This window comes from Trachemys scripta, chromosome 6 (genome assembly GCF_013100865.1).
Source record: "Trachemys scripta elegans isolate TJP31775 chromosome 6, CAS_Tse_1.0, whole genome shotgun sequence".
Lineage (NCBI taxonomy): Eukaryota > Metazoa > Chordata > Testudines > Emydidae > Trachemys > Trachemys scripta.
The window spans coordinates 115,826,360-115,953,697 of NC_048303.1; the positions used below are offsets into that span (position 1 = coordinate 115,826,360).

The following is a 127,338-nucleotide window of genomic DNA, read 5'->3' on the forward strand; positions in this document are numbered from 1 at the left end:
GCAGTGTCTGAAACCCAAATACGTGTAATTTAGTCTCTTGCTAGTACATGAGAAATGACCATTGAAACTGACTAGATACAGTGTGAAAAAGCCAAACTGATCACTCTATTTTTTCCAAACGGAGTCAAATAAACAAAGTATTCAAACAGCATAAATAGTGAAAATTAAATAGTTATTTAAAATTCCCCTAGTTTTTATGATCTCAGGAACTGTATTTCCAGAGGAGTGTGATTTCGTGTGTAGAGTAGCTAACGATGACTCAAGAGTCTGAGTTGTTTAAGTGATTTTGCCACCGACTTGTGACTTCCAAGACACTTAGTGTATGTCCTCAGTGCAGAGTAAACTCTAGTTACCCACACTCAAGTTGCTCCTCTCAAGTTAGCCTAGCTCATGTGAGAGTGGCTACACTGCAAAATAACACTCAAGTTGCTGTGTCTACGCTTGCACTGTATGCATCCATGTGTAGTACTAAGGGTACATCTACACTTTGAGCTCAGGTCTGATTGCCAGCTGGAGGAGACATACTCGGGTGAGCTCAGACCAAGCTAGCATGCTAAAAATAGATGAGTAGCTGCGGTGGGGCACATGGCGGCGGGGCTAGCTGCCCAAGTACGTACCTAGGGTCTCAGAGGGAGCTCCTCCACCTGCCACAGTGGCTACACCTCTATTTTTATCGCACTAGCTTAATCAAATGTAGCACAGGTATGTCTCCTTGAGCGGGAAGTTACATCTCCAGCTCAAAGTGTAGTGTACCCTAAGACTTTTGGGGTTGCATTGCAGTAAGCTGAGCTGCTCTATGAATTCTTTCCCTTTCTGGGCACATGGAGGGAATTGTGGGAAAGCATTAGAGGACTATCAGCTCTTGAGTGGAACTAGTCTGTGTCCACATTGCAGAGTTGCTAACAGCTTATGAGATGTGCTAACTCCAGTTTTAACCTAGATCAGGGTAATCAATTGTTTTTTGTCAAGGTCCACATTTCTTGGTCAAAGTATAGTCAAAGTCCAGACTCCAGAGAAAATTAATACAATAATAATAATAAGTAAAAAATGTCATGGTCCGGTCAAAAGCATCTGGTGGTCTGAATTTGACTGCAGTTCATCTATTGACTGCCTCGGTATATCCTTTGACAGGCCAGCCAACTTGAATTAAAAGCACCAATGCACTTGAGTTAAGACCTTTTGTGTAGGACAGGACACAAGTTAAAGGCAACACTCTAGTTAACGATGCAGGGATGACAAGCCCCAAGCATCTGACCCTGATTTCTCCTAGCTGTAAAACGGAATCATCATTGTCTATTTCTCAGGGATATTGCGAGGAGTAATCTATTAATGTCTGTAAAGGGCCTGGAGTTCTGTGGAAGAGCAGTGATATAGAAGTACAGAGGAAATTATTTTTAAAAAATGTAACTTCTATTAACCTAACACTGTCCCTTTAATAAATGGAAACAGAGGTGCTGGGCTGGAAAGCCAAAAGTGACTGTAAAAGTTATGGGAAAGCACCGCATTATTTTCCTGAAAATAATTTATACCCCTGTTCTTTAAATCCTTTGCTATTGCAGCAAATATATAAATGGCACGTCTGCATTTGTGTTCTCCGCCTGCTCTCTCATTGGTGGCCTGTGTTGTTTTTTCTTGGACATGTCTTAAGCTTTATCCCTCTGAGATATGCCACTGATACTAGCCCCCCTCCAAAGATGGTCTCCGGGGGCCAATTCAGGAAAGTATGGAAGCAGTGCTTAAGTCCATCCTTATTCAGAACAGCACATGTTTAAAGCTAACCACGTGTGCAAAGTTAAGCATGTTAAAGTGATGTCTATGGGACTTAAGAATGCGCTCAAGTGCTGTTCTGAATAGGGAGGTTTAGATGAAATGACTATAAGCAAGGTGCATAGATAGTCTCACCTTTGCTCAGAGAGTAAATGTGGAAAATTTCAGTCCAAAAGGCAAATGTTTTGGGGTAAAATGTGAAAAAAGTGGGCTACAATTGATTCTCTTTTATAACCTTACCTATAGCAGTTGTAGCCTGTACCTGCTATACATCCTGACATCTTTTTCCCATAGATCTTCCGAGTTTTCACTGGACTTAATTTATTTGCACTAACAATTTGAAGGGATACTATTCAACTCTTTGTTTTAATTTCATATCACCCCAGTATAAAATGCACTTGTATGCTGTGTGTGCTTCCTCATGCCGGTCTGAAATTTAACACACAGACTGGATTTGAAAAATCCCATTTAATTTTTGAACTTGCACAGTTTTAGAGACCGCTATGAGGTGTCCATGACATGGAATGATTCTGTGATACAAACATAAACCTTTTTCTGTAGACTTTCTTTATGCTCACTTTGCTGGAATGGGTAATGTCACTGTAATTGGGTCGGAATTTGAATTGGACTTATTATAGGGTAAAATGGAAGGTGACCCAGCTTTTCCCCATAGAGCCAAACTTTGAGGCGTGCGGAGACCCTGGGTCTGCCTAGACTAGAGTTGGAAGGTGTAAATTCCAGCTTGAGGAGACATATCCGCACTAGGTCTGATTGAGCTAGTGCACTAAAAATAGAAATGTAGCCACAGAGGTAGGGGTTAGCTGCCCTGAGTCTGCTCCCGTCTGAGTATGGCTCGCTGTCCCCACTATGATCCCCTCCTGCTGCTTGTGCTGTCATGGTTACACTTCTATTTTAGAGCGCTCGCTTGATCGGAGCTAGCGTGGGTGAGTCTCCTCCATCTGGAATTTAAATCTTCCAGCTCTGCACACTTGGCTGCCTGAAATGGAGCTGGCTCCAGTCATTGGCATCTAATGTAATCTTTTGCCACGAGGAGAGACAGCTCAATAGCATGAGACGCAGCAGTGCCTAGTGGACTGACCACAAGGGACTCTTCTGTTTTAATTCCAGCTCTGACACTTAGGCCTGGGCTATGCTAGCGGCAGGGCCGGCTCTAGGCACTAGCAAAACAAGCTGGTGCTTGGGGCGGCACATTTTTAGGGGCGGCATGGCCGGCGCCAAAATGCCGCCCCTAAAAATGTGCCCCGGCCGCCCTAGCTCACCTCCGCTGCTACTGCCACGGCGCGCCAAACAGCTGATTCACGCGCTGCTACTTGCCCTCCCTCCCAGGCTCTCAAACCTGCGGGGGGGAGAGTCCGAGTGTCCGCAGCGCGGGCGCCGCTTCTCCCCCTCCCTCCTAGGCTTGAGAGCCTGGGGGGAGGAGACAGGGCTGGGGATTTGGGGAAGGGGCAGAGTTGAGGCGGGGCTGGGGGTGGGGTAATTAAATAAGGGGGGGGGGGCGGCCAAAATTGTTTTTGCTTTGGGCGGCAAAAATCCTAGAGCCGGCCCTGGCTAGCGGGGGGGTTCGAACTAAGATACGCAACTTCAGCTACACTATTTGCGTAGCTGAAGTCGAAGTATCTTAGTTCGACTTACCTGGCCGTCTTCATGGCGGCGAGTTGACCGCCGCAGCTCCCCTGTCAACTCCGCTTACTCCTCCTGCTGAGATGGAGTACAGGCATCGATCCCCGATACATTGAACACTACCTGCCAATCTGGCGGGCAGTATAGACGTACCCTTACTTCCTTTGTGGCATTGGTCAGATCACTTATGTTTTGTGACTCAATTTCCTTATCTGTAAAATGGAGATAATGATGATTATAATGCACACTTATTATACCCACCCAACAGGGATTTTGTGTTGATGAATCAGTTAACGTTTCCAAAATGCAATATAAAAATTAAGTTTTGCCAACACATGAAGATTGGGGAAGACATGGGAGAGAGACGTGGAAACAGAAGTGGCAGAGAAATGGCACTCTGGAGCAAAGAACGTGGAAAATGTAATTGGTACACTTTGTTTTCTTCCAAGAAACCTGCATGCAAGTTTGTCCCAAATATGTTAGTGAAAATTAGCTGACACACCTCTAATCAGGAACTTTTCATAGTTGTTACACGCAGTGTGCTTTTTGATCCAGGACTGACTATTGCCCATTCTATACCTCTCACCTGTATCTTTTGGGGGGCAGTGGAATTCTAGATTTGGTGGTGGAGGGCAAGAAGCAGAATGGGGGAGAAAACATTTCTCTGCACAGTTCTGATTGATTGCCGTTGAATTTGCTTGAATACGAGTAATTTTACCAGGTGACTTGTATTCAGCATAGGGAAATATGGTCACCCTAAATACAGCAGAATCTCCTCAGATTTCTCTTATCTGCATAGGGCATGAATGTCTTGAACGTCTTCTTTTGACTCTATATGGCAGCTTTACATGAACAAAATCTCCCATTTGAAACTTTTGAGGTTTAGCCTCTGGCTTACGATCTGCATCCAGTTTGTATTTCTCTTGTTTGTTCTTAACACATTCATGAATAGTTTCATTGGAAGGTTTGGTTGAAAAAAAGAACGTGTAAGCCCTTGACAGCTAGTAAGTTGCATATTGGCCTTGCGTCCTCTTAACAGTTTAAAGGATGATACTCTTGTTGTTGAGTGTGGAGTGGTCCTGTAAGCAAACAGTGTTTTGCGTAAAGCTTTCTATGGCTTGTTTATTCTCACTGGCTCTCAATGGTATAACAAAACGGTTTGTGCTCAATATCATTGCTATTGAAGTAGTGTTGCTTTTCAGCAGAGGTCAATTGCATTCCATTGTCAGACACCAGTTCCTTGGGAAATCCTTTGTGAGTGAAGACGAATGATAGGAACTGTATCATTAATTCAGTGGTAACCTTTCCAGTGAATGTAACTTCCTACCACTTTGAATGATAGTCTACCATTACTGTGACAAACCTTTGTGTAACAGACAGATCTTCTTCAAATGATCCCATTATATCGAGAACCATTTTCTTTCATGGACAGTTGGGATAGTTAACTGGTGTGAGGGGGATGCTGAAGGTTTTCTGTGACTTATAATTACTTGCACAAGCCAGGCAAGTCTTGATTATTTCCTCAACCTGCTTGTCCATCCCTGGCCATTAGAAGTCTTCTCACAGTTGTCTTGCGGTTAGACTCCTCCTGAGATGTCCTTCATGTGCCAGGTGGATCAATCATTCTCTCAGATATGTAGGCAACAAGATGGCCAATTCTCAAAATGCATTCATTTACAAGGACAGTTCTTGTGATCTGTGTCTATATGGTTGCACGTGTTCTGGCATCCTCATCTTATAAGGCCACCCATTGACTGTATAAGTCTTTAGGTCCTGAAGTACCTTGTCTTCTCTCCTGGCTGTTGCTCACTCTGATTCTGTGATCACTCCTTGAATTGCAGCAGAGATTTGTGCAAAGACAATCTATTCATCGCTGTTCACAACTGAACTCTCATGATAAGATATGAGTAGGCCAGGCAGACAGTCTTTAGTGGTGTTTTTGGTACCTGCAAGACACGCTGTCTGGAAATCAAAGTCCATTAGTTTGGTGGCCCATTTGACAATTCTTGGTGCTGCTCATCCAGAGCCTCACACGGTGAAGAAAACTGAAAGAGGATTGTGATCCGATCTTAAGATAAATCTCCTATCCCACGGGTATGTTCTGAACGTTCTTACTGACCAGAAACATGCCAGAGCTTCTTTCTCAATGACAGAATAGGAATTTTCTGGATCAGTCAGGGCTCTGGAGGCAAATGCAATAGTGACTTCTTGTCCATTTTTTTTAGCTGAGTCAAGACAGCACCATACTCTCAAGCATCTGTTGTGACAATTGTTTGCTTCTCAGAATCAAAAGGGCTAAGAGCCGGGCTGGTGGAAATTGCATGTTTTATCTCATTAAAGCTGTCCTTGCACACTTCATCTCATTCAATCCTCACATCCTTTTTTAGGTGATGACTCAAAGGAATTACTTTTATAGTAAATTGCTGTAAAAACAGAGTAGTAGTCACACAATCCCAAGAAGGATTGAAATTAGTCCTTGTTGTCAGGCTCTGGTGAATCATGAATGGCTTTCACCAGGTCTTCTTTTGGTTGTATGCCATTCTGAGAGAATGTGTGTACTAGATATGTCAGATTGTACCGAATTGCCATTTCTTGTAGCTGTTGGTAAGTCCATGTGGCCAAAGTTTTTCTAGAACCTATTTTAGGATGACATCATGTTTGGATACATCTTTGCCATACACTAGAATGATAAGGTGGGTGAGGTAATATCCAGCTTTTCTTTTATTGGTCTGAAGAAGAGCTCTGTGTAGCTCGAAAGCTTGTCTCTTGAACCAACAGAAGTTGGTCCAATAAAAGATATTACCTCACCCCCCCCTTGTCTCTCTAATATCCTGGGACCAACAGAGCTACAACAACACTGCATATAAACTAGAATGTCATCTTGAAAGTAAGTAATGCCCCTTGTCTCTCCAAAGATCCCATGCATCATTCTCTGGAATACGGGTGCTGCAGAGACTAACCCAAATGGCATCCGCTTGAATTGGAACAAACCTTCTGGAGTGATGAAAGCTGTGTACTTGCGGGATTCTTCCATTAAGGGGATCTGGAGGTAAGCGGTGGATAAATCAAGGGTTGTAAAGACTCTTGCCTCCTTCAAGGTGAGCAGCATTTTGTTGATGTTGGGTAGAGGATGGCAATCCACATGTTGAAGTTTAGCGCTCTCAAGTCCACACACATGCAGATAGCACTATTAGCCTTTCTGGCAACAATGACAGGAGAAACTCATTCTGATGAATCAGCTGGTTCAATGATCTCTGCTTTGCATAGTTTCAGAATCTCCTCATTGAGTGGTTGTCTCAATGCAATTGGTTTGTTTCGCACTTTATGCTATACAGGCACCACTTTGTTTTTTAGTTGGATCTTGTGCTTTGAACTTTTTTGCTACACCTGTGGTATCAGTGAAAACTTCTGGAAAGTCAGAGACAATTCCTGGCTGTAGCCTATCCTCAATTTGCAGGACAGGTTCTGTACTATTCAGATCTAATATCATCTGATGATCCCTTGATGATTCTTTCCTAAACTAGAAATTGCCTTTTGGACTACATAGATTTCCCCTCAGGTATTATGGCCTTTGTATTTGAGAGCAGCTGCAAAAAAGACCATTGGTGGAGTTGGGAGATGCACCATACCCTCTGGGGTATTTGTCTGGAGGATGCAACTCAGTTAGGAGCTGGAAAATAGCACAGTTTAAAGGTGGCTGGGAATTCTAGTGTAAGCAGAATCCACTAATGTCCTCCTCTCAGGGCCATTGACTCGCACTTGGTGGTGTGGTGATCTCCTCTCACATTCCAAACACCATCAGGATTCAGTTCACCATCATCCTCATATGTGAAGACTCCAGATGCAACGCTGCTGGCAGACTTACCGACTTTAGCAAAATGTCTTTTTTTGTTGCAGTTCTTGCATACTGATTTCTTGGCAGGGCATCCTTGAAAGTCTGCTGCTCCAGGCCAATGGGAGCTACTGGAAGCGGCACGGGCCAAGGGACATACTGGCCACCGCTTCCAGCAACTCCCATTGGCCTGGAGCAGTGAACCGCTGCCAGTGGGAGCTGTGATTGGCCGAACCTGCGGACGCGGCAGGTAAACAAACCGGCCCAGCCTGGCCCGCCAGGGGCTTTCCCTAAACAAGCGGCGTCCCAAGTTTGGGAAAAACTGGTATAAAAATATTAGTAATTTTTTATTCTACCAGACACCCCCCCATTCCCATCCACACAACTTCCCTTGATGGAGTAATATTCCTAAGAATTTTATTAATGGTACATTTTCAGATTTTACTACCTTTGAAATTTATACTATACATTTAATAAACAACATACATATCCCCAAAATATATCCAACACCATATATTGATTTAACAACCAAACAGGGTGGTTAAAGTTTTGTTGAATGGGTTGTGTAAATCTATTGGGATGATAATGACAGACTAAAGATTATATGCCTGTGGGGAATTGGCTGGATAACTTAGCTGTATGAATATTGACATTCTTAATTTCCAGTGTAAAAGTACTACTTAGATTTATTCTCTATATTCTTCTGTTTTCCCTCCCATCTCTACCCCATAAATCAGTTTCACTGACTTGGCTATCTGTAAATGCAGTATGGGTTCAATCCTAGAATGTGCTGAGCACGCTGGTTCCAGTCCAGCAAAGCACTTAAGGACATGCTTAACTTTAAGTGTGTGAGTAGTCTTACTGAAGTCAGTAGTGTGTATGTGGTAGAACTGGTCAAATAATATTAGTGAACAACGTCACCAGGGAATTATTTTTCCTGTCAATTGCCAAATTATCTGTGAATATATACACTTTTTTTCATTCTTCTATTTGCTCCTGTGTCTAATTAATCTGTTCTGAAATGCAAAGCACTCTGATCACGCTCTGGGGGAGTAAGGCAGGCCTTGGTAGTGGTGCAGCCGCAAAAAGCTATCTGGCACGTAAAAAATAGACTTTACAGTTCTTTTGAAATGAGGGAATATTCATTACATTGAGCCTTGCATTTAAGTTATATTTTGAAGCTGATAGTAGAGCATTGTTGGAATACAGAAACAGACAATTTTGTATGGAAGATGGTTATTCAATAGGGCATTAATTTACAAGAAACATTCCACACTTTAATTGAGCACTTTTAAATACACTGCATCTGCTTTAATAGACTTCTCTCACTGTATGCATATGTACCATCTCATAAAGATGGATAAAAATTGTTTCAGTGAGCTGGGAACCAAGGAGAAATAGCAGCTTAGAGCCGTATAGCTATGCATTATTAAACATTGGAAATTTGTTTTGTTTCTGTGTTAACATCCAATACTTTCCTGTTGGCTAGTTAACCCCATAAAGCTAAGTGACCTGGTTTTCAATCAGACACTGAAAACTATTTTTCTCATGTATACTGTCCTCTTAGCTACTAATTAAATTGTGCTGCTTTGTTAGATTAGCTCTTGGTTTTTACAGGCCATTTAACTCTTGAAAAAGTATTTAAATAGGGTAGTACAATGAGGATTAAAATGAGAGAAATAAAAAACAGGTATGATTGCTGATTGTTTGCTGATTGATTGTTATAAATTCTACCAGAATTCTTTGCTTTCTATTCATTTAAAAAACGTAAAATGTTTTATACGAACACAGAACTTGTCCTACTGGATCAGCCAATTTATTCATCTACTCGGGCTCCCTGCCTGAAGCAGAAGCCAACACTCAATGCTTCAGTGGAAGCTTCTCTCCCCACTCCAGTAATTTGCTTATGGCCAAAGCCCGACGCTAGTTCCCTGCCCATGTATCTGAACTGGGTACTGGGTAGATGTACAGGGCGAACACACGTCTTATTTAGATTTGTGGAGGTTTGGCTATGGATTTTATGACATCAGTATTAATTATTGTTATTGCCGTGCCTTTATGGGCATTAAAAAGTTGCAAAGGTGAATACAACATTTATGCAAGAAAAATCTAGCTGCACCATGTCTTTGAGTAGCCTGTAAAATTTATAAATTCCGCAGGTTGACAGTACTGTGCACTGCTTACAGCAGGGTTTTCTTTTATTTGTTCTGAATGTGCTAATCTCTTGTTCTGGTGTTATGGGGCAGCGTGAGCTGCAGGGCTGATGTTTTTTCACTGTCCTATTTAACCCTTGGACTACTTCAGTCAAGTCCGCTCTAAATCTTCTCCTTTCTAGTTTAATAGCCATAGGGTTTTGCCATTCCTCTAACCATCTTTCTTCCTGCCCTTTGGGTCTTTTTAGTTTCCTCAGTCTCTCATTAAGCAAATATTGTGTGTTTTTTTTTTTTAAGTAAAACTTTCCATTCGCATGACGTGAGATGCACCTTGGTTCAATTTATTATTATTAGATTTCCTACCTCTTTCTTTTAGTGACCTTTCTTAACTGCTCATGTGCACTGGGCGGACGGCTTCACTGAGTCTATCTAAGTTGGCCCTCCAGACTTTTTCTGTAGAAGATCCTGCATGTTGAGATGACCAACTCGCATTCCTCCTCCAAGTCATTAATCAATATGGAGCCAATCGTATGATATGAGCATGAAGGGGGCCATCTACTAGTGCATCACATGTCTCCTGTGCGGAAAGGGGGTGTCAGCTCTCTCTGCAGCAGAGTTCCTCTTTGTCCATGGGCTTACTGAAGAGGGAGGGGGCTTGTGGCACATGCATCATCCTAACTCCAATGTTATAGAGAATTCCCCCACCCAGTGAATACAGTCCTAGCCTGTATTAACTTTCTGTGCCCTTCCCCACTCCCAGTGAGGGAATGACCTCTGAGGAGAGTGCCTGGGGCAGCCTTGAGATGTGTAGGGAAGCCCTGGCAGTACAGAGAGCACAGGGCTTCCATGTGGATGAAAATGGCTTCCTGCTGTTCCGCCAGGATTTGTGGAAATTATGGGCCAGCCCTATGGGGGTGGGGGTGGGGGAGGAGGAAACTCTGCCCCATTATACAATGGTTGGGGAGAAATCTTTTGAGAGAGACCTCGTGAGATGAGCACTTGGGGCCTAAATATCCAATACCATCCCAATACCATCTAGGGACTTTCACGATTAACGTGCACAGGCCTCCCCATGCTGAGGAGGAGTTATTCACCTTTATCCTTGGTCTGTCTGTGATAACCATGGCATAAAACCATGTACTAGGGCAGGGGTGGGCAAACTTTTTGGCCCAAGGGCCATATCTGGGTGGGGAAATTGCATGTAGGGCCATGAATGTAGGGCTGGGGCAGGGGGTTGGGGTGCGGGAGGGGATGTGGGGTGCAGGAAGAGGCTCAGGGCAGGAGGTTGGGGTGCAGGAGGGGTATGGGGTTTGGCGGGGGTCAGGGTGTAGGCAGGCTGTAGCAGGGGGCTCAGGGCAGGGAGTTGGGGTGCAGGGTGCAAGAGGGGTTTGGAGTGTAGGCTCTGGCCTGGCGCTGCTTACCTGGTGTAGCTCTGGGGTGGCAGCGGTGCACTCTGGGGGCCTGCCCTGGCCCCACACCGCTCCCGGAAGTGGCTGACTCTGTGCGCTGCCCTCGCCTGTGAGAACCTCCTCCGAAGCTCCTATTGGCCACGGTTCCCCGTTCCTGTCCAATGGGAGCTTCAGTGGGTGGTGCCTGCAGGCGAGGGCAGTGCGTGGAGCCCTTTGCCCCTCCCCCAGGTGCCGCAGGGACATGGTGCTGGTCGCTTCCGGGAGTGGCACGAGGCCCGCAGCGCCATGGGGGTGGCAATCCCGCGGGCCAGATCCAAAGCCCTGAGGGGTCGGATCCGGCACGCATGCTGTAGTTTGCTCACCCCTGCACTAGGGGGTTCCACATTCTTACGTGGCTCTTTATCTACTACTGTTATGGATGGGAAAACATGATTGTGGAACTGCATTTTAGCCTAGGGTAAGCCCAGCTCCGTAATGCACTTCTAGAGATGTTTTCTCTATGCAGACTGGACATAGGAGAAGAGTTAGAACTCACTCACTCCTAACTAGTGGAGAGCATCACATGCTAGCATGGTCCTTATAGTGTGGACAGGTCCTCTGTTCCCATCACTTAAACAATTTTAATTCATAAAGTTGAACCTTTTCTGTATTTTCCTTCATAATCTCTTTATAAGATATCTTATTAAAAGCTAAGGCCTGGTCTACACTAGGCGTTTATGTCGAAGTTAGCGCCGTTACATCAAATTAACCCTGCACCCGTCCACTCCGCGAAGCTATTTAGTTCGACATAGAGGTCTCTTAAATTCGACTTCTGTATTCCTCCCCGACGAGGGGAGTAGCGCTAAATTCGACATGGCCATGTCGAATTAGGCTAGGTGTGGATGGAAATCGACGCTAATAGCTCCGGGAGCTATCCCACAGTGCACCACTCTGTTGACGCTCTGGACAGCAGTCCGAGCTCGGATGCTCTGACCAGCCACACAGGAAAAGCCCCGGGAAAATTTGAATTCCTTTTCTTGTCTAGCCAGTTTGAATCTCATTTCCTGTTTGGACATCGTGGCGAGCTCAGCAGCACTGGCAACGATGCAGAGCTCTCCAGCAGTGATGGCCATGCAATCTCAGAATAGAAAGAGAGCCCCAGCATGGACTGATCGGGAAGTCTTGGATCTGATCGCTGTGTGGGGCGATGAGTCCGTGCTTTCCGAGCTGCGCTCCAAAAGACGGAATGCAAAGATCTACGAGAAGATCTTTAAAGACATGTCAGAAAGAGGATACAGCCGGGATGCAACGCAGTGCCGCGTGAAAATCAAGGAGCTGAGACAAGGCTACCAGAAGACCAAAGAGGCAAACGGACGCTCCGGATCCCATCCCCAGACATCCCGTTTCTACGAGGCACTGCATTCCATCCTAGGTGCGGCCGCCACCACTACCCCACCACTGACCGTGGACTCTGAGGATGGGATATTGTCCACGGCCGGTTCCTCGGACATGTTAGCAGACGGGGAAGATGAGGAAGGAGATGAGGAGGATGAGGCAGTCGACAGCACTTACAACGCTGATTTCCCCGACAGCCAGGATCTCTTCATCACCCTTACAGAGATCCCCTACCAACCGTCCCCAGCCGTTAACCCGGACACAGAATCTGGGGAAGGATCAGCCAGTAAGTGTTTTAAACATCTAAACATTTATTTTTAACAGAACAGGAATATTAAGAATAACAAAAATGGGTTTCTCATGATTAGTTTGCCCTAGGCACTTAACGTTTCAGTCCTGGGCAGTGCAACTATTGAAAAAAAATCTAACAATGTTCGGTTTAGCATGATTGTTCTGCCCAAGCCGCTCTACTGTTTAGTCCCTGCCAGTGCAGCTACAGTAAAATGCGGTCTATATGTCCGGGGATAGAGCAGAAATCCTCCTGGGACATCTCGAGAAAGCTCTCCTGGAGGTAATTGGAAAGCCGTTGCATCAGGTTCCTGGGGAGAGCGGCCTTATTGGGTCCGCCGTAGTATGAAACGTTTCCGTGCCCCGAGACAAGCAAGTACTCAGGGATCATTGCCCTGCAGAGCAGGGCGGCATACGGCCCTGGTCTTTGGAGGCTTTCCCGAAGCATTCTTTCTTTCTCACTGTCTGAGATCCTCATCAGGGTGATGTCGCTCATGGTGACCTGCTTTAAATTAGGTAGGGGAATGTTAGTGTTGGGACTGCTTGCCCGTTCCTTTACTGAACTGTAACCGCTGGTTTGCAGCCACGCGGTGGAGGCGGGAGAGGGGCAGCATACAGGGATCTTTCCCAGGGACAGCCGCGAGGGGGTGGGACAGGGGCAGAGTTCCTGCTTGCCGGATTGCTGGCAGCAGGGACTGGCATTGCTTTCAATGTGAAAGGAGGCCAGTGCTACTATTAAAGTTTTAAGCTGCCACAAGTCTACGGCTTACCATGTCTGCCTGCTACACAAATTCCGGTGTCCTGCCCCGCTTCTCAGATCTGCAGTGCAAGACCCCAGGCACTGAATGCGAAGGCCGAGAATTCGACCTTGCCCTGAGTGCGCATGTGATAGGTACTGTGCATGGTCTTGTTCACAGAGAAAGACTATGTTCATTGTTCACAACTACATTTATCTTTCTGAGGAATTCACTCCCTTTTTCCCATTCCCACAGCCACATCTGCGACTGTCTCACAACCTAGCCTGGCATCACACTCCCAGAGGCTAGCGCGGATTAGGCGTAGGAAGAAGAGGACATGGGAGGACATGTTCTTGGAACTTATGGGCTGCTCCCGAGCCCAGGCAGCACAGCAGACCCAGTGGCGGGAGAACTTGACCCAAATGCACCAAGCCAACATGGATCGGGAGGAGAGGTGGCAGCAGGAAGACCAGCAGGTGACTCAAACGCTGCTTGGACTAATGAGGGAGCAAACGGACACGCTCCGGCGCCTTGTGGATGTTCTGCAGGAACGGAGGCAGGAGGACAGAGCCCCGCTGCAGTCTATCTGTAACCGCCCTCCCCCGCCAACAAGTCCCATACCCCCCTCACCCAAAGTGCAAAGAAGGAGAGGCGGCAGAGTCCATGCAAACTCTTACTCCACCCCTGCAGACAGCTCTAGTAGTAGAAGGCTCTCATTCCCCAAAATTTGACAAGTTCTTTCCTTCCCGCCTCACACAAGCCCCCGTTCAAGTTTCACCTCCCAGTTTCATGTGTAGTTGCTAATAAAAAATACGTTTCTGTTAATTACTGTTTCCATCATGTTCTTTTGGAGGGGGGGGGGAAGGGGGTTGGTAATTTGACAGGACAGTCACCTTTAGCAGGGTACATAGGCGGGGGCAGGTCCAGCAGCAGGGCACATACACAGTGCAGTCACTAGTTACCCTGGTCAGTCTGGGAGGTGGTTTTCATGTTCTGTGGTGGGGGGTGGGTTGCTCTGTGACTCTGTGGCGGGGGAGGGCAGTTACAGATCTTATGCGGCGGTCCTTATCCTGGATCACAGAGCCACGCAGCAGGGGATCTGTAACCGTCCTCCCCCTGCCACAAAGTCACATAGCCCCCACATACACACAGTCCCGATCAGGAGGGGTGACAGGCTCCGTTGAAACAACCAGTCCACCACTGCGGAGCCTGTCAATCCTGGAGTTTAGAAGTGTCATTTGCGTCACTACACTACATCCACTCCCCACCACAGTCTGCGTCCCAGGTTTAAAACATTCCCGCGAAAACAGTAATAAAGAAAACGGTGTTCATTAACAAAGTATAAGTGATTTTATTTCTAAACGTGTGTTGGAAGGGGGTGAAGGGGGTATGTAACTGGAGAGGATAGTCAACATTAACTGGGTAAAGAAACGGGGGCAGGTTCAGCTTCTCTGTACACAAACTTAAAAGTCACAGGTTACCCTGCTCAGTCAGGAACCTAGCTTTCAAAGCCTCCCGGATGCACAGCGCATCCCTCTGGGCTCTTCTAATCACCCGGCTGTCTGGCTGGGCGTAATCAGAAGCCAGGCTATTTGCCTCAACCTCCCACCCCGCCATAAAGGTCTCCCCCTTGCTCTCACAGAGATTGTGGAGTACACAGCAAGCTGCTATAACAATGGGGATATTGGTTTCGCTGAGATCACAGCGAGTCAGTAAGCTTCTCCATCTCCCCTTGTGACGGCCAAAAGCACACTCCACCACCATTCTGCACTTGCTTAGCCGGTAGTTGAAGAGTTCTGTTTCACTGTCCAGCGCACCTGTATAGGGCTTCATGAGCCAGGGCATTAGCGGGTAGGCTGGGTCCCCGAGGATGACTATAGGCATCTCCACATCCCCAACAGTTATTTTGTGGTCCGGGAAGTAAATACCTTCCTGCAGCCGTCTAAACAGACCAGAGTTCCTGAAAATGCGAGCGTCATGAACCTTGCCCGGCCATCCTACGTAGATGTTCATAAAACGTCCCCTGTGGTCCACCAGTGCTTGCAGCACCATGGAAAAGTAGCCCTTTCTGTTAATGTACTGGCTGGCCTGGTGGTCCGGTCCCAGGATAGGGATGTGAGTTCCATCTATGGCCCACCGCAGTTTGGGAATCCCATCGCTGCGAAGCCATCTATGATCACCTCCACGTTTCCCAGGGTCACTACCTTTGACAGCAGTACATCAACGATTGCCTTGGCTACTTGCATCACAACAACCCCCACGGTAGATTTGCCCACGCCAAAGTGGTTCGCGACTGACCGGTAGCTGTCTGGCGTTGCAAGCTTCCAGAGGGCTATGGCCACTTGCTTCTGGACAGTCAGGGCTGCTCGCATCCGGGTGTCATTGCGCTTCAGGGCAGGGGACAGCAACTCACAAAGTTCAAGGAAAGTTCCCTTACGCATGCGAAAGTTTCTCAGCCACCAGACCTGCAGCACTATGCGGTCCCACCAGTCCGTGCTTGTTTCCCGGGCCCAGAATCGCCGTTCCACAACATCCACATGACCCATTGCCACCGTGATGTCCTCGGCGCTGGGTCCCGTGCTTTCTGACAGGTCTGTGCTACTCTCAGACTTCAGGCCCTCACCGTGGTGCCGTAGCCTCCTCGCCTGACTTATCTGCATCTGCCTCTGGGAAAGGTGGATGATAAGCTGCGAGGTGTTGAGAACGGCCACAACTGCAGCGATGGTCGCAGCGGGCTCCATGCTCGCAGTGCTGTGGCGTCCGCGCTGTCACTGACTAGAAAAGTGTGCGAACTGATTTCCCGCCGGCGCTTTCAGGGAGGGAGGGCGGGAGTGATGGACGGATGACGACAGTTACCCAAAAGCACCCTCGACACATTTTTTTACCCTGAAGGCATTGGCAGCTCCACCCAGAATTCCAATGGGCAGCGGGGACTGCGGGAACTGTGGGATAGCTGCCCACAGTGCACCGCTTCCAATGTCGACGCTTTCCCCGTTAGTGTGGACTCACAAAGTCGAATTACTGTCCTTAGTGTGGACACACACGTTCGAATCTGCAATATCGATTCCAGAAATTCGATTTAAGTAAAATCGAACTACTCTCGTAGTGTAGACATACCCTAAAAGACCAAGTGGCTCACCTTCATCCATTTTATCCACTTTTAGCTACGTTTATTAACTGTTTCTGAGATCTCATTAAAGACTAACAACTTTCCCTTTCACAAGCCACACAGGTTTGACCTTATCAGGTTATATTTGTTGAAGTGTTGCACAATTCTGTCCTTAATTATCCTCTCAGTCAGTGGAATAATATACCGCATATTCTGAAAGGTAATATGTGTATATCACTTTCTCTGTGTTTACAATTATACGGTAAGGAGTTTAGTAGGAATTCAGCGTAAGATTTCTGCTGATATGACATCTTATTTGAACAACAATGTCTTGTTTTGGTAGGTTTCTGGAGATTGACAAAAGAAAACGACGTTACCATTTTTCACGTGGTTTGACCCATTAGGTTGTTTAGTGGAAAGTATTTGAGTTGGCGGCAAATGAAATTGTTTTTACTTTTTCAAGACACTTAAGATAGAAAATAGAAAAGACAGCACTAGGTAAACGTGCTGCATATATAATAATATTACTGCCAAGGAAATTTAATTCAGTATGCAGTGATGGGTTTGGGCAGATGTGTTGCACTGAGTTAGAGATAAGGTAATGCAAGTGGTGTGGTCTCAAGTAACTAGGAACAGAATGAAATTGATATTTTGCATTAGTCGTGTATTATTTATTGTATCTGATATAAGCGTACAGCAGATACCTGATACTGCCACCATCTGCATGATATCAGATACTCCCTGTCTATATGGCAGGGAGGAATGGGGGCTATTTTAACTTCCTGCAATAGCTGATGCAGACAAAATTAAATGGACTTAAAAACTTCTACTGTTGCATTAGTGCATGTTTGGATTAGTTATTGTTTCTCTGAGAAATGCTATAATTTAAAATCAGTGTTTTTACTTGGAGTTAAAAAGTTAGTCCTTAGTAAACACAGTGCTGTTCTTCAGGGGCTGATGGTATTAAAAAAATCAGCAATTATGATTAACCCTACAATAACAAACCAGAATTCATGTACGAAAAAAGGGGGAAATATCTGCAAGAAGACCTTTCTATTTCAAGCTATTTTGAAGTTATGATAAACTGGGAAAGGGGGAGAGATTTTAACAGTTATGATATATGCTTTGACTGTATCCTATGAATCGATAAATGTCAATAATATCCTTAGAGGGATGATGAGAGAAGACAGAAATCATAACTCATGAAACAGCAGGGAAGTTCTCAAACTCTTCAGGAGACAATAAATTAATGTTAGACGTTGTGACTTAGTAAAGACATCCTTAAAGGCACATGCTTTCTGGCTTTATCTAATGGAGGTGTGGGCCTAAAATTCCAGACAGCATATCTCAAAAGCACAAACAGAAGCGGGCATTTGAAGAAATAGCTACTGTTACCTGGATTTAAATCTCTCTTGTGCGCAAAAAAATATAAATAAAATAAAAAGTATTGAAGCAGATTCTCATAATCAAAATACTAGCATTTCCTGCTAAATTATTTAATAAATAATTATCTAGCTAGGTTCTTACATGTCTTCCATTATTGTAGTATAGGCATGCATCACATATATTAATGTGTTTATCCTCACAAAAAGAACAGGAGTGCTTGTGGCACCTTAGAGACTAACAAATTTATTTGAGCATAAGCTTTCGTGGGCTACAGCCCACTTCTTCAGATGCATAGAATGGAACATAGAGTAAGGAGATATATATACATACAGAACATGAAAAGGTGGAAGTAGCCATATCAACTCTTAAGAGGCTAATTAATTAAGATGAGCTATTATCAGCAGGAGAAAAAAATTTTTTGTAGTGATAATCAAGATGGCCCATTTCAGACAGTTGACAAGAGGTGTGAGGATACTTAACATGGGGGAATAGATTCAATCTGTGTAATGACTCAGCCATTCCCAGTCTCTATTCAAGCCTAAGTTAATGGTATCTAGTTTGCATATTAATTCAAGTTCAGCAGTTTTTCACTGGAGTCTGTTTTTGAAGCTTTTCTGTTGCAAAATTGCCACCTTTACGTCTGTTACTGAGTGACCAGAGAGGTTGAAGTGTTCTCCTACTGGTTTTTGAATGTTGTGATTCCTGATATCAGATTTGTGTCCATTTATTTTTTTGCGTAGAGACTGTCCGGTTTGGCCAATATACATGGCAGAGGGGCATTGCTGGCACATGATGGCATATATCACATTGGAAGATGTGCAGGTGAATAAGCCCCTGATGGCATGGCTGATGTGATTAGGTCCTATGATGGTGTCACTTGAATAGATTTGTGGACAGAGTTGGCATCGGGCTTTGTTGCAAGGATAGGTTCCTGGGTTAGTGTTTTTGTTGTGTGGTGTGTGGTTGCTGGTGAGTATTTGCTTCAGGTTGGGGGCTGTCTGTAAGCGAGGACATGTCTGTCTCCCAAGATCTGTGAGAGTGGGGGATCATCTTTCAGGATAGGTTGTAGATTTTTGATGATGCGCTGGAGAAGTTTTAGTTGGGGGCTGAAGGTGACGGCTAGTGGTGTTCTGTTATTTTCTTTGTTGGGCCTGTCTTGTAGTAGGTGACTTCTGGGTACTCTTCTGGTTCTGTCAATCTGTTTTTTCACTTCAGCAGGTGCGTATTGTAGTTTTAAGAATACTTGATAGAGATCTTGTAGGTGTTGGTCTCTGTCTGAGGGATTGGAGCAAATGGGGTGGTATCTTAAAGCTTGGCTGTAGACAATGAATCGTGTGGTGTGTCCTGGATGGAAGCTGGAGGCATGTAGGTAAGTATAGCGGTCAGTAGGTTTCCAGTATCAGGTGGTGTTTATGTGACCATCACTTATTAGCACAGTAGTGTCCAGGAAATGGACCGCTTGTGTGGATTGGTCTACGCTGAGGTTGATGGTGGGATGGAAATTGTTGAAATCATGGTGGAATTCCTCAAAGGCTTTAACATGGGTCCAGATGATGAAGATGTCATCAATGTAGCGCAAGTAGAGTAGGTGCACTAGGGGACGAGAGCTGAGGAAACGTTGTTGTAAGTCAGTCATAAAAAGTTGGCATACTGTGGGGCCATGTGGGTACCCATAGCAGTGCCGCTGACTTGAAGGTATGTATTGTCCCCAAATGTGAAATAGTTGTGGGTGAGGACAAAGTCACAAAGTTCAGCCACCAGGTTAGCTGTGACATTATCGGGGATACTGTTCCTAATAGCTTGTAATCCATCTTTGTGTGGAATATTGGTGTAGGGGGCTTCTACATCCATAGTGGCCAAGAGGGTGTTTTCTGGAAGATCACCAATGGATTGTAGTTTCCTCAGGAAGTCAGTGGTGTCTCAAAGATAGCTGGGAGTGCTGGTAGCGTAGGGCCTGAGGAGAGTCCACATAGTGAGACAATGTTGCTGTCAGGGTGCCAATGCCTGGGATGATGGGGCGTCCAGGATTTCCAGGTTTATGGATCTTGGGTAGCAAATAGAATACCCATGGTCGGAGTTCTAGGAGTGTGTCTGTGCAGATTTGTTCCTGTGATTTTTTTCAGGGAGATTCTTGAGCAGATGGTGCAGTTTCTTTTGGTAATCCTCAGTGGGATCAGAGGATAATGGCCTATAGAAGGTGGAGTTAGAGAGCTGCCTAGTAGCCTCTTGTTCATATTCCAACTTATTCATGATGACGACAGCACCTCCTTTGTCAGCCTTTTTGATTATGATGTCAGGATTGTTCTTGAGGCTGTGGATGGCGTTGTGTTCAGCACGACTGAGGTTATGGGGCAAGTGATGCTGCTTTTCCATAATTTCAGCCCGAGCACGTCAACGGAAGCAATCTATGTAGAAGTCCAGTCTGTTGACTCGACCCTCAGGAGGAGTCCACGCAGAACCCTTCTTTTTGTAGTGCTGGTAGGAAGGATTCTGTGAGTTAGTATGTTGTCCAGAGGTGTGTTGGAAATATTCTTTGAGTCAGAGACGTCGAAAGTAGGCTTCTAGGTCACCGTAGAACTGTATCATGTTCGTGGGCCTGGAGGAACAAAAGGAGAGGCCCCAAGATAGGACAGACTCTTCTGCCGGGCTAAGAGTATAGCTGGAAAGATTAACAATACTGTATTGTTGCGTGGGGTAAGGGAAGTACTGTTGTGGCTCCTTGTGGCATGTAGCAGTACTTTTGGTGGCACAGAAATATTTCCCCTATTTTATAGATGGGGACCAGAGGCACAGAGAGACAAAGTGACTTGCCCAAAGTCAAACATGGCAGAGTGGGGAATTGTATCCTGGTCTCGCAACTGCAAGGCAAGTGCTGTAACCATGAGACTGCCCTTCCTTTCTATCTGTCAGATAATAGGTACTATAGGATAACAGAAGGTATCTAGGAGGTTCTGTGATGTGTTTTTCTAGACCTGTGCAATCCCTTCCAAGTTCACACATTCTGAAATGTGAAAATGTTTGCATTTTAATAAATGTTTTCCCTGTGGCTGCGTCTCACTGTTGAATGCAAAGGCAAAGCCCGGGTTTGACATGCTAGTTTTCTGATTCACTGATGGAACAGAACTCTGATTCAAGGAAAAGAGATTTCCCCTTGTAAAACTGGGCTAGACTTATTACCTGAACCAAAAATATAAATGAATAATGAGACAGTTCCCTATAAATGGGGAATTGCAGTAGGGGCAGTGTTATAGGCCACTCAGACAGACATGAAGGCTAGAGGAAATGAATTTCCTCTAGCTCTTCCACCTGGGTCAGAGAGCACAACTAAATTGCATCTGATCTCTGTAATTACCAGAAAATGCCTTCTGCAGAGCTAGGCTGACGCTCCCAATCACGTGGGATAGGCTCAGACAATGATGGACACAGGAAAAATATATGTGACTTGTTCCGTGTGATCTATTGCAGTTAGCCAGGCTCAAATTCAAAATGCATGACGTACTGTAGCCCTGGTAAAACGTGTACATCTCCAGATGGAGCAAAAAAGTTTGGAAAAAATTTTCTACAAACAGTTCGGGCTGATTTTCAGGTCAAGTCTGTCAGTCCATCATGAGGGAGGCTCCAGTGACAACAAAAAAAAAAAAAGTGAGGAAACCTTAAACCAACTACAAGAACCAAGTGGTACAAAAATGTAACAAAAACATTTTATGTGAACAACTAAACGGCGGTGCCCTGGTTGTCTAGTGGCAACTTGTCACATGTGAATCCACACCCCTTCCCTGGTGCTTAGGAAAGCTAGGAGGGTTGTGGAAGCAGAACACACAGCAGAGAGGACAAAGAGAGTAACCTCAAATACCTCCTTAGCGACTCTTTCTGGTGGAAGCATGGAGCAGCATTCACAGACTCCTGGGGGCTGTGCACAGCTGTCTCTTTGGAGAAGAGGTCTCTAGGAAGCTACACCTTTAAGACAAAGGGATATGTGTAGTGGTTTTGAGGCAAAACCAGAGGAAAACATGACACATCAAGCTGGAGAGAAGGAAGAGAAAGGGATTAATTTTAAATGCTTGGGACACACTTGTTTATTACGTTGAGGCGGACCATACAGTAACCCTGCATGTGTGAAGGAGGGAAAATGGTTAAATTAGAGTACACACCCTATTTTACCCTTACTTGCCTAACATGTCCATCAGGAAGTCCATTGAACAAGCAGGGGATGAAGTGGGCTGAGAGAATGTTGCAGGCAGTTGTGGGTGGACAGGTTGTGGAAGCCTGTGGAACTGGCTGTGAGGAGTGAAAATCCAGACTCTGTCGTGGTGCCAGATTATTCCCCATAGTTAAGGCTACGTTTATGTCATGGAGGTCATGGAAGTCACTGAATCCGTGATATTCTCTGCTTCAGCGCTAGGGGCTGCAGGACTCTGGAGCTGACAGCCAGCGGGGCCCTGGCAGGGTTCCAGCGACAGGCAACAGCAGCGACAAGCGCCGGGGGCCCCCTGCAAAGTTCCAGTGACTGGTGACAGACTCCCGAGGGGGCCCTACTCAGGGTTCCAGCGATGGGCAACAGCCTCGTGCGGGGCGGGGGGAGGTGGATGCCTCGGGCGAGCAGCTGGGGTGTCCCATTTTCTCTTTGGGAAATATGGTCACCCTGTAGCTCCCCGCTGCTGCGGGCAGAGGGGGAACCCCACAGCTCCCAGTCACCATGGTGGTGGGTGATACCATGAAGCCACAACAGCAAAAGTCATAGACAGGTCACAGCTTCCGTGAATTTTTGTTTATTGTCCATGACCTGTTCGTGACTTTCACTAAAAATAACCATGACAAAAATCTTACCCTTACTCATAGTTAATGGAGAAATTCAGCTAGAAATTAGATAATCTTTGTTTTGTGTGATAAGGCATCTTTTATCAATTCTGCAAGCATTACAAAGGTATCCTAGATATGTCTATGCGCACACAGCTCACATTCTACTGTATGAAGTGAGTAGTACTGACAAGTCCAGTTCGTGTCTTGAGCCAAATTCTATCCTGACTTACAGCCTGTGCCATCATTCAAATGATGTGATGTGCACAATTGGTTATGATGGGCTATAAATTAACACAGAATTTGGCCCAGAGTGTTGCAAGGGCTCTCGTTGCCAGCGAAGCAAGTGTGACTAAATAAGCAAATCTGTTGTACACCACTCAAAAATGTTACATCTGTATGCTCACAAGGGAGCTTTCACTGATGGGAGGCTCACTTATGCCAGGCATGGCATGGAACTAAGCGACTGAGCTGCAGATCTCTGTGGACCACCAGTTACTCTCGTAAGGAGAAATCCTGTCTCTTCTGTCTCCAGGAGTGTGGAGGAACCTTTGGCAGTGGAACCAATGTGGTTCTGCTGTGACTGTGTGGGGCTCGAGTTGTGCACCACCTGTGTGTCATGAGACGCCACCTGCAGGACTTTCTGAGTGACCTTACGCTGGGAGAACTGGAGGAGGGGCCAAAGTTTCCACTAACCTCCCTCCTCTCTTCACCCCTAGGGGATTGTTAGGACCAGAGCAGCCTCAGCACAGTGGCTCCAGTCCCACTATGATCTGATATGGACAATTTCTCCCTTCTTGCACCTTTAACCACCCCCAGGTTAGAGTAAAGGACTCTACGATTGTTTTACAAAAAGGATGGATGACCTTGTGATTAAAGCATTGGACTGGGACAAAGGCGATCTGGTTTCATTCCTGCCTCTGCCACAGAGCTTTTGTGTCATCTTCGGCAAGTCACTTAATCTCTCCGTGCCTCCATTCCCCACCCATGAGTAGGAATGATAAAATCAATAATGCTTTGAAGCACTCAGATACTGTGGTGAAGGGGGCCATAGAGGTACTTAGACATTCTCAGTGGGCATGAACATCACTGAAAGCTGATTAATGAATTTCAGGTTAGACAGGATTCTGTTTTTTTTCAGTGTGCTAATTGTTAACATTTTCTCTAACTTTTCCATATGCTTCATATATGTATTTAGTCAGATATAAACTATACAAAGAAAAATCTTACAACTAAGACCAATGATCCTGTCCTCTGTCGTCATTGAAAGGCGCCTAGCACATGGCATCAGCATTGTTTTCTTGATTGATGTAATTTAGTAAATTCAGTTTGGGGGCTTTTTGCTAACATTCCTTCCTTAATTTTGATTTTCCTGACTTTTCAGGTTGTGGTACAACCTTAATTTGTGACTTCAGTTTCTATAGGTTGAACCTCTCTAGTCTGGAACCTGACCGGTGCCGAACCAGAGAATTTGCCGAATCACAGGAGGTCAATGCAGAGTGCCAGCGGGAAGTAGGGGTGCAGGGGGTGCTGCAGCACCCCCAGGCTTTATGCCCAGTGTGGACCCCACCCGGGGTCTCCGATGCCAGCCCCAGGTCACAGCCGCTGGCCCCTTGCCCAGGGTCCCAGCTGTCGGCCCCAGATCACGGCACTCCGGAAGCGCTGGGAGGGAGGAGGAGGAGTTGGTAAGCGCAGGGCCACTGGTGTGCGAGAGGTGCGGGGGAAGGGGACAGGGGTGGGAGCTTGGCACTGGTGGATGCTCCACACCCGCTAATTTCTCCCTGTGTTCCCTGTGTGTGCTCCAGCCCCGGAGCACCCACGGAGTCGACGCCTATACCGGACTACAGGGAGTGCCGGATTAGAGAGGTTCAACCTGTATTAAATTCCTTGGCCAGAGCAAACAGTCGGATTGGTATTTAAGCATGTAAATTGCACAGTAATAAAAAAAAAATTGACACACTCCTTTCGCCCAGCACCTAAAGCTGCTCATCTGAGATGTGACTGTGATTTGTGGTTGCACAGCTTTCCTTTGGCAGGCAGGCAGGGTCTGTATTTGTTCTGAATTACTTGGGTAAGGAAGACAAGGTGGGTCCTTCTACGTTGGTCCCATAAAAGATATTACCTCACCCACCTTGTCTCTCTAATTTCCTGGGACCGACACAGCTTCAACAACACTGCACACATCAGATAAGGAAGTCCATTTTAAAAGTCACCATGTGATTGGAACCGGGTAGAAGTTTGTCAACATGACACTCAGCTCTGTGATGTGAAATGGGGGAGGGGGAGGCGTATGACTTGATAGCATCTCATTCCACCAGGTTGACCTAAAAAACAAAAAACCCCCAGAAACGTGGTGGGATTGAATTAGGGAATAGCAAAACTTGCTTTTCCTGCTCTAACCTTATCTCGTGCTTTTGGGTCCAGACTCTGTTAAATTACAACTCCACACTCTGCCCAGCAGTAGCTGCGACTGTGCTGGACTCAGGGACAATGGGCCAAATTTTCTGCTGGTGTAAATGGGTGCTGCTCCATTAACTTCAGTGGAGTCCAGGAGTTCCAGCTGAAGGCAGACCAGAGTGGTCTATGCTGCACCCTTTGAGACTGTGTGATTCAATCGCATCCTCACCTTTGGGATGATGTCCAAAATAATGCTGTTTGCCAGAAAATGTTTGCCCCAAACACTCCTTTTACCTCACCCTGTTTATTTATTTTGCATATTGAAGACACTGAAAGCCAACCTCTAGACACCTTTCCTGTGTTTTTGTTGGTTGAGCATGCTGTTCTTAGCGGCAAAGTGTTTAACTTGCACAGCTGTGTTGCAGAGAGAGGGTCTTTCGAATTGTCATTATTGCTATCTAGCATCTTTTAAAAGTCAGCAGACAAGAGGTTTTTAATGTGTTGGCTTTTTGGTTTTGGCAGAATTAATCTTCAGCTCAACAGTTATTCTAAACACAAGCCTTTTAAAATGCTCTACATGGCTTTATTTTTGTATGTGTCCATTTTAGAACTACCGTATTTCTCAGACAGTGTGTTCCAATCTGGCACATATTAAGCAGGCTAAATTTCTGTTGACTTCAGTGGGAGGGATGCTTGCTTTGCAGACTTCAGGATTAGGCTCCAGCCTAGTATGTCATGGCCATGGTGTGGCTCTAAATCTGATTTTTAACATGGTTTGCTTCATCTACTTAGGCCAAACTAAAGTGGGTCATAACCTGGACCACCACAGAATTTAAGCTCGGCAAGCCTCATAGTGTAACCAGAGCCTAAAAAACTATGCTGGGGCCAGTATGATCTAATTACTTGTTGGGGTGTATAAAGTGAAAGTACCCTCCAACAGAGTATGAATGATCAATTGCAAGATATTCCGAGAATTGTTTGACCCTGGAATACGTAGAAAGGGTCACATGGGCAGTGAGACTAGAGGCCTGATTCCAATCTCCCTTACAGACATGGAAATGAGGAGAAGCTTCATGGAAATCAGTGGAGTTTTACTGCAGGAAAATGAATGGGGGAGATACTGAAGAGAGATCCACTTTCTTCATGTTGGGAATGCACCACACTGCATGGCTGAGTTAGCTCATCATGGTTTGCCGAAAGCTCTGAGTTTTAAATGGATCTATCTGGTGGATGGTAAAAACCTCTCCATAAATTTGTGTCATCTTAGCAAGAGTGACTGAGAATGGGTTTTTCAACTGTGTAAGAATAAGCCATAGAAACAGTTCTGAGAGATCAGATTCACCTTTGGGACCAAAAACCAGGACCCAAAACTGTCTGAGGAAAAAACAGTTTGAATGCAAAATGAATGGTAATTCATTGTTGTCCCATGAATCCAGATTTAAAATAGCGTTGTGTTCATTTCACAACTTGATCAGTTCTTTCTCTTCCTCTTGATATGTGCTGTGATTGTGCATAGATAGCAAACAGGAAGTTAGAGTGGGTCTTTGTTTGAATGACCATCTTTGTAGGACAAAGTCACTTGAGGGTCTGTGCCAGCAGACGGCCCCAGAGATAGCAAATCCAGCATGGGGGCGATTACTCCTCCATACCCAAAACATATTGGGGTTAACACTGGACAAAAACTGAGCAGCATCGGCCGGGAAAGGGACAAAGCCGCTCATTCCCACTTCGGCCTGCATTGGCATGGCTCCATAGGAACCCCCCACAGGACTTCAATTTGTTCTCTCCCTCCCCAACCTCTTTGTAAGCCCTGAGAGAGGCAAGTGGGGTACTAAGTCCTTCTTTAGTAGAACGCTCCCTGGAGTGCAATAGGCCAGACTGGCATATGGAAATGTGCCATGAATGTCCCTGTGCCAGCTTTATTGAGTCTGGCCTCTTGTTTGCAAACATGATTCAGGATGCTTGAACTTCCAAACACGGGTTGCATTTTAAAAAGCATTTCAGAGCATTGTTTCAACTCGGTTGTTTTCATTGACAATTATCAGTAGTCTAGTTACAAACAGATGTAATTACAATAGGGATAGCATTCACACTTCATCACAAGTAACGTTTCAGAGCTCATGTCTGTAGCATAGTAAAGTAGCTTAATTTGAAAGGGTGATTTCACAGATTTTGACTTTTTGTTGTTGAAATTGCCAATCATACCAGCTTAAAATAAATTTTGCCCTTGGAAGGCTGGAAAACAAAACGTGTTCATCTAGCTGTGTTTTGTAGCAACTCTATTTCTACAGCTGTAGCATAGTTTATGCTATGGAAAAGATTGTGTCAGTAATTCTAATATAACCTCTATGGGGAGGGCATATTGCTCCTTCATCTAGATGTGAACTGATATCAGTCCTTAAATTCTGCACTCCACTGTGAGGGAAGACTCTTAGCAGATGTATGATGTCTTCTAGGATGACCATCGGGACAGTCCCGATTTTTGGGTCTTTTTCTCATCTAGGCTCCTATTACTTCCCACCCCCGTCCTGATTTTTCACACTTGCTGTCTGGTCGGCCAAATGTCTTCACACAATGCATCATATTCTGCCATTCACTGTCTACCCAGAACAGGATTACCACTGAGGAAGCAGCTCGTTGGCTCCCCAATCCTCTGACATACCATTGAAAAGACACAGACTATCAGAATGTTAGAACATATCAACAAAATGGGTGGTACTATGAGATGAAAGAAAGCATGGATATCGGCAGTTGTCGTATGGTACGAATCATAATAGCTCATCCCAATCCGCTCTCTTTTTGTTACCAACATTTATACTTCCATCGCAATTTGACTGTGGGGTTGGAGGGGAGACTGTCTATCAAATAAAATGGGTCTGTTTCTCCCCTGCATTGCACCTTGTGCTGTTTACACCTGTGGAAGGTAGATGTAAAATGATGCCATTCTGATTTTGTAGCCTTTTGTGCCACCTTTGCACTGGTGTCCGTGACTGTACCAGGTGCATGGCAGTGCGGAATCAGACTTGGTATTTCTTAGTTTTGTGCATTGGGTTCAGGTTGCTAAAGAACTTTTCAAAGGCGCTGACTGCATTCTAAAATAAAATATTACACAACGGTTGTATTATTTATTTGTTTATACTGCTGCAGCACTTGGGAGCCCCAGTCACGGATGAGGGCCCTACTGTGCTAGGTGCTGTACAAATAGGACAAGAAGACAGATGCTGCCCCCAATGAGGTTACAATCTAAGGGCAGGTCTGCACTTAAAATGTTGCAGTGATGCAGCCGCAGCACTTCAGTGAAGACGGGAGAGCTTACTGGTCAGAGACGATACCGGTCAGAATTCTGGGCAGTAATCTCAGCATGGTAGCTGCCAAACTATTAAGATCTATATGTCCACAGAAAGGGCTTTGTATATTTTAATGGCTATATCTCTATTGCTTTTTGAGCAACATGGTTCTGCCCAGTAATAATTTGGCAGGCACAATGAGTGTTTAGAGCTACATTTTCAAAATTAAGCAGCTAAGTTGTGCCTGGAAAATGAATGTACAGTGGTAGTAATTCTCAAGCCTCCTGAACACCCACTCTTTTGCTTGCAAGGGTACGGGGTAAAAAAGGAATTGGGCAGGAGCAAAAAAGGAATGTCCTTGAGTGATTTGGGCTTCACGGCATTTGAATGAGGTGCTCAGGTGTGTAATCCCCTTTTATTCGTGAAACTAGCCAGGAACAGCTTGGTGGCCACACACCAGCGCTCACTAATTCAGAAACGTGATCTCTACTCTGTATCTTCCTTGTCAGTTTTTACCCTACCCCTATAGTCACAAGCCTCTATACTTGCAATGTGCAGGGTCAGGCTCACAATGCATAGTTGTAATTGCAAAATGCATAATTGTTGACACAACACGAGTTCCAGCCTGCCCACGTGCGGTGCCTGTTAGCAATTACCTGTTTATCTCTACACATGCCCATTTTCCAAACACCATTTAAGGACCTGTATTGAAATTTTGCCACCTGCTCTTTTCTAGTGGCTTCCAATCCAGAAAAACGGCAGTTGTAAGAAAACTGACCTTATTTTGCAAATGTGCACAAACATGATCTGCTGCTGTGACTTTCTAGAAGTCTAGAAAATACTGTATTGAAGGACATTGTGTCCCTGTGTCATTAAAGATTTTTTAAAATCTATAGTAACTGATGCCCCTCTATAAAAGTAAATAATAACCAGCTCTGATTACTCTGGTTCTTTCTGGAATCTGAGGGGGGATATTCTCCAAGCTTATTGGATACGTTCTTCTGACAAAAACAGGCAGAAGTTTGAGAAAATGTAGCAGAATAGTACCATGACCTATTTTGTGTTCAACTTATGCACTACTACCAGTGGACATTCTTAACAGTGCTGACCCTTTTTCTCAACTGTTTTCCAACTGCTACACTGAGGACTCAGATTCAAATTTCATTCCTAATTAGATATTCCAGGGTAGATTTTATTCAGACAAGTTAGGTGCACCAAAAGCATGTTCAACTGTCCATTTAATGTACATGAAGAATTACTCCAGCTGGGTGTGCAAATTGGGTAAATAGATGTGCAAATGTACCTCATTAGCCAGTCGTGTACAATTACCTAACTGGTGCTGTTAAATTTGCCATTTGTCATTCAGCAGCTCAAACTGCAGGTTATTCTGAATCCCAGTTGTCTAATCTACCAAAAGGAATGAAGGTTCTAAGCTTCGTTAGAGAGCATTATTTACTAGCGTTCTTATTCCTGAGTGTCTTATTGTAGACATACTCTGCAGGCAATCACAAACTGCTAGCCAACATTAAATACAGATCCTAAATGGACATAGGGTGATGCTCTGTGTTTGTTGATCTTAGATGTGCCCCAACCCTGCATTCAAGACACATCTAAACGTCCCGTTGACTCTAATGGCAGTTTTGCTTGCATAAAAATTCAAAGATGCAGTCCTTTGGCCAGATCTTTCAAACTGGGTGCCTAAAGTTTAAGTCTATAGTTGGTCATTTAGCACCAGATTTAATTAGGGGCCTAAAGAGGCCCTTTTGAAAATCCCACTAGGTGCCTAAACACCAAAACATCTTTTGGTGTTTAAGCCCCAGATCCTCAAAGGGGGGGGGTTTGGTTTCAATGGGAGTTAGGCACCTACATCTCTTTGAGAATATAGAGCTGAATACTTTTAAAAATCTGGCCTTTGGTACCTGACCTAACATCCATTAAAGTCAATGGGAGCCTTTCCATTGACTTTCATGGGCATTGGATCAGGTCCTTATTGAAGTGGTCTGATTTTTTTCAGAGCACCCACAGTTCCATTGATGTCTGCATACTGAAGGCTTACAAGAATTGGTCCAATGTAAAACAGTCCATGAGAGGACTGAAATGTGTGGCTACTAAAACAGGCCACATCCTGGTCCCTGCCTATCCTTCTACATAGGCCACAGCATTCTACACCCTCCCAAAAACTTGTGGGTACCTACTTGTGTGCTGCTCATGTTGGCACAGGGTTCTGGATTTCTCCCTTAGTGAATTCTGTCAGAGGGAGATTGGCTGTAGATTAGGTTGTAAACTCTTTGGAGTAAGGGTCACAGTGAGGTCTCGGTCTTGGCTGGGGCCTTTGCACACTTCCACAGAACGAATTTTAATAATTTTAGGCATAATCTATTTTATCCCTTAATTTAAAGTTTAGGACTTTCAAGGCTGATGAGGCTTGTGCTTTCTTTATGAGGGAAATAAGTAAAGAGTTTTTAATGGAATATAAAAGACAGTGGCATGGTGTGATTTAAAAGTATTTTTTATCCATTAGGCCTTGATTACGGTGTGTTACCCAATATTTCTAACTGGCTTTAAATTTGGATGCAAATCTTTTCATATCCTGGCTCATCTCTAGGAGAGCTTTCATGTTGCTATTTTTTCATATAACTTCAAAGTCTTGTCTAGGGACTATTTTAGGGACTTAACTGCATATGATCTATTATGCACAGTTGGATACCAGCCTGTTCGCAAATTAGTCTTCTGTCTATTTCCAGTATTTTTGCAAGTCTGTACTCTTTTCTGCAATTTTTAAAGAATCTTTTCCAGCTTGGCATTTGAAAAAGAGAGAGCCTTGTATGTAAACTGCAGAGCATGACCTGCATGGTTCTGCTAGTATTCTAAAATTTCTGACCATTATTCATAAACTGCAAGGTTGCAGGGTTTAAAAGACAGCTTAGAATTTCCCTCTTATTGAGAACTGAGTCTTTAAAAATTCTCTTGCTCTGCTCAAAATCATCTGTGAATAAAAATATAACAATACATATTTAAAAAATCTAAATTCTAGTGTAGAGCAGTTTCCTCCTCGTGCAGAAAAGTTGCGAGCTCCTGCAATAGTTTTCATTTTCTGTAAAAGTGTAACTCTATATTTAGTGTAATAGCTGCTAAATTGCAGTCTGTGACCATACTCATGACATTTAAGCCGAGCCAGTGGCGTAGCCAGGATGGGACACTTGGGTGGGCCCCGATTTTGGGTGGGTGGTCAATGCCGCGGTGGGGGAGGGGAGGCAAGAGGGATGGGGTAGGAGGGATCAGGGCTGCCTCCCCTCGCCCTGTCCAGCTGGCCTTGCGGGAGGCGATGGACACTGTGGCCAAGACCCCCTCTGGGCCCAGGCGTGCAGCCAGGGAGTGGGGTCAGGGGCTCATCCTGCTCCGCCCGCCCAGCACTCCAGACGGGGCGAGGGGTCGGGGGCGGGGGTTTACCCCACTCCATCTGCCCAGCATTCCAGCTGGGGAGTAGGCAAGCCCCTGTGCCCCAACCCCATTCCCTGGCTGGAGCATGGGGCAGGCTGAGCAGGGCAAGTGCTAGGGCTGGAGCAGACCCGGGGATCGGGGAATGGGCCTGGATGCAAGGGAGTGGGCCGCGGCCCACCCAGGCCCACCTGTGCCTTCGCCCCTGAGCTGAGCATTTGTCTATATTAAGAAAATTTACACTGGTTACCCTTGTGCCAACTTCCTTATTGTAGACAATTGTACGGTAGTCAGAGAAATCCTACAAATCAAAAAGACAAACCAACACTGAAAAAGTAAAATCTCTCTGGAAGAAATGGTGCTCACACTTATGCATGAGTGACTGCATGGGCTTTGCATACTTCAGATAGCCTCGTAAAAGAACCAACAGCATCAGCGTTCCATAGTATTTTGTGTGTATATCGACAATAGCATTCTTTTACATTTTCACAAACTAAGTATGGATTTTCTCTTTAGAGGCAAATGTTCTGGAAAAAAGAAAGAGAAGGGAAACATCTCACTTTCAGGCTCTGAATTTGATCCCTCTTATTGCATTCACATGAAACTAGAGATGACATACACTCATGATTGTGGACTCAGAAAATTATCAAATTTTAAGATCTTTCAAGTGGGTCTCACATTTTCATCATTTGGGGATGGCCATTAAACACAGGCTGTGGCAAACGTTGATAATTTTGATACAGCAAACAGATAACGTGTGACTTTATGTTCATATCACATTGAAAAATTGTATAAAAAAAGAGACCATTCAGGAGCAGATAAAAAAAAAAAAGTTTGGTCCACAAAAGCCCTTCTTGCTAGCTACATTGTTTTAGAATGTTTAAGATATTAAATTTATTGCAACATACCGTTCAGTGATGATTTTACAGATAACATTCTCTTCATCTAAAATGCCCTTAGGGTGAACTTGGTACTAATGAAAATGAAAGATTAATAGGACTGATTTGAGCTAACCACAGAGTTTTTTACCCGCCTTGGCAACATGCCTCCATTCTGACACACAACACCATTGCTATTTGCATCCTGGCACTCCATTGTCTGTGACTGTCAGTTGCATTATACTATATGTTGGTTTCTCCATTGTATTTGCAAAAACCCAAGCTATTTTATGTAGGGTTGATAAGCATCTGTCAGAGATGATGCTGGCCTTGAACCTGCTGACTGAGTCCCATCAATGAAACCTGTAAGATTATTATACAGAGGTTTTATCCAAACATTCACTCAGCAGCCTTTGATATGTCAGATGGAGTTGCCAGATCTTTAGCATCCGGAGTCCTGTTAGGGTATGTCTACATAGCAGCTGGGAGCATGTTTCCGAGCATGGGTAGGTAGATACGCACTAGCTCCGCTTGAGTTAGTGCATTAAAAACAGCCGTGCAGTCATCACAGCACAAAAGGCAGCGTGGGCTGGCTGCTCGAGTACAACCCTGCTCAACCCTCTGGATATGTACTCAAGTGACTAGCCTGAGCTGCTAGTTACCTCGGTCACGCTGCTATTTTTAGGTGCTAGCTCAAACATGTCTACCCAAGCTGGGAATTGCCCCTCCCTGCTGCTGTGTAGATGCACCCCGTCTTTAAATGAGGCAGTGTAGCCTTTAATATATGTTTGCTGATCAAGTTGCAGTCTAGGTGGGAAACCTTTTCTCAACCAGTTTTTCCCTTCTGCCTCTTTCAAAACTTCCTGGCTTTTCATTCTTGGCATGTATCATGACAGTTCCCATGCTCTAGTAATGCTTGCATGTCTCATAAATGCATAGACTTGAAGGCCAGAAGGGACCATCATGATCATCTAGTGTGACCTCCTGCATGTTGCAGGCCACAGAACCTCACACACCCACTCCTGTAACAGACCCCTGACCTCTAGCTGAGTTACTGAAGACCTCAAATCATGACTTAAAGACTTCAAGTTACAGAGAATCCACCCTTTACACTAGTTTAAACCTGCAAGTGACCTTTGCCCCATGCTGCAGAGGAAGGCGAAACACCCTCCTACCCCTGGGTGTCTGCCAATCTGAAACAGGGGGAAATTCCTTTCCGACCCTGAATATGGTGATCAGTTAGACCCTGAACATGAGGGCAAGCCCCACCAGCCCAACACCTGGGAAAGAATTCTCTGTAGTAACTCAGAGCCCTCTCCAGCTAGTGTCCCATCACCGGCCATTGGAGATATTTGCTACTAGCAGTCACAGATTGCCTACCATGCCATGGGTGAGGGTGGGTGAGGTTCTGTGGCCTGCAACGTGCAGGAGGTCACACTAGATGATCATGATGGTCCCTTCTGGCCTTCAAGTCTATGCATTTATGAGACATGTAAGCATTACTAGAGCATGGGAACTGTCATGATACATGCCAAGAATGAAAAGCCAGGAAGTTTTGCCATGGTAGGCAATCTTCTCACATAATCCCCTCCATAAATTTATCAAGCTAGGTCTTGAAGCCAGTTAGGTAGTTTTGCCCTCGCTGCTCCCCTTGGAAGGTTGTTCCAGAACTTCACTCCTCTGATGGTTAGAAACCTTTACCTAAATTCAAGCCTGAACTTGCTGATGGCTAATTTATATCCATTTGTTTTTGTGTCCACATTGACACTTAAATAATTCCTTTCCCTCCCTGGTATTTATCCTTCTGATGTATTTATAGAGAGCAATCATATCTACACTCAGCCTTCTTTTGGTTAGGCTAAAACATGCCTTATGAGTCTCCTCTCCTAAGATAGGTTTTCCATTCCTTGGATCATCCTAGTAGTCTTCTCTGCACCTGTTCTAGTTTGAATTCATCTTTCTTAAACATGGGAGACCAGAATTGCACACAGTATCCCAGATGAGGTCTCACCAGTGCCTTGTATAATGTTACTAACACTTCCATGTCTCTACTGGAAATACCTCGCCTGATGCATCCTAGGACTGCATTAGCTTTTTTCACAGCCACATCAGTGGCGTCCATAGTCAACCAATACACCCAGGTCTTTCTCCTATTCTGTTACTTCCAACTGATAAGTCCCCAGTGTATAGCAAAAATTCTTGTTGTTGGTCCCTAAATGCATGACCTTGCACTTTGCACTATTAAATTTCATCACATTTCTATTACTCCAGTTTTCAAGGTCATCCAGATCTTCTAGTATGATATTCCGGTCCTCCTCCATACTGGCAATACCTCCCAACTTAGAGTCATCTGCAGATTTTATTAGCACGCTTTTTGTGCATGGATCATTAATAAAAATGTTAAATAAGATTGGTCCCAGGTCCGATCCCTGAGGAACTCCACCAGTAATCTCTCTCAAGCCTGACAGCTCACCTTTCTGTTTGACCCGTTGTAGTCTCCCCTTTGACCAGTTCCTTATCCACCTTTCAATTCTCATATTAATCCTCATCTTCTCCAATTTAACTAATAATTTCCCATGTGGAACTGTATCAAATGCCTTACTGTGATCCAGCTAGATTAGATCTACTGCATTTCTTTTGTCTAAAAAATCAGTTATCTTCTCTTTCAATTGGTCACTTCTTTCCTTGATCTTTCTCGAGTGCTGACAGTACTTTCTTCCCCACCACCCTGTCCTCTTTTTTACACCACACACATCTTGGATAAGTTTTGCACTATCTTTAAAAGTGGCCAAGATCAGTTTTTCCCTTTGTATAGCAAAGCCCAGGTTTCCCTTTGCAAATGAGACACCAGATGCTCTAACAAAGTCTACCCTACTTTCTGGGATTCTGTATTTATTTTAGACTCTTACAGAACAAAATTTGAAAAAAGCAAGCAAACAAACAAAACATCCCAAATTCCAAAACCCCCACCACTGGGCTCTCTATCTCATCTCTGAGGTCAGATGCTTCTGTTGTAGTCTTTAACAGCAGCAGTTTTAAGGCACCCCCTCCAAAAATGTAGATGATCCAAAGCATAGAATAATCACTTCTCACAACTATCTGAGCTAGGATCCTTATTGTGAGCTCAGTGGTTGGTCTGTGCTCCTAAGGAAGAGCTGCTCATAATTGGCAGCATTATGAGGGTCTCCTGCCAAACAAACCAACTTGTTGAACCCCCTGTTGGTCCTAGATAACTCCCTGCAATAGAGCCTGAAGCAGTGGGGTTTCTTTCCAGCGAGTGTCTTCCAGTTTAGAGTGGGTTTTTTCCAGTCCAGAAGGGTCATTTTCTTGCACCATGACACACCCCTAAAGCTACGTTTGAGCCCAGACTGCATTTTCACATTCTGCTTAGAAAGCTCTGAAAAGGGTTTGAAATGTGAAGAAAAGGTGACAGTCTTATCTAGCGAACAGACACCATTTTCCAAAGCGGTGTTGTATGCACATGTTAAATTCTTCAGTAAAGTGTAATTGAAGACGGACCTCAATAAACCATGAGTGTATTTCTCCTATTCTTATCTAGACTTTGGGGCAAAAGGGTTCTGCTTCCTATATGGAATGGATGAATTCCTTCAGAAATACCATGATTTATTTATTGTTGTGGTTGACCCCATAGCAAGCCATTGTGTTTCCATGACAACTATGCCAGGGCGGGTATTTACATGAATATTTTCTGGTCTACCAAAGAACGTGGCTGAAGTAAGTTCATTGAATCAGACAAGTGACAGGAGCAGACAGCAGTAATAAGCCTGGGCCAGTCCACAGGTTGAGATTTGTGAGTTAGCCATTTCGGGCCCGATCCAAAGACCAGTAAAGTTAATGGGGAAAACTCCTGTTGGCCTCAGTGGGCTTTGGATCAGTGCCCAGATGACAAGTAGGAGCCTAACTACCTTTGGGCATCTGGGCCCAGGAACCTTGATATTCACGAGATTATGCCAGTGAACTTTACTTCTGGTAATTCGGCTAGGTCACAGCAGCTGTTTGTAACTGACTACCTAATCACCTCCCTTTCAGTCTGTGTAATTTAAAGTGAATAGTGGCAAATTAATATTCCTTTCAGAACTATGGCGCTTACATCATTTTGATGGTTAAACGCAGAAGTTCAAGTCTCAACTCTTTTAGTGGAAACACAAAACTCTGAAGACAGTGGATTGTAAGTGGAGGAAGAAATGATTTCCATAATAGGCCCCTCTTCCTCCTCTCATCTTTGCCTGTGCATCATAGGTACACATGGGGTCATCTGGGCACTTCTGGTAACAGTCCCCTAGGTAGAACATTTTGAATAGAGGGCCCTTAGCTCTGGAAAGCAGCTGGTAGTCATCAGGTCTTGGTGCAAAGTCCATCTCTGTTCTGAAGATTGCAGTGAGAAATGTCTATCATGAGGAAGCCCATTATGTTATGTAAATGCACCTAGAGGATGCTTGATATTCAATAAATAGAACATGAAATAATGAGCAATTTTGGGTTTGCTTTAAAATTCACGTGGTTACATTTTCCAGTCTACACTTATGTTTTGTTAATGATTTGAGAGCTGAGTGTTTTAAAAAATTAATCTTAAAATCTTGCCGTTTCACTCTAAACATTCCTTATCATTCAAAAATTAGTATTAGCTTTTATATTATCGCCTGGAGCTTGCAAGTCTTTGCGTTGTGCGTAGCAAGGAGCACAAAGGTTTGTGCCGTAGCATGAGGCAACAGGGCGGGTACATGTGGGTGACAGTAAAGCTAAGCACTGTGGGTTTGATTTCTAGAGCATCTAGAATCATTGAAGTTAATACGAGCGCTGGGTGCTCAGCTGCTCTGTAAATCCGTCCATAACTACAGTCCCCCAAACTGAGCAGTAGAAAGTCCAAAGATCCTTTCATGTCTGGTCCCTTAGGGGCAGATTCTGCCACCATTACAGTAAGTAGTTACTGAGCATTCCTACTCATTTCAATGTCCCTACTTGAGGAGAGAGGTAATACTCAGCACGAGGAAGGGTGGCAGAATCCCATATATACTGCTGGGAACACAAGGGCAGGAAGTGGCCTATACGCTTGGGATGGGAACACAAAATCAAAGGTGGGCAGGGCAAAGGTGGAGAATGGGCATGTGTGAGGAGTCATGGGCTTATGTGTGAACCTTGACAGACAAATAAGGGAGGAGTCCTTGTGGCATCTTCGAGACTAACAAATTTATTTGGGCATCAGCTTTCGTGGGCTAGAACCCACTTCATCAGATGCATCGATCAGATAAGCACGAAGCTGATGCCCAAATTAACAAATTTATCTCTAAGGCGCCACAAGGACTCCTCGTTGTTTTTGCTGATACAGACTAACACAGCTACCCCTCTGAAACAAGGGAGGGATTCTCTCACCCACTAGGGCCCAGCTGGGGAAGAATTCTCCTGGGGCAGGCATTGTGAAGGACAGCTGTTCGCTGCGCTAGTCAGGACCCCTTGCAAACCCTGACCTGAAACCACATTAGTCCCCCTTCACCTTGCACTGAGCCTCTCTGTGCTGTGCCTCTGCAAGACAACCTACAACGTCAGCCAAGGTGTTTAGCATATGCTCCCCCTTGGCCTCAACTCCACTCTTAGGTAGGAGTAAATTATCATCTCCGCAGCACTGCTCTCAGTCCTCTGCACTTCACTTCCTGAACTGATCACCCTCTCTTTTTCCCTTGCATTTATACCACAGCACACTTCTGCAATCTTGCAGCTGCACCAAGCAGGTTCAAGGCCTACATAGCTGACATTGTTTCAGTGTGAACGGAGTGAAGTGATGATAGCCACTTAGAAATAAATACAAGCAGCAACAACATTGTTTCATAATGTTTTTAATGGGGGGGGGGGGAGAATTCTACTGGAAGTTCTGTTAGTGGTTTGTAGAGGGTTTAATTTTGCGAAAAATACCAAATGCTTTTGGGCTAATGACCTGATGATATTCTTCAAAGTCAAAATAAATCTTCTTCTTCTTCAGTTGGCTAAAGGAATCTCCTCAGCAAAACTGTTTGCTGCCTGTTAAGCACTTGTTGGGCTGGCAGTTGTAGTTGAAACCATGCCATCCTTGGCAGTGAAAGAAGCTTCCCTGAAGACATGCCATCAACTGAGGAATAGCTGTAGGCCAATGGAAAGGGTGTGGCAGAGTGCCATGATATTTTAATGAATGGAAAACTATATTGTCCATTAAGATGTGCCACTTTTTAACATCCCATTCCGGAAAAGAAGAATTCTTAGCACCGTTTATTATATCGTTACTGGTATTACAGTATTATTGTTATTTGTTATGGGTGAAATTCTGATCCCACTGGAGTTAACTCCCATTGACTTCAGTGGGGTGACAATTTTATCCTATATGTTTAGACATATGTAAAAATGAAAATGCTTGCTATCCAAAATGATTCGATAGACACAAAAAATCAGACTCACTTGGAAATGGTTTTTTTCTTTTTTAATCATTGTGTGCTTCTAAATAACTTCTTGTGGCGCTGTTTAAAAACATTAACAAATAATACAGGATCCCCAAATGTGTAGCTGCTATATGGATTGATTATGGAGAGATGCCACTTTCTATTTCTAGGCTGCCGGTTGGAATCCACGCCAGGCTGATAGGGAATAATGACTAATTATTTGGGTTGGGGGACTCTCTTGTAGTTCCAAGGCTCAGAAACTTGTTAAACTATTTTTGAGATTTGCAAAACTAGCCTGAATCCGTGACCCTTTCCCCTGTACTTTTTACCTTTTATTCCCCCAGGAAATAGTTACCTTAAAAATGTTTTTTTGGATTAAAAAGAATCATTGCTATTTATTAGGGATGGGAAATTGCTGTTTACTCAAACAGTAGCATGGCACAATTGGGTGTCTTACACATGGTCTATTATAGTGCAACTATTTTTAACAAGTTTTTCTCTCTCCTTTTTGCGCCTCTCTTCATAGTCTCTCTCTTAAGTAGAATATAAATGCAATAATATTTGAGTTTGAATTCAACTTTCAAACCCCTAATGTCTGAGTGGGTTTGAAATTAGAGAAAATTAGTTCACCCAACCCTATTTATTACTATCTGGTGGCCTGTGTGAAATGACTGAATCATTGTCAATCTAGGTCCTAATGATCAGGGTCCATATCACAAGTGACATCTTTGTGGCAACTTCAGCAAAGAGGTCAAAAATTGGTGGGGCCTGGAGACTGAACTCTCACTGCTAGTGGTGCTTGCTTCAGGATGTGGGCTGAGACTGCAGCAGGACCCTGTGGGGAAGTTTGCACAGCTGCTGCCCTATTTGCAGATAAACAGAAAAAGGCTTGTCAATTTCAGTAGTTCTACAAGCATTACAAATTTCACTTAAGAAAATAAACAGTCTGGTAAAATAATATATAATTGTCCAATAGCCAAAACTTTTAATCAGCTAGAAGTTTATATAACACCAATAAAACTGCTAGGGTAAAAGTTGTGAGCCTTGTGGGTTAAGGGCTCAGATTTCTCTCTTTATAAGTGTAAAAATAAAGAAACTTGCAAATGAAACTTCCGCTTCCCTTCTCTTTGGTGGTGGAATAACATCCTAGTGGCAGCCACAGTGTTTGCTCACATGGAAGAGTTATATTAAGGAAGTATTGATGTATTTCAAGTTGCTTCTTAGTGTGATGTAGCAGCTGGAAGTGAGCAGTGCTAGCATGAGGTGACCAATCAGCAAATGTTCAGTAGTGGTTTGAGACCCACTGGTGTAGGGGTTAATTAGAATCGCCAGTCCCATGCATTAAAAAATCATGAGTCAGGCCCCAAATATCATGAGATTGGCTTAAAAATCAAGAACTTTTTTGAAAAATAAGAAATTTGAGGGGGGTCTTCTCATTTGCCTTCTGGTGTTGGAGCCATTAGCGGTCAGGTTTTCATGCTTTTCACTGCAACCAGGAGGGTTAGAAACTTACTTGGTTTATTTTAATGAAAGCTTGGTTTTTGAGTAATAACATGGCTCCAGTAACTTGGGCTTCAAGAAAAACACTAAATATTGTAAGTCTCAGGAGAAATTCCTGCGAGATGGGAGCAGTGTTGATAGAACCATGGGCCATACTGTTATCTTTGGCGCAAATCCATGCAGAAGGCCCTGAAGTCCAAAAAGATACGCCAGAAGTGCTAACGGATGCTGTTGTGACTTACAGGCTGGTCAGCAGGAGTCAGTGCTGATTTGGACAGAGTTAGCCATCAGAGGAAATCCATTCTTAGCTTATGTGGCTTTGTGAGGGCAAAGTGTTGCATATTGCTGCAGTCTCCTATCTCCTTGGAACCATTTCCCCGGGTCACATGCCTCAGGCATATGCATGGCATGGAGGGCACAGGTGGTGCTGTATGGCATAATATCACATAGCTGCACTTCCTCTCATATATTCACAGATCTATCCAGTTCTGTGTATAGTCCCTGGGCCTCTTCACTGCCTCCTGTTCCTTGCCAGCATGTCTCCAATGGAGACAAGACCCTCAGTTGCCTCGCCGCCTGCAGAACCCATTCATGGGGTGATTTCAGATCAAGGAAGGGAAACCTTTTCTAAGCCAACAATGACCTAGTCAGCATTACTAGAGGCAGAAAAAAGGGTAGATGTTGCTGTTCCCCCCTCTCCAGTGTTTTCCCCAGGAATTGAAATTGGGGGGGAGGGTGTTGGAATATTCACGGGGGGTGAGGGCTGATGAGGGTTGAGACTGTGAGGGGAAGGGTGGGCTGTATGGCACCATAGTAAAAACTAAAAAATGTTTCATGACCATTTTATTAGATTTAACTCATGTTTTAAAATCATCACAAAAATTAAAGTTGGCTACTCAAGCCTACTAGAAAGCACAACATCTACAGCCGTCTTGGTTTCTTGCACTCTTTGGTGTCTTCTTGTGTGTCCTTTACGTCCAGTCCTTCGTGACATGCTCATAATCAGGCAGAAGGTGATTTCTTTCAGGACACAAAATTCTATTCAATGAGGAAAAAGAACACTCAACTGTATCTGTTGTGATTGGGAATAGCGAGAGATGCATTCCTACTTCTTTCATCCCAGGAAACATAGCGCAAAAATTGGGTCGAACCACTGGTGATGATAAAGAAGTTGAAGTTAAATCTTCATTCGTCTGTCATATGATATTCTACTCTGTGTTCAAATTCTCTATTCTGTCCTGATCTCATGGCAGCCCCATAGCTGGTAGTGCCTCACTCCACTCAACTGCCAGTGTTCTATAAGACAGGCATCAGTAAAAACCAGGTGGAGGTTGATTGAATCCAGAAATTGCTATTGTAGATTTGTAAGACTCAAGTCTGTGTACTTTTTCAGCTAGCTTAACAAACACTTCTTGTTCTCTTCAATTAAGGAGTCAGTATAAGTACCTTCATTAGTCAACTTCTGAACTGAAATCTTTGCTTCTTCCAATACACTTTCAATGGATATCTCTGATTGATACACGGGTAGCTTCTATTGCTAGACAAAGATCTACTACTGGATGGCATTGTATAATGACCCAAGTGGTTTCAACAGTAGACTTAAAAGAGAGAGAATGGCGATAGTCTTCTCTGAATGTAGTAGCAAAAGTAGTCCACCAGCCTCATTACTTAGATCCATCCTATCTTGGTGGACACTTTCCAAAGCCATTAATAACGGTTGCAGTAATTTTAAGACAACAGCCAAGGATCGCTCCTGAGAAATCCAGCAGGTTTTCCCAGGTTGGACTAATTTGAACTTCAATCCCAGTGTATCTTCTATTTGTTACCAAGACGTTCAGTCCTTTTGGACTCTTGCTGGGGAAAAAAAGAGTATCAAAAGCCATTAAATTTATGGCTTTTTAATGTCTTTTGAAGATTCTGCAGCTTGTACAAGCGCTAGCTGGAGTAGATGGTCTCTGCAGTGTTTATAGGAGAGATTATGGTTACACATCTCTCTGAGCAAAGCTTGTACTCCATTATGTCTTCCAGAGAAGTTTGTTGCTTCATCAGATGCACAAGCAGCCATCTGTTTGGGGATCAATTTACATGCATTTAACTCTTCTAAGATGTCACAGATGGAGCTGATGTGTCTTCTATAACCTGAACATCTAAAATGCATCTGTTGGCCTACCACGGACATCAAGATAACATACGCAATGACTTAATACTTGATGCCTATTTGCACTGTTGCATTCATCAGCCATGTATGCACATATTTTGAATATGGTGAGAGGGTTCTTCACTTTTTCAACTGCTGAGTCTTTCACAGTTGCACCACATGCTTCTAGAGAGTCAGCTGAGTTTTTTCAGAAAGATAGCGAGCATTTGCCAGTCTTGTTCGAAACCAGTGTCCAACTTCAGGATTAACAAGTGACAGTGCACTATAAACTGGAGGCTAATGTTAAGTGTGTGATATGATGCAACAGCCATGTTGGTTCACATAAACTGAGTTGTGTCTCCAGCATTCTTAACAGCCTCATTAAGTTCTTCTAAAATTGGCTTTGACAGTGACTGGCTTATAAGGCTTTCTGCATGTTGATGCAGTCCAGAGGCATGGTGTTTTGCGACCTTTTCATATAGGTTGCCAGTATTGGCTTAGCTGATCAGTCTGGCAAACCAAGCTCCTCCACTTTTACTATATAAATCCATGATATGCCCACATCTTGAATACTGCATGCAGTTCTGGTCACCCCATCTCAAAAATGATATATTGGCGCTGGAAAAGGTACAGAGAAGGACAACAAAAATGCCTAGGGGTGTGGAACACATTCCATATGAGGAGAGATTAAAAAGACTTGGACTTTTCAACTTGGAAAAGAGACGACTAAGAGAGGATATGATAGAAGCTTATAAAATCTTGACTGGTGTGGAGAAAATGAATAAGGAAGTGCTATTTACCCCTTCACTTAACACAAGAACCAGGGATCACCCAATGAAATTAATAGGCAGCAGGTTTAAAACAAACAAAAAGGAAGTATTTCTTCACACAATGCACAGTCACCCGTGGAACTTTTTGCCAGGGATCTTATGAAGACCAAAATTATAACAGGGTTCAAAAAAGAGCTAGATAAGTTCATGGAGGTTAGGTCCATCAATGGCTGTTAGCCAGGATGGGCAGAGAGGCAACACCATGCTCTGAATGTCCCTAGCCTTTGTTCGCCAGAAGCTGGAAGTGGACAATGGGATGGATCACTCCATGATTCCCTGTTCTGTTCATTTCCTCTGAAGCACCTGGAATAGTCACTGTCAGAAGACAGGATACTGGGATAGATGGACCATTGTTCTGACCCAATATGGCCGTTCTTACATAAAAATAATTATAATAATAAAAAAGCTTAGTACAGAAACTCCCCAAGATAATGACCTCTTGAGATAGCGATGTTGTGAGATAATGACCTTGGCAAATAATGCATTTTAAAAATCTTGGCCTACTAGGAAACCTATATTTATAAGTTTGCCAGTCACAAATCTAGCATTCTGGAGCGAAGTCACTAAAACATAGTCCAATGCTCGGGCCGCTGTTGTTTGTCGTGCCACTGTTCACTCTACCGCTCCGTCCCCAATGGCCCTGCACTGTCACCTTCTGCTGCCACCTGCCACTGTGACCTCTGTGAGGTGATCTCTCGAGGTTCTATCAGGTCTCAGTGGGGAAACCTCGCTGCTAGTACAGGCTGGGCTGTCTCTTCCACAGAAATACTGTCCCATAGCAGGTCTGGCATCCAAACCTCCTGCTTAGCGAGTACAGTTCAGTTGCGGGTGACCAGTGCTTAATTTGTAATGAAAGAGGTGCCGGGGCTCAAGCAAGTTTGTCACTTTCATAACGGATGTGACAAGCTCAGAGGTCCCAGGGCTATGAACTGCCCAGCCTAGAGGTGTGGTGCCCAGCCCTGGCAAGCCCTAGCACAAAATAAGCACTGAGGGAGACCCCCTCATTCAGTCAGGCGAAGTACAGTTCTGCTGCCCTTTACTCACACAATAAGGATAACGACATTCCATGACCCCCACATTTAATACTTAAGGGATTTGTAACCCAACACCAGCCAAAATTGATCACTTGGGCAGCATAGCGCGGTCTGCTGGCTACCTAGGCAGAGTAGGTGTGTTCATGTAAATACAGTCTGGTCCTGAAGCCTTTCCCCCCACCCCTGGCTCATCACTAGCTTTCAGGGGAGAGCTCATTCAGACCCTGCTTATCAATAATCATTTGAAATTATTAGGTAGGCCAACATTGCCAAAACAAATATGCTGACATTGTCATAAATAGCAGCTGTATGAGGAGGCTAGTCTATGTTCATACTTTTCAAACCCATTATGCTTTCTCAGGTACGAGTATTTTCTCATATACTGTGTATGCTTCTAAAGTGTGTATTAATGCAATTCAAATTTCCAACCAACAACTAAATTGGCAACACTGCATGTAACTGCGGGGGGGGGGGGGTTGGGGAAATTCGGGGGCGGAGGGGGGAACACCCCTCCTAGGGGAAGTCTAGGGAAATACCTGCCCATCCCTGTCCTCTCCAGCCTCTGTTCGACTCACTTCTGGCTTGTCAAACCACCACTGGAAGAGCTTGTAGAGAACCGAGAGGAAGGGGAAATGACGCAATGTAGGTGGCACTCTTTCTTCCCCGCCCCTCTCTTTAGCCCTCCCTTTCCGAGGTATTCATTCTTCCCTCTAGGCAAGCGGCCAGAGGAGACACCTTGATACATGGCTGTCACCTTTGTCAAATGCATTCCATGGTGTAGGTTAGTGAGGGAGGGTCTCAAGTCAGACTGGTTACTGATACTGGGGCTAGCTAGTGGACAATGCTTACGCTGGTGTAGTATCTAGGAGAGAGCACTTTGGGGCTGCTTTCTGCCATCCTTTGGACTGTTAGAACTCAACAGTTTTGCCTGCAGGAGGCAGCCTGACATACTCCTGTGTTATAATGGGAAAGAGGGATTGTAAGAGATCCCTTTGCTGTTATTTAAAATAGTTTGGTCATTAAATATCTACTGTGAAAAGAGACGTTCTTGGTTCCAGCCAATCACTTTCTGGGGTTGTACAATCACATGATGACTTATTGAATGTCCTCCTTTGCCTTGAGGGGTTGCGACCTTAACACAAGCTAGCAGAGAGAGACTCATGGTCTGTACTCAAATGAAAGTTTGCAGTGATCACCATAGCAGCTGGTAGTAAATGAGGTTAAAAAGCTAAATATGTCAAGGCATGCTGAGATCAAGCCTGATTCTTAATTTAGGGTCCAGATTACTGTATTGAATTTTCAGCACCTAGAGATGATTCACACAGGATTAGACATTGCTGGGCTCTAACCAGCAGAAAATCCCTCTAGAATAGTAAGGCTTTGCAGTTTTTAATGCAGTTAAAATACCAGCATTATTAACATTGGCGATTTAGCTCAGTTTTGCCAGCTACTGTATGATTTCCGAGTACTCATGTGAGTAGGCTGTAAAGCATGAGTCATCTTATTGAATCCTGCCAGTTAGATAGAAAGACTTAAACAACCTTCACAATGTGATTTAGCAAGTAAGACTGGACTGCCAGCCAGCAAAGAGCCGTCTGAATTAATGGAAAAACTGCCCCTTTGGGAAGCCAATTCCTTTTTAGCTTTTTTTTGTGACAACTGAATATAATTTTCCCCCTCTTCTATGACGTTTCCAAAATAAGCTTCTAGGGTCAAATCATTTCCCTTTGCTGAGACAGAAGAGATAGGTTTGGCCCATGGTACTAGGGGAAGCGATTTCTCTATATACACTGCTGCAATCTCAGGATTGCAATAGTCCCTATTGTTTCTGCACCTTTGGTTTACAGGAGGGTGTGGCCAGTGGCTCTGCAGCATGGTGGTTCCACCAGATTCATACTTAATCTTTTCTAGTGTGGTTCTACTCTGCAAGAGTGGCATTATGGGGTCCCATGTTTATTGTCCCTGTAATAACTTCTGTCTTATGTTCTTTATATGCACAAAGCTCATTGTGGCATCAGGGCCACAGTTTGCAAAGCTTGTTGGGAATAAAAGATGCTGTATTATAAAAATGGTATTCTCTATGGTATGAGCTGCTAAATTGGAGCCAGCCTTTTCCTAATGATAAAATGTACTTGACATTTACATAATTTTTTAGCTTTGAGACACACACAGGGTGGCCAAGTATTCACCTGTGGGTGTTACTAGGTTAAATGTCAGTTTGATGCATTATCAAGAGAAGATTAGTAACAAGATACTGATCTTTGAGCAATATTATTATTTTTGCCTCTAAAATATTTGCGTAGGGATGGGTAGAGGTGTGGGACATAAGGTGCGAGTGAGCTCCACGTTAAATTGGTTTTAGGAAACTATATAAGGGCTGATTTTTCAAACATGCAAAACACCCATGACCTCAACTAAAGTCAGCAGGAGCTGCAGGTGCTCAGCATCTCTCAGAAGTCAGGCCAATAGAAGGAAAAAGTTAGGGCATGCCTCCCTGCCAGTCTGTAAAGAGTGAGCCCATTAGAGAGTCCTGATTCTATGTAACTGGCTCAGGAAGTCAGTGGAGTTACACCAGGTGTAAGTGAGAAGCGAATCAGAACTCATATATCTCTTCTTCTATAGTGTTATAATTTCATGGGTATATTCTGATTAAGTAACCAGTGGGGAGGTAGCCGATGGCAAGTTAGAGAATACAGTGATATACTCCGGAGAACATAAACATAAACTTAATCTCTGTTATTTTAGAAGAAGAACTCCGGTCATTTAAATTCAATTTTGTGCCAAATAAAGATGAAATTTCAAGTTATGTGCATTCCTTCTTGGTAAACCTTTCTTACAATTGAAATAGCCTTTAGTTTAAAAGTAAAACTGCACTGGAAAAAGGGATACTGTCAAGTTAGCTTTTAAGGATTTAAATTTTTTAGAAAGTGTTTTCAAACTTACATACAGTACTTCTTTTCAGAGTTTTTGCTTCAGAGAATGTTCTAAGGATCCCTGTAGTTTGGCTAGATTTGCCATAGAACTGCCATTATTAAAGCAGCGTTGTGGTAGCCATGTCAGTTCCAGGATATTAGCGAGAGAAGGTGGGTGAGATTGGTCCAATAAAAGATATCACCTCACCCATCATGTCACTCTAATAATGAAAGCAGGGCAATGGGAAAAAGGCTCCTTGGTTCCTATAACTCTTGCTGTTCGGAGTCAAAAAACTGCAGTGCTAAAAGAGCTGATGTATTCATTATTTTCCAACTGGTTAAAACAGTAGACTGGGGCAGCAGAGTACTGCATTCAATTCCTGGCTCTGCTATAAACAGGGCCGGCTCCAGGCACCAGCTTAACAAGCCGGTGCTTGGGGCGGCCAAGGGAGAGGGGCGGCACCTGCAGCAATTCGGGGGCGGCAGGTCCCTCACTCCCTCTAGGAGTGAAGAACCTGCCGCTGAACTGCCGCCGCTGATCGCGACACTTTTTTTTTCCAATTGCCGCCGCCGATCGCAATCGCGGCTTTTTTTTTTTTTTTTTCTTTTGCTTGGGGCAGCAGAAATGCTGGAGCCGGCCCTGGCTATAGATTTCTGGTGTGAATGTAGGCAAGTCACATAAGGTGAAATCCTGACCATAATTTAGGTCAAAGGGAATTTTGCCAATGACTTTCACGAAGATGAGGATTTCACCCACAGTCTCGCTGAACCTGAGATGAGAATAATCGTACTTTCCCACCTCATAGATATATTACGAGGCTAAATATATTAACAATTATGAGGTGCTCAGATATTATGGTAGGTAGAGTAAATCATTTGACTCTATCTAGGTTCATCTACAGATTCTATCTTGAAGTGAGAGTTGGTTGTTTTTTGTTTTGTCATTAATCTAGAATTGTATTGAACGTTTGACTAACTGGACCTCATTTCCAACTCTTACCAAAGAAGATTTTTGTTGCTTAATTAAAAGTGAAAAGGTTTGGATAACCAGATAGATTATACAGTCCAAAATAGTGTTCACAAGTACTGCAACTACCACAACAAATGAATTTTCATTTAAATTTTTAAGTGAATTTGCTTTCATTGTTTTTGCTAATTGTAAACATTCTGGTGAACAAGTTTACTGGCAAAAATGCAAAGGTGTCTGCTGGAATAGTAAACTTTATGCAAACATTGGATGCTAGCTGGAAATGCATATTTTGAATTAGTAAAAATGAGCATTCACACTGAAATCTTAATTCTAAATATTACATTAATCCAGTCAGAGAACAGAAATATACCAATACCATATCTAATTGTACAATGAAAAACTAACTCTCGGAGCTTCAGTATCAAAATACTTGCAACAAACTGCTTAGAAAAATATCTACAGTCCAAAAACTATATGGAGAAATTACTTGTGAACAATTTCTATGTTTTTAGCTCAGTTATGTTCCATTTCCTTGCTTTTCTTTAACATATCTATGCCAGCATTGTATGGCTCTGAATTTTCCCATTCCTTTATTGAATCTTTCTGTTTGCTTAAGTGAATGAAGCATCTCTCCCATCTCAGATTGTCTCTTTTATGGCTGCACGTGATGCAAGGGGCCAAGAAACCATTATAAAAACTATTAGACAGTTTAATGCTTTCTTGGCCAGATGTAAACTCTGCTTCACGCCTCAGCAGTCTTTGGGCTTGATCCTGAAAGCTCAATTTCCACTGAAATCAATTGGAATTGCAGGTTCTCGCTAGTGGGATGAGACTTTGTCTGTAGGCTAACTTTATTTGAAAGATGGAACATGAGCAGGACATGCAGTTTAGGGCAAGTAAAACACTGAAAATTCAACAATTTCTTGTCCCCTGTGAGGAGTGCCAGAAATGATATTTTCCCAGTATTTATTAACTTGGCCCCAGATTTCAATGCCTCTTGTTTCTGGGTTTCTAGATAGACATTTTTGAGAAGAGGACAAACGCTGTGTTTTGCTATTGATGCCAATGGAATCAAGTTTTGGCTCTATGAACTTGGAAGGTTTGATAAAGCAACAGAAGTTTTAATTCTCAATATTCTCAATATTCACTCTTATAGACTAGCTTGAAGCTAGTAGAAAACAGGAATTTCTATTCGCCATTGGACACTTAGCGGCTACCAGTAGTCAGGCGGAAGCTAACAAAGAACCAATCACACAGTTTCCTTGTATTAAAGACAAAGTAAGATTATCAATCTTAGGCCCTCAAGTGGGTTTTTTTGCATCTCCTTTAAAAAGGAAGATGCATTTGAAATAGTTCAAGAATTACGTTAAATCTGATCAACGTGTGTGGAAGATTGGACTCAGTGCCTATAATGCTAGTTTCAGATTCAGGCTAAAAATTATAGTTAGAGGTTTTTTTGTTTTTTTTTATTCAGTCTATCAGATATAAAGATTTGTACATGCACTTGTTTTAGATTTGAGTGTCAACATGTCGAATTAGATTGTCAATAGTAGCGAACTTGCCTGTTTAAAAAGCTGTTTTATCTCACTGTAGATTTGAGGTGCATAGAGAGATTTTTTTGCCCTATTATTTTAAAGACAGCATTTTATAGATAGAGTGAGAAGAGAGAAGGAGCTTAAAAATTAATGCTATGTTGACAAGTGTCTTTTAGAGCCCATTATATGATAAAAAGATGATTTACTTATAACTTGTATATGGCTATTTGCCTTTGTAAACATTTTTATATAAGGAATATATAGAAGTAGGTCTCAGCTCCTTTATTTGTAGAAAAAAAATATGTGTTATGTTCTTATTTAACAGTACACAGTTACAACTGTTGAAAACATGTAACCTAAAAATTGCCTTTAATTTCCTTTTCTTTAGGAAAGGAGTTGTTGATCCTATAACATGGAGGATTGCCTTCATACCTCTTCTGAAAACCTTTCCAAACTGGTCAGTTGGGCCCACAGCCATGGGACCATCTGCAGCCTCATTCCAAATCTAAAGCACTTGCTTTCTGAAGGTTCCCATGGCAACCTGACAGCTATGTGGGGCTGTAGCGCAGGCCATGCATATCATTGGCCACTGACTGCTACCTGCAGGGCTGGGTCTCAGGAAAGAGTATGTTTCCAGGACAACAGAAGCTTCAACTCAGACAGTCCCAGCATCATAGGTGTGCCCTCGGAGACACAGACTAGCCCAGTAGAGAGGTACCCTGGGAGACCAGTGAAAGCAAAATTGGATTGTAACAGAACCAGGGACTCCTGTGATTTCTCTTACTGCAGTGAGCCTTCAGAGCTAGATGAAGCCGTGGAAGAATACGAAGATGAGGCTACCCTCTTTGACATGGTCTGCGAGTCCTCGGTGACAGATGAAGATAGTGACTTTGAACCTCATACCCAAAGATCTCAAACCATTTCCCGCAAAAGGCCTGGAGCGGGCCAATCCTCATCATCTCTTTCAGGCTCCCAGTCTCAGGTCATCGATGAAAGTAGTAACAATGTGATCGTCAAAAAGATTAAGCAAGAAATCCCTGAAGATTATTATATTGTGGCTAATGCAGAACTTACTGGTGGCATTGATGGGCCTGCATTATCGCTGACGCAGATGTCAAAGCCCAAGCCTCAAACTCATGCTGGACCTTCCTATATTGGCCCTTCTAAGCCCACCCCTCCTGTAGCGCCTTCTCTCAGTGCTGAGCTAGACTTACAAAATGTGTCTGCTTCTCCCCCCGTCATATCGAGGCCTGCAGTTCAGAAGCCTGCAAGAGTAACTCTGGCTTCTCCAAACAGAGGACCAGCTAGCACCCCTACAGCCAACCAACAGGTAGCGCTCCAGATGCCAGTCAGTACTTCCAATACCAGCAAACAGATTAGCATTCCTTTATCAGCCCTGCAGCTCCCTGGACAAGAAGAGCAAGCTGCTTCAGAAGACCTTCTCCAACCCGTGCCAAATCAGGTTCCTGCTGGCGAAGTAGCATTATCTCCTTCAATTAGTGCGGAGCCGGAAGTCAGCTCTAGTCAGCAACAACCTAACACTACTCCTATCATCACTGCGGAGGCAACAGCACAGTCAATACCAGGTATGAAACTATGGAAAGCTCATACTGTCATGTAGGGAATTCAGTGTCATTCTAAAGGACACGTTTCTAAGCCAAGAATTGCAGCTGAGAAAGTGAAATATTGATCGTGGTTACCATAGGTTACAGGAAGGTATTACTAGATAAATCAGTAGCTAAGCACCCTACATTGGAAGGGTGTTTGGAAAGCTTTCATTTAATAGAGCCCATAAGCACTTGATGTAGGATAGTGTTAATCCAGGGATACTTCATAAAGGAACCAACAGACTTTTTCTCTAAAACAGATAGATCTCAAAGTAGGTTACATTTGACAGTCACATAGTTCTGTAGTGCAATATCTATATGGGACAGTATGCCGCTATCTAGTTATATATAAGAGTTTTGAGACAGAAAAGCAGACTGTTTGATTCATTTGCTACATCAGAAAGATAAAATCTTAGTAAAAGCAGCCTACAGTAGTGGCCAGAGCTTTCCTCTCCCTTCCTTATTCCTATCAAGAGAGCTGACATTTGAAATGCAGAAGCAGGGGAGAGGTGTAACAGTAATGGCCGGAGGGAAGTTTGTCCTATCATAAATCTTTGTTACGTTTTTTCACTAACTTGTAAATCACAGCAGCCTGGAGAGAATGGAGGGAGAGACACAGACCTTTAAACCTTAAAGTAATTGTGCGTATACTTTAAATGAAGCAAAAGAGATCCTGTCCCATTTTAGTTAACATTTTCTTTTCAAGGTATCCTTGTGTTTCTTTGTGCCTCCCTCTGCCCTCAATGAAATGATAAGTCTAACCAAATAAGTATTATAAAAACATGAATTTCTCAAAACAACACATTTCTGTTGATTAATCTTTTCATGCCAGCAATTCTGGAGAGAAATCAAATGCTTTGCATGGGGAAATCTGGTTCTCGGCACCAGGTTATTGAACAGTTAGATACTACCTGTTACACTGTGATATTTACTGTTGTTGTCAAACAAAATGTTAGCTGTATGTAAAATTTCCAATATTATTCAGTAAAATCCAGCAAAGCACCGTAAGATAGAAAATGCAGAAGTTAGTGTTTTTCATTTTGCAACCAGTGACTCTCATTTCTGTCCATTAGACACTTCCTCACAGCAGTCCTGTCATGTGTAAATTATTTGATGGGGATCCTTCTATAAAACCCCAGCTAAATTCAGATCTGGTTCTGTAGGTTAAGTCCTAGGGAGATGGATTGGTGGGCAGAGGTCAGATGTGGTAGTCAAAGGTTCATGGTAAATTCGTTTATCACATAGTTCTTCAGTTCATCACATAGCTATCACCTTCACATATGTTAGCAAGCCAGGTTCTGCAGTCAGTGATATCTATGGAATTTCAACTTGCTGAGTTACAAACTTCAGTGGGTGCATTGGTATAACCCAGGGCAGAATTTTACTCTGATGTGTGTTATCTCTGAGATTCCTTTGTTTTCTACAGGGTAGTAAAAATAATTTCAGTCTGCTGTAGCCAGCAGTTAACAGAGGAATGACTTGCAGCTGTCCTGCCATGGGCAATGTTTTCATCCGCTCTTAGAAACTAAGCAACCTCAAGGCCTGGTTATTACTTGGAATGGAGGCCGCTAATGAAAATCTGGATGCTGCCCCTGAAGTGGTGCTGGTGATTCTGTAGGTTGACCTCTTCCTTGTGAATCAGTTCTGAACTAGTGTCCTAGGGAGACAGAGGTCTTCTCTAGGACAACGGTTCCCAAACTTGGTTCGCGGCTTGTTCAGGGTAAGCCCCTGGCAGGCCTCGAGACACTTTGAGCGGCCGTACCTGCGGACGCTCCAGGTAAACAAAGCATCTCGCGGCTCACCAGGGGCTTACCGCGAACCAAGTTTGGGTACCACTGATTTAGGATAAGATGCAAAATCAAGGCTTTCATTAAAGATCTCACAACACTTTTTGCAAAGGCAGTGATGTTATCTTAGTTTCCTAGTAGTTTTAGCTAACTAAAATATTGTATACTTCCCGTCTTAACTCTTATGTAGTACTCCTATATGCTGTTAAACACTTCCATGTTCCAACCGAGAGGTTACTGCATTTCAGCAAAGGGTAAAGGGATTGCTGTGTAGGTAAGGCTTGATCCTGCAACCCTTAGTTATGCCAATAATGTATTGAATTCAATGGGGACTTCTCATGTGGGAAAGGAATAACTGGACTAATAAATGTTTGTTTGAACTACAAATTTGTATTAATAAGTGTTTGTACCAAAAAAATATAATTCTGCAAAGATGATTGAGCTGCTAAAATGTGAGACATGATTTTAAAACAGAGTGGGGTTAATTGAAAAGTGAAAGAGATTCCGCACCTATCGTAAATTTTTTAGGCTGACTCCTGGCTGGATTTCTTAACAGAGAGCGATTCACTACAAGTGGTGAATGATTTCACGTGGAATTTGAATTCCACTAAATTGTGAGAGGAGGATTGTCCAGCCTACATGATACTTTTCTATCCTGAGCTCTTTATAAACCAGGAGCAATACAACTTTTTACTCAGTAGGGAGAATGAATTGGATTTTAAAGCAGGAATCTTTGCCATTGGTTTATAGACTCAATTATAGTGATAGTTTCTTAACAAAATACTACTGAAAAAAAGCATGGAGTTTAAATTCTCTTTCCCCCAACAAATGCGTCCTTAATTCCAAAGTAACATCTAAGGCCCTGATCCTGCTAAGATTGGTGCACATGCTTAACTTTATGCACTGCTGACGTCAGTGGGACTAACTCAGTGTGTAAAGCTAAACACGTGGGTGGGCCTTTGCAGGATCAGGGCCCACACTGGTTAGTTGTGATTACTAGCTGCAGCCACCACAGTGAAGACATATTGTTTAACATATTCCTGTAAACAGGGGATGCACCCTTGAGCAATTTTTTCCGAAGATTATTGTACGTGCTCTGCAAAGTAAAAAGTTTGATAATGGAACGTTTGGTATTGGACTGGATTTGGATCAGGCTCTAAAATGCGTGGGTCATACTGTTTTTTACAATTCTTCCTATCTACACCGTCCATCCAACCTGACTGCCTGCTTCAGACCTGTGAACAGGCAGAGGATTGAAGAATTTTATACTTGCACAAGATTCTTGTCCATTGTACTTTCCTGCTTGCTCATCAAAAACTTGGTAGACAGGGTAGGGGGGCCAGTAAAACATGCAAACTTGGCCAGGAATCAGAATACAAAACCTTTTCCTGCTCCCACTGAATTCAGTGATAAAACTCCCATTGATTTTATTGGTATCAGGGTACGGCTTGTGTCTTGTAGATGCAGTGATGCAACTGGGATTCAACTCTTAGGTCTTGAAAGCCCTCTAGCTTGTCTCTGCTTTAACGAAGGTTGTGTTTTTGAACAGATTTAGTTAAATCAGCTCAATCTCCTGGGTAGAAAACTCTTAAATCAGTTTTAAAATGGCTTAAATCAATTTAGCTTAATTCATTAAGGAATCGGCTTAAGTTGCATTGAGATAAGCCCGCTTGAAATCAGTTTGAGTGTCCACGCTGGGGTTTTGCACAGGTTTAACTTAATCTAATTTTAAAGTGATTTTAGTTAAACTGGTATAACTTTGTATGTAGACAGAGGACCAGATTTACAAAGATATTTAGTCCCCGAAAAATGCAGTTAGACATTTACTGGGATTTATAAAAGCACTAGGTGCTAACTCGGAATGAGTTCAGGGCTCAGGCTGAGGATAGTGGCTTCTGTTGAATTAATTTCTTAAATTTTATAGTTTATTTTTTGAGTATAACACATAGGAACTCCTCTATGTGTTTACAAGTTAAAAATAAAAACTGATTACTGTAACCTGCTATACTCATTAACTCTAGCCAATTCCCCATCTTATGCCATGCAAGAAACGGCTAATATCTAGGCTTTTCTTGTGGAATCACTGGGGGAGCTATGTCTAGGGTTACCATATTTAACAAAGAAAAAAATAGGCCCCTCCACAGGGCCCTGGCCCCTCCCCAACTCCGCCCCTTCCCCATCCCAACCCCGCCCTAACTCCGCCCCCTCCTCCCTCCCACTCCCAGCCACGCGAAAAGGGCTGCCCGAGCGCTACCGGCTTCACGGTTTGCCGGGCAGCCCCCAGACCCTGCACCCCCGGCCGGCGCTTCCCCAGAGCAGCTGGAGCCCGGGAGGGGAAGCGCCCAGCCGGGGGCACAGGGCCTGGAGGCTGCCTGGCAAACTGTGAAGCTGGTAGCACTAGGCTTCGGGCAGCCCCTATGCCTCCGGACCCTGCGCCGCCAGCCTGCCACTTCCCCTCCCGGGCTCCGGCGGTGCAGGGTCCGGAGGCATGGGGGCTGCCCAAAGCCCGTAGCGCTCGGCTCTTAAACAGAGCCGAAGAGTCAGGGGAGGAGCAGAGCCGCCGCGGGAGGGGAAGTGCCCGGCCGGCATTTTCCCGGACATGTTCGGCTTTTTGGCAATTCCCCCCGGACGGGGGTTTGATTGCCGAAAAGCCGGACATATCTGGGAAAAAACGGACGTATGGTAACCCTAGCTATGTCAGAGAAACCTGTCCTCCCTGAAAGTTCTTTGTCACCTTTCCTGTTGCCAATTCCTGACGTGTCCTTCAGGCCAGGAACCGGCAAGGGGAAGGTCTGTTGCACTGCTGAAGCTGTAATGTGACTAGGAAGCATCAGGCTTTCAGAGGGCAAGGCATGGCGGGGTGGGATGCCCTCTGGGAGAGTATAGCTACATGTGGAAAAGGTCTTGTTGACTTGCTGGAGGGCAGGGAGGGAGCTGTAGCTCAGAGGGAGATGTAGGGAGGTAGCATTGCTAAGGTACTTAAGACGAATGACTAGTCTTCAGTACTGTGTTGCAGAACGCTCAGGGTGGGTGTGTCCTAGGAGTCAACAATACAACGTTTTAATTTATCTCTTTGGTCAGACGCTATCCCAGCAACATGAACACAGCAGAAGTAGGTTCCATTAAGATCCATTGAGAGGGTTTCACATTCAAATATACTAACTGGGAAAAGGACACCAAGAATTACTGGGTGAGGTTCTCTGGCCTGTGTTATGCAGTATGTCAGATCATAGAGGTCCCCCTGGCCTTGCAATCTTCGAAATGTGAAACATATGTAATAGAGTAAAACCTCTGAACAGTAAGTGTGATAATGAGATTTGTCAGCTCCATGGCAAATCCTATCCATCCCTCGCCAGCATGATGGTGGTTACAAAGTTGGGTGCTGCTTTTCCATGAAGGTAGAGTCAGGACAAGGAACGGGACCCCTTCAGCCACCATCCCTCCCTCTGGCAGCGGCCTCCACCATCCTTCCTCCCCATGTGGTTACCAGAAATTATCTACACACCAAATGTGAGGCCAGAATGTGCGAGGGCCTACGCTGGATCTGCACTGGCCCTTAGGGAGTTTTGGGAGGCGTTGTGCCTCAGCTCTGAGGTGTGCAAGGGGCGTTGGCCTGCTGCACTATCCTTTACAAGGCTGAAGCATGCTCCTTGTTGTGCATTTGGCTAATCTTGCTGTCCCGTGTGGGTGTACTGCCTTCTCCTCATTCCAGGGGGTGCTAGCAGGGATTCCTGGATTCTGTATATGCTCTTTATATCCTTCCCTTGCCGTGGACTGCTTATGCTGTCAGGGCCCCACAAAAATCATGAAATTTATAAAAATATAATACATTTTTGGTTCTTTTTATTTGCCTTCTGAGTTTGGTTTTTTTTGAGCTTTTCAGGGACACATTTTCAGGCTTTTCTCTGCAACCAGAAGGACTAGAAACATCCTTTTTATATTAAATGAAAGCACATAATCACATGACTCCAGGATCTGGGACTTTCAGAGAAACACCAAGTTATCATGAGACTTATGATAAAATCACAGGAGCTGGCAACAATATGACAGAGTCTAGCCACAGACCAACACTAAACTAAATCATAGGTTCCCCTTACGGTGTAAGTACCCTTTTATCAGGCTATTTTAAGAATATGCTCCTAATAAGCAAAGAAGGCTCCTCCTTGCATGGGTAAGTTTATGTGCATATGGATAGCTCTTTGGGAGACAGAGGGTCAAATTCATCCCTGATGTAACTCAGCTGAAGTTAGTGGAATTATGCCAGGGGTAAATATAGCACGGAGTGATCAATCATGTGAAAGTTACAAAACCTGATTTAAAATCTTCCCCGAACACTAAAAAAAACCCTTGCTAATAGAGCTCTGTAATTATAATTTTACATGGCAGAATTGATGGCTTTTGGCTAAATCAGTTGCTGAAGGCTGCCTCTGGGGTCATATTTTGCTGAAAGTGGTCAAATGAACAATTAAACCACTGTTGTAGATGAGTGAGACAGTTTTTCTCTTAGCCTTAGAGTAAAGAGATCAGAGGCCACTGGCAACTCATTCAACATCATAATTTATTTCGATTCTAGATCCATAGCTGAACTAAAAATAACTTGAGCAGAGATAAATCATTTAAAAATATACCCCTATGTTTGTAAAAGCTGCAAAGACCCTGCTTACGTGGAAAAATAAAAAGAAATAATTATCCTTGAATCAATAGAAAATCCAGGTTTCAGAGTAGCAGCCGTGTTAGTCTGTATCTGCAAAAAGAAGAACAGGAGTACTTGTGGCACCTTAGAGACTAACAAATTTATTAGAGCATAAGCTTTCGTGGACTACAGCCCACTTCTTCGGATGCATATAGAATGGAACATATATTGAGGAGTTATATATACACACATACAGAGAGCATAAACAGGTGGGAGTTGTCTTACCAACTCTGAGAGGCCAATTAATTAAGAGAAAAAAAACTTTTGAAGTGATAATCAAGCTAGCCCAGTACAGACAGTTTGATAAGAAGTGTGAGCATACTTACAAGGGGAGATAGATTCAATGTTTGTAATGGCTCAGCCATTCCCAGTCCTTATTCAAACCAGAGTTGATTGTGTCTAGTTTGCATATCAATTCCAGCTCAGCAGTCTCTCGTTGGAGTCTGTTTTTGAAGTTTTTCTGTTGTAATATAGCCACCTGCAGGTCTGTCACTGAATGACCAGACAGGTTAAAGTGTTCTCCCACTGGTTTTTGAGTATTTTGATTCCTGATGTCAGATTTGTGTCCATTAATTCTTTTGCGTAGAGACTGTCCGGTTTGGCCAATGTACATGGCAGAGGGGCATTGCTGGCACATATCACATTGGTAGATGTGCAAGTAAACGAGCCCCTGATGGTATGGCTGATGTGATTAGGTCCTATGATGATGTCACTTGAATAGATATGTGGACAGAGTTGGCATCGGGGTTTGTTACAAGGATAGGTTCCTGGGTTAGTGGCTTTGTTCAGTGATGTGTGGTTGCTGGTGAGTATTTGCTTTAGGTTGGGGGGTTGTCTATAAGCGAGGACAGGTCTGTCTCCCAAGATCTGTGAGAGTAAAGGATCATCTTTCAGGATAGGTTGTAGATCTCTGATGATGCGCTGGAGAGGTTTTAGTTGGGGGCTGAAGGTGACAGCTAGTGGTGTTCTGTTATTTTCTTTGTTGGGCCTGTCTTGTAGGAGGTGACTTCTGGGTACTCGTCTGGCTCTGTCAATCTGTTTTTTCACTTCAGCAGGTGGGTATTGTAGTTTTAAGAATGCTTGATAGAGATCTTGTAGGTGCTTGTCTCTATCCGAGGGATTGGAGCAAATGCGGTTATATCTTAGAGCTTGGCTGTAGACAATGGATCGTGTGGTGTGTCCTGGATGGAAGCTGGAGGCATGTAGGTAAGTGTAGCGGTCAGTAGGTTTCCGGTATAGGGTGGTATTTATGTGACCATCGCTTATTAGCACAGTAGTGTCCAGGAAGTGGACCGCTTGTGTGGATTGATCTAGGCTGAGGTTGATGGTGGGATGGAAATTATTGAAATCATGGTGAAATTCCTCAAGGGCTTCTTTTCCATGGGTCCAGATGATGAAGATGTCATCAATGTAGCGCAAGTAGAGTAGGGGCGTTAGGGGACGAGAGCTAAGGAAGCGTTGTTCTAAGTCAGCCATAAAAATGTTGGCATATTGTGGGGCCATGCGGGTACCCATAGCAGTGCCACTGACTTGAAGGTATATATTGTCCCCAAATGTGAAATAGTTGTGGGTGAGGACAAAGTCACAAAGTTCAGCCACCAGGTTAGCTGTGACATTATCAGGGATACTGTTCCTGATAGCTTGTAGTCCATCTTTGTGTGGAATATTGGTGTAGAGGGCTTCTACGTCCATAGTGGCCAGGATGGTGTTTTCTGGAAGATCACCGATGGATTGTAGTTTCCTCAGGAAGTCAGTGGTGTCTCGAAGATAGCTGGGAGTGCTGGTAGCGTAGGGTCTGAGGAGAGAGTCTACATAACCAGACAAGCCTGATGTTAGGGTGCCAATGCCTGAGATGATGGGGCGTCCAGGATATCAGGTTTATGGATCTTGGGTAGCAAATAGAATACCCCTGGTCGGGGTTCTAGGCATGTGTCTGTACAGATTTGTTCCTGTGCTTTGTCAGGGAGTTTTTTTAGCAGATGGTGTAGTTTCTTTAGGTAATCCTCAGTGGGATCAGAGGATAATGGCCTGTCCAGTAAGTTAAATTAACCTCCTCCTACATTACTATTGGCCCCTGATCTGCCAACACTGGTTTCACTGCTTGAGTCCCACCCACAGCAAGAATACACCTTGGAAGATTACATATAATATTGCTCAGCAGAATATCAGGCTGTGTATTTTTATAAGCACCCCCTATGTTTATGTCCCAAAGCAGTCAAATGATAAATTAATGTTTTGGGACCTTAAATCTGGAAGCTCTGCTTCTCAGGCTGACATTTGAATTTGTCAGATATTGTGAAGGGGGGACCAATTTGAAAACAAAACAGGAACATATTAAAGAAAATGTGTTTCACCCTTGAATAGTTGTATTAATATATTGTTTATGTCCTCAGTATCTACAACATAGCAATGGAAGTTTAATAATAATAATACAATAATACAAAATTATGTATTATTATTATGTGCTTCCTGCTATAGGTATTGATGGTGTCATCAACGTTTGCAAGAGAATCCTGAACTCAGCTCTCAGCAAGCATTATCAAATCTTTTAGTTTACTTTATAAATGTATCTATTTCAATTTTTAAAGTTCCATATGTATTTTCTTTGGTCAAAATTCACCCCAGGTATGGAAGGCTCATATAAAACCCTCTGCAATGCTGACAATCAGCAAAGGGTGTCATGAATGATACATGGAATCACAGCATACCTTAAACAGGAAGCATTTATTAAAGAAAGCAACTGCAAACTACAGATGCAAAAAATAGGTTTCTGCACTGCTTGAGTTCTGCCTTTGTCTCCTTGGGGTATGTCTACACTACGGGATTACTCCGAATTTACAGAATTTGATTTTTGGCAACCGATTGTATAAAGTCGAGTGCATGCGGCCACACTAAGCACATTAATTAGGCGGTGTGCATCCATGTACCTAGGCTAGTGTCGACTTCCGGAGCGTTGCACTGTGGGTAGCTATCCCATAGTTCCCGTAGTCTCCTCCGCCCATAATTCTGGGTTGAGATCCCAATGTCTTATGGGGCAAAAAACATTGTTGCTGGTGGTTCTGGGTACAGCCTCACCCCTCCCTCCATGAAAGCAACAGCAGACAACCGTTTCGCGCCTTTTTTCCTGTGTGAACTGTGCAGACGCCATACCACGGCAAGCATGGAGCCCACTCAGCTCAAGACAGCCTTCATGAACATTGTAAACACCTTGCACATTATCGTGCAGTTTATGCTGAACCAGGACCTGAAAAACCAGGCGAGGAGGAGGCAGCTACGGCAGCGCGGTGATGAGAGTGATGAGGACATGGACACAGAATTCTCTCAAACTGCGGGCCCCGATGCTTTGGAGATCATGCTGTTAATGGGGCAGGTTATAGCTGTGGAACGCCGATTCTGGGCCCGGGAAACAAGCATAGACTGGTGGGACCGCATAGTGTTGCAGTGTGGGACGATTCCCAGTGGCAGTGAAACTTTTGCATGCATAAGGGCACTTTCATGGAACTTTGTGACTTGCTTTCCCCTGCCCTGAAGCACCAGAATACCAAGATGAGAGCAGCCCTCATTGTTGAGAAGCGAGTAGCGATAGCCTTGTGGAAGCTTGCAACGCCAGACAGCTACCGGTCAGTCGGGAATCAATTTGGAGTGGGCAAATCTACTGTGGAGGCTGCTGTGATGCAAGTAGCCAAAGCAATCACTGAGCTGCTGCTACCAAAGGTAGTGACTCTGGGAAATGTGCAGGTCATAGTAGATGGCTTTGCTGCAATGGGATTCCCTAACTGTGGTGGGGCGATAGATGGAACCCATATCCCTATCTTGGCACCGGAGCACCAGGGCAGCCAGTACATAAACTGCAAGGGGTACTTTTCAATGATGCTGCAAGCACTGGTGGATCACAAGGGACGTTTCACCAACATCAATGTGGGATGGCCGGGAAAGGTTCATGACGCTTGCGTCTTCAGGAACACTACTCTGTTTAAAGGGCTGCAGCAAGGGATTTACTTCCCAGACCAGAAAATAACTGTTGGGGATGTTGAAATGCCTATAGTTACCCTTGGGGACCCAGCCTACCCCTTAATGCCATGGCTCATGAAGCCATACACAGGCAGCCTGGACAGGAGTCAGGAGCTGTTCAACTACAGGCTGAGCAAGTGCAGAATGGTGGTAGAATGTGCATTTGGACGTTTAAAGGGTCGCTGGCGCACTTTACTGACTCACTCAGACCTCAGCCAAATCAGTATTCCCATTGTTATTGCTGCTTGCTGTGTGCTCCAAATCTCTGTGAGAGTATGGGGGAGACCTTTATGGCGGGATGGGAGGTTGAGGCAAATTGCCTGGCCACTGATTACGTGCAGCCAGACACCAGGGCGATTAGAAGAGCACACCAGGAAGCGCTGCGCATCAGAGAACCTTTGAAAACCAGTTTCATGACTGGCCAGGCTACGGTGTGAAAGTTCTGTTTGTTTCTCCTTGATGAAAACCGCCCCTTTGATTGACTCATTCCCTGTAAGCAACCCACCCTCCCCCTTCGATCACAGCTTGCTTTCAAAGGTAATAAAGTCACTATCATTTAAAAATGTATTATTTATTAATTGATTATAAAAAGAGGGAGAGAACAGATGAGGTAGCCCGGGTGGGGTTTGGGAGGAGGGAAGGAAAAGGCCACTTCAAAAGTTCAGAATAATGACAGCCTTTTGCTTGGGCTGTCCACTGGGGTGGAGTGGCAGGGTACATGGAGCCTCCCCCCCACCCCCCGCATTCTTATGCGTCTGGGTGAGGAGGCTATGGAACTTGGGGAAAGCTTCATGGAGATGTCCCTGGAGGATTTCCGTTCCATCCCCAGATACGTTAACAGCCTTTTCCAGTAGCTGTACTGGCCGCGAATGCATCCCAAGTCCTCAGGGCAAATTAATCATTAAACACACTTGCTTTTAAACCATGTTTTATATTTACAAAGGTACCCTCACCAGAGGCCCCTTCCACGGCTTCATGGTCTGGGATACCACCTTGGGAGGGTACTTCAGTCAGGCTGAGAAAAAGATCCTGGCTGTTGGGGAGAACGGAGTGCTGTGTGCTCTCTGCAAGCTTGTCCTCCTCCTCATCTTCCCCGTCCGCAGAATCCTCAGGCATGGCTGAGAGTACCCCCTCCTCGGAATCCACGGTCAGGGGTGGGGTAGTGGTGGCGGTCCCCCCCTAGAATTGCATGCAGCTCAGCGTAGAAGCGGCATGTCTGCGGCTCTGCCCCGAACTTTCCGTTTGCTTCTTTGGTTTTCTGGTACGCTTGTCTGAGCTCCTTAACTTTCACGCTGCACTGATATGAGTCCCTGTTGTGGCCTCTCTCCATCATGCCTTTGGAGATTTTCTCAAATGTTTTGGCATTTCGTCTTTTGGAATGTAGTTCTGCTAGCACAGAATCCTCTCCCCATATAGCAATCAGATCCAGTACCTCCCGTACGATCCATGCTGGTGCTCTTTTTCGATTCTCGGACTGCATGGTTACCTATGCTGTTGAGCTCTGCGTGATCACCTGTGCTCTCCACGCTGGGCAAACAGAAAATGAAATTCAAAAGTTCCCGGGGCTTTTCCTGTCTACCTGGCCAATGCATCCGAGTTCAGATTGCTGTCCAGAGCTGTCACGATGGTGCACTGTGGGATAGCTCCCGGAGGCCAATACCGTCGAATTTCATCCACACTAACCCTATTTCGAACTGGCAATGTCGATTTCGGCGCTACTCCCCTTGTCGGAGAGGAGTACAGAAATCGATTTTAAGAGCCCTTTATGTTGAAGTAAATGGCTTCGTTGTGTGGACAGGTGCAGGGTTAATTCGATTTAACGCTGCTAAATTCGACCTAAACTCATAGTGTAGACCAGGCCTCGGTTTACCATAGACCACACCCTGTCTGGAACTCTGTACAGCAGAGACATCTAGTGGCTGTATAATATATTGCAACATATAAACATACAGTGGTGTCTTCACACCCTGCTCAGACCTCAAGTGCGCTGGCATGTAAGCAAGGGGAAACAGCAGCTTGGAGATGTGCTGGGACCATGGAATCTGCAATTACACAGATCCAGAGGCCAAGAATTCTGCTATAATAGCAGCAGCTACTATAATAGCTTATGAGGGTTCTCTGCCTGGAAGGGGGAAGGGAGTTGAATCTATGCCCCTACACCCTCCTCGAATTCCCTGCATTGTATGTGGTCTTCAACAGTTTTTGCATTTATTTTCTTAAAACATATTTTCAGTTCCACTTCAAAATGGTGACCGTCTCCTGGGGAATGTTCTCTGGGTTCTAAGGAGAATTGTTTTAAACACAGATTCATAGTGCTGCGGATCTTTTAAATGAATTTTTAAACGGAGGTTTTCAGATGAAAAAACAACAGCACATAAAATGTCAAATGAGACAGTGTGAGAATGTCTGAAAGGAAAATGGGCTGTTTCAACAAATTTTGTAGCAATGACACCTCATGTAAACTCAAAAAATACCCCCACTCTGGCACAAATGAAAAAAGAAAAGGGGGGGGGATAAAAAGTGGAGAAGAGGAGTAGTAGAAAGCAACCGTTTTTGCAGAACCCGTATAAACCAATTTGTGCGCGCGCTCTCACTCTCTCTCTGCCAGCTCTGCAAAAGGTTATCTCACAAATGTTATTGCTAGGAACATGCCAAGTCTTTAACGATAGTGATACACGCAGGAAGACAACAAGACTCATATGAATTCCAGATCCATTGAAAACACTGGCAAGAGCCAGCATGTCTGGGCTGGACATTTATTTATTTGTTTTGTGGGGTGAGAGGTCACTTTCTATTCAAAGTGATGCTTTTGGATAGCGCTCAGTGTTTGCTGTTGTTCCACTTAACACTGGGGCTACCCTGGTCTTACGAATTGTGGTGCCCAAAGCTAGAGAGAGGATGGGAGGGATCTGGTTGTGAGGTTTGCTGTCAGTAGAGCAGATGGGGTGGACAAGACAAGTGAGGCAACAAGCCTGGCTGGGATGCCTAGCGAGCACTTGCTTTGCTTGTCCGTTTAAGGCTGGCCTCATCTACCTTAAAATAGGAATTGCAAATAGGGCCTGACCCAAAGCCCATTGACATCAATGGAAGGACTCACACTGATGTCTGTGGGTTTTGGAGCAGGCCCATACTTTGGTATATGTGTGTATCAGAGAGTTGTCTGGTTTTGTTGAATCCTAACACTTTCAACAGCAACGGAGTCCCAGGGGGCTGTGCTTCCACCTTTCTCAGTGACGAGAGACTGCCACTTTTACAAGGGCTGTTCTACAAATCCAAGGCACAGTGACCTGCCAGTACTTCCGTTTCCCTTTTATATTCATTATTTCACTTGTTAGGAAGCTTGCTCTATCCCGTCTCCCTGTTTGTGCCCTTGCAATGATGCCAAAATCCACATATAAAATAAAATGGAATTCTACCCGTTGCCAAGAGTACATTGTTTTCTAGATGTAGGTACTAACAAGAAAAAGATTTGCTGAAGAGAGAAAATATATGTTTTTAAAATTAGTTTGGGAACACGCAACACCCCCAAGAAACCTGGTAGCAGATTTTTTTTATCACCTCTGGTGCAATCCAGTGTATTGTTTATTGAGGCCCCAATTCAGCAAAGCATTTAAGCATGTGCGTAAGTCCATCCTTGTTCAATAAAGCACGCTTTATGTTAAGCACGTGCTTAAGAGTATTTCTGAACAGAGATAAGCTGTTGTCTGGAGCATTTACAGGTGAGCTGCAAGGCAGAAACAAATTGAAGTGTTTGTTTCCGTAATTGCTCCATTATAAAGTCAGACTCGTGAACTCTCTTCACCAAATCTTTTGTTTTCTCCTGCTTGTTCTGTCAGATGCCACCTCTTTTCTCCTTTGTGAGGAGAGAGAGCTGCAGCTCAGGTTATGGGCCTTGTGACATCCCTGTTCAGGGCCCCAAAAGATCATGCCGGGACCCTTCAGAAAAGAGCAAGAAGTTAGAACCTGACCATTCAAATGAACAAAACCAAGCAGAAAATAGGTATGGAGATTGTTACTAACATCACAATGGGTCAGTAAAGGGCAAAATCAATTTCTTTTTGTTGTTGCTTTGCAGTTCATCTGTAAGTTGAGAGACATGGGTAGCTGAGAGAGCCTCATAAATAAGCATTAACATCCGCATGTTTTACAGTATGATGTCTTGAAATTTTAAGAGTAAGTGTAAAATCCTGACCATATTGAATTCGGTGGCAAATTTACTATTGGCTTCAGTGCAGCCAGGATTTCACGTGGGGTGTGTGCCCACACTGCCACTGCCGGTGTAATTTCTAGCTTGGGTAGATGTACCTGCACTAGCTTTCATTGAGCTATCACATTAAAACTAGCAATGTAACCACAGCACCACAGGCAGCCGCTCAGGCTAAGCAACCAAGCACGATTTCTTCCCAAATCCTAAGTACATTAGTGTTGTGTTCGCCAGAAAGCAACCTTTGTGGCTGATGGTTCATGGAAACTCCATTAGTCTGTTAGTTACAGAGGCAGCTCCCTTTTTATTTCAAGGGGTAGGAGTTAAGAACATAAGAACGGCCATACTGGGTCAGACCAATGGTCCATCTAGCCCAGTATTCTGTCCTCGGACAGTGGCCAGTGCCAGGCTCCCCAGAGGGAATGAACAGAACAGGTAATCATCGAGTGACCCATCCCCTGTCACTCATTCCCAGCTTCTGGCAAACAGGCTAGGGACACCATCCCTGCCCATCCTGGCTAATAGCCATTGATGGACCTATCCTCCATGAATGTATCTCGTTATTTCTGCAACAGTAGTGGCTGCATAGTGCCTAAATTGACATGACATGGACAGCTAGCACTACTCCCTTTCAGGGCATGAAATTTGCCATGTGTTTATAAAAATTGACTCAAAAATGATCTCAGGGGACACATTGATCATAGTCAGTTTGTCCCCTCGTGGAGAAAGGAGTCTCCCCTGGATGACTGACACATGGGACCCGACTTTTGAAAGGTCAGGTATGCAACTGTACATGCACAACTTGGCACATAATTGTGCACCTGCTATGCACATGCAATCACTGTGATTTACATGACACCGCTCATTTGCTTTTAACATTCATCTTGAAATATTTGCTGTCTTCGCTAATGAATATCACAAAAACATGATGTTCAAATATTCTTTCTGTTCTTGAAAAGAACAGATGCTGTTTTCTTATTTCCTTTGTGTGGATACTGGAGTCTCAGATGCCATATGTGAAATTACTCCAGTACCTTACATTAATTAGTAGCAATTTTCCAAGATACGATTCTATCATATCTTTTGGCCTACTTACAGAAATTAGCATCTCCGTACCCATTAGGGTTATTACTTTCTCGATAGATGGTAATGAATGTTAAGCTTTGCATGTAGGGCCTAATTTATTAGCGTGTATGTCGCCATTTCTTTGCAATATATCATGTGTTTATTTTTATATTTTTGTACCGTATATCTTTGTTTGGAAGCTGCCCTTGATTAGTAGGAGTTGCCTCACAATGCCATTCAAGCCTCAGAGGAGAGTATGTATATTTAATAGAGGACACTGTCAATTTAAAGCCACAGGGGGAAGTAATGAAATTAAATAAAATAGACCCTGCGTGAAATCCTTGCTCTGGCCTCTTTATGCTGGATAATAGGACTACAGCGGCAGAAAAGGGGCAATAAAAGCCCTATTTCTGGCCAGGGGAGGGATTCTTCCAGTGCAGACACAGCAGAAGACAACCATAAGGCTACCCTTTGTGGACCACCCCCCCACAAGCCCAGGAGCAAGACTGGTGTCAGGAGAGGTGTGTCAGAGCAGGGATCCAGCCCCCCGGGCTGTCTAAGTTATACTGGAGGCCTCTCCAGCCCCTGAAACAGCCAGGGATTGGGAGAACGCAAAGGTGGCTTAAAGCTGCCTTATCCCCCCTCCTCTCCTGGGCTGTAAGTGAGAGGCCCAGCACATCTCCCATAAGAAGGTATACAGCAATTAGTCGCCTTAGAGTGGCAGTATTGTATCTTCATGTTTTGATAAATATGATACCCATTTTATGTCAAAATCGTGTCCCATTGAAATCAGCGGAAGTTTTGCCATTGACTTTGGTAAGACCAAGATTTGGCAATTTATATTTAACCCTCATAGGTCACCAAGGCCCTAGTTCAGGAAAGCACTTAAATACATGCTTAAATCAACCCTGTTTAGGAAGGAGTGGATCTTAAGTATGTGCTTAAAGTTGAACATGTGCTCAAGTGCTTTCCTGAATCTGGGACTAAGGACTTGTCTACACTTGAAACGCTACAGTGGCATAAAAAGTTGGATCCAAAGTGGCATGGTTTAAATCTAAATGCAAAGCCCATTTTGAGTAACGTATTCTTATTCCGGCAGTTCTGTTGAATATGTACTCTCTTTTTTTCTATTTGTTGCAATTTTACAGAAATGGTTGAAGTAAAAATTATTTTCCCTACCAACTACACTATGACCATATTGAAATATTTTAATAGTTCTAGAATTTTAAAATGAACGATCTTGTAATAGAACATTCTATTCGTTTTTGAGGAAAACATACAGCAAACCTTTCAAAATGCTGCTATTTACACAGGGTATATAATAGAGATAATTGCCAGTGGAAATTGAACTCAAAAGTCCACTTGGAACATTCTGCAGGGGTGAGGCTTCTGGGTCTGATGGGAGCAGCTAAGTGGAGTTTGCAGGGGACAGCTGCCCAAATGGGCTCAAAACTATGCTCACAAGATTTTTCGAGAGCGGGGACTGAGGTTTGCAAATAGGGCGGACTTTGAGCTCTTGACTCTGATCAAATGCATTTGAGCTTCAGGCCTATTGCATGAACCACCAAACAGCTGATCTAAGATAATGACTTTTGATAACTAATGAGCTGGGCTGGATTAGAACCACTGACTTGCAGGTAAAAGATTCTGTGTTGAATCAACTTTAGGCTGGTAAGTGTGTTGGCTACATGTTACTCTCAGCATGCACTATGACTCCCATTCACATTAATAACAGTAGGGCACATGCAATGAGAGAAGTGTATATGCCTATACATTGAATAAACGTATAGGTTTTAGATTAACAATAACACTGTATTCTGCTATTGTTTTTCAGTAACTACATATGCATGATGGAAAACAACCCTTCAAGCTAAATATATAACCATTGGGGTAATACTTAACCATTAATTTGCTAAAATATCTATGTACGTGTGTAATTATTTTGTTCTGTGTTTGTACAGCACTTCGCACAGTGGGATCCCGGTCCATGACTGAAGCTCTTAGGCGCTAAAGTAATGCAAATTAATAATAATATTGTGATTACTAAAGCACCATAGGCACGCGTGGCACTTCAAAGAATGAATAAAGGCAGACTGCAATCTAAATTAAGACTCTTGACAGGAGGAGATAACCGCATAAAATCGGGGATAGAAAAGAGGAGGGAGAAAGCAAGACTATGGAATTATGCAGTCACTAAGGAAGCTAGGATGGGACTTTCAGAAGTGCTTAGTAATGGCCTAACTCTTCTCCAGTGGGAGTTTTGCTGTTGATTGCAGAGTTATGCCAATGCTGAGAACTTTTGCTAACCCCCCCCACTCCCCCCAGTGTGCTATGTCTAGGTGGTTATGCTTTTTACAAAGTGAACATTGTTTGGATTTGATGTAATGAAACACATCTGTATTTTCTAATTAGGGCTGTCAAGCGATTAAAAAAATAATCGTTATTAATCACACGATTAAACAATAATAGAATAATATTTAAATATTTTGGATGTTTTTTTCTACATTTTCAAATATATTGATTTTAATTACAACACAGAATACAAAGTGTACAGTGCTCACTTTATATTTATTTTTATTACAAATATCTGCACTGTAAAAAATAAAAGAAATAGTATTTTTCAATTCGCCTAATATAAGTACTTTATCATGAAAGTTGAACTAAAAAAATGTTATTGTTAATCTAAAGCCTACAGTAAATGTATTCAATGTATAGTCAGATTTTCAGTTGGATTTTACCGGAAAGCTCAGAGAAAGGGAAAAAGGGGGCTGCTGCCTTGTTTGGAGCTGGGGGTGGTGGAGAAACTTGGCTAAAAATATGTTTGTATTCAGAAACATTTGGAGATGGGAGAAGTCCAATGCATATCTGTTCTGAACTAGATCACCCATCTGTAATGCAAATCTTAATTTGGTTTTGTGCCAAACATTACACTCAGGGTGTGACGGTATCAATAGATCTAACCTTTGAAAAATCTGGATATACTTGTGTCCTAATTATCTTTGCCCTAGAATGTTTTATTCTTTTTCTTATCCCACTCTGGCCCTCACCGAATCTAATTATCTATTTATTGCCCTCATATTGTGGCCAGTAAGGCCTGATAGATGGAGGGACTACATAAATTAGGACATTTTCTTATGTGAATGGGTGTAATTGTCTCTCCTGTCCACTAATCTGGCAATCTTCCCCTGAGTGTAGTGTGCTCATGCCTTCATTCATGTATGTGCCGCCTTATGGGTCTTTTCCCCTCTCACTGATTCTTCCAAAATGCAAATGTTCACTTAGCACTCATCCTGCCAATTCTTTGGGACTTGCCCTGTGTGGCTGACTAGACCTCAGGAAACAAATTAAGGAAAATTATTATTAGCATTCCAGTTGTTCAGCCATATGCTGTTGTCTGTTTTGCTTTTCACTAATTTTTTCTCTCTCTGTATCGCTTTTTACTGCCTCCCTCTTCCAGTCTCTTGGTTTCTGCTAGCTGTCAAGTGAAGGGAAAAATAACGTGCCCAACACACCACGCACTAATGTGGTTCTTAAATAAATCTGAATAACTTACGTTAGCACAAAGTAGGATAGCCGTAAATATATACATAAACCATGCATCCATAATTATGTACATAAAACTGTAGCCCATCTTAGCCCTTGCAGGAATTAGTCAATGTAGTGTCTGCTCTGAATTCATTCAGTAGCAGTGGTACAGATTATTCATATGCTATTGGAGAATAACAAATTATTTTTATGGAAATAACAAAACAAAACTAACAGCAAAAACTCCACTGTATAATTATGGCAGAGAGATAACAATATCCTGAACTCCAGGGGCATATGCACCCACTATTAGAGAGGAAAAGATTTGAAAATCCTGAACATGTTTAAACAGACTCTATGGCAAACTGGAAACTTCAGCTTAATGTGAAACCAATGCAGCTAAAATAAAGTGGGTTTAAATGCGAATCTAAAGATGGAAAGAAAAAATGAACCTTTGAAAATTATTTGCTGTGTTAAGTGTAAGTAATATTTTACTTTTTGTAAAGATTTTCTACCCTACAAAGAATCTTGTAAACAGCTGGATGCTAGCCATAATTAAAGGGCATGTATGTAGGTATGTAACCTGACAGAAAGAAAGGAAATTCAGTTGGTAAATGTCCATTAAAAATAGTCCTACTGCATTGTAAATTCTGAAGCCTTTGGATATTGCGTTCTTGTTCTGCATAATTTGCTCCATTCATATGGGATAATGTACAGTCAGGAAAGGAAAGGTAAATTGTTTAAGCCAGTCACTCTGCCCAGCTAGAATCTTAGAAATAAAAGCACAGATTCTTTAATAAGGCGGTGTGAGGTCTATTACTATGCTAAATCAAAGGGGGAAAGAGTGTTTAAACGAGCTTCTCTGGGAACCATGGCACCACGTTTTGTGTTATCCGAGGGTGATGGCCATAGCTCACTACACATGTTATGTATTACACCTGCAGTAGATAGTTCAGACAGATCAGAAAAGGGTACCTTTGATTCACTACCATTGGCAGTATAATAAAACGGGGTGTATGTGAGGGAGAAAATGTCTGCAGTCTCTAATAAGCAATATATCAACTAAGCACTGTCAGGTTTTTGTAGAAAGTTCCCCAGCATGATTTATTGCATTAATTACAGTCATGTGGGCTTCATGCTCCTAAGCCTGAAATTGCAATCATATTCTAAAGTTGATTTAAGAATATGCTTTGGCCAAGACTAAAGTGCAGCTTATTATGATTAATGTAATAAAATATTTATTACATACTTCTTTTTCTTTTCTTTGTTTCTCTGTTTGCTGCCCTAGTTAGTGTCTCATTCCAAAGCTGTGACATACAATTAGATTTCAAATGACAAGGATCCTCATCTGTTTTTCATCCATCTCGTCATTGTTTCCCTTGTTTTTACATCCTTTTTGTTCATTTTCTCGCTGCATTTTCTAACTCTGTTTCTTATCTGCTGGCCGGAGTGCATTTAAATCAAGAGCAGGCAAATTGTGCTCTGTGAACGTGGCTCTCCCCTTTGAGATCAAGTGCATTGGTATCGCCAATGTGCTCATTAAAATAAAGGCATCTAAGCGCCCTAGTACAACACTGTGGCTCTTCTGTGGGGCAACCACATTACAAAAAATAATTGGGGGGCCATGCATGGGAATGTGTTAATCCTCTAGCAGTATTGAGTGGGAACTAGAAATCAGTCAGCCTAACTTTGATTCCTGGAAAGCTACTGGAACAAATTATTAAACAATCAAGGATAACAGGGTGATAGGTAATAGCTAACATGGATTTGTCGAGAATAAATCCTGCCAAACCAACCTACTTTCCTTCTTTGAAAGGGTTACTAGCCTAGTAGATGAGGGTAGGGGAAGCTGTAGATGTGATGTATCTAGACTTTAGTAAGGATTTTGATACAGTCCCACATGACAGTCTTATTAGCAAACTAGGAAATTGTGGTCTAGATGATGATACTATAAGGTGGGTGCACAACTGGTTAAAAGATCGTACTTAAAGAGCAGTAATCAAAGGTTTGCTGTCAAACTGGCAGGATGTATCTAGTTGGGTCCCCCAAGGTTCCGTTATTCAATATTTTCATTAATGACTTGGATAATGGAGTGGAAAGCATGCTTATAAAATTTGCAGATGACACCAAGCTGGGAGGATTGCAAGCACTTTGGTGGACAGGATTAGAATTCAAAATGACCGTGACAAATTGTAGAATTGGTCTGAAATCAACTGAATGGAATTCCATAAAGACAAACACAAAGGTATTTCACTACGGAAGGAAAAATCAAATGCCCAGTTATAAACGTGGAATTACTGGCTAGGCAGTAGTATGGCAGAAAAGGATCTGAGGGTTATAGTGGATCACAAATTGAAGATGAGCTAACAATGTGATGCAGCTGCAAAAAGGGCTAATATCCTCCTGGAGTGTATTAACAGGAGTGTCATATGTAAGACATGGGAGGTAATTGTCCTGCTTTACTCAGCACTGGTGAGGCCTCAGCTGGAGAACTGGGTCCAGTTCTGGGCATGCACTTTAAGAAAGATATAGACACATTGGAGCAAGAATAATGATAAAAGGTTTAGAGAACCTGATTAACGAGGAAAGATTAAAAAAACTGGGCATGTTTAGTCTTGAGAAAAGATGACTCTGGGGGGACCGATTACAGTCTTCAAAGGGCTGCTATAAAGAGGACCGTGATCAATTGTTCTCTATGTCCCCTGATGGTAGGACAAAAAGTAATGGGCTTAACCTGCAGCAAGAGAGATTTCGGTTAGATGTTAGGAAACATTTTTAACTATAAGGATAGTTAGGAACTGGAATAGGCTTCCAAGGGAGGTTCTGGAATCCCTGTTATTGGAGGTTTTTAAGAACAGATGAGAGAAACACCTGTCAGGGGTGGGCTAGGTTTATTTGGTCCTGCTTCAGTGCAGGGGGCCGGACTAGATGGCTTTGTGAGGTCTCTTCCCGCCCTACATTTCAATGATTCTATAAAGAGGAGACTAAAAGGTTAGGGGGTACATGTTTCTCCTGTTCTCTGCCCCTTTCCTCCTCGCCTCTGAGGGGAATAAATACTGTATATTATTTATCTGATATGATCCACAGCAAAACAGGCACCCAAAAAGGCATCTTCGGTAACTCTAACCTTAATCAATATGATCACAACATACTATATTATCATTATCATCATTGTGGTAATTCCTAGAGGGCACAAACTGGGATTAAGGTTCCTTTTTGTATTTTAGGCACTGTACAAAGAAATAACACAAAGAGAGTTCCTGCCCCTGAGCGCTCACCGTCTAAGAAAGAGTAGTATTGGTAGCCTTGCCTGTAGCGTAGCATCTCTAGTGGACCCAAATACCATCGGGCTTGAGATTGTTTTTGGCATGAACCATGGAGGGCCACATTTTCAAACCTGGCATATACATTTGTGCTTGCAGTTTTGCATGAGTCATCCAGGTAGATAGGCATCTAGCTCCGCAGTTTGCATTCATAAATTCTGTTTGCAAATCTCACTTTCTGAGTGTGCAGATACACTGACACAAATGTTGAGGCTGAGACGTTGTGGAAAATACGGGCCAGGGTTTTATTTATAGCCCAGGAGCTTTTGTATTTTGTGTTTTTCCTTCTGCTCCCAGATTAATTAAAAATATATGTAATTCAACAAAGGAGACATTTCTAAGAGCGTCATAACGTTTTTCTTTGTCTCCCCGAACGTCATGTTTTTCTTTGTCCACCTTCGTTCTGAGCTGTTTTCTGCTTTTCTCTCTTCTACTAGCTCAGAATACATTCAATACCGTACATGGATGATATTGACTGTGGCCCTGACTCAGCAAGTCACCCATGTTAAGTGAAACATTAAGCACACACTTAAGTTCCATTGATTCCAATGCATTTTAAGCATATGCTTAAGTGTTTCCTGAATTGGGTCCTATGCTTTGCTCAATTGGGGCCTCACTGGGGAGAAAGTTGGAAATTCTGTGGGAGGGTTGCATGTAATGCCTTTCCTGGATTGGTACCAGGTAGCCAAGTCTTCTTGGAATGCATCGTTTCTAGGATGTATCATCCAACCTCTAGTTCCTAGGGTAAATTACATGGTCACTGACACGTTGTTCTGATTTTCCTCAGCCAAATAATCCACAAAGCTAATACGTTATTATACAGTAATTGACATGAAAGGTCACCTATACCAAGTCATTAATACAAAGTCGTGGGCAAAAAGGGAGTATGTTTTCTATACTTAATATTAACACCAACAAAATTATGTTTGCTAAAATTGTCTCCTGCTCTATACTTTACTTTAAAATCTACATTTTCAATTTAAAGCATCTGTTTCAGGAAAGAGCTCTACATTTGACTATTTTTAGTCAGAAATTATGGAAAGATTACACTCTCTCCACAGTTGATATTTACATGGTAGCTTTACAATATAAACCTATTTTGACACATACCATGGCTAGAATTAATCTAATCTTCCTGAATTTTTTCATGTGTGCTCCTTTGACAGAAGAGCACTTTTTGCTAAAGTTGGAGGTGATCGAATAAGGCTTAGTCAAGATCAGGGACCACGGTTTGAATAATCAGTTTTCATATTTTTTTTGAGACATTTTCTAATCTCTTTAGATGCTCCCATATAGCTCGAAAACAGCTTGGCCAGGAAAGTTCAGATGTGGGTTATTATATTGTCCTCCCTGAGGAGAAATGTTTTTGGGTGTAGTTTTCTGGGTTAAGGAGGGAGGGTTTTAGAGATGTGTGATCCAAACCAATGAGAAGTCAGTGGAATTCATATAATCTGCAAATCGTATTGGCAGAGATTTAGGACATCTGTAGCTGAGCCAGAAGAGTATATGGGGTTATAGATCTCCTCAGTCATAAGTTGCAGGCATTTGAAACTTGTTTTTGAAGCTGGCCAAGCATATGTGACTAAGGGCCTGATCCTGCAAAGACCTATGCACATACTTTGAACTTAACTTCATGTGCTTGAAATTAAATATGTTCATAGTCTTTGCGGGATTGGATCCTTATGATGTACTGAGAAGGAATTGCAAACTATTACTTTAAGTGTGTGTGAAGGTACGGGTGGGCGGGAGGAGATTCCTGGTCCAGATCATAGGCTAAAGGGGCTCTGTAATGAAGCGTGGGATCTGGGTGTCAGAGAAAGAAGACAGTATAGAACAGGGGTCGGCAGCCTTTGAGAAGTGGTGTGCCAAGTCTTCATTAATTTAAGGTTTCGCATGCCAGTAAAAGGTTTCATGTGCCAGGCCGGCAGTGCGGGTGGCAGACGGAACCCCAGACTGGCAGTGGGCTGAGTGGGGCCGGTGGTCAGACCCCAGCTGGCAAGGGGCCGGCGGCCGGAACCTCAGCCCACTGCTGGTCTGGGGTTCCATAATCCAGGCCAGCAGCGGGTTGAGCAGGGCCGGCGGCCGGGACCCCCGGCTGGCAGCAGCGTGCCACTAAAAATCAGCCCGTGTGCCGCCGGTTGTGGACCCCGGTATAGAAAGAGCCAGCCTACAACAAGGTGGGGGTGAGTTGTGCCTCTCTGCCTTAGGGAGCAACCTGCTTTGTCTCTTTCTGATTTTGGCTACTGTATGTTATCATCCTGGTTTCTAAGAATAAAAGTAGTGTTGTATTGCAACCTTCCAGCCAGAATATTTTGTGTGTTGTATCTGACTTCTCTGTTTGTATGCTGTGAAACATAGATCCATGTTCATAGATCTTAGATGGTCAAAAGATTCTCGTAGATCATAAAGGGGTCCAAGTATTTCTAGGAACTACCGCCAAGAATCCTGCAGGGGTTATAACTAACATGCAGAGACACAGTAGGCACTCATACAAAGCATATAAACCTCACAAGGGCTCCTGTGGTGGTTTGCTCCATGTGAATACCTTACCAATGAAGAAATAGTGCATTCCATCTTCCCAGGCCAGTGATGCACACCAATGCATCACACAGCAGTTGAGGTTTTAAGAAAAATTAGGTATTCGCAGACAAAAACTTCATGACACAGAGCTAAGGCTGTAAATAGGTTTCAGTAGCTTAAGTGGGAAACAATGTAAAATAACGTTGTAGTTAAAAAACACGAACCCAAACACACAAACAAACAGCCTCCAAATCAGACAGCCAGAAGTGTCAATGTTAAAGTTACACTTAAAACAAAATAAAATAAAAACAACCAAACACTTTGAAAGTACGTTTCAGGCCCTGCATTCCGAGGTTACTACTAAAGTGTTGCAAATATTGAAAAGGAGAAGCACCAATCTCCTAAATAAATAAAAGAAGGGTGGGTCAGGAAGGGGGGTGAGGAAAGTGTCTGTTTAATTTTAATTTGAGGTAGGTTGTTTTCTTCTAAATAACGAAACAGCCAGGGCCAGATCCTCAGCTCCACGGAAGCCAAAGGAGCTCTGCCAATTTACGCCAGCTGAGGATGTGACCAACTATGTATCAGTTGCACTTACTGTTTCTGGGCCTGATCCTGTAAGGTTCTGAGGGAGTTCAGAGAACTCAGAGCCTTATAGAGTTGGGCTTCAAATTTTGTAGCATTCATGGGTGAAATCCTGGCCCCTTTAAAGTCAATGGCAGGTTTGCCATTGATTTCAATGGGGCCAGGATTTTACCCCATATCTTTAAAGGATCTGGTGGTCACGTCTGGATTTAGGGCAAGTGACCCAGGCAACTGCCAGGGGTGCCTGTCTTGGGAAGTGCCAGGCTCGGAGTGTTGTGCATGAATAAATATAGATTTACAGATCCTAGCGTGCAAATTATTCAGCTTATATGACAGGGATGAATCATGCATGCAAATTGTGCATCAAAGTTGTGAAATGGGCTCCAAATGCAATAAAAATAAGGTATTCAAAAGTTTAACAAACTGGGTGGGGCGGGGGTGTGCCGAAGATGCTCCTTGCCTGGTATGTTATCTGGTCTAGGGCCGGCCCTGATTGTGGTAAAAGTTGGAGAAAAGAATACACGCTGAAAAACCAAACTAAAACTAGAGCCTGCCTTAACATCTGTTCGGATGTACCTCCTGTAAAAAGTGGACAGATAACTAATGTTTATTTTAGAAACTCTTACTTTACTGAGATATCAGGTTACAAATATTCTTGTGCTCATTTACTTGGAATCTGCATTCACTTTTCTTCAAGGAAATCTGAATATGTCTTAATTTTGGACTCATGAAATATTTCACTTGTAATTTTGGGGAAGTTAATTGATCATAAATGTAATTTGTGTTGACCAGAAAACCTTAAGAGCATGTGCAAATGGGTTTTAATTAAGAAATATTGCAATCTTAGAGATTTTACATGCAATTGAAAGCACTTGATGAAAACCTTAAAATATAGAGTGTTTGGCCTAAGCATTGTGGTGTTTAGAGGAGGGAAGTTTAACTGATAGGCAGAATTCCATGGCAATATAAATGACTAGGGTAAAAATTCAAGCAAAATGTCTGGGGTGGGGTTTTTTTCTTAAAAGTGATCCTTAGCCACTGTGTTATTCCTTTGATTCTGCAGAGTTCAGAAGTTGTTATATGTCAAAACCGATAAATATATATTTTGCAACTGAAGCCCTTCTGCACTTCGTGTGTGTGTGTATGTGGGCGGAGGAGGAGCTGCCAAGCAAAGTCAATTCTGAACAGATAGCAAGGGAATAAGAATGCTAGAAATATCATTCTACAAGTGCTGTGCTGTCTGTTGTTATGGGCTCTCTCACTCTTGGAGTGGTCCTGCGTAGTCTCAGGCACGATTTATCAATGAGACCTCTGAGTTTGGGAAGAGGTGGTTTCCCATCTTTACAACACTGAGAAGAGAGAGTGACTTTCCAATGTTATTTCTAGGACAGAACGAAGAGCCAGATTGCTGTCTTCTGAATTCCGTGATCATAAAAGTTGCTTGTATTCTGGGTATGGCCTTGCCTGTCAATGTAACATTAGCATTTACTGTGAGCAAGTCTCTAGGATAACTGTATTGTAGTGCTAGGCACGAAGCCTGCAAGGTGCTGTGTGTTGTGTTTTCAGCACGGAGTTGTGAGCACTTAGCACCACACTGGCATGTTTTTAACACCAGGGCACGTTTTTGTTCGCTTGTATTAAAATATTCTGTAGGCAGTAGGTTTGCACTTAAGAATCTGTTCTAACCAGAGAGAGAATTGGGCAGTGAACAAACTTTGGGTACATGTACGCTGCAAATAAATGTGTAATTGCAATGCAGACAGGCATACCCACGCTAGCTTTAACCTAGCTAGCCAAGGTAACAATAGTAGTGTAGACGTAGTGGCATGGGCTTCAGGACAGACTAACAACTTGAGAATGTACCCCAGCTCCCTAGTGGGCTTGTACTTTGGTTGCTAGTCTGTGCTGAAGCCCGTCCCACTGCATCTTCACTACTGTAGATTAAAGCGATCACAGGGATGCCTACCTGTGCTGCAATCTAGGGTGACCAGATAGCAAGTGTGAAAATGTGGAACAGGTGGTAATAAGCACCTATATAAGACACAGCCCTGAAGATCAGGGTTGTCTCTATAAAATCAGGATATCTGGTCACCCTACTGCAATCAGACCTTCCCTTGCAATATAGACATTCCCTTTGACTGGTGACATGTGCAGCTTATAAGAAAACCACATCACAACTAGCATCATATTTCTGCCAAGATCTAACTGTCTATAGATTCAGTTAAACTGAATTTGAGACTCCCTGTAGTAGCTCCATCTGGTGACTGTCAGTAATGTTATAAATCGAATGCTTTTGAACCTTAAAGAAACCAGCATCTGAGTCTAACTAAAGCAAATATTTGTTTCCTTTGTGTATAACTACAGAAGAGTTTAAATGCAGCTGTGTTATTCAGTGTTACCCAATGACTTTTCATGCTGAAATAAAAACAACCCTCAATTTGTAATTCAATTGTTAGTGTTAGGCCTTATCCGTACTGCAATCAGAATAGAAAAATCCAAACCATGGTAGTTACAGCTGAGTTAAACACAGCTGTAGTTTAGTGAGGAAGGATGATCTGGTTGTTAAGTTACTTGTCTGGGAATCAGAAGATCTGCGTTCAGTTCCTGCACCACCAGAGACTTTCTGTGTGTGACTTTGGGCAAGTCACTTAGGCCCAGATCCACAAAGGTAGTTAGATGCCTAAATATCTTTGAGGATCTGTCCCTTAGGCCTAGTCTTCACTTACCGGCTGGTCCGGCGGCACGCCATCGATGTTCTGGGATCGATCCCGGAAGTGCTCACAGTCGGCGCCGGTACTCCAGCTCGCCGAGAGGAGTACGCGGCGTCGACGGGGGGAGACTTCCGGCTGCGTCTGGACCGCGGTAAGTTCGGACTAAGGTACTTCGAATTCAGCTACGTTATTAACGTAGCTGAATTTGCGTACCTTAGTCCGAAGTCCGGACTAAGTGGGGACCAGCCCTTAGTCTCTTTGTGCCTCAGTTTCCCTTCTGTAAAAGGAGAATAGTATTTCCCCAGCTTGAGGGGTGTTGTGAGCATAAATACATTAAACAACACAAGATGCTTCAATACTACAGTAAAGTGGGGCTGCATAGATCAGTATGGACAGTTTTTTATTTGTTTCAGAGCTATTTTATTAACTAGTGCTGCCAGCAATCTCGGTCGAGTACAGTTTGAGTAGCCTAGGTTCTCAGAAAAAAACTGGTCAGAGCGCTGTACTGAATGGAACCCAGCAGTGTTTCAAGTTGTTACGAGTAGGGTTCTGGCCTGAGAATACACAAGATCGTATCAATGTTATATATGTTTTTATTTTTTTTTTCTTTCTATCAAGCAGCAAAATAATTTGCTAGGACTTCAGAAAAACCCGGCTCAGCAGAGTGCATGATGCAAATTCAGCATGACACAGCAAGGGTGGGATATGGACAGGAAAAGGGGAAAAGCGAGACAAGGGTGACTATGACAAGAACCTGTAGTTACTCAGTTAAGAGTAACATTAAGCACCGGGATCAGTGGATATTGACCGCTCTCCTTGGACAGGGATGTAGACTTTGTCCCCCTGACTCAGATCATATGGCTGAGACCAGGAAATGAACTCCAGTTCCTTACCAGCACGCCTAAGTGTCAGATCCTTATTATATAAGGCCTGTACACATTTTTGTGGCTACATTAACTTTTTTTTTTAAACCTTCCCTTCTTCCTCATTTCCTATAAGTGAGATGGGGGGAGTTAAGATTTTAATGAGGCCGGGGAGAATAGAAACAGAATTATTTGCCGCCTTCCAACTCTCGTCGAATACAGGTTGCTGTTTGAAATCTCTGTTGGTCGACACTGGTTGTGTCAGAATTATAGCTCTACGGCGTGATTCTGCACGGCATTACCCCTGGCTTACGCCAATGGAGGTGCGGCGTTTTAACGTAATGGGCATGATTCACCACAGTTACATCGGCATAAAATCAGAGTAATACAGTGGCAAATCAGGCCCATTTCGCCAGACTCTCAGCTGCTGACTACCATGAATCTCTGCTGATTTACACCAGTGGTGCATCTGCCCCATTATGTTGAAAAGTCCCTGCCTCCCATGCAAAGTGACACACCAGACCACTGAAATAATTCATCAGAAGATCGTGAAGGCACTGATTTGTTAATAGTTAATAGTAACTACCGGGCATCTTTAAAGCACAGAGGATTTAGAACAGCTTACTTGCAGATATGAAATTTTATCTTCACAAGTTCAGAGAAGATGAGTGACTGTGTGTTGCTCCTGTGTTGTGACAAGCCAGCCTTTAACAAGTGATGATTTATGGCATATTTAACAGGAAGCCGTTGTATGTGCTATGTATACAGAAGCAGTATTTTAAAAGTGTGTCTGAGGGTGGGGGTGGAAATGTGGGCTGCCAGTCAAAATACTGATGACTTATAAATGGTGGTTGCTGTACTGAAGTAAATGTTTGTTCCCATGCTTTAAACAGCATCAGCTCTTTATTTCAACACTGTACCCTACCAGAATAAAAGGATTTCTCCCAGGCATTGATCCAGGTTAGTCTCCATTGTGGTATACGGGGGGTTCTTTTATATCAACATCAATATTGTGGTTAGTCTTCAAAACAGAGCTGTTACTTTTTATTTGCATGTTCACTGCAGAAACCTGATTCAGCAGTGTTCGTTTGACAGCTGGCATGTGCTTCAAAGGGGATGTTTACAGTCCTAGACCCTTACAATTCCACTTATCCTGCATGGGGATCAAGGTTCCACTGAATGCCTGGCCTTCTGGTTAAGAAGCAAGATTGGGATCAGGAGATCTGATATGGGTTCTGTTCCTAGCACTTCTGCGTGACTTTGGGCAAGTCACTTAATCTCTCCGTGTCTCAGTTTCTCTATCCATAAAATGGGGCTGCCAATACTAGTTGTCTACTCTGGGGGAATGCACCTTCCCAATCTTGGGTTGCTCTGGGGGCTGGAGAGGCCCCCAGGATAATTTAGGCACCCCGTCTGAAATCTCTGGAGCCCCATCTGTCGTTGACACAGCCTTCTGCTCTCAGACACACCCTGGCACACCCCCTGCTCTGCAGCTTTTGATGGGGGTCCTCGAAGAGTAGCCTTATGCCTGTGTTCTCCAGTAACCATCCTGGGGAAATCTTCCCCTGGCTGGAACCAGGGCTTTTAGGGCCCCTTTACACTGCACTGGCCCAGTGTATAGGGCCAGGGCAGGAGTGAGGCTCTCATTCCAGGACAGAATTAAGCAGCAGCACTCAAGTGGATTAGGGACTGAACCTACAAGATCCCGAGCACCTCCTGTGTGGGGCTGACCTCTCTCTGCTCCCCCCCAGAGTTAATGAGAACACTCAGTGCCTCACAGGAGCCTCAAGGGAGATGATCTTCAGACATAGGCAAAAGCTGGTTTTGTCATATGCTGAGGCTCTATACATGCTGTCCATCATCACCTAGACAGCAGAGATGACCTATTTCAGTTACACAGGGAGAAAGGATCATTCTGCTCTTAGACCTTGATTCAGCAAAGCAGTGGGATACTCATGTGCTTTGTTGAATCAAGGCTTTAATACCCCAATAAGGCCATACTGTACATACACCGAAAAGGAAGGATGTGATAACGGAACCCTTTACGGTGACAGCAAGGGCAGGATTTAGACTTGTATCTCTTTCAAATCATGTCTGTTTAGTTCCCTGACCTCCCTCTTCCCCCCTCCATAAAAAAAGTTTTACTAATGCCAGTAGTGCAGAAGTAATGCAGCTGTTGAAAAACAGTTCATTTTTATTCATCATCATCAGAAGTGCCAGCTGATTTCTGATTCCAGATCCTTATTGTTGGTGATGATGAGGTTGAAAGTAGATAGACTACAGTTGGATTTTCAGATACTAAAGTCATCATGGTTTTGCTGGCTATTAGGGAAAAAAAACATAGTTACTTGTAAACTAAGCAATTTTCAATATGGAAGTAATTAATGGAAAATAAATATGGAGCAGCATTTTTGCAGAACTTCTGTTTTGATCCTAATTACTCTTGGAAACATGCATCAGACGATAAACAGTATGGTGACTGTATTGTGCTTTTTTCTTTGTCTTGATAAGTGAATATAGGACAATATAACTCCTATGTTTATCTGAACAATAGATGAAATATTGGAGTTGAATAGATATCTCAAGATGCATCCATGTTGAGTCCTTGGAGACTCACTAGTTCTCGTGAATTATGTGTATATTAGAAACATTTCATCTTTGTCACAATGATCAAAAGAAAAATGTAAATATGACACCTTGTCAGACTTAAACATCTGACATCCAAATTACATAACCTGTCAACTTTTCAGGAAGAAAACGAAAGTGATAAATAGCAATCAAAGAGGACAGGCATCCAGTACATTGTTTGGCCTTTGGTCCTGTCTCTTCTTTAAATTTCACAGATTTCCTCTTCCTCCTGCAATTCACTGCAATGAGCAGGGGATCTGGGATGACTGGAGAGCAACCCTGAATATCATTGTTATGGTATGTCACAGTGCCGTCAGGGCACCTGGGCTTCTTTCCCTTCTGCAGGCAGGGCTGAGAGTGAGAACCATTCACAGGGCTAACAGGAGGGGGGACTGGAGGTGCTGGGATTGTTTTTCATGAGAGAACGGACTCCTCTAATCTGGGGAAATGGCCAGTTCCAGCTTCTCCTAGTGCCCAGAATTGAGGTCCAGATGATATGTAGCTTCAGACCAACTGAAAAATCCGACTTATCCTCCAAAACGCTTTAAAATGTGGATGATGCCAGTGTTTGAGGACTAGCAGACGAAAGTGAATTTGTGAGCATCACCCACCAAACATGGGTGAGTTAACTGGCCTGATGTTATTTTGGTCTGATTTAAACAGGAAGAGTGGGTAGTGCACATTGCCTTGTACAACATTTGTAAGTAATATGTAAGTTGGATAAATCCAGCTGGTCGCTAGGTGTTACTGTGTTCTCACTGAAATGCAAATGCCGGGACCTATCTGCGGTTATAAATAAGGACACTTTTAAAGGTGACCTGCAAAGGGCAAAACACAATGAAGTTGTATGTAGTGGTTTTTTTTAATGACATATAAAAATGGCCTGAATCATTTCTGCTTGTTAATTGGAAAAACATCAGAACCGTGTTCCTTTAACTACAACAGAGCATAGCTAATTCTTTGTGCTTGTCACTGAAATATTGCCTCTTTGTGTTTGTTGTTGATCATTTTCTAATACCATTAAGCATTGTCATATACCTGAAGAGACCATTCCACCTTTTGTGCTTCTAAATTACAATCTTGTATAGATGGGTAGTTTGCACATGTAAAGAAAATAGTCTTTCAATATCACATGTAATTTAAATGTAAGGACCATTTTCCTTTTTATGCTTTTAATGCCATGATCAGCAAGAAAATTAGTAGCTCAACAAAAGTTATCTTTAGGGATGGCTTGAACTCTGATTAACAACTGTGGTTTGATTTGTCACTGATCACAAAGGCCTATAAAAATATCCTTGTAGACCAGCATAAAATTGTTTCCAGATTTTGATCTTCTGCCAAGGTTTCCAGCATGAAAGAAAGGTCAGTTCCTCAAGGAGAAATGGTTCCACTCTCAAGAAGAAACCTGATTGTGTAGGTGATCTTAAGTCTAAGTGAATTTGTGGAGTGCTGTCTTGGTAGCTACTGATGTTTTTCTTCTCTGTCCCCTAAAGATGAAATATTTTATATCTTTCATATCTGTCCACTTGTAAACTGGGGCAGATTTAGGGGCAGGTGACCCAGGTGACTGCCTGGGGTGCTGGGCTCAGGGTACTGTGCATGAATAAATACAGATTTACATATCCTAGTGTGCAAATTTATCGTCTTATATGACCGGGATAAATCATGCATGCAAATTGTGCATCAAAGTCGCGAAATGGGCTACAAATGCAATAAAAAATAAGGTATTCAAAAGTTTAACAAATGGGGGGTGGGGAAGCGCCAAAGATGGTCCTCCCCTGGGGTGCCATTTGATCTAGGGCCGGCCCTGCTTGTAAACTATGCATTGCACTGTAGTATGATTATTTGCAAACCCTTTGTGTTTGGGTGTGTTGTGTTATAATACTGTTCTGTACATTTCTGTCTATATTTATTTAGTCCTTGAAAATGCATCTCATTAAAGATACTTTTTAATGGAATAAATATGATGCTTTAGTTTTTGTTTTGTTTTTTAATTGGAACCAGTACAACCTCTGGTTTCACAAATGAAGCAATTCAGAATGGGTTTAGCTACTCGAATTGGGCCCCTGCGCACAGCAGTGGAATCAATCTACAAGTTTTCTATCTCACATTTGTTCGAAAATGCAGACTTGCCTCTAGTCCCAGACTTTTCCACAAATCTCCATGCGCCCAAGTGTGCGCCAGTGACAGGAGGAGCTCATTTTGATTGTTTTTTTGCCATACTCTAGTAACATCATTTGTGAAACTGAAGTTGGCTTTTCAAACATGAGACAGGTATGTAATAATGTTTTCCAATGATCTTTGTGAAATTGATTTTTTTTCCTTTCTTAAGGAAATTATTTTGGGGGAAAACACGTCGCACAAACTCATTGTTCCCTTGTCTATTCTTTTTCCTCTGTCAGACCAGGATGAGAGAGCAGCGGAACTCAGCAGGGAGCAGAATGAGAAAACCATTCGCAGCACTCAGACGGCTCTCCGTAACTTCAGAGAGTTTCTCATCTCCAAATATCCCTCAGAAACCCGGGAAATCTATGTCATCCCTTGCAAAGAGCTCGATGCATACCTAGCTTCCTTCTTTGTGGATGCCAGACAGAAGGATGGCTCAGAATATGAGCCAAACAGCTTGGCCAACTATCAGTGCGGGCTGGAGCGCTATCTCAAAGAACACAGGTATGGATACAGTATTACAAGGGATAAGGAGTTCAAGAGATCTCAAGAAGCTTTGAAGCAAAAGCAGATAGAGCTGAGGTGTAAAGGTAAAGGAAACAAGCCACACAAATCCATGAAGCTGACCTTTGCTGATGAGCTTATCCTACGCAAAAGAGGCTTGTTGAGTCGATATAATCCCGAGGGGCTGCTGAACCTTGTCTGGCTAAATAATACTAAGGCGTTTGGACACTGTACAGGTTTTCATGGGTCCACCCTCAAATGGGGGGATATCAGACTCAGGGTGACAGAAACAGGCTTGGAATACTTGGAGTGGATGGGGCAAGAGACTGGGGATATGAATGCCAAAACCAAGAGAGGAGGGACTGATTCCAGAGTCTATGCCACCCAGCATGCTCCACAGACCTGCCCAGTGCAAGACTACAAGGAGTACGCTCAAAGACGGCCCCCTGCCATGCGATACGAAGATGCTCCTTTCTACCTGTCCATCAAGCCGGTTGTCAACTTGGCTGCACTTCATTGGTACAACTGTCAAGCCCTGGGGAAAAACAAGCTTGCAAAGATGGTAAAGACGATGTGCGAGAAGGGCAACATCCCTGGCAGAAAGACCAACTTCAGCGTCTACCAGAGCTGCAGCACCCTGTCCGAAGCACAGAGTAACCAGCTGGTGCTAATCTGTAACAATTTAAGTCAACAAGCTGCCCAGTCTATGGCAAGCCACTCCAGTTCTGGCAACTTCATAGTGTCGGCGTCTTATGACTCTTCCTCCGACACGGCCTGAAAGGTGGATTTCAATTGAACAGTTTTTTGTTAAGCTCTGAATTTATGCCCAATAATACACATCAACTGTGATTGTACACTATTCCCCACACCTTCCCAGTGTTAATTCACTTTATAAAAAATATAAATATATAATATATTTTTCTTTTTACAAATAAGTCGATAGAAATAGTTTAGTATTACTAACATAGTATTTATAGTGTTTAATACAAAAATGAAAGCTACTTATGGGTTATAATATAATTGCAGATTTTACAAGGGCAAAATGGTTCTCAGGCAACACAAGAGAGACTGGAAATACAGTTTTTAACAGGCATGCAAACAATGAGTGTAAATCCCCATGGAGGCTTACATCTCAAATCTGTTTTAAATCGTTTTGTAAAGCTTCTTATTTTAACAACATGATCTCCAAGGTAGAGGGAGACAAACTTATCACGGGCTACCTGAAACCTTGTACTTGTTCAGCCAGACCAGGAAATAAGAGATGTATCAGTGTAAGCTTGTGAAATCATTTAGAGCAGTTTTTGTTTTCTTATCGTTGTGGTCCCTGAGACTCATTTACGCCAGCCGGAAAAATATATAATATTCCTACACAAAGTCCACTGAAGACTATTTTTAACTATTTTTTGTTGTTGATTTTCTGTGATCAAAAATGTCGCCGGTCTTTAGACTATGAAATATTGTTTTGACCAATATGCAAAGGTGTAATGGCAAAAAGACTGTTATACAAATAATCTTTACTGTTTCAAACTAAGCACTGGTCATTAGTATTTTGTTTTATGTCATCCATGGAAATGCAGCGTGAGCTTCTACTAAATTAGAATTTCAGCTACTCTTTCAATTGTCCAGGGAATGCAACAGTGCTGAAAAATCAGAAATCTTTTCCCAAGCCATAAAAATAGACTACGGATAAATCAACTGTGTCTTCAATTGTCATTCAAAATCCATAGGAGGTATAATGGACAATTTAAATCATTTTTATATTTAATATGTGGGGGGGAACTAAATTCTTAAAATACTAGAAAACACAATGAGCTAAATTCAGCTAACACACAATTCCCATTAAAGACAATATGTGTGAATATTAGGGTGACAATATGTCCCGATTTTATTGGGACAGTCCTGATTTTTGGGGCTTTGTTGTATATAGGCGCCTATTACCCCCCACCCTCTGTCCCGATTTTTCAGACTTGCTGTCTGGTCAGCCTAGTGAATATGAAAGCAGAATTTGGCTCTTAAAGACTAAATAATGACTGTTATCTTTCCAGCTGATTTACTTTGCAATATAATTGTTCATTAAGCACAGGGAAGACACTAACAAATTAAACATTTCAGTTGGAACCATTACATTATAATCCCTAACCTTTAAAATTGAGTATGATCATTTTGGTGGTAATTGAACTGAGTTTACGCTGCATTACGTATGAAAATGCTTTGCTAAGGTACCCTAGCACTGCAAAGATGAGACTTTAGACAAAACTACTAGTGACTTGATTTGATGGCCATGGAATTTAATGGCAGTCCATCCATTGACTTCAATGGGTGCTTGATCAGGCTAGAGGTGAGCAAGCTGTTTCTTTATTGACGTTCTTTAGATCTGCAACTCTGTAGTGAGTGACATTTAAACCAGTGGAGAATAAAGGGAGGATGAGAATAAGGGTAGCAAAAAGAAGTAGAAACTGACCAACCCAACACTGTGTTTGAATATACTTTAACTGATACGAGGATGAAATTTTCTCCTATGCAGAGGATTAGCGTAAGGTTCTATGCATCACTTCAGCCGTATTTTGAGGTCTTCAGTGGAACGTTAATAGCACGTCGGCCTTGTGGTGGCCCTCTGCACGAGCATGAATTTCACCCCAACGAATCTCTCTCCCACCTGACCTTGTAACACATATCAACTGTAAAGCAACTTGCGTGTGGCACAATCTGCTTTTGAACTCCCAGTGATACTTACATATCAGTGCACCTGTGGTACTGCAGGGCTTTGATTTCTTGTGTGCTTGCTAAGCCAGAGTTTTGCACAAGAGGGTAAAATCACCAAGAGCTACTACTCTACCCATCTTTCCGGCCCCTGAGTTGCTAATAGATACCGTACCCTTTCTTCCCCACTGTTTAGGACTTTGGGGTAGACGTTGGTTTGGCTGGAGTCAGGTGATGGTAGCTGATAGTTCATACTGCACATTCTTACTGGCTCTACAACAGGCATTGGTCTTGATTTTGAACATCGCATTTGAGGCCAAAACTTGCGCCCATGGATATTAGCGTCAGGTGTGCCACTGAGTTCAGTGGATCGGGATATTTGACCTGTTCGGGTGTGTCTACACTGCAGTTGGAGGTGTGATTGGAGAACAGATTGGCGTACCCCTGCTAGCTTAACCTAGCTAGCACACCTAGAAATAGCAGTGCAGGTGCGGGGGCATGGGCTAGCAACGTGAGTATGTACCCAGAGCCACTGATGTGCTTGCACAGCCTGTGCTGAGCTAGCTTGGGTACCCAACCTGAGCTGCAGTCAGACCTCCAATTGCAGTGTAGACATAACCTTAGTAAAGGAGGAGGAAAAATAAGGGACAGTAGTGATGGTGATGGGCCTTCCAAGGCTTCTAGATGGTGCCTGCAAATAAATGTGCCAATATCCCACACAGTTTGGGTATCCAAATGCCATTCCTGTGACTCACCCACATGCCCTGTCCTAACATGCTTTCTTGGAGAGACTTGTGGTGGTGATGTACAAGGTGCTGTAGAATCCCCCTGCTTGGCCTCTCTGCTCCCACAGGACAGAACTGCAGTGTCTTTAGGGCAGCCGGTTCCTCCCGAGGCTGAGCAGGAGACACAGGGGACCCATTGAACCTAGTGGCAACACCACCATGAGAGATAGTAATGCCTCCCTCTCTTGGGAACCCATTTAGGTAGGACCTGGAATTGTTAGCTCAGGTGAATTGGTTTGTGGTGTGATTTCTGCCTTGTCATATGTTCTGATCAACCTTTGTATCCCTGATTGGCCCCATACAACCTAACTAGAAACACATTTCTCCACCAAACCCTTGAAATGTTGCTTTGTGCATGTGAGTGTTGTGTTTTAGGGTATGTGTCTACACAGCAGCTGCAGCAGACTGGGCAGCGGCTTGCTCTAGCCAACCAAGTACGTCCCCAAAGGGTCAGGTGAAATTGTACTCGGGTGGGTTGCCGGAGCCGCTGCTCATATTGCTGCAGCCACCAGCTATTTTTAGCATGCTAACTTCTGCAGAGCTAGCGCATGTCTGTCTACCCAGGCTGGGAATTCTACCTCCCAGCTGAAGTGTAGTCATCCACTTAAACTTACCAGAGCCTTTTAGTATAATCAGAGTAGATCATTAAGGAAGAAAAGGCACTAAGATTGCTGAATGCACTTGGGGAGCAAGAGCAATTCCATTGCTTTTTGCTTCTCAGTCCATATTTCCCATACCCTTCCTGCCAGCTCCCGTTCCCAGCGTTTGTCTGTTCGGCATTTACAGGTTTGAGTTTGGGATCGCGTCATAGGCAGGGTGTTAATCTTGATATAACCGTGAAAGATGGCAGCTCTGCTAGTTCCCATGCTTAGGAATCAGTGTGTATTTTGGAGATTGGGAGGGAGGGGCGTGGTTATTGCATTTATTTTATTTTTAAATACATGTTTTAGCCTTTTCTTTTGTATGTTATGACAACCCTAATGAGTAACTCAGGGTTACAATACTGAACTTGCCGTGCCAGTGGCAGAATGCTGAGAGCTTTGCTAGGGATGGGCAGCACAATACAGAGCTCTCTAGATAGACTCTTTGTTGAGGTAGCTTTGAACACATCGGGCCCGAATCTGATATCTGTATAGGAGGGTTGCCACTGGCTGTGCCCCCACTGCCAGCCTGACCGTCCTCCCCCTAGCAGCTTGCCCCCACACCCATCCCACCCCAGGATCCCCTGGCTTGTCTCACACACACACACAGAGCAAGACCAGGGCATTGGCTGGACTTCAGCGTGTTGTCCCTCAGCTGCAAAGCACATGGCTGGCAGCAAATAAAATCTGGCGTGCCACATCCGCTGACCAGGAACCAGCAAGGCAGCAGAAAAACTGGCCTGGCCAGGCCAGGCGGCAACCCTACTGAGTAGCACCATCCTCCAACGGTAGATCCATTGACGTCAAAGGGCAGTGGGAGGAAGGTACTATTCAGTCTGAGTAATGGTATCAGAATCTGGCCCATAAAGGAGGCGCTATAAACTTCTTTATAAATACGCCTGCTGTACGTTTTAATGTAACCTGTCAAAATGGAGCTTTGAGAAGTGAGTTCAAGTACTGATCTCTTTTTTTACTTTGAGAAAATGAGTGTAATGACTCTTCCCGTGCCATATTTGCCTGTTGAAATAGCTGTAAGGGGGAATGTTATTGTCTTTGCAGTATGACGCTTTCCTGTTAGTAAAGCCACGACAGTGAAGCCAGGACATAGTTCTGTAATTTGCCACCAGGGCCGGCTCTGGCTTTTTTGCCACCCAAGGCAAAAAAGCCTCCCGCCGCCCCCACCCCCAGCGCGGCAGGGGAGGGGCCGAGCCCGGCCGTGGGCCGCTCTCCCCGACCGGCCGGAGCACCGGGGGGCGGGCGGCGAGAGCCCCGGGAGGAGGGCGGAAAGCCCGGCTGGGGCTCCGCTCTCCCCAGCATCCAGAGCATCGGGAGGAGGATGGAGAGCCCGGCTGGGGCTCCGCTCTCCCCGGCGGCCGAAGCCGGAGCACCGCGCCGCCCCCATCCAGGTGCCGTCCCAAGCACAAGCTAGGTGGGCTGGTGCCTGGCGCCGGCCCTGGTTGCCACAAGCCTTTTAACCCTTTATTTCTACAGAAACCAAGGGCTAGATTCTGTCACCCTTCCTCCATGATCGGTCCCACTGAAACCAAAGGGGCTAGTCGTGAAATAAGGTATTACTCATAGCCAACGACCTGAGCCATGTGAAATGATGAAGGAGTTGGGTAACTTGTAAAAATGCATTGAGAGGCTTTGTCTGTGCTATTGACTGACTTCTGTCCTAATATAAACACTGGCATGTGCTCTGTGCATTTTAAACCAAGTTAAGAAATGTAGCACAGTTTAAAAGTGTTTAGGATGGTTTGCATCAATGTGACAGCCCCCATTTACATCTAAGCAAACCCACTGGTTTGAGTGGGGTAACTTGGGCATAACTGAGTACAAAATTTGTTCCTCTATTTTTTTTTTAAGTCTTAATACAGCTACTCAAACCCTGAGCAGGAGAGAGATTTCCGACCCACTGTTTTTGTTGTGCAAAGTAGGCTTGCATGACACATTAAAAAGCATGACACTAACAAGTGTAGTAAATGTAAGGCAAACAGTCTGTTTAAAAAGCCAAGAAACAAACCTGGAAGTGTGTTATGATCACCCATTAAAATAGACACAGGTGAGTTCATCTGAAAGTGATCCTTCAAATACATGCATATGAGTCTATTTGAATGATTGGACATTCAGATATGTGCGTCTCTGGATACTAGAACTGAATGCTTATGCCTTGTTTTAATAATCACCGGTGTGTATCTCTGGTGTTATTGTGTGTTTGCACAACGCACTTGTTTCACTATGTGATACCCCATACTTGAGATGGGTGAACTCTGGAGTTTTGTGAACCTTACAGTTAATTATTTGTGTCAGAAAAGGCGTGCACAACTAGTTCAAGTATGTGAATCTGACCTGGTTACACAAACTTCCACATAGCTATGCTTTTAAATACATGCAGTTAGCATAAAAAGCCTACAGGTTAACTGTAGTTACATTGCAATGTGCATAAAAAAACCCCTTCAGTTATTGTGTAATAATTCTACAATAAGTGTACAAGCAATGTTATGTTGGACAATATAACAGTGCAGAACAGCTGTACTTGTCACACGCGTCTGTTTCTTGAAGGATACGAACATTGTGGAACTATTTCATATTAATGTGCATTTCTCAGAAGCTACAGACCATTGGTATTTAATCTATAATGTACTTACAGCTTTGTTTCTGCATATGAGGTGTTTTACGGGTTACATTAATACACACACTTTGCTCGAGTGTTTGATTAGAAGGAAAACCGAGTTTTATTACTCTGCGGGTATAGCTGATGTGCAGCACAAAACAGCATTGCCTAGTAGGAGGTGGCTTCGTGCTTTCATACCGCCTGGATTCTGGGCTGGACAAGGGGCCAAAATGGCCCTAATGTAAATTAAAATCCCCATAGCATCATGTACTCTCCTTATTCTATTCAGATTCTTATATGTCCCTCATTGCCATGGTATCTGAGCACCTTCCAAGCGTGCATTAAATGACATGACTAACATCTGTTATGTATGGTTTTTTCTTTCTCTCTTCCCCACCTGTAGCAAAGCAAGAACTCACTGGCACGGCGCCTCCTGCTGGTCGTCTTGGGAATTAGCTCTTCAGCATACAGAACGCCTCCTTCTGCTGGTGTCTTGCCCACCTCGGGCCCCCGTGTCCCTCCCGGACACTGGTGCTCCTTTGGTCAGGGTTCTGCCCCCAGCAGTAACCCAGTGTCTGGGTCTCTGCTCCAGGGGAACCCCCAGCTCTCTATCCCCACCTTGCCTCAGTGGATATGCATTTTGGACATGAGTTGCTACTTCTGTTGTCACATAAAAAGGCCATTCTGTTCTGACTCAGGCTAGATTGGTATCCTAACCCACCCAGGGACAATGAATTTTCTTCTTGTGCTTTCATGTATGTACTGGAATCTATTCTCCCATTAAGGGGGAATAGTACATAGAGAAAAAAATCCCAAAACATGGATTTATTCATGGACAGTAAACTCAAACTGTACCTTAGAATTATTTTTTAAAGTTCTGATTCTGAACCCTTTTGATTAAAAACCTTTAGTTGAAATACACCCATCAGGAGGAGCCCGGGAAGCCCTCCAAAACAATTAAACCATTGTGGTTCTGCTACCACGCAGGCAGGAGGCTGCAAAATAGACACACGAGGCTACGATATAACTCCTCCTTGTTCTAGGAATCCCAAGTGTTATGAAACAATGTGTTACCATGGACACTGGGCGCTGGCTTCTCCAAACTGTTCCAGCAGTTTTATGATGGTGTACTTCCACCGTAGCTGATAGCAGGGCCGGCTCCAGGCACCAGCCGAGCAAGCTGGTGCTTGGGGCGGCAGCTTGTAGGAGGCGGCATTCCACCCAATCCTAGGGCAGCATGGCCGCTTTTTTGTTGTTATTGCTGCTGTTGTTCCGCTCCGGCCGCCCTGTAGGGGGCAGCGGTGTAGAGGACAGGAGCGCCCTGCAGCAAGCCCGGCAGGGCAGCCCGCGTCCTTCCCTCCCAGCCGACCGGAGCGGTGCAGAGCCCTCCCGGCAGGGGGCACGGTGGGAGGGGCTGTGTGGCAGCGCCCCGCTGAAGCCCTGGCCTCCCCCCTTCTCTCTCTCCCCCCACTCTCTCCCCCTTCCCCCACTAGCCGGGGCACATCTGCAGGGCAGGGAGTCTCCCTGCACCCTGGCTCCGGCCGCGCCGCAGGTTTGGGTTTTTTTTTGTTTTTTTTTGTTTTTTGCTTGGGGCAGTCAGAAAGCCGGAGCCGGCCCTGGCTGATAGTTACCCCAGTGGAAGCTAGTGGGAAATCAGTCTGTGATAGTAAAGTGATTGCAGAGGTCAATATGGCGGCCATTATAAACTCAGCAACAGAGCCTTAGTTCGAGTGTATCATATGTGTCTGTGTATAAGTAGTAGCTTTTCTCCTGATCGTCAGAACACAGCCGGTCATTCTGATGCGAACTGTAGCTTTCTCTATGCTATTTTTCGTAACATCTCTCAGCAGTGCAGTATCACCAGCGCAGCGCCGCTCGTGATAGAAACGATAGGAGTGCTAGCATAGACAAGCTGCCATGCCAGTACTTTTATCACCCTGTCATCTCAATGGGATCAGAACAGGGTTACGTGAAGCATTGGTAAAGGCACTACACCAGTGGTCCGACCATTCCAGGCACCCGCACAGCTGCACCAGTGGGGGTGTAATCCTTGGAGATTTAAAGAAAATTGCCAGGGTAAATACAGGTAGCTAGTTATGCATTCGTGGCTTGCAGTCTCAGGAAGGAGATAGCTAGTTCGTTATTCTTGATAATAAGCTGTCATGTTGGGGAAATGGTCAAACCGACAGTGATATGTGGAGTCCTAGTTCCTCCTGGTGAGGAAACATCAGTTTAGTACAAAATTGGCTTGTAACATGGAAGTAACATTTTTCATACAATATAGTTTCCCTATTGGTGTGAGGAATTTCTTTTCCCATCTTCTGTACTCTCACTGGATTGATTAATATTAGGAGGTAAGAGATACAAAATTCTATTAGTTTGATTGTGCAAATGATGTATGTGGTGCTAAATGAGTTCTCTTTGTATTGATAATGGACCTACACTGGAAAAGGGATTAGCAGGTTAGTTCATTACAGAGCAGGGTGAAGTATCTTTAACAGTCATTTGTTTTGAAGTTTAATTTGGATCTTCAGTAATGAATGGACACTACATCCATTATAGTTGGGATTGTCAATAGCCTAAGGGAGTTAGGTTTATAGGTTCATAGATTCATAGATTCTAGGACTGGAAGGGAGCTCAAGAGGTCATCGAGTCCAGTCCCCTGCCCTCATGGCAGGACCAAATACTGTCTAGTCCATCCCTGATAGACATTTATCTAACCTACTCTTAAATATCTCCAGAGATGGAGATTCCACAACCTCCCTAGGCAATTTATTCCAGTGTTTAACCACCCTGATAGTTAGGAACTTTTTCCTAATGTTCAACCTAGACCTCCCTTGCTTCAGTTTAAGCCCATTGCTTCTTGTTCTATCCTTAGAGGCTAAGGTGAACAAGTTTTCTCCCTCCTCCTTATGACACCCTTTTAGATACCTGAAAACTGCTATCATGTCCCCTCTCAGTCTTCTCTTTTCCAAACTAAACAAACCCAATTCTTTCAGCCTTCCTTCATAGGTCATGTTCTCAAGACCTTTAATCATTCTTGTTGCTCTTCTCTGGACCCTTTCCAATTTCTCCACATCTTTCTTGAAATGCGGTGCCCAGAACTGGACACAATACTCCAGCTGAGGCCTAACCAAAGCAGAGTAGAGTGGAAGAAATTCAATGGGATTTTGGTGCCTAAAGCTGTTACACCCCTTTGAAAATCCCAGTTTATATCCATTGCATTAATGGTTATGTGTTTTTTTTCCCCATTGTTATTTTCTACTGTCTATAAATCTCATTTTAGTAATTGAGTTGCCAACTGAGGTGAAAAATTAACAAAACGTAAGTTTTTATTTGGCACAGAAATTCTGATTATTTGATGCGGAAAGAAAATAGACCTTTTAATTCAGTTTCAGAGATATTATCCTTGCTATTTTTTAATAGTCTACTTGTTATAAAAAGACGGTCTGACACTTCCCAAGCCTGGAATTTGACCTGCTTTATAATAGCTATAATCTTGTGGAAAATGTCCTGCACATCCTCAGGGCAGTCGTCTCAGCTTGTGTAAATTGCTGTGTAGCTCCATTGACTTTCATGGACTTAGGCCGTCTTAACCCAGTGGAAAATCCAACCCAGAGTATTTATTGGATTTGGGTATTTTTATTGAAATCCACCTCTCCTTCATCAAGAAATTTAAAACACCTCAGGCAATAACCATGGCTTTTATAGGGCCTAGATTTTTTTTTTTAAGTTTTGTGCTCTGCTTATGCAGCTATATCAGAAAGAGTGCAAAAAAAACCCCACAACATCTAAAACCCTAATGAATTCTAGAGGTGAGTTTATATCCTCTGTGATGTAAGTGCTCAAAAAAGTGATATTTAGTGCTATTTTAACTAAGAAATTCTTCACTGGAGACTAGAAGATTTGAAGGGTGCTGGGTCATCAGAAAGGGAGCCTTTCCCTTGTAGGTCACTGGTTTAAATCAGGTCCATGTTGACAGTGACTAGAGTTCATTCCATCTCATAGTTATTTGGCTAGTTACCATCTATGAGATGACTTGGTGGTCTCGATGTAATGCCTAATGGAGATGATTGATTAATGTGTCCATATCACTAAAAACATCACTGTTGTTTATAGCAGCCAGAATACTTGATGGTAGTCTCAGTAAAGGCCAAGTGTTGAATGGGCTGTGGAGACTAAGCTATCCTCTTCTTTCTATAGGTGGTCCCTCCAGATCAGAGACGAGGAATTTTAGAGGGCAGTATGAGGAACTTCCACTGTGACTGCCGCAGACTTCATAGAATCATAGAAGTGTAGGACTGGGAGGGATCTCGAGAGATCATCTAGTCCAGTCCCCTGCATTCAAGGCAGGACTGTGGAATAAGTAGCTTGTTCCTGACAAGTGTTTGACTAGCCAGTTCTTAAAAACTTCCAGTGATGGAGATTCCACAACCTCCTTTCATGTTTGTTAGCAGGAATAGAGCGCAGGAGGTTTGATTCCAAATGATATGTCATTACCACCTGAGCTGAAGCTGCTGGTGGAAGAAACGTTCTTTACCTTCTGTGGGCCAACATGTACAGGACAACATAACCACTTACACTTAACCAGCATTGCACTTTGACCCACAACCACTGACATCCTTTTTTGCCTCTTGAGTTATGCTTTGAATAGCAGTCTTGAGAAAACCCAAAGTGAAACTAAATCAAAACAACTGATTTTTTCCCCAATTTCACATCAAAACTTTCACTTGGTTTCAACAGGAAACCATAAATCAGCCCAAGTTGGTTTGAAATTGGGGCTAACTTTGCATTGCACAACCCAAAACCGAAACTGCAACCCAGTAACAATTTTGCAATGATTTCAGATTTTATTGTGTGTCCTGCTCTCACAGCAACCATCCAGCCTTGTGTTACAACAGAAAGCTTTGTAAAGGATATAGAAGGGGTTTAGATGTTTTTATTTAATAAGTTAACAGGTTTGTACTAGTTTTCCTCATCTTAGTGTTTGGTTACAAGATACTGTAATGTATCTGGCTTCTAGAATCTTACTGGTCAAATTAGACTGTGAAATGACTATGCAACTTTCACTCTGGGGTAATCCCCGGTTTGCTCTGCATTGCTGCTGATTGGATTCCCCATCTGTGGTTAAAAGTATTTAATGTTTTTACTTCTCACCTAAGGAACATCAGGCTTGAGAACAGACCAGTTAAAAAATAATTTCCCAGGATTTAAGGCTTGAGAAAAAAAGCAAAGTTTAGAAGAAAAGGAAAAAAAGGACATATACTGGGCTTCTATCTGATTTTGAATAACTTCATTCAGGAAGACAAATATCTCATAGCAAAGAAGAGGCAGAGCAGGCAATGAGTTATGATTGTGGTAGTAATTTTCTAACGAGTTAATTTTTTTTCCTGTGTGCCAGTCATAGGTCCAAATCTTACAAGCCCCGACTTAAATGGGAATTCTATGCATGAAGTACTTGCAAGATTGGATCCTAAATGTAACTCATATATATGTGTGTGTGTGACTCGTACTACGTCTCTATACATAATATATATACTGTACATTTATATAGATACAGAAAGTATTAGAGCATATACAGAAAAAAATCTTACTCATTTGTTCATTAATTTTATTTCAGAATTGTTTTCTGAATATCTGCTCTTCCTGTGACCTATATAATATATTTTTGGGCCTTATTCCTCCTCCTTTGCTCAGGAAGAATCAGGCTTGTTTTAGGGAATGTTTTAGCTGAAAAATGAGATCTTAATAAATTATAAAATCATACCATAGTGATTCTTGCCAGTTTCGTAACACGAGATGAAGGAAGGAAAGAAAATGCATTCTAAATAAATATGCTTCCTGCCCATTGATCCATACTCACAACTTCCATGTAATAGAGAAGGAGTTTTAGAGGCTTGATTGACTAAACTCTTTGAGGGATGCATGCGGTTTACGTGAGGGCAGAACTTGGTCCTAAATGTGTAAATTTTAGCCAAACCCCAACTATTCTCTGCAGAATAGAAAGGAGGGATTTCATTAGGTAGGGAGCATAAGACTGCCACAGGATGGAGGTGTCCATAGTTCTTCGGCACTTCTCCTGGTCGATGGCATGTGTTCATAGATCTTGGAGTTCCAGTCCTTTTCTCTTCAAACTTCTCTTGACCAGAGTCTTTCTGTCATATCCTGTCTTGCTGTCCTCTTCCTCCCATGCTTTCTTTGCTGGTTGTTCTTCTCCAATTCTTCTCCAGTCCATCTCAAACATGCGGTGTCCAGCCTATCTGTCATTGAGAGCTAGGGTGATCAGATGTCCCGATTTTATAGGGACAGTCCCAATATTTGGGGCTTTTTCTTACATAGGTGCCTAATGCCCCCAACTCCCGTCCCAATTTTTCACACTTGCTATCTAGTCACCCTATTGAGAGCCCCAAATTCATCTTCCCCCAATTTCTTCCATGTACATCCTGTCTACTTTCTGCTTGCCTGCCATCCTCTTCAGTATGTTATTTTCCACCGCCTGTTTCTTCTTTTCTTCCAGCTACGTTAAACACACTATATATCAGGCAGGGACAAACTCACGCAGCATAAACTTTTCCTTTCAGTTCGTTATTTAACTGCCAGTCCCATAGCTACTTTCCACTGCCACTTATGCACATTGGGTGCTCGGTACACTCTGCTGAAATATAAAGTACACAATTGTCAAGCCTGGCTACCAGCTCTCCTTTTTGGTTTTTAATGGGCACTGACATGCCCAAATTTAGTCTTTGGGTTTCTGACATGCTAGTTTGAGAGCTCAGGTGTGGAACTGGCTGCCCTCCCTTGGACACGTGTGTGATTTGGGCCCTACGCTTCCAAAGATAAGGACCTATTCTCTTTGTCCCCTAGGACGCTGCACAGAACTCACATTGAAATGAGGGTGAATCTCATACATAGAACAAAGGGTCATTATAGCTTTTAGAAATACAATCCACATTATCTTTTACTATAGGTTTAAAAATTAAATAAATACAGCATTTTTTCTTGATATTTCAGGTCATTTATTCAGTCTCCACCATCTACACTGCTGAAATCTGAGAATCCCTACATTTGATAATAAAAACAGCAACAGAGACTAACGCAGAATCTGGAATGTCCTACGGAGATTCAGATCTTTAGTATGTGAGAAAATAATGTTTCCGTTTTGGAGCTAAATTCTGCTCTCGGTTACTGTCATGCAACCCTACTGGGATAACTTCAGTGGCACTGCACCACTATAGACTAGAGCAGAATTTGGCTTTCTGATAGGACCCAATTCAACAAGGAATTTATCATAAGCACGTGCCTTATGCCCTGATCCAGCAAGGCTGCTAAGCATGTACTTTAAGCATGTGAATAGATACTGACTTCACTGAGACGACTCATATGTTTAAAGCTAAGCCCCTGCATGACGGCTTTGCCGGATCAGTATCTTTGTATCTATATTATTTCTTGTCTTGGTGAACAATACCCGTGCAATGTAGCGTTCTTGAGCTGTCGCAATCTACCAGGTCATGGCAAGGTAGAAGAGAAAGAGATTGGATTACCAAGAAGAATGTAAGTAAAAGGTTGATGAAGATAATCTAATGGCACAGAGAAAGAGAGAGAGAGTTTTGCAAACACAAAGAGCTCTTTGTCTTCTTTCTAAAGAATGCAAACATATTCTTGGTCTTTGACCAGCCTTTTAATGTCCTGTTTTGTTTTACACGGGAATTAAAAAATATTTTCCATTTGTTTTAATTATCTGCTCGCTTTAACTTTGACCTTTGAAAAGTGTTTTGCTATGGCAACCGTTGGTCTCATGATGAGCAGTGCTAGGAAAACAGCAGCAAAAATAAATCTTTTAATTTATTTTACCTACTATGTTTAATCCCTTTAATCTGTTAATGATTTGTGTTTTCTTCCTTTTTGCAAAACAGCAGGTTTAGCATGAGTTTCAGGGACATATGTTGTTTCACTATAACAAAATTTTCACCTAACAATTTTCCTGAGAGATCAATCCATTTTCAGTATTAAATCTTACTCTAAAACCAACTTTATCTTACTGACTTTTTCTAACTGAGCCCTCATTATAGTTAAAACTCAACTTTTTAACAGAACATTTTTTAAAAAGTAGATTTTGTTATTTTTCTTTTGTTTTATAAACAGTGTTTGTTAAAAAAATTACTGTCTTGCCAAAAAAAATGATGATTTCTATGCATTGTGTGATTCAGTGATGTTGAGATTTTGCATGTCTTGTAGGTGCTCTTACATATGTACATTTGTGATATTTGTAGAAATGTTAACCATGTCAATCAATGGCTATTAGCCAGGATGGGTAGGGATGCAAAACCATGCTCTGAAGTGTCCCTAGCCTCTGTTTGCCGGAAGTTGGGAATGGGCGACAGGGGATGGATCACTTGATGATTACCTGTTTTGTTCATTCTCTCTGGGGCACCTGGCATTGGCCACTGTCAGAAGTCAGGATACTGGGCTAGATGGACCATTGGTCTGACCCAGTAAGGCCGTTCTTATATTCTTATGTATTGCTGCTATAACCACTTATTGTAGTTAACGGAAAAATCTGTACTAAGAGGCTGTGCCAGTTAACAGTTTTATGTATGACATGATAAACTGTGTGCTCTGCTGTTTGTTTAATGTTGTGAGCCAGTATTTAGTGCCTTCTGTAGAAGGAAACAATACGTTGTGGTTGACAGGAGGTGCCAAATTTACAATATCCTGTTCCACACAAGTGACTACACACCAGGTTAAAAAAAATCATCTCCATCTTTAAAAAAAATATATCTAAAAGTGACTGGAAAATGTCATGGATTTTTCTTGTTTATTAATTTTACTTCATAAAAAAAAACCCTTGATAAAGTTAATCAAAATGTACTATTTACTAAATCAGATACATGTGAAAACACAGAGTGATTGGTAAGAAGGGACATGTTGCTGGACGGCATTTTTTTGTTTGTTTGTTTGGTCTGCCTGTGTTGCAGAATAACAGGAGAAGAGTTTGATATCTGAAATGGTGATTTTAGTATCAAATCAAATAATTAGGAAATACTTTTAAATTAGTAATGGAACAGTCTTAAAAACTTAATTGACCTTAAACTGAAGTGATACAGTAATGATGCTTTTCTATGTTAGCTTTCCTAGTGGTCCTGATTCTGATCTCCCTTGCACCCTGTGTAAATGAAGAGAAACTCCACCTAAGTCAATGGAGTGCCATTCCATTTTTCAGCTCTATTGAAATCAATGGAATTACGCTGCTGCAAAACTAGTGTGAGATCAGAGTCAAGCCCAATATTTTTGGCCTCACTCTTTTCGGGTATCTTCATGCCAGAGCCTTTGTATCATAATTCTGACATTTCATTTTCAAAAAGTCACTTTTGTACTCTCACTGAAGAAGCTGAAAATATGAACGTAAAAACAAAGTAGATGAATTCATCTTGATTTTGATGTGAGTTTTAACAGGGTGAAATCTGTAGATTCCTTTTTTAAGTGGAAAACCAAATAACAGGAGTTTACTGGAAGGGTTTAGGGTGGAGAGGGATGATCTACTGAAAAACTTGGGAAGACTTTTCAAACCAAAATACCAAGTTGCCAGAAAAGCAATATTACGGTACTTGAAAAATATCTGTGATTAACATTCATCCCTCGACTAACTGTATTAAAGTCAAGTCTATACCCCAGGAATGAATTTGACCTAAAAAAATCTTAAAAGCACTTGGAATTGCAACCTTCCTCCAAAAAGACTGTTAAGCCAAGATTTTCCAAAGTGACTAGTTGGTGCATCGCTTTTTGGGTGTCCAACTTGTGACCTCTTAAAAGACCTGATTTTCTGAAGGTGGGTGCTCAGCACTTACTGAAAATCATGCCCCTATGTCTCCCAGAAATCAAGGCAAGCAAAATCACTAGTCACTTCTGAAAAACGTATCCACATTTAAATGTATAAAGTCTAGTTATGACTCTTTGGTGTGTCCCAGCCTCCTACATAGTGCATTTCAGCAGTAGACCGCAAAGCACTTCCCAAGCTTTTTAATAAATTATTCCGTATAACACCCCTGGGAGGTAGGGTGGTGCTATTATCCCCATTTTACAGATGGGGAACTGAGGCTCAGAGAGGCTAAGTGACTTTCCCAAGATCACAGAGGAAGTCTGTGGCGGAGCAGGGAATTGAATCTGTGTATCCCATGTCCTAGGCTAATGCCATAACCCTTTCATCATCTTCAGAGATTTGGGGCCTGATTACCAACTGGTGTAAATTGGCGTAGCTCCATTGGCTTCAGTTTGGGTCCTTTGTTGCTGAGATGACTCCATTTAATATTTGCTACTTTTAAAGTCAGCTTTGACCAACTGCAAGTTGATTCTCCATGGTTCTGTCCGTCTGGTAGCCATTGACACCTGAACAAAACGCATGTAAAATGCCACCACTGGCATGAGTGCAAAATTCCGATTTGGGAGCGTTTACACCCACTTGGTATAGGTGTTAAATGGCTACCCGAAGTGTGAAGCAGCGGAGGACCATGCCCTTCATCTGTGCTGCTTCCTGTGCTCCTACGCTAGTCACTGCGGTGTCCTGCTCTTGAGTCTCTCGCGAATCAGCGTCACTGCTTCGGAGGTAAATAGCAGCACAACAGTTATTCGACATTTTTCTATCCAGTGCCCCAGTTTGCCAAAAATTACACTGGGTCCCTACAGTACAAAAGCTGGTTTTTCATGGCTTCCATGCCTCTGTCACTCATTGCGGAAGCTGGATATGTTTTTGCCAAACTAGATTACCATAGTGATTGATGTTATTCAGTTAGTGCACTGCAATCTGGAAAGGTGATCATAACTCTACGGCATAAACCTGGGAATCGGGAATGGACTGCTGCCCTCCGAGTGTAAAAGGCTCTGTTGGTACATGTTCATCTCCTACCACCGCTTATGGAGTCCCCAGCTCTGTGAAAACTACTAATCTGGTTGTGCTAATACTACTCACTTACACAGTTGTCAATTATGCACCCTTGGGGTCGTCTCTTTTACAATCACTGATGTGTCCGGGGAAACCTTATATCAGTTTACCCACGTTACAGGAACAGGTATTTTTAGAAAATATTTTAATGTTCTAGGCTGGGATTCTGAAAAGAACCTAAGGGAGTTATATATCCAAATTCCACTGACATTCGGGTGCCTAACTCTCTTAGGCTCCTGTGAAAATCCCAGCCCTAAACGTAACCAGTTATTTTAAAACATAGATCTCCGTATGAAGAAGTAATCTATTTTTAGTATGAAAATGTGGTTCTGTGTAAAAATAGCATCCTCTTCCTCAGCAAATCTGTGTATTCTGAGTCTCATTTGCTTGTTTGAGTGGGGAAAATGTAAGATTTCAGTGTGTTTTAATACTTCAGAACCAGTTCATCTCTGGGAAAGCTATTTGGATTCTTTTCTGATTTGTGCATCATCAACAAAACTGTTAACTAAGATCCATTTGCAGAGCCATCCATTCAGCCCCATTGCCTTCAAATTATGCCCTCAGTGGAGGAAATAAGATTGCACCAGTGTAACAGAGTGGGGAACATGAGGAAAATGAGGCTGAACAGTGGTAACTGAGGACATAATCTTGGTCACTTGATCTTTGTTATTGGTGGTGGGTGAGCCATAAAGAACCCATCTTGGGACTTAGATCCTAGGCTAAGATTGCCACTTGTTATCTTTGCACATTTGATTTGGAGTCAGCAAGGAGCAATAAGTGTGGAACCCCACAATGCCATTTTTACAAAGTAACTTATCACAGTAGAACTGCATGACGTGTCAGATCTTTGGCTGGTGTCAGCCACTGAAATCAATGAAGTTACTGCTGTTTGCACCAGCTGAGGGTCTGGCCCTTATGTACATTAGGTGTGATTAAAATAGTCCATTTTTCTATAAGGTCTATTTACCTCTCCACAAAGACAGAGGTCACCTTTTGTTCTCATACGTCTGACCCTCCGATTTGAACTGGGATGGAATAAACACTTTATGGCATACATCTGCTTCCCAGTAATTCATTTCAGAGCTCTCCTGGAAAAGTGCTGCTGTTACACACTTTGCAAAAGAAACAGGGAAACACTGAATAAGTGAGGAGAAGAAAGTGAAAACAAGAATTTAATACGGTGGCTGTGTTCCTGCCTTTTCTCACCTCTCAGATCATTTTAAGTATTTCAAAAGAACGAGTTAAGTTGCTTATTAATTAGAATCACTAACTTTTGTCTTGCCATTGACTGATCTTCAGATTGCTAAACGATTCTGATGTTTTAGCATTTCAGCTCATTGTTTATTTCTCCCCATGAGTACATTTTAAAAGTCTAGTTTTGATGAACAGATTGATTTCACAGTATGTACAATGTTTGCTACTATTGTAGTGTGACTTTGTTTTTAAATATTTGTTTTGGTACAGCCTTAAACTTCTAGAACTAAGAAGATCATTTCAAAATTAAGCAACCAATAACGTCATTGATGTCTGTGATAAGTGCATGCTTTATTCACAGTATTTTGTCTGTACTTGGGTATGGTGACCAATTCTCATTTATGTAATAAACTGTTTTCTGCAAAGGTGGCTACTTTCTTTAATCACATGAAAACAATGTACTTAAAAATTTGAAGCACATTATGGAAAAGAACCCAATGCACTCACAAGCCTTTCAGGTATGGATATCAACACAGCTGTGAAATTCTTGTGAGCCTGTAAAACATTCTGAGAAGTGGCATGCAAACAAGCACACCAAAGACTAGTTCTTGCCCTGCCCGGTATAACTTCATTGACTTCACAGAGGCTCTGGTTCAGGAAAGCATTAGGCACATGCTTAAGCCCATCCTTATTCAGGAAAGTGCTTAAACATGTGCTTTAGTCACTGTGACTTCAGTGGGATTGAAACCCACGCTTCAAGTGCCCTTCCTGAATAAGGATGCTTTCCTGAATCTGGGCCTGAGGTTAGATTCCGTGAAGATGGGGTATATTTTGGCTCTAAGTGTCCCATTTTGCTTTTAGAAATCCCATAACCAAGACTGTTCCTCTCACAAGAGAGCAACGTTTTCAATTGAAATGGGGTTTGCCAAGGCCAAGGCGGTGTCTGTGTTTTGTCCAACTAGCCAGCGTGGTGACATGCCTTCCTAATGGCTAATCTGTGCATGTGCGTGTATGTGTATGAGCAATTTAAAAAGTTCTTTAGGTAGTCAACAGAAATTACTTAAGGAAGGGTTTTAACTTAAACCTACAACCAGGGGTGAAAGTAACTTAAAGAACTTACCGGTACACCGGAGTCCTGAGCGGAGGCGTGGCCTCAACCGGAAGAGGCGTGGCCTTTCAATATTTAAAGGCCCTGGGGCTCCAGCTGTGGCTGGGAGCCCCAGGGCCTTTAAATCACCCCGGAGCTACCAGCTCCGGGGCTCAGGGGCGAATTAAAGGGCCCAGGGCTCCAGCTGCCGCCGAGCTCTGGGCCCTTTAAATCACCGTGGGAGCCCAGCTGCCGGAGCTCCGGCGGCACTTTAAAGGGCCCGGGGATCCCCGCAGCGGCAGGAGCACCGGGCCCTTTAAATCCCCGCCTGAGCCCGGCTGCCGGAGCTCCGGTGGCGCTTTAAAGGGCTCAGGGCTCCCCGCAGCGGCTGGAGCACCGGGCCCTTTAAATCACCGCTGTGGAAGCCGGTCCAGTCCGGACCAGACTGGCTTACTTTCACCTCTGCCTACAACAAATGTAGACTCAGATCCAAGGGTACGTCTTCACTACCCGCTGTATCAGCGGGTAGCAATCGATTTATCCGGGATCGATATATCGTGTCTTGTTAAGACGCGATATATCGATCCCCGAACGAGCTCACTGTCGACTCTGGAACTCCACCAGAGCAAGCGGCAGTAGCGCAGTCGATGGGGGAGCCGCGGCCGTCAATCCCACGCTGTCTAGACCCCAGGTAATTCGATCCAAGATACTTCGACTTCAGCTACACTATTCACGTAGCTGAAGTTACGTATCTTGGATCGATATCTCCCCCCTCAAGTGTAGACCAGCCCCAAGGCTGTAAATCTGGCATGACGGTCTCTTCCCAAGCCTGAACTTTCACTGTCCTACAATACGGTTTTAAAATGTAAGACAAATCTGAGCCACAAACTCTATTATTTTAACGATGCCAATAAAGCAAAATATCCCAAATTAAAAAGCTGCAAGAGAAGCCCCCAAAGCAGCTGCTTGTATGATGACAGCAGTGTTGAAGGAGGAGATGATCAGACAATCTCAAGTAGGGGCATGACAAAAAGATATAAAACAACCAATGATAAGCGAAGGCAGCATGTTCTGGGTTTGACTGGGGAGAATGGGGAACCATGTTGCTGAGCAGTAACCATTTGTGGGGTCATTGTGGTGCTCCTTTGTCCAAGCCCATGAAATCTCTTCTGAATATCTGGTGATCTTGGGGTGCATTGAAGAACTGATTAGAAGTTAGTTAGTTTTAATGCTGATTAGCTTTAAAGCCTCTGCAGTGACTCCAGCAGTAGGCAGAAAGAGGGACTGGGGCAATTTTATATCAGATCTCCATACTCAGAACATCTCTGCTTCTGCAAACGGTGGAATGGGTGCAGGTTTCCTCCTCCCCCATTATGCACTTGGCTGACCATCCCTGGGACAGGTCAGCATGATCTGCAGCCATTGTACATGGCCTTCTGGGACTTAGACATGCCATGCAGCTGTGTAAATGCTGATCGGGACTGAGCTTTAAATGTTTCTTGCCAATATTTATTCCTCAAACTGATCTTGTAAGCTTTGTTGTATCTCTCAGCTGTGCAACTAACCCATAACCCTGTCATGCTTTTATTGAAATTTCATAATCCAGACATTGTTTACAAATGACATGTTAATTGATGTAGAAGTAGCTCAGGGATATTATGGCACAATGCCTATTCAGATGTGTTTTAAGAGACAAGCGCTCACACATTAGTGAACTAGGGTTTGAAATTAGTTTATAATTTATTCTAAAAACAAGTGGAACTTGGCGGCGGTCCCTGGAAAGACATGTGAGGTATCTCTTTAGAATAAGCCAGCTTTAAATCCTGTGTTATAACGCTAGGTTTTGGCAGTGAGGGTCATCTTGCAGCAGTTTGGGAGAATACTTTGAAAAAAGAATGAGATAGAGCTATGAAGTTACCTCCTTTTTTATGTAAACACTCTCTATTTGTAGATCCAAATTCTGGTAGGCACCTAATGGAAAATCTGCAGGTCGGAGTGGAAATGTGAGGCAGAAACTGACCGTCGCTATCCCTCCAAAACCTATGGAGAAACCACCCCAAAGTCCCTTTGTGAGAAGAGCAAAGACTGGTGGTAGCTCGAGGTTAGAATTGTAGATGAGGCTTTGTAACTCACCTACGTGTGCTTGTTCATTAAGCACACTTGTTTTGGCATAGACTTCTCACTTTCTTTTCCATACAAAACAATTCGTAAGACATATGGTATTGAGGAAGATTCTGTGTTACTCATTAGCATTTGGAAGGAGATTCTGGAATGTAGTAAGCATTGAGCTCTTGTCTAAGACCACTTTTAGAAGCATCTCTCAATACTGGGTTGTGTTCGGGGAGCTGCATATGTCTGTTCTCCAAGAGAGAATAATGGAAAGTGTGTCCTTGTTTGTTTTGATAGGGTTGCCCTGGACACTAATTTCAGATTACAGGATCAACAACCACTCTTGCTCTGTGCACAGAGCTCCCTTTTATGTCAGGGAGCAATGTGCATGCTGATCAGTGAGTGGCTCACAGTATCTTGCAGGCCTCCTTTTGGAGGAAAACGACATCTTTTGGAAGTAGGAATGATGCTGAGATATTAAAATAAATCACATTTTCAGCCTCTCAAACTTGATGGTGTCTCATTAACCTGCCTTGCAAATTTCCACGTCCTTGCTCACCTTAAACACAAAAGATATAACCCCTCCACAAGGGTAGTGCAGAACGTATAGAGCTATCGGATCCATAGGGAAACTTAAAGTTCTGGTATACGGTAAACACACTACAGCGCTTGTTGGACAGACTCATGGGGGGAGGGATAGCTCTGTGGTTTGAGCATTGGCCTGCTAAACCCAGAGTTTTGAGTTCAATCCTTCAGGGGCCATTTAGGGATCTGGGGCAAAAATCTATCTGGGGATTGGTCCTTCTTTGAGCAGAGGGTTGGACTAGATGACCTCCTGAGGTCCCTTCCAACACTGATATTCTATGACTTGGAGCATGTACATATTTTTGATAGGGAGGAAATAATATCACTAGTTGTTGTTTTTTTTTTTTTTATCATCATCTTAATTGTAGAAGGCTAGTGAGCAGATTTTGCACCGGGTAAATTTTCGCTATGATTTTGCAACGTGCTTTAAAAAATATTGACATTGCGGGAGCGCCCTAGAGAGAGTCAAACAAAACCAAAAAGGGAACATTTTCCAATGAGTCTGTCACTTGCCTATACCATTGCTACTCAGGCTCCGCAGGGCTTTTGAAAAGGGAACTTAGGCAAGCACCTAAGCAACTTGAAAATGTAACCCGAAAAGTCTAACTTAAAGCTGATATCCACCCAATGAGTCGTATCTAGATATTGTCAGTGACTCCTATCCATGCATGAAGCTATCCTTCATTTGCGCTACAATGTCTCCATACATAATTTTAAACAGTTAGAACTTGACTCTGCTACAGACTGATGAATAGGCATGATATATTTTTGCAAGTGCATAAATACCCTGAAGTTAATGGGATTTGGGGATGATAAAAGCGAGGAGGATTTGGCACACACTACACAGACGAAAAATGCAAATGACACTGTCTCCTGGCAGCCTTGGGCATCTCTGATTTAGGCCCGGTTCTAAAAAGCACTCAAGCACATGCTTAATTGTAATGACTTTGTTGGGATTTAAGCATGTGCTTAAAGTTAAAAACATGCTTAAGTGTCTTGGGGCTTCATCCAAAGCCATGGAAATCAATGGAAATCTTTTCATTAACTTTAATGGGCTTTGGATATGCTCATGATGACCAGGGATGGGAACGCTCACATACTTAAAATGAAGTGTGTGTTTGAGTGTGGTGTTGGATCAAGGTGCTAGTCCTTTCCAATGCTGCCTTGCTGTGTTAGATGGTACGGATTGCTAGAATTAGTGGATTAAACTGCTTTCTCCTGGAACGCAGGAGATTAGAATGCAAATATAGAATATATTTACAACAAAAATGATCTGTTGCCCAGATAATTGCATATTTGGTGGCTCCTGTTCCCGTACTTATCTGACACACTGATCCAGATGGCAACCTGCCTTCCTCGTTACCATCTTATTACTTCAGCTTTGTTTTGTTAAAAATAATCTCTTCTTCCGTGTATACCTGAGCTACCCTTGGTGATCATGGTAACTATCAATTTGTGAATCAGCTAGTTTGGTTCTCAAGCTTTAATAACAATGTAAGCTGAGTTATATGGTCTCTTCAATCGAAAGAAAAAGGTGGGGGAGAGCGGGGAGTTGTGTGTAGAATAAAAGAGTTATGAGGATTTTATTTGATATGAGCAACATCTTACAAGTGTTGAGTGTTTCATCCGAAGTATCGCAAAACAGCCTGTTCAGTGCCTAGCACAGTGGGGGCTGACTGGGGCTCTTAGTTGCTACTGCAATTCAAATAAATAATCAAATATTAGAGATGAGCCTGAACCAAACCTCGATGTCTTGAACGCCCTGGAACTTTGGAAAAGTTTGGGTACCACCAGTGCTTAACCGCCTGTCAGATTATATCCTGGACCTCACAGACGTCTGCCTTCTGTGGGGCTCAAGAAAGCTGCACTGGTGATGCTGTGTCTCAAAAATGTAGTCCACAATTTTCAAATCTGTGTGTCTAAAATTAAGCTCCTATGTGGATTTTTTAAAAAGCATCTATGGCTATTAGGAGCACAAGTCCCACTGACAGCAGTGCTCCTAAATCCCTTAGGCACTTTTGAAACTCTTCCCCCTAAATCCCATATTGAGGCTCATAACCAGAAGTGGCCTGGTTTTCAAAAGGACTGAGTGATTGCTGCTCCCAGTGATAGCCCTTGGGCCAGCTGGCAGTGTGACAGAATCCTAGCAATGTAGGGCTGGCAGGCACCTCGAAGGGTCATCAAGTCCAGCCGGAAGATGTCTTCACAGCAGGCACTCTGGGAAAGTAGAGTGGGGCAGGTGGCTTGTACATAAATTTGGCACGAAGTGGACACTGTTGATTAGGTGTTCTCAGCAATTGCTTCGGGCAAGTAGAAGGCATCAAATACAGGGAAAGGGCTTGCCTGTGGGTTGCCAGAAGCAGGGGGCACAAAGTACCAAGGGACCTTTGCCTACTGTAGTCACTGGAAGGTGAGCTAACACAATGGGGGACTCATCCAAGAGGACCCACTGGAAGAGTGCAGCTGTGATGCCTGCAGTTCCCTTCCGTGCTTGACCAGAGACGTGATCAATGCAGCTGAGGAGAGGGGCCACACAGGGGGCTGGGGCTGCTCTGACAGCTGTTCTAATTTGCATTGATAGTGCAATGGGCGTGCGAGATGCCCCGAGCATGGTCTCCACACCAGCAGCTGGGATGGCATAGGAGCTACCACTGTGGTTCTAGACACTACTCGGGGATTGCCTTGCACTGGGAGGGAAGGCTCTAGGAGCTGGATCTCCTGACTATAGGGAGCAGTGCAGAGCAGCGCCAACATGCCAGGGCATCAAGTCCCAGATCTGCCCCAGTTAGAAATGAACCAGTGTGGACAGTATCAAGCCTTGCTTTGAGATGAGCCAATTGTAGCAGTTCTGGCAATGCTTGTGCAGCATTAGGAAGCCTCGGTGTGTGAATGCAGAAGGTTTACAAGGCGAGCAGATATCTCCTCAATGGGCAGTGGCCACGGTTTAGTTCAGTACTGCAGGCATACTTTCAAAGAGAAGAGTGCTAGCTACCCATAACATTTCCTGCAGTAGCCTGGATTTTCTTTAGCTATCTTCCTATCCAGTTACATACCAGGGCCAGCCCACCTCAGCTTGTGATATCGTAACCCAGGGGGGCCAATGCTCCTGGCTGGTGCCAAATGTTCTTCTGCAGCAATGTCACATGCAATAGTGAGACAGTAACTAGGCAGCCAAACCTTGTGAAAATGGGGTTGCAAACAGAGGAACATGGGAACGTCAAGCCTTCTGAATTGTTTGCCGTGAACATTTTTGCTGCTAGTGAATCCTACGCTGCCTGACAATTGCCTTTCCGATTGAAAGGAGAATAGTCAGCTGTCTTTAGAAGTCCTTTGTATGTTTATTTAATAGTTGTAGTATATAGAAAGAGGGTAATATCCCTTTAAATAGTTTGTAAGCTCTCTAGGGGCACTTACCAGGCTCTCCGTGTTCTAGAAGCTGCTAGAAACCAAGCCGAGAAACAGCATGTATATGTAGATAGGCCTTGCGTGCTGTGTATAGTCAGTAAACACAGTTATTTGTTCCCGGGTGGTTCCGTCATACGTTGTGCAACAGTAAAAGTCATTGTAGTCTTACCCATAAAAACCCTCCAAACGCTCATTGATTGTATAAAGGGTTTGAGGCTGGTTTGTCAGTTTTTAAGACCTTTCTAAGGGTACGTCTACATGGCAATACAAGACCCGTGGCGGTGAGTCTCAGAGCCCATACTGGTCAATTAACGTGGGTGCCAGGGCTAAAAATAGCAGTGTAGACATCCGGGCTCAGGCTGGAGGCCTGGTGTGAGGAGTGTCTCAGAGCCCGGGCTGCAGCCCAAGCAACACAGCTCTTTTTAGCCCTCTAAGCATGAGTCAATTGACCCGGGCACTGAGACTCGCTGGCACGGGTCTTTCATTGCAGTGCAGACATTCCCGAAGTGGCTGCAGACACTGCATATTTTGCATTGCCTAACGGCTGGGGCTTGCCATTGACTTGAACGGGAGTGGAGGTGCTTTTGAAGTGCATGAAGAGTGTTATAAAGTCTAGTCCTGGTCCCAACAGCATCCGAGCCAGATGCTTAGATGGAGCCTGTGGTTTGGAGAGGGGATGACACTTTTACCTCCCTGCATAAAGCCCCCAGCCCAACTACACACCATTCCCAGGAGTGGAGTCACAACGCAGTTGCCATCTACAGTCATCAGGCACTGGAAAATGATGGCGGGGAGGCACTGAGCATCCAGCGTCCCTTTAGGGCAGCGGTTTTCAAACTTTTGTACTGGTGACCCCTTTCACACAGCAAGCCTCTGAGTGCGACCCTCACCCCCCTTATAAATTAAAAACACTTTTTAATATATTTAACGCCATTATAAATCCTGGATGCAAAGCGGGGTTTGGGTGGAGGCTGACAGCTCGCGACCCCCTGAGGAGTCCCGACCCCAGTTTGAGAAACCCCTGCGTTAGGGCCAGGAGCCTTCCTGGCTGACTTATAGGTGGGGAGAAAATGCGTGGGGCATTGTGGAAGCAGAGATGAAGACCCTCAGGCTGCCCCATGACAACTGGAGGGGAAAGCCCCTTCGTGACACCCCCTCCCCACCATGTGACAATCTCATTGTCATTTAAAGAGGCTGGGAACCTCCTCTTCCTCTCTCCTCCCACGCTGCTGGTGATCTGCAGTGATTACCAGAACCCTAGAGCTGCAAAAAGCAACAAAGAGTCCTGTGGCACCTTATAGACTAACAAATAACCCAGAACCCTAGAGCTGCAGTAACTTCTGCACCCTCTGTGGCTGCAGTGTTGGGGGCAGGGGACCTGGGGAGGTACATAGGGCTGCTTCTGAGGGGAGCCCCTTTCCACGAGTTCTCACATTGCTGGGATGTGGCTCCCCTCCCCTTCATCTGCCACCCCGGCGGGCAATCCTGCAGAGAAGACAAGTGGGTGCACAGATGACTTAAGCAGCCTGTTGGGGCCTGGGCTGCCACATAAACTGTCTTCAGGCCCCTAAAAGTACACTTAAATATAGTGGATGTAATAAAATTATACTGGTATCATAAAAATGTATTACTCTTTCATAAGAGAGAGTAAGGGCCTAAATATCCACAATAGGGTCCCTCATCAATCCACTCCATTCAGTTCCCGCCTGTGCTGCTGAGGAGAGTTTAAGAAACGAGCACTGTAATCCTGGCCTCACATCAGCTCACGCCATCTCTGACAGCTGCCTCTGTTGGCTCCACTACGACTCTCGGCCTGATCCTGCACTGAGTGCAAAGCGGGTAGAAAGCCCCTTGGTGGGAGAGAGTGGAATTCCGACTGAGTAGCACTTCACACCCACTTTGCACAGGTGTGCCTGACTGCCCAAGGCGCCGGGCAGTGCAGAATCAGGACCAATATGCAATGGAGCGTTTCTTTTTAACTGCTTAGATAGTTCATTAAGGCAAACCCTTGATGTTTCTTCCCACTGTTTTTTCCCCTCATTGCACCAGTCCTCCCCTCCCCCCGCAGTAAAAGGTTCTGCATTGCTCCATCTGTATCATTTACTGTATTTAGCACAAAAAAAATTAACTCTGGGGTAACCTCAAGATGACCCCGTATTGATCCCGTACTGGAAATACTATTCCACATTCTAGAGTTCCAATAAAAGTGCTTTAATAGCTTCATGGGACTTCACCGTTTCAGTGACTTCATTTCTCAATATTTCTACTTGGGCCCATGTAAACAATTCCAAGTTGCTCTAAACCTGAGTAACTAAAGAGTCCAGCAAGGTTACATTGTTTTTATCCCTATCTTTGTTTGTTTTCTAGCATACTCGACTAAACTCAACAAATTTCCTGTCTTTAATTTCGACGATGACCTGAAGTACCTGTGTATCAGCGCCGTGAGCCCAAACACTACAAAGGCTACGCTGTATGCTCTGAACGTGTGGAGATACTGGTGCATGACAAAAGGACTTAAAGACTACATGGACATCACTAAGGTAAGCACTGTTAAATCATTGAGACCACTTCTCTGGTCAAGTCAAGCTGACCCACGGATGGGTAAAGGTGAGGATTTAAACCTTCTTTATGCTCCCATGATCCCAGTATTAGCCAGGGACCAGCCCAGTCCCCAGAATAAGCCTGTAGTCTTCTTTCCCCATGGGGCTGTCCCAGCAGCCAGGGACAAGCTAGGTACAGGGGAGTTCTGGCCACACCCCATTTTGCCCAGCCAAGCCCCCTGCGCTAACAGCCCAGAGATGGCAGGATATTCATGTCCTTGCCCAAAGAATATGCTTTTTATCTAAGGGGCCTTATTTCTCTCTAGGGGTCAGGCACTAAGGCCCCAGTCCAGCAAGCACTTAAGCATGCGCTTAACTTTAAGTCTGTAGTTCTACTGAGATGTTTCAAGTTAAGCATGTACTCTGCTAGAGTGGAGCCTAAGAATTTGTCTTGTCTGAAGTAATACAGAAAAAGAAAAAAAAAAACCCTGCAACAGTGATAAAAATCAACTCTATGACCAAAGCCGTAACAGGGACGTTAGATACCAGCACTCAGCACACAAGGGTGCAGAGTTGAGACATCCTGACAACTGATGCAATGAAAATCCTAGAAGCTGTGCGTATCAGCAGCCTGCTGGTTAAGGGAAGGGTTTCTCGTGCTGTTGAGATTAATGACAGTGCATGCGGGGCATCTGAGGAATGTCAGTCGAGTTCCAAGGATGTGATACAACATTAGAATGCCAAGGACTGCGTGTCCCACTACAACCTGTAATGTCAGGAAGTATTTTTGTTTTCGGTTTCGAAGGTGTCCATTTTAAGAAGGCTGTTGCCCCTTGAACTTGCATCTGTTTGCTTAATTTACAGATGTGTTTGTAATCCAGAAGCAGAAATGAGAGCGCTGAAATAAACCTATGCAGGCAGGTTAACAAAGTCTGATTGCAGGACAAGTATGACATATAAATGGCCCAGATAAGTGCTTGTGATTACAGACAAAGGGTCTCTGAATGCTTCTTAATTCTCAGGCTCTAGGAATCAAAGGCGATATTGTCATCCATCCCTCCTGTTATCGCAAGCATCTCATTATAACCAGCTTAATGCTTTCCTTTAATTATGAGATTTATAGAGGCTGTAAGTATATCTCAGTGAAAAGGAGGAATGGAAAGTTTCCCTGGCTAGAGCTTAACGGGGAAAAGTACAGAATATAAGGCATGCACTGTACTCCAAGCATCAGACTATATTCATACTAGGTGAAATCCTGATCCAAGTGAAGTCAATGGTAAAATTCCCATTGACTTCAGTGGGGCCAGGATGTCACGCTCTGTTTCTTAAAAGGTGGGGGTTGGGGTTCTGGTGTTGTAGAGGAAGGGGCCCCACCCTAAGCATCAGAACATGTCAGCTCTCTCGCCTTACATTAATTCTGGTCCCCTAATACCAGTGGGGTCCTCATCTCTGCAAAGCAGTGTCCTAGCAGGGGAGTGCTAAGGATCTCAACTCTTTTATTCCACCCTGCCTTTTTTTCTCCATACAGCTACATTTCCCATTCCTGTCAGTACAGCAGCCATATACATTGCATTCGCCTTGTAGTTACGCAAATATGCACCCTTCTTCCAAAACTGCAAGGTTACTACATTCTTGTTGGGAAGATGGGAGCATGTTGCATCTTGCACCTTTCCTCTGTGTAGAGCGTGAAAAGATCTGGAACTTGGGTCTTCCCACTTAGTAGCATTTTCACTATCCACAAGCAGGCTGACCTATGACAGCTATAGAATAGAAATGGACCTGAACCACAACCGTGGATCTGAAAAGTGCTATACTTTGGAGAAATTTGAAACTGAAGTTCACTGCTGGTCAGGGCCAGTGCAACCCATTAGGTGACCTAGGCAGTCGCCTAGGGCACTAGCATTTGGGGGGCGCCATTTCAGGTCCTTCGGCAGCGACCGCGGCGGCCGGATCTTCGGCCTCCCCAGTCGTCGGCGGCATTTAGGCGGAGGAAGCTGGGGCAGGGGGTCGTGGGGAGGGCCGCCTGCAGCAAGTAAGGGGGGTCGGCACACAGGGGAACTCCTCGCCCCAGCTCACCTCTGCGCTGCCTCCTGCCCTGAGCACGCCGCCCCGCTCTGCTTCTCTCCTTCCCAGGCTTGCGGCGCCAAACAGCTGATTGGCGCTGCAAGCCTGGGATGCGGGAGAAGCGGAGCAGCGACGGCGTGCTCGGGGAGGAGGCGGAGCAGAGGTGAGCTGGGGCGGGGAGCTGCCGCACGGCTCCCTGGGACGGGGGGAGCTGCCGCGGGGGGGGGGGGCGCCTCAGGGCGGAGGGGGGGGCTGCTGCAGGGGGGGCCTCAGGACGGAGGGGGGTGGGGAGCTGCCCCGGGGGGGGTGCCTTAGGGTGGAGGGGGAGGCGGAGAGCTGCCACAGGGCTCGGGGATGGGGGGGGGGCGCAAGGTGGAAGTTTCGCCTAGGGCACAAAACATCCTTGCACCCGCTCTGCTGCTGGTCAATGTCTGTCATGGGACAGGCCTAAGCCCTAGATGTGAACATCACTGGTGTTTGGGAAAATTTGGATCTAGATCCAAACTTGTCAGTGCAGGCTTGTCACTAGTAAAGAATTTTATCCCATGCATGTAGTAACACTTACATTTGCATTTCTCTTGTTCCAGATTCCAGCCTCGAAGCTGAATGAACTCCTTGAGGACTTCTACATTACGGTGAAGAAAACGGATGGTTCGGACTTCCTAGCCACGTCTTTGCATGCTATCCGCCGAGGCCTGGACCGGATTCTGAAGAATGCTGGAGTGGGATTTTCCATCACCAGCAGCACCTTCACATCCTCCACCAAAAAGCTGAAGGAGAAACTCCGGGTGCTTAGCAAGGCTGGGATGTCTGGCGCCCGCTCTCGCAACATCGTCTATTTTTCCCTGTCTGACGAAGAAGAGATGTGGAGAACAGGATGCTTGGGTGATGAGAGTCCGGTAGCCTTGCTATCCACTGTGGTGAAATATAACAGCCAGTACCTCAACATGAGGACTTTGCAGGAGCATGCAGACTTAATGTACGGAGACATTGAATTACTCAAAGATTCGCAAAACAGGCCCTTTTTTGCCCGAACAGACAGCGTGAAACGAGAACACAGGGTGAGCTCTAACAAAGTGTGCTATGGCCAGATATACCATGAGCACTCCAAAGGACACAAGCTGTGTCCCTACTGCCTCCTTTATAAGTACATGTACATCCACCGGCCCCCAACCCAGATGGAAGCAAAGTCTCCTTTCTATCTGACTGCACGGAAGGAGATTAGCGGCATGGGAAATGTGTGGTACGAGGAACAAAGGATGGGTCTCCGCTCCCTGAGGGGAGTCGTCCCAAAGCTGGCTAAAAAAGTCAAACTTGACCACTGTGAAAACTTCACTTTTGTTTCATTCACTCAGGCTTCCAGAAAGTTTGGCTCTCTTAACTCCTATCAGCAAGTCTGACATCCATGTTCTAACCCCATCCGTTCAGTCACTTGTACACGAAGGGGGCATTGAACTAAAGGAGCTTATTTCAGTAGCCACACCTCTATAGGCAAGCAGAAAGATGATGGCCTGCTGGCGACTCGCTTTGATCCTTATCGAAGCGGCTGCTACTGAGAAAAATTGAGCTCTTTTCCAAATGTGTGTTAATTATAGTCTATTATTGAGACACTGTATTGCTGCATATACGAGAATGCTACAAGAGTGAGGAAATCAGTTAATTACAGTGCCTTTTAGCACAGGTTTTTCTCAACAACTACCACATTAAACTGGTCCAAAAATAAAATTCCCACTAGGTCAGTAGCTTTAGTACATTGTGAAGAAAGTAAGTTGCTATTAAATAATAATTTAAAAAGTGGAAAGAGTGAGAGAGTAAATATTTCCTGGGGGAAAATTGCACTTGACACTTTTCTGTTTGGTTGATGGATAATCTACTTCTGAAAAGCAAGCAGCATCACTTGATGGAAGATCTTCCTGGAAGATGCAGCTTTCTTCTGTCACAATGTTTGGAAAGCATGAACTTGGGTTATGGAAGGTCTCTGTAGTGGTTGTCACCTGCTTTCCATTGTCAACTGGGGCAATTTTATGAAGCCAGATTCATGTACACACATGCATTTGAGAACTATATTTCCTACGCAACGGATGACCTGTGCTATCATGGATTTATGGCTTGGATTAAGGGAGCTATTATCAAAGACTGGTAACTCTTGAAGCAGAAGTGCCTATGTTTTCTTTCATAGTTACCATACAAAGGTTATTTTCTTGTGAACCATTCTTAGATTTTCCCATCTGGGCGGTATATAATGAATATAGATATTTTTCCAATATACAGTAATTTACACTGGATCTGTAGATACTGCTAGAAGTAATTCCTGGATTTACCAAACAGACAAACAAACATGGTTACAGCATCCTCAAAACTAGCCAACTAGTGATTTTGGCTGCCCCACTTTGGAGACCCCTTAAAGGGACCTGATTTCAGCATTGTCTGAAAGTCAGGTCCCTTTACAATGTCTCAAGTTTGGCACCCAAACACTGAGGCTCTCAGAATCACTTTTGTAAAATCTTGGTCTAAACTCTTAGGGTTCAATCCAGCTGCCATTCAAGTCAATGGGAAGACCCCTATTGATTGAAATGGGAGGTGTATCAAGCCCTTAGTCACAAGAAGATGTGTCATAGAAGACCTTGCCCCTATTTTAGGGAAGTAGGAGTTTTACCATTCATGGCTCATTGTTCTAGTACAAATGACCTGGCTGTCATCTTCCAATATATCACAAAGTTGTGACATCATTATGGAATCTGGGGACACATCAAGCGACAGAATCATTTGTATACCAAGATGGTGTTACACCTTTAAATCATAGCTCAAGGTCCATAGTTACGTGAATACAGATATATAGAAATAAAATCGGGCTTTATTTTTTGGAAGATTCACACACCCATTGCTAGTATACTTCTAGCAAGAACTTGATTTCTAGTATCTATTTATTATCCATGAGTTCTAAAATATAGTTTTACTTCTGTCTTTTAAATGTCTGTGCACAGCATTAAATGTTACTTTAGTTTTAAGAAAGTCATTCACTGGACCGGGAGAGAGAGAGCAGCATTAGCAAGGGAAATATCCATCATAAGCTACCAACTAAACCCTTGTGCAGGCTGTGTAGCTTATTTTCCTCCTTCTGTTTGTTTCCTTACTAAGGACCTGATCCTGTGGGGTCTGAGTACCCTCCACTCCCCTTTGACTGCAGGGAGAGCCGAAGATGCTCATGCATATACATGATCAGACTCCTAGTAAATGTAGCGTGATAGCTGTGGAGTTAGGAACTTTGGTGAAGCTGTATTTCTTTCAGAGAACTGTACATTGTAGCTTGATGCATATTTCTGAGTATTGTTAGTGCTGATGTCTGAAAGAAAACATACATTGCTCTAAACACTGTACCTCTTCTTGGTTTACATTGTTTTCCTTTATTTGACTGACTCTGGTAAAGGGAATATCCGGTTGAAACAAGGTTTTGTCAGTTCTCTGAGGCTGATCTTCATGTAGGAGACTGGCATGTAGGAGACTGTATGTGCAGTACACTGTAGCATCACAAAGGCATTATAGCAAATAACTGGACATTACTGAAAAAAAAAAAAAGCAAAAGTTATATTTATATAGTGTGGGTAGTTTTTCCTTTTCTTTCGGCTCTCACGTCTGCCTTGCACCTTTGTGCAGTCATTTGCACCTCTGCAAAGTCAGTGCAAAATGCTGACATTAGTAGCATATACTGGTTAGTAGTATACCTCTGCCCAGATATAAATGGCAGCTCAAGGGGCAGGGCTGTGAAAAATTTAGTCTTGGACGTGTCAGTTTTAATGGCAAAAATTTCCAAACCTAGATGCCTAAAGTCAGGCTTTTAAATCCACAGTTGGCACCTAAATATGTGGCCTAATCTTCAGAGATCCTGAACTTCTGAAGCTCCCTTGGGAGTTGATGTTGCTCAGCAATTTCTAGGATCGAGCGTTGGGAGAGGGCGTCACTGTTAAAAGTATTAGTGAAGAAATTTCCAAATGCACAAAGGGGCACTAGGCACGAATCTAAATGTGGCTGCTTATAGCAGAATTTGGCTAAAATTTCGTTAATTCCCTTCTGAACTCTATTAGGACAGAAGCATTTCATTTCATTATTGTATTCCAGAATTCTCTCTGCAAGGAGAAACTAATTCACAAGTATTATCTGATAAAACAGTATAAAATGAGGAAAAATCCTTCTTCTTTGCTTTAAGAAGTGATTAGTGCTAATAAGATTTTTTTTTTTAGTACTAGTATAGATTCCCTCCCACCCCCAAAATTTTTTTCATGGCATTAATAGCCATCATTTGAACTAAATGCTCCTCTGTGCTAATATGTGAATCTGTATTATCCAAGGAAAGCATTTATCCTATTCCTGATCTGCTAGCAGTGAAGATGAGCTTTCCGTGTTTTGCAAACATTTGTATTATCTGCATTTGAAAAGCAAATAGAGCACTGAAGGGTAGCAGATGCCAGACAAGCTCAGACGGGCATGGAATCAGGCAGCTTGTTATCCTGCATTTGGCCTATCAAATCTGATACCTGATACTTCACAGGATACCCACAATGCACCTGTGTACCAGTAAGCTTTTTGTAGGGATTGTGTGAGAAGATGCTACCCTATGAGCTGAAAAAAATAATACCTAATGCTTTTGTGAAGGAAAGTCTGTCTTGATCCTGTTTAACAATGTCTTTTTTTAAAATGTTCTTAAGTTAGATAATTTGGTGGCTCTGTTCTGATTTATAATCAGTGTTTGCTCTGAAATAAAAGCAATATTCATCTTTGCAAATTGTGAGAAGTGACTAAATATTTCAGAATCTAATTTTTTTTTGAAGTAGAGAACAACATTTGATAGTTTAATGATGATTTTTTTAAAAATTATTTGTTTATTCCCTAAACTTTCTCTGTGGTACAGTCAGTAAAAGATCTTCATTTTGTCTTTTAACTTTTAGAATTAATGATACTGGAGCCACTGTTACTTATCTAAATAAATTTAATTTTTAAAAGCATCAAAGATAGGCCCAGGTTATTGTTATTTGTATTATAATGGTGTCTAGAGGCCTCATCTGAGATCAAGGCCCATACACAATCCATGTTGCAAATGGCTTACAATTGAAATAGACAAGAAATGAGAAGTTAAAAAGGCACAGAGATCTGAACTGACTTCCCCAAGGTCACACAGCAGGTCAGAGGGATTAGCATCCAGGTCTCCTGAATCCCAGTCTACTGCCCTATCCCCTGGGCTATGCAATCAATCTTGCATTTACAAGGTTACACGTCCCAACCAAACTTCAGTGGGAGTCGTCTGAGTGTATCAGGAAAGCAGCATCGTTCTAGACCATAAGCATTAATGCACTGAAAAGTATTGGGATGCTACCAGAGGAGATTGCATCACTGTTTATTTAACTGTGTGGCCGAGCTATGGTCACAAGCTGCATTTGTGCATCATCTCTTTGTGTTTGTGAAAGATCCAGAGCTGGGAGTTTTGCCAGAGCAAGGACTGCAGAGCAGGCCACGAGTGGAATTACCGCCCAAAAGCCCCATTATTTTGAGACCGTGGCGCTGGTCCTGAGCTGGTGCCAAGGAGCACTCGGTGCAACTGGAGCTTTACATCACCTTTTTACACTCCTGCATTCCGGAGGCTTGGCCATGCCCACGTTCCCACAGCCAACTCCCAGAGCACCCCGCTGTGCTGGGGGAAACCCAGCGGCCTGCTAAGCCGGCTTCAGGTCAGCTTTGTGTTGCCACAACACACTGGGGAATCAGACCCTGCTCGCTCGCTTACACCTTAGGTTTTGCTCTATCCCTGTTCAGAATGCTGAGTGTGTCAACACCCTTCGGAAACAGTCAGGTATAAATACTTGAAATGTATATTTCTTGTGATTCCATATAGAGGGGTTCCATTAAAATTCCTCTTCTATCACTGTATTGTAAACTTGGCAAAGGCTGACTTTTGAACAATGGCCACTGCACTATTTACTATGTTGTGCTTCAAAAAAGGAAATTTTCAAAGATCTTTCCCCTCCCCCGCATTTTCCCTCTCCCAGATCAATTGTCTTCATTACCTAAGGATCATATCTTTATCGTGATGTGCTGGGCACCATGGTCAAGGTTTTCAAAAGTCATTAGTAGGACCCTACCAAATTCACAGCCGTGAAAAACACGTCATGGACCATGAAATCTGGTCTTTTTTGAACTTTTACCCTATACTATACAGATTTCACAGGGGAGGCCAGTGTTTCTCAAACGGGGGTCCTGACCCAAAAGGGGTTTGTGGGGGGTTGCAATATTATTGTAGGGGGGTCATGGTATTGCAACCCTGGCTTCTGTGCTGTCTTCAGAGCTGGGAAGCTGGAGAGTGGCACCCTGCCATCCTTATTTCTGCGCTGCTGCTGGCAGTGGTGCTGCCTTCAGAGCTGGGCTCCAAGCCAGCAGCCGCTGCTCTTTGGCCACCCAGCTCCGAAGGCAGTGCCACCATCAGCAGCAGTGCAGAAGTAAAGGAGGCAATACCGAGTCCCCCCTTACAATAACCTTGAGACCCCCCCCCAACCCATTTTGGGTCAGGACCCCTACAGTTACAACACCGTGACATTTCAGATTTAAATATCTAAAATCATGAAATTTATTATTTTAAAAAATCTGATGACTGTGAAATTGACCAAAATGAACTGTGAATTTCGCAGGGCCCTAGTCATTAGTGACTAGTGAGAGCCCTGGGTTTTGGGGATCATCTTGAGACATCCACAGGGGCCTGATTTTCAGAGGGTGGGTATTCAGGGCCCTTTCAAATGTCTCAAGTTGGGCCCTCCAATACTGAGGTATCCAAACTCACTATTTACTTTTTGAAATCTTGCCAAGGCTGGGAACGACTCCTATTTGCATGGATGGGAGTTACGTGTATTAATCGCCTTCTCAAGGTGGGACTATAGACCTAAGTGCTTGATAGTAAACAGATCTGGGTTTATTAGCTTAACTTCCTTTGCAACAGCGTGTTCTGGAAATCCTCAATCCTGATGACAAAGTACATCATCCTTAATGCGGGGGCTCTTAAACTCCTCATGCCAAGGCATTAGGTCAATATTTATGCTACACAGAGTAGAGAATTACCTCTGTTCCAAATGTGTGTTTGTCTCTTCGCAGTGTTTCCATTTTGAATAATGTCCTTTTGGTGGTTGGACATGCAAGGGCATGATGCCCGGAAAGCATCTGGTCCAGTGGAGTGAATCCCCTGGGTCTAAGTTAAAAAGAACCGGTATTTTTACTTTTGTTCCAGCAAATTGTTTTCTCGAGCTAATTTAAGAAATCCAGTTCATTTAATTAATTAAAGCTTCTGTTCTTTGGCAGACTTTCAGACACTCGGAATGCTAATTTTATCCCTTCGTGTTTGTTATTATTTAATTGCAGTGCTGGTGTAGCCGTGTTGATCCCAGGATAGGAGAGAGGCAAGGTGGGTGAGGTAATATCTTTCATTGGCCCAACTTTTGTTGGTGAAGGAGACCATCTTTCAAGCTGCACAGAGCACTCTGGATATCTTCTGCGGATCTGAAGAAAAGCTCTATGAAGTTCAAAAGCTTATCCCTTCCCCCAAGAGAAGTTAGAATCATAGAATCATAGAATCTCAGGGTTGGAAGGGACCTCAAGAGGTCATCTAGTCCAACCCCCTGCTCAAAGCAGGACCAATTCCCAACTAAATAAAGTTGGTCCAATAAAAGATATTACCTGACCCATTCTGTCTCTATTATTATTTAGTAAGATTCTCTGAAAAATACTCTGCTCTTAGACACTTCAAATCCTTCCGCATGGCCATGAGTCTCATACAAGCTATTAACATGGCCCTAGCCATGTGGAAATGTGCGTGCAGTGGGCAAATTCACTCACATGTATGTACATATGTACCTATCACCAGGAACCAAAAGTAACAACTTCTAAATTCATTTATCAGGGGGTAGCCGTGTTAGTCTGTATCTACAAAAACAACAAGGAGTCCGGTGGCACCTTAAAGACTAACAGATTTATTTGGGCATAAGCTTTCGTGGGTAAAAACCTCACTTCTTCAGATGCATAGAGTGAAAGTTACAGATGCAGGCATTATTATTACAGAAGCAGCTTTTCCTCTCCTGGAATTGACACCTCCTCATCTATTATTGGGAGTGGACTACATCCACCCTTATTGAATTGACCCCGTCAACACTGGTTCTCCACTTGCGAAGTAACTCCCTGCTCTCCATGTGTCAGTATATAATGCCTGCATCTGTAACTTTCACTCTATGCATCTGAAAAAGTGAGGTTTTTACCCACGAAAGCTTATGCCCAAATAAATCTGTTAGTCTTTAAGGTGCCACCAGACTCCTTGTTATTTTTCTAAATTCATTGTATGCAATCGGGATAATGGAGTAAATGCTGTTCTGTGTAAACAGAACAAAGTGAATTTGGAGCAGGTTGGGAGTATAGCAAATGTGGGGAAGGAGATGATTGGCTGACTCTCTCTGTCGATCACAGCTGCAGAGGGGATCAATTAGCAAAATATTCTATATGAACAACATCTTTCAAATATTCATGTCTGGGAGTCCTGGCCTTACCCACTGATTGCAAATTAAAGTTACAGGAAAAGTTCAACATACTTTTTATTTTCAGTAGCACTCAACCATTTCCTTTTAATCTACTAATAAAACATTGAGTAATTTATATTTTTCTTTCTGAAGCACATTTATCCTCTTTTTTCAGAGCTATTCCAGGATGTAAGGAAGAATTTCCATGCACAAATCCCCCCAGCCCCTGGTACTTGCTTTCTGTGTGATTCATTCTCTCTCTCTCACTCAAAAGAATGTAAGAGCCAAGGTGATAGGTGGCCTCAAATATTATAGTTACTAACAATGATTTTGTTGAGGAATAAATATGTTTAATAAAGGGAGGGTTTTTTTCTTAAACAGCCCCAGCATATCGATCAAGAATATTCTAATGCCTTCATTTGCTCTGCATGTATTTTACAAAATAATGTAGAAAGTGACATAGTCATTGCTTTCCTTTTTAATGCACTGGACATCTTCCCAGTCCTACTTCAGAGTGCAACAGGCAATCAATTAACATCAAGGATGATTTTCTTATATTTCTTTGATCTTTCTCCTCTGCACATATACTGACTCCTGAGGTGGGTATGAATGTACCATCATATCTATTTCTGTGTAGTCTCTAGGTAAGCAGGTTTGCAAGAAGGTATGTTTCAGTTTTGGTAAATGATACTTAATCGCTTTATCCAGATTGGTGAAAAATAAAACAATAAAAAGCTTTTTAATGGACTTATGATGGAGGCATCATCCAAGCTATTGAGATAAAGCATGGGTCACTGCATGTCTGTCTATACATGGACTTTGCCTTTGGATTTGTCGCTGGGAGCGTTATATATGAGCATGCCAAGGTATAACTTAGCTCCGCAGACACGTAAGAGTACATATTTCCAAATTAAATCCAGCTCTCACTTTAAATTAATAAATGATGAATAGGTGTATTAATAAATGATTAATCGTTATAGAGCCCAACAGGTCGATAGGTTGCTTATTACAATGGAATATAGCCATTTACTACACCTTCTACTGATATGCTTATAACAATCTATAATACATATTGTCATGTCTGTAACGTGCCTAAAACATCTATTAATCATATGTATTAACTTTTTGTAAACAGAACCTTAAGATAAAGTGGCCAAAATCCAAGTTCTTTCAAAAAGTTGTTTATCCTAACATTTCTGAAGTGTGTTTTGAAACAGATGTCTGCCTCTCTTGGCAGGAGCTCACACTAGAACATGGGTTAAGGAAAGGATTAATGTCAGGTTAACTTTTCTCTTTTGAAAGAAATGTCTGATATAAAATCAAGACTATCCGTCGCCTCTCCAGTGACTTCCAAACCTTCCTTCCAAAGCAAAAGTTAATCATACCAGAGGTTAGTGTTTTAAAAGAAACGCCAGGAGGTGTTAAAAGGACTGAAGTCACTGGGCCAGATTCAACTCATTCATTTTGTTTGTAATAATCCTTTTCCTTATTTTTTTATCCACACAAAACAACTAAAACACACTGGTAAGAAAAAACCAGCAAAGGGAAAATGAAGGATCTATTTCACCACTGCCGTGTAGCCCCATTGATTTCACTTCCATCGATGGGGGGGATGACTTCAGGAGAATGGACCTCTTGGTGTGGAAAGTAGGAAAAGAACATGCTATAAAGCACAATGGTGCTGAACAGCCTTACCTTTATCTAACAGGAAGGAGAGTCAGCAGGTGAGAGCAGGTGGAGGGGAATCTGGAGCTGAGGTTGTGAGGGAGAAAAGAGACTGGAGTGGTGAGAAGGATGAGGAAGGCGTAGGTGGCAAGAATACAGCCTCTGAGATAGGCTACAGTAGTGCCAGTCTTAGAGCTGAGGTGGGGGGAAAGTTGCACGTAGGACAGTCAGCAGGGGCTGGCAGGATTTGGGTGATACTTTGAATGACTGCTGCCATGTAATGTCAGCTATGTTAACTGTGGGTTGAATTGGGCCAGCTCACACTGACTCGGCAAACCAGTGCTATTCCCTTGATGCTTCAGCTTGTGCTCCAGAATCTGTTTGCATTTTAGAAAGCTAGTCTCTACCTCTTACAAAGAGTGCCAAACAAAGCGGTTATGGCTTCCTG

The 127,338-nt window shown here is 43.5% G+C and overlaps 1 protein-coding gene across 3 annotated transcripts; it reads left to right on the top strand.

The window, feature by feature from the left end:
- The first annotated feature begins 3,540 nt into the window (after positions 1–3,540).
- Positions 3,541–118,482, top strand: KIAA1958 (KIAA1958 ortholog). Of its 3 annotated transcripts, XM_034773739.1 has the most exons (5): positions 3,544–3,828; positions 6,324–6,457; positions 50,225–51,422; positions 114,449–114,621; positions 117,273–118,482. In XM_034773739.1, the coding sequence occupies exons 3-5, from the start codon at positions 50,249–50,251 to the stop codon at positions 118,083–118,085; spliced, it is 2,160 nt and encodes a 719-aa protein (XP_034629630.1). In that variant the 5' UTR covers positions 3,544–3,828; positions 6,324–6,457; positions 50,225–50,248; the 3' UTR covers positions 118,086–118,482. The 3 variants fall into 3 exon arrangements, with proteins under 3 accessions (XP_034629628.1, XP_034629630.1, XP_034629629.1); XM_034773737.1 differs by lacking the exons at positions 114,449–114,621; positions 117,273–118,482 and adding an exon at positions 85,758–87,948 and having other exon boundaries at positions 3,541–3,828; XM_034773738.1 differs by lacking the exons at positions 3,544–3,828; positions 114,449–114,621; positions 117,273–118,482 and adding an exon at positions 85,758–87,948 and having other exon boundaries at positions 6,227–6,457.
- The last annotated feature ends 8,856 nt before the right edge of the window (positions 118,483–127,338 follow it).

What these genes read in the sequence shown, in the direction of transcription:
- KIAA1958 (XM_034773737.1), top strand. Translation starts at nt 50,249, where the DNA reads ATGGAGGATTGCCTTCATACCTCTTCTGAAAACCTTTCCAAACTGGTC. An exon ending in AACAGCACAGTCAATACCAG is followed by an intron (nt 51,423 to 85,757) that starts GTATGAAACTAT and finishes TTCCTCTGTCAG; the next exon opens with ACCAGGATGAGAGAGCAGCG.